The 128,714-nt window shown below is 37.8% G+C and overlaps 4 protein-coding genes and 3 pseudogenes across 4 annotated transcripts; 1 reads left to right on the forward strand and 6 right to left on the reverse strand.

Moving 5' to 3' along the window:
- Positions 1-33,982: 33,982 nt before the first annotated feature.
- Positions 33,983-34,936, reverse strand: LOC148697122 (uncharacterized). The gene has a single exon (XM_088693458.1). It carries the CDS (start codon positions 34,934-34,936, stop codon positions 33,983-33,985), a length of 954 nt encoding a protein of 317 aa, XP_088549584.1.
- Positions 34,937-47,866: 12,930 nt separating this feature from the next.
- Positions 47,867-60,442, reverse strand: LOC137725485 (dynamin-related protein 3A). The gene is made up of 20 exons (XM_068464190.2): positions 59,736-60,442; positions 58,790-59,072; positions 58,685-58,713; positions 58,470-58,571; positions 58,116-58,184; positions 57,968-58,027; positions 56,086-56,199; positions 55,671-55,719; positions 55,426-55,535; positions 54,522-54,614; positions 54,242-54,334; positions 54,015-54,152; positions 53,355-53,468; positions 53,163-53,258; positions 50,700-50,754; positions 50,328-50,476; positions 50,063-50,209; positions 49,510-49,562; positions 49,294-49,393; positions 47,867-48,543 (listed from the first exon to the last, which is right to left on the reverse strand). The coding sequence occupies exons 1-20, from the start codon at positions 60,114-60,116 to the stop codon at positions 48,268-48,270; spliced, it is 2,511 nt and encodes an 836-aa protein (XP_068320291.2). The 5' UTR covers positions 60,117-60,442; the 3' UTR covers positions 47,867-48,267.
- A 9,849-nt stretch (positions 60,443-70,291) lies between these two features.
- LOC148697123 (uncharacterized) lies at positions 70,292-73,428 on the reverse strand (annotated as a pseudogene).
- A 1,560-nt stretch (positions 73,429-74,988) lies between these two features.
- LOC148697124 (uncharacterized) lies at positions 74,989-76,388 on the reverse strand (annotated as a pseudogene).
- A 2,174-nt stretch (positions 76,389-78,562) lies between these two features.
- Positions 78,563-80,942, forward strand: LOC137725258 (uncharacterized). The gene is made up of 5 exons (XM_068463886.2): positions 78,563-78,715; positions 79,381-79,437; positions 79,572-79,655; positions 79,742-79,920; positions 80,596-80,942. Exons 1-5 carry the CDS (start codon positions 78,697-78,699, stop codon positions 80,689-80,691), a joined length of 435 nt encoding a protein of 144 aa, XP_068319987.1. The 5' UTR covers positions 78,563-78,696; the 3' UTR covers positions 80,692-80,942.
- Positions 80,943-83,247: 2,305 nt separating this feature from the next.
- Positions 83,248-87,800, reverse strand: LOC137725256 (gamma-glutamyl peptidase 5). The gene is made up of 4 exons (XM_068463885.2): positions 87,312-87,800; positions 84,131-84,283; positions 83,749-83,916; positions 83,248-83,577 (listed from the first exon to the last, which is right to left on the reverse strand). Exons 1-4 carry the CDS (start codon positions 87,618-87,620, stop codon positions 83,476-83,478), a joined length of 732 nt encoding a protein of 243 aa, XP_068319986.2. The 5' UTR covers positions 87,621-87,800; the 3' UTR covers positions 83,248-83,475.
- A 24,678-nt stretch (positions 87,801-112,478) lies between these two features.
- On the reverse strand, positions 112,479-113,958 carry LOC137725042 (anthocyanidin 3-O-glucosyltransferase 7 pseudogene; annotated as a pseudogene).
- Between the last annotated feature and the right edge of the window lie 14,756 nt (positions 113,959-128,714).

Here is a 128,714-nt window from a genome sequence, read left to right on the forward strand (position 1 = left end):
CCATTATCTTTATTTTATGCATTTAACATCAATTGGCACAAAAGTTCATCCCAATATTGGTCACCCACAACAAAGAATAATTTAGCAACTAAGAGCTACAATATTGATCATAGTTTCCACACAGGCAAAAGTATTGGGTTGGCTTATAGTATATTCTCTTATTGATTGTTGTGCAGTGTTTGGTATTCAAAAATAAAACCAGTGGTTGAGATTGATCGAATTTATTTCATAGAAGATCAAAAAATAGGTTATTAAATAAGACATGCATTTCGTGAAATCATGATAATGTAGGCACATAGCCCCCTCGTTGATTTTAGATAACACTAAATACCGACCATAAAGCATTTTTTCTTCAAATCAGAAGTGTAAGTAGCTTTTTTTTTTTTTTTTTTTTTTTTTATTATGCTTGTTGTTGTTCTTGTTCATTTTATCTGTTAGGTATAACATAGAATGGGAGTAGTGAATCTTAAAAGAGTATTATATTATTAAAGTATTAGCATGATTACCTTCTAGTTTATTAAATATCCACTGATTGTCTTCAAAGTTATTAAATATGCACTGGTTGTGTTTTTTATCATGATACAAGTAAAACAGAAAGTTACTGCATACCACCCACAAATTGGTCTTAGAAAGAGAGGATATAGTTGAAGATTTTGTAGTAAAAAATCTTATTCAATCATTCAGGAGGCCTGTTTTCGACTGCGCAGTGGCTAATAATAGGAATAGTTTTAATGTGGCAAAAATTATTGAGCCAGATGTTGAATCCCACATCGGTTGTAGTAAAAGATAAATAATAGTTTAAATATATTAACCTCACTCTAATTAATATTGAGACATTTTGTGATAAAACTTCACACCTAACGGATTGTACATGTGGTAATTACCAAGTTAGGGACAATATTGGTGTTGTTGGAAGTGGGCCATATGGCCCGTCTATCTGATAATTCTACATTTTTTTTTTATGGCTTAATTCTCATTTTATTACATAACTAAAAATATATACAAGATACAATCTTTATTCCATAAGGAAACAATAAACAATAAAGGACACAAACATATATCATTTCTAATAAAGGACTCTAATATTCACAATATATTTACATCCCCTTTTTAATATTACTTACGGTAATACTCCCCCTCAAGTTGGAGCATAGATATCATACATACCCAACTTGACAAGTGAGCCACCAAAAGACCTATTACACACAGCATGAGTAAGGATATCCACAAGTTGCTCTTCCGAGTTCACAAACGGTATTGACACAATCTTATTCTCAAGCTTTTCCTTAATGAAATGACGATCAACCTCTATATGCTTTGTTCTATCATGTTCTACCAGGTTCTTTGCAATCTCACGTGTGGACTTATTATCACAATACAAATTTGTGGCCTCCTTTGGTTTGAAACCTAGACCCCGGAGTAACTTACGCAACCAAAGAACTTCACATACTCCTTGCGCCATACCTCTGACTTTGGCCTCAACTGAAGATCTAGACACCAAATTTTGTTTCTTGCTCCTCCAAGTAACTAAATTTCCACCAACAAATGTAAAGTACCCAGCAGTAGAGCGTCTATCAGTCATATCACCTGCCTAATCAGTATTAGTAAATCCCTCGATCTTCGGATGACTGGAATTTTTATACAAAATTCCTTTTCCCGGAGCTGACTTCAAATAAGCTAAAATCCGCATAACAGCTGCCATATGATCCACACTTGGTAAGTGCATGAACTAACTCACCACACTTACTGCATAGGTTATAACCGGATGGATATGAGCTAAATATATTAGTCTTCCTACCAGCCTCTGATATCTGGCTTTATCTACTAGTTCTTGATCTGAATAAATCCCCAAGTAATGTTTCTCCACATTGGGAGTATCCATAGGTTTACACCCAAGCATACCTGTTTCCTTCAATAAATCCAGAAAATATTTTCGTTGAGATAAGAAAATACCTTAGGATGAACGAGCAACTTCAACTCCAAGAAAAAACTTTATGTCACCTTTTCATCTCACACTCGGTAGAAATGTTCTTCTCAAGTTTAACAATCTCATCTGAATCATCACCTGTTATTATCATATCATCCACATAAATAATCAAGGCTGTTACTTTACCGTTTCTCCACTTCACAAATAAAGTATAAACAGACTAACCCTGATAATACCCATTCTTTCTCATGACCTGAGTGAATCTCCCAAACCATGCACGAGGTGACTGCTGAAGCCCATAAAGTAACTTATGCAATCGGCACATTCTTGATTTTTCCTCCGTTATTATATCCCTGAGGAAAATCCATTTATACTTCTTCCTCTAGATATCCATGAAGAAACGCATTTTTTACATCAAATTGTTTCAGTGGTCAATTCAAATTTGCAGTTAATGAGATAAGGACTTGTATCGTATTCATCTTAGCCACTGGAGAGAAAGTTTCCTAATAATCAACTTCGTACGTTTGAGTGTATCCTTTCGCCACCAACCTTGCTTTATACCTGTCAAGTGATTTGTCAACCTTGTATTAACTGTAAAAACCCATCGGCACCTACTGGTTTTTTTCCTTTTGGCAGCTCAACTACTCTCATGTATTATTTTTCTGCAATGCCCTCATCTCTTCATCCATTGCTTCGGTTCATTCTCGACTTTTCAAAGCATCTTCAACCTGAGTTGGTACTTGAATTGAATCCACATTATTCACCCAAGCTTGACGTTCAAATAAAAGGTATTTACATGACACATAATTGGCTATTGGATACTTCACTTTTCCTTTCGGAGAAAACTTGTCAGGAGGTAAACCACAACTTTGTCGTGGTGGCAACTTATACGTACTTATAAAATCATTAGTTACATGAGCATCAATGGTACTTACCTCAGGGATATCCAAAGAATATGTATTAGACAATGGCACGATTGAGCTAGAGAGAGAAGGGGAAGCAGGCTCAGCAAGAGTTTCGGTAGTCCTAGACTCGGCAGCAACCTGATGTGGAGCTGTTTTTCCTTTAGTAGAAGCTAGCTGAACGCTAGCACTCTTCCTCGGCAAGGCTTGGTTGACACACTGCACTATCTTCGGCAGACGACAGCTGAAGCCCTATCACATTCTCGGCTGTTTCTTACCTAGACCCATTGTTCTCATTGTCATCAACACACGCTCCCCCTGAACTACATATCACATAATCTAGTATCTTTAACCATCCAAGATCATCGTGATCACCACTAGTACTTTCCCTGGTGATTTAAAGTGATGGGTTCAAAGAATAAAAATACTCAAATTCAGAAAAACCCCACACTTGACGAATTATGCAGGTGGTAATCACCAAGTTGGGGACAATATAGGTGTTGTTGGAAGTGGGTTGTATGGCCCATCTTTCTGATAATTCTACATGGTATCAAAGTAAAGGAGTGGGCCTTTACTGTATTGCCATGTTATGGGTGGGTCCCCTTGGCCCCGCGCGATGATATTGGGTCCCTTGACCCCGCGTGTAGGTGAGCCCCATTAGCTCCACGTGGTTACCGATGTGGATCTGTCACATCTCGACCCGGGCTCCACCACATCCCGGCCTCGACTCTGTTGTAGCACAATATTGTCCGCTTTAGGCCCCAACCACGCCCTCATGGTTTTGTTTCTGAGAACTTACGAGCAACTTCCCAGGGTATCACTCATCTTAGGATTGCTCCAGCCCAAACTCGCTTAACTTCGGAGTTCCGATGGAACCGGAAGCCAGTGAGCTACCAAAAGGCCTCGTGCTATATGGAGGTGGGCAAATACATATAAGGCATAGAGGATCCTCTCCTTTAGACGATGTGGATCTAATAGTATCTCCCACGTGTGACCCACTAATTGGGTCCCACGTAGGAGGCGTGTTGAATCTCACATCGGTCATAGTAAAAGATAAGTAATAGTTTAAATATATTAACCCCACTCTAACTAACACCAAAGCCTTTTGTGATACAACCCCACACCTGACGAATTGTGCAAGTAGTAATTACTAAGTTGGAGATAATATCAGTGTTGTTAGAAGTAGGCCGTATGGCCCGTCTCTCTGATAATTCTACACAATCTACTATTTGGATGTTTCCTTTCTGGATTGAAATCACATTGAGCAGCTTTAACGACTGTGGTGAATTGTCCTATATCTCAGAGTACATCATAGATGCCTGCAAGCACTATTAATGCAATTAACATTACGAAGATTCTGGTGGTTTGTCACATTATGTGCATAGTTTTCAATTAATAAATCAAAGTAAATGTGTTTGCTACATGTGTTGCACATTGTGCTGACTAACACAATAATCCATGCCAACTTGTGTTTTTCTGGACTATCTGTGTGATAGTGATATAGAATGTGAACATGGTGCACACTCTCGTTCTGGTATCTCAAATCTCTTATAATCTGCAGTGGAATTTTATGTAGTTTTGGGTGCTCTACTTCTGAGTAGTGTTGTGATTTACGGCTCAAAATTAGAATTATGCAGAAATTAAGTTTGTGTTACTTATTTCGTTTTGGTGTCCTTTTTGGGTTTGGATTTGACTTCTTGGATGGATTCGTTGCTTGGTGGAGAGATTTTGTTAATTATCTATTTGATTAGGATTTGAATTTACTTCCAATTAGGAGAGACTACTCCGTTTGTTCTAGTTGTCTACTCGTTTGGTTTAGGGTTCGTAATTTGTGGGATTTGGGTTGTGAGAATTACACTCTTTTGTAATCTCCCTTTGTTTAGTGAAATTTCTCGCCATGCTTCGTCCGTGGACGGAAGCTTTACACCAAACTACGTAAATCTTTTGTGTTTTTATTTTGAGATTGTTTGTTTTTAACTTTCGCCTCCGACGTTGATATTTAGTACTTTTGTTAGCATTCGCTTCCACATGCGCATAAAATTACAATAGGTAGTCTAGCGTCTGATATTCTAGCGCTCTATCACTACACTTTCAAATGCACTTCCTCTTAGTGACAGGGGAATTTACGAATGGAACTGAAGAAATCTTTCCTTTTTTCCCCTTCAGAATTATAACAAACTTCATATCAGTCATCGTGTTCTGCTAATCTCATTAACTCAACTACAAATTGATAAAATTGCCAGAAATTATAGTTAGAAAACTTTGTTGGTTTATTAATGTTTCCTAGGTATACAAATATTTTCATCCTGTTTATAGGTACATGCCTTTTTGTCTCATCTGTTCTGTGTGTTACTCTGTTAGTCTGCGTACGTTGTTGACTCATAGTTTCAGCAGGTTGTTTATCTATAGTTATCAGTACTTTTGTTCTTAGAAGTACATGATTTATCTGAAATATTCAAATAAATAATTGGATTGTTAAGTACCAATTGTCTATAGTTTCAGCAGGTTGCTTATCTATAGTTATCAGTACTTTTGTTCTTAGAGGTACATGATTTACCTGAAGTATTCAAATAAATAATTGGATTGTTAAGTAACAATTGTTCATGCAAAATACAAGTGAATCCTCAGATGCCTTGTTATCTTCTTAAATGTATCTTCCAGATATTGTTCCGTGTCACCATGTTTCTTATCTAACTATTTTTCCATCAGATGCCTCATTGAACTGTTCACAAACCAATTAAATGTTGCTACTAGAATTAATAAAAACATAATGGTCAGTAAGTCATCTTGTTCGGGATGCTTTTTTTATTCATTAAAATAAAATATAGGTATAACAATTGACATTTGTTCTGCGGTTGGTCACAACACATTTTTAATACAGATAAAAGTTGGCCCTGACACACTACTGTTTCCCTTATTGCATGAATTACACCTAACTGGTTGTCTAATACTTTTTACAGAGATCCTAAATTTTGTTTTACAGTACATTTACAGAGCATTTCATACCAAAGCCGTTGGTCCTTCGGTGGAATCCGTTTAGTGAAAGTATGACATTTCACTCTTAGAAGATTGGGTTTCACTGTGGTGCAAGTTTCTGCATTATGACATAGCCATCCACAGCCGTGAAGCAACTTTGCTAATGCAGTTGTAATCTGTTGCAGAATTTGAAAGATATGTTAATAGCATAATCAAAACAGTCTTGTTCTTTCTTTTTGGGGGTTAGTCCACTTGTATCAATATGGTATGCTATAATACACGCCCCGGGGGGGTGTGGGGATGAGGTGGAGGTGTTGGGGGAGTGTGTGGGTTGTTGTGGGGGTGGGGGCGGGGTGTGTTTGGTTGTATATAACATGTTAACAGTCTTTAGGAGATACCCTAATTTGATTGCTTTTGCTGGGACTTCATCTTTCTTAAGCCCAGGCCCAGGTTGAGTTTGAATATGTGGCTGGCTTAGCTGCAGATGGATGGGTGCGTGCAAATCATGTGCATTACTGATGCTATATGGAGGCTGGAAAGTTTTGTTTCCTCGATTCACATCCCTTGCTTCGTAAATCTGAGATTAAAATATTCTGCATGTGTTAGTGTTTGCTAGAGAAGACATCTTCACGTTCGCTGATGAGTATACTTAACATAATGGCTTTATGTTTTAGCCTCATTTGGTTCCTCTCATTTTCCATTTACCCATTGCCCCTCTCCACCCTTTTGATGAATTATAATGTGTTAAATAGAAAAGTAGAGCTTAATGTGTAGACAGTACCTTCTTTTGCAGTCCCTCATTCTCTTTACCTATGAGGTCTAGCTTGTTATACAGTTCTATATTCTCTTGATGTATCAAATTTCCCTGAAAATAAAGTAAAAAACAACATTAACAAGTATCAGTTAACCCCCAATAAAATGAGTCAACATTAATCAACTAGGGGAAATTTAGCCAGTTTACCTTCTGGGTCAGTTCTTTTATTTCATCATCAAATATCTGGTTCTGCAGAATAGAAAAAAAAATAAAAAATACAAATGAGTGCCATGCATGTTCTATATAAAGAAGGGAACATGATATTTTAACTGAGACTATAATCAGGGCTAAGGCTTTTGATACCTTTTTTGTCCGGACACCTTTCAAACTCATCTCCAGCTGTCTTTCCAAATTTTGTAGATCTTTGGCTTTCAAACCAGAAAGTTCTTGCCCCATTAACTGCCTGCATAATTTACGAAAGGTGTGGGGGTAATATTCTCTAATCGTTCTCACAAACTAATTTATATTTACGAAATGTTACTTTGTGGTGTACGAGATACCATGTTTTTCCCATTAAATCATTATCTCACATTTCATGGGAAGATCTTTAGTGTTTTAGCAATATTTAAGTAACAGTATCAGATATTGGGAAGCGATTTTTAAAAGTTGCATTTCAGTCGGTTTAAAAGCTTGATCTCTGACAAAGTCGCTTAAGGAGGAAGCATAGGGAAGGGAACACCCAGATCATTTAGGCTTCGGACAACGTGTTGTTAGGCTTCATTGGGGACCTCAGTTTTTGTGACATTTCATGTTTCCTTTAGTGAAGATTTCTTGAGATTGCATCTGTGTTTTCCATGATACGGCTGAGCAGCTGGATGCTAATTATTTATTAATTGATTTTTTTTTTTTTTTTCTGTTAGCTTTAATGGACTTCATGTCCACTGCAACTGTATTTCATTAATTGGTGCTAGTTATTGTTCTGTACCACAATTAGTGATATCGTTTTGGATAAGCAACATGAAATATGAATTTTATGTTTTGGTACTTGAATCAAATTGCTAGCCTATGTTGAAGATTCAACGTAAATTAATGATTGTACCTGTGGCATTCTTCCAAGTGCCGCAATTGTTGCCTCAAGCTTGCTGCCTCCCTTTGCCAAAACTATTAAGTACAAATAAATACAATAACTGTTGTCATGCATGAAATAATAACTCAGTAGATGAGCATTTACAGGAGCACTAGAAAATAAAATGTTAGCCAATGTAAAATTACACGTGAATCTAAAGCGTGCATTTTATCCGTAATATTATTGGGAAATATATGTCCTTGCATGTTTACATACACATGCGCTTGATCACATGCTTTCAAACACACAAACAAAAACAAAACCATGCATATGGACAGATTGGATTAGTTCTCAAAGTTCTCTAGCTTATGGCCATGCAGGTGTATCTCATATAGGCAGATATAAATTGTTTTTGGGGCCCTGCATGTATATCTCATATTTTTCGGTATGGGCTCTTACTTTTATCATTGGTGAATATTATTATTCCTTGTTTGATCCCAAACGTATCTTACGTCTACTCTAAAGGTTGCCTTTTCACTTATTTACTCAGCTACTCGGTGACTACTAATGGTACAAAGTTGTTGAGAAAAGGTATCTTCATAATTCTACTGATGGAACAGCAAGAACATTTACCGATAACTTTCCCTTTATTGAAATTGAAGGATGTTACCTGCCATGCATAGTATCCTCCACACTAGAGAGCAAATGACGACAGCATTCACTCTTTATTAAGATGTTCAGAAGTGCTGCAATGTTGTTTGGTAAACTGTAGTAGCTCCCATGTTTTACTGAAACCCTAGGATACAACTATATCACCTTTTTCTCTTCATCGTTATTCCTGGATTTCACAAGATAAGGAAATTGCTTGCCCACACCATTTAAGTCCAGCTCAAAGATTTTCATCATGCACTTGTTTCTTCAATTTTTCTTCCCATCACTCAAGGAATTCTCGTGGGAGGTCTTGATTTACATTTCCAGAAACCATATGTTACCAATAACTATGGAAATTGAAATATTCCCTTCCCGCCTACTGCAATCTTACGCTAAAGTTTTTTCATTACGTGGGGCAGGTCGAATTTCTCATTGGATCAATATATTAACTTCATTGTTGTTTTTTCAGAAATCTGACGCCCAAAACCCTTAATTGTTGAAGTTTCAGCCTGGATAGTATTACTGGGCTGTCTATCTTTTCGTAAATATAAAGCCCTCTAATTGGATACGAGTTGGAATAGTCTGGAACTGCTGGTTCAAGACAAACGAACTATTATTCAATGGAATTTTTCTGAAGCTTGGATCCTTCAACTCTTGGTGCTATCAAAGCTTCAGCATCAACATACTTTCTCTTGGTCTTTTATTCTTTTCTTCTGCAAATGCAAACAAATATGCAGTAGCTAGAAGGCATTGCCTCATTGCAAATGGAATGTCGTACATTAGATAAGTTTAGCTTGTCCTGTCGTTGCATCTGTGTTTTCCTTTTATCACAATCCCTCTAAGACAGGCTTCATTGTTAACTCTGCTTGTTCATGTTTGTATTCATTCCACCACGATTTGAGGTTGTTGTGGCGTTGCAAGGCTGTTAAATGGTTCCTTTGAGTACCGTGTCTATTTTAGATATAGCTACATTCTTTTCAAGAGTGGTTGAGATATGGGTAGTTCTCTTCTCATAAGAAAAGAAAAATATAATCTAGGCTTCACTCAGGTACTTTCTTAAGTAGCATCCCTAAAAGGAAATTGCTACCCTTGCCTAAGTAATGTTGGATTTTTTGTTCGTATATATAGAAGAAAACACAAGTCTCGACATGAACTATAGGGGCATTAAGCTAATGAGTCATACAATGAAGCTCTGGGAGAGAGTCATTAAGCATAGATTGAGGCAAGAGACACGAGTCTCAGACAACCAATTCGGGTTCATGCCAGGGCGCTCAACCATGAAGACAATCTATCTCTTACAAAGATTGATGGAAACATATAGAGATATGAAAAAGAATTTACACATGGTCTTTATAGATTTGAAAAAAGCGTATGATAGGGTCCCAAAAGACATTCTTTGGAGGATTTTAGTGAACAAAGGAGTACGAGTAGCATATATCCAAGCTATAAAAGATATGTATGATGAAGCAAAGACTGCCGTAAGAACTCATGAAGGACAAACCAAAAACTTCCTCATAACGGTAGGGTTACATCAAGGCTCATCTGTAAGTCCTTGCCTTTTTGCATTGGTAATGGATGAGTTAATGGGACATATTCAAGATGATATTCCTTGATGTATGCTTTTCGCAAACGATATAGTGTGGATAGATGAAACTTAGAAGGGGTAAATGCGAAGCTTAACCTTTGGAGAGAAGTGTTGGAATCTAAAGGTCTTTGCCTAAGTCGGTCAAAGACAAAATATATGGAGTGCAAGTTCAATGCACATGGAGGCCCAAATGAGTTAAAGGTGAGGACTGGAGACCAGGAAGTACCAAAGAGCGACCGCTTTCGCTACCTAGGATCTATCTTGCAAAAGAATGGAGAATTAGATGGAGACCTCGACCATAGAATACAAGCTAGATGGATGAAGTGGAAGAGTGCATCCGGCGTGTTGTGTGACCGTCCTATACCACTGAAGCTCAAGGAAAAAATTTATAGGACGACAATAAGGCCAGCGACGCTGCACGGCATGGAATGTTGGGCCGTGAAGCATCAACAAGTACATAAAATGGGTGTAGTGGAGATAAGGATGCTCCATTGGATGTGTAGGCACATAGGAAAGAATAAGATTAGGAATGAGGATATCCGAGGTAAAGTAGAAGTAGTCGAAATTGAAGGAAATATGAGAGAAAATCGGTTACGGTGGTTTGGACATGTGCAACGAAGGCCTACTGATGCTCTTGTTAGAAGATGAGACTATGGGACAAAGGTCCAAGGCCGAAGGGGTAGAGGAAGACCTAGGAAGACTTTGGAAGAAACTTTAAGAAAAGATTTAGAGTACTTGGATGTAACGAAAAACATGATATAGAACCAAGTGCAATGGCGTTCTAGGATTCATATAGCTAACCCCACTTAGTGGGAAAAGGTTTTGTTGTTGTTGTTGTTGTTGTTGTTGTTGTATATATAGAAGAAAACATCTTGGAGAGAAAACCTTAAATTGTATTTCCATGCATCTGCCTTTCCTGAATGATCTTGTATTTCCATGCCTCGTATTGTTTTTCCTACCATTTTTCCAATCTACCTGAGTTTTTCACTTTTCGATACACACTTTTGTTCAGGCTTTCAATCTCATGTATTTTAGACCTTCAGAAAATGGTGCAGTTGTTTAATGGTTTTTTAATGTATATAGTTTCCTTTCCCTAAAATCCTTTATGCGTCTCTTCATAAGTCAAGTGCCAAGAATGCGTTGAAGAGGATAGAGCTCTATGATTGTCTCAGAAGGTTTCTAATGAAAACTGATAGTAACATCTGAGTCGTAATTTCTTTGTATGGATACATGTTCGTCCATAATGCTATTTCGAACTCTCTAGACTAATCCTATCGTGTACTTTTCCATACAGTCAAATTTGTGACTAAGAAAGACTACTTTCTCGCCATTTCTATGTTTGTTTTCTATAATCTCTCCAAAAGGATGTAATCCAACATTGCTGAGGATGGATTATGTTTGCTAATGTTTATTACTATACATAGGCAAGACCATAAGCTACATAAGTATTCAAGTGGTATGCATGCATAGGAACTTATTTGAAAGCAATTCTGGGTTGCAAGTAGGCGTTGTTGAAGAAGCTTATTACCTAGTGTTTGACAGTATGAGATATATATAATGCCTTTATACAGTATAATTGCAGGTATTCAGCAGAAAGAAAATTGGAGTTGTTAAGTGGTTACCTTGATTTCTGAAGCAGGATTCAGCAGTTGACGATGCTCCTCTCTTAGTTTGCTGAACCGATCGATAACTGATTTCACACTAATAAGAAATTCATAGCATTATGGTCATTAGATGCAACATTCATGCAACTTGTGAATATTCATAGTAAATTCATAGCGTTATGGTCATTAGTTTATCGAGCATATAGGGGAAATACTTGTAATCCTTGTTAACATTTGTTTTGAATAGGTTTGGGGAAATCTGTAAACCTGCTTTTTCTACGCAGACAATACTGTAGGAGGGGTGAATGCCATAAGTCCCTTTGAGTATTAAACAATATGGCAATGCTTTTTCATGTTGTTATATATTTATTTCATTCGGTCATTCTAGTTGCTCAAATGATTATATCAGTTGGCCCTGATTCGCATTGACCTTCATAACTAACTAGTAGCTACTAGTTTAGTGACTTTTCTTCCCAACAATAGAAGAGGCCCCATGTTAGAATCCTCCTAACTTGATTAAAGAGAAAAACAAGAGGAAAATAAGTCATCTTTTATTCAAGGGCGGACCCGTTAGGGGGAAGGGGGGTAAACTGACCCCCGAACAACAGTGAATTTTTATGAATGATTTAGGGTGCAACCCTTTTGAACGTGCCCTCTAACTGTTTGATAAAATGTTTCAAAAAAGGAGTTTCCCTTATTATTAGTTATTTTTTATAAATATTATCTGGCCAAAATGTTGTTTTCGGCTAGGTTACTTTATAAAATATAAAATAAAAATAGACAAATAGCAACTTAAAAAGGAAAAAAAAATTTAAAATAAAATGCAAACCCGCATGCTGCAGCAAATTCAGCTCAATTCAATTTCAAATCCAATTTTCAAATCTCAATCCCTAACACCCAAAACTCCTACCACCCCGCATTGACTTTGATTCTAAAGGTTGCTACGACTTCAGTGTAGAGACTTTTCCACTGAATATTATGAAAATTCTATTGCATAACTGAATAGAAGATCAATGGCTGATTGAGATCATGGTGATTTATATTGAAAGCAATGTTTACTCTTCCATTGAGAATGAAGTTATAATGTAGCATTTTCAAAATATGAAAACGTGTCTAGACAATTATAACTTGTATTGTCATTTGTTCTATAAATTATAAATGATAGAACTATGGTTTAATTTTGAAGGTTAGTATATGTCTAAGAAATGTTTGTGAACTTTTACGTGAACCTCGGGATACTTTTGCGTAAATCTGCCACTGCCTATATCAAATCTGAGTTGATAGCCAAATGTATATATATATCCAGTAACTAAGGCATTGATCTACTAGCATATTACTGAAGTGAGAATCTAGTTCGTAAGTTTGTAGCCTTAAAAATAGTTAAATCAAAACTCGTCTCCTCTAATTTTGTACCCTTAAAACCCTAACCCTAACAGTACCAAGAAATCTCGTACAAACACTTATTTCTACTTAATCATCATCTTTCGGTAACTCTTCAGAGCCTCAGCCTCTAGCTTATGGCCAAGTGAACGGTTATGAGTAATCGAACTATGTGTGAAAGTGCTACAAGGAAGCAAAGAGAGAGAGCAGATGTGTAATGCTTTATGTGCGCAACTACGCTCCATTATCTTGGGTCAGCTAGAATGAATAGTGTCATTGGCTTTTTCATCGGCCCCTTAAAACCCTAAGAAGATAGGAATGTGTTTAAAAACATCAAAAAGTGGCAGTCATAGTGACACTACATTCTCTCCTATAACATTAGACATGTCAAATTGTTGGAAACATCTACACGAGGAGATCTTCTGAAAACTTCAGTAATCATTGCAAGAGTGTACTCAAACCACTTCTCAATACCAGATCCGCCTAACCCCATTCAAATAGACTTGTATACGTACACGAAAGTGTTGGAGGTCTGCACACACACACACACAAACACACACACACACACACACGCACGCACGCACACGCACGCACACACACATATATCAAGAACTTTGGTGGCTAGCTGGCGAAGAGAGAGTACTCTCTTAAGTTGATACCCTTTTGTTCTAACAACCAATACAACTACAACACGAAATGTAACTGAAGCAAACAAGTATAAAGAGTTACATTTTGGCTTTATCGGCGAAATGGTTGGGGATGAGGCAAAATCCCTACAAGCTGATGTGCGGCTGTCATATTGTTAACAAATCAAAGATACAAAAGAACTTATTGCAAACTCTAATTCTTATTCCATTGTTTAAAAGAAAGAATAACGCTATATATTTGCCAAGACTTAATTTTCTCGCTTAGCAAAGAACAATAGTTATCCTAGTAGATAAAAGGTAAAGAAACATAAAAACACAACCACGTATGCATTGTCCACTTTAGTCAATATGGCTACAACCACATCATAGTTCTCATCTAACATAAGGTAGAAAATCCTAAGACGTAAAATACTAAATATAATCCTAGTATAACCAAATTGCAAAGCTTTACCAACACCTCCTGTGAAACTCATGAAGGTACACAAGATCATGAGTTTACTAACAAAACTTTGCTATTGGTGCGAATGTGAGTGCAATTCCAATGTCAATATGATACCAATGCAAATGGCAACCGACGAAAGAGAAGAAAGAAAGGGAAAAAAAAAAAGAAAAAAAAAACCCAAAACTAGAGAAAAGAGAAATAGAAAAAAAAACCAAGAAAACTTGAAGCCCAACCAAATTGTAATTCTTACTAGGTTCACTAAAATTAAGAAAGAAGAAACTTGAGTGCAACTTCCTTTCTAATGCTTCCATAATTCCAACATCAGGAATTGAGTACACTCCGGATCTATGTCTAGAGTTGGCAAACTTAGATATCTGAACCACTTATTTTGACGCAGCATGAAGTATGAGGGAAAGAAATGTAAACCCTCAAAGATCAAGTTTTCTAGAATCCACTAGAGTTTGAGAGCAAAACTGAATGATTACATTGAAACATCCAAAGGTTTTCAATAAACTGATTACAATAAAACAGCTCAAAGGACTCTAGTAATTAACATTTCAAAGTGGTCTCAAACATTCTCCACAAGGTAGTCCAGAAATGGCTCAAGAACTTGGTGTCTCGATCGGAAGTGATGAACTTAAGTACTCCATGCAATCGAACCTCCCTGAAAACAGTTTGGCTATGTTAGATGCATCAGCAGTTTCTTGTAAGCAACAAAATGAGCCATCTTGAAGAACTTGTCAACCATACCAAAAGCCGAACCAACTCATATTTTTGTGTTCAGGGTAGCCAAAATCCATAGCAAGGACCTACTAAATGTTGTTCCGAATAGGCGATGCCATGTAAAGGCCAGTGCTTTAGACTTGCCCTTTAGAAACCTGACAAGTATAACATTTCCGCATAATTACTCCAACATCCCGCTTCAAATGCGACAAAAAATATCTTTCCTCTAGACTTGCTATTGTTTTATCACGGTCGAGATGATCGCTTAATCCACCTTTATGCAATAAGTTTCTCTCGTGAGGAAGAGACGAGAATACACAACTAATTGCCTTTGAACAGAAAACCTTCATTGATAAAGTAATCTGTCATAGGCTCATGACTAATGCACTTCCTCCAAATTTCCTGAGAACCATCATCAGTTTCACACAAATCCATCAAGCATTGAACACAACTTCTTAAGAAGGGGTGATCAGCAAGGACACTCGTCTAGTCAAGACATCAACAACACGGTTTTGAACTCCAAATTTGTGCTTGATAACAAACAGGAATTGCTGCAACAAAGTTACCCATCTAATATGCATTTTATTAACATGTCTCTAATTGTTAATAAACTTTCGTGAATAGGACAAACTCCTTCTTAGGAAAGAACAACACCCACTCCTACTTCACTTGCATCACATTTGACCTCGAATACCTTCTCAAAATTCAAAAAGGCCAACACCAGAGAGGTATAAAAGCTTCTCTTTGATTGGGGCAAAGCTTTGTTCCTATTCCTCTCCTAATTGAACTTGTCTTTTTCTAGAAAGGTGCAGTTATGGTGCTGAAATGTTGAATAAATCTCCGATAAAAAGTAACTAGGTCATGAAAACTTCTTACGTCAAAGACAAACTCCGGAGTTAGCTAATCTCAGATGGCCATGGTGTTATCATCATCCACTTGAATTCCATTCTCACCAACCACAAATCTCAGAAATAGCAATTTATATTGTACAAAATATGCATTTCATAATATTCATGTACAAATTATTTTATTTCGACACGCTCAAAACTTGCCTCAAATCGATTAGATATTCTTCTTTGATCTTGCTATAGATCAAGACATTTTCAAACCACAACAAATAGACCATTAAAAGGACTATGAACTTAATTCATAAGCCTCATGAATGTACTCAACGCTCAGACGGTCCAAACAACATTACTAGCCACTCAAACAACCCATTCTTGATAGGTTGGTTCACTTCGCTTGTACCACAAAGAAATAATACATTGAGCTGGATAGAAGGGGCAAGGAGTTGCAGGCTGAGAATGACACTCTCAGAAATGCAAGGAAATAGCAGGATGAAAAAAGTGCTTTACTTGAAATAAAAAATCACTGATCATGTTTTGCTGAGTGACGAGCTATCTACTCAGGTAGAATCACTTGAGGAAAGTTGCATCTCTATTTGTGAAAGCAAAGAGAAACTGTTGGGAGATTTGCAAGAGGCAGAAAAATAAAATTGTTCAAACTCACTATTGGTGTTGAAAAAGTTGACAAAATGCTGAAGTTGGGTAAACTATGTTGTCATAAAAGTGAACTTGATTTTGCTGGTGAGTGCTCAACTGATGCACTAGCAGGAACAAGGTTTGTGAAGAGTTCCAGTCTATCTCACTTGGAACCACTTTTTCAACTGAAAGAATGTTTGTTCATACTTGCCGTCAATGTGAAGAACTAGGCCATGTCAGACCTATTTGCAGAAAAATACCATTGGCGATATGCCCTGAAACTCAATCTTTAGAAAATAAAATATTCCAGAATAATGCCCTGAAGCTTAATCTTTGGAAAAGATCTTCCAAAATAATGCCAAAATGATTAGTCAAAACTAATACACTAAATGGGAAAGATCACTGGGTTAAAGCAAGTTGATTCTTTGTTTCCGATCCTGATGAAGGGATTGTTAGCAGAAAGCAGAGAAAATAAAAAATTCCTCCAAAAGTGCAACTATTAGAGGAGTTTCAGGAACTCATTCTGAAGAGTTGCCTAGCAAATTTCCTGTCATGAGAAACATTCAACATCAAATTGTTTTGGTACCTAGAGCTAGTCTATCAAATCTTCCTCATTATCAGGTAGCAGATTGAAGACTTACTGAGAAAAGCCTTTACCAGAGAAAACATAAGCTGTTGTGCAGTACCTGTCCTTTTTGTTCCAACGAAAAGAAAAAAGGGCAGCGTATATGTGCAGACAGCTGATCTATCAACCAAATCACCATCAAATACAGATTTTCTATACCATGGTTGGATATGCTAGATGTCCTAGAAGGTTCAAAATTGTTTTCGACAAGAGGTCTACCTAACAGTATATGGTAGGCATGCATAGCAATTACATTACATACTACTTCATCCCGAGTGAAAAGTGGGAGACGACAAGTTTCTGTGACACGAACCGAAGTTCTTTCCTTCCCCATCTAAGGGAATATGGGTGACAACTTTTTTAGCCACAAAATTCTCACAACTACTATTGTCTACAATCACCAGCAAACTTTACCATTGATGGACAAAAGAGAGCAAAAAATGAAGGACCTTTGCCCGACATTTTTTGGTGCCAAGAGAACTCTTTGCAACACCGAAGTGAGGTATCTTATTCCTTCTTCAATTGCAAATCCAGCCTCTACATAGTCATCATCACCACCAACTTTTTCCTCGTACTCTTCTCCATTGCTCCTGTCAGTCTCTAGCAAATTGGGTTGTTTCCATTTGAGACAAATGTTGGACCGATGCATAGTTTTGTTGCACCGATAACAAATGTCTATTTTAGGTTTGACATACGGATTTTCCCTCTAAGTTTGGTTTTTGTTCCGCCCCCTGTTAAAAGTTCTGTTAACTCATTCATTAGGTGTTCTAGAAGGAAAATTTGAAGGTTTCGATCCTCCAGAATGTTGTGGCACAAATTTTCCCTTTTCTGCAGCTGAGGCAATAGGGATTTTAGAGTGCTTTGCCACGTTTTTTCCAAAAGGAGGTTTGACGCCTCTCATTCTTCATCATTTCTGCCTTCAAAGCCATGCGAATGGCCTCTTGCAAACTCCACATTTTGCAGCTCATTATTTTCCTGAATGCAGGGTTTTAACCCATTCGCATACCTCAAACCTTCTGATTTTCTGTCTCCTTCAAATGGTTATGCTCGGAAAGTCGCATGAAATCATCTGTATAATCTATCACAGTTCTGTTCCCTTGTAAGCCACTAGTGTACATGCGGTACAGAAGTTGTTCATGTTCCGTAGGTAAGAATCGATCTATCAAAAGGTAGTTCGTCGTCCTCTATGTTCGAACCTGATTCATCCCTTGCCTCTGTTAAGTGTTCTGTAATTGATCCCACTAAACAGCGGTAGTTGCTTTGAGACGGAAGGCAACCATCTTTGTCTCGAGAACCTCTATGATGTGGAAGAATCTCTCTACTTCTACCAACCAATTTTGGAAATCTTTGATCTGCAAATTTCCCGTAAGTTGGAATGTCGGCCATAATCCGAAAATCATCAAGGTTGTTGCGATTTTGATGATTTAGATTATTAACCAAGGCTGGTCTACAGTTCTTCTTTAGACTCTGATTCACTATCTTAAACGCAAGGCCTCATAACTCCCTAATTATTGCCTTCGGTAGCTTTCTATTATTTGGCTCAAGGGCTTAGAGTAACACCTTGCTAAGTTCTCCAATTTGCGTAGTCAAATCTGCAATCTGTTTTTTTATGGGCATCTAGGCTTGCTCAAGTGATAGGTGCAGGTTCACGTTCGCAAACACCCATCAATGCATAGAACAATCTACGATGCCTAGACAAGAGAAACCCTATTTGGTACCAATTAATGCAACATGAAGCAAGAGGGAAACAATCGTAAACCCTCGAAGAACAAATTTTCTGGAATCTACCAGAGTTTGAGAGGAAAACCAAAAGGTTGTTTGTTTAATTGATAATTGAATGATTACAACTCCTAAAACAACTCAAAGGACTCTAGTAATTAAAATGACATTAATCGGACGACAACTCAAAAGTCAGATTTTTTTTTTAAGGAAACTAAAACTGCATGAAACGACCTTGGATAGCCAAAATCTATCATATGTCACAGAAAAGCGGTGTGTTTAAGATATCATGGGTCAAAATGGAGCTTGGACGCAAAATCTGTAAATTCTCACTGCGTCATTTTGCCTTCCGACAGTCCAATCCTCTTCAATCCATTCGGCCATTGGTTTCTACATCACACTTAAAATCCCCTAGCCCCCTTTGCCCATCCCATTGACCCACCTCATACAAAACAAGGTGCAGATCTCTCTCTCCCTCCTTTGAACAACCAGATTTCTAGTTCAGCCAGCTCCGGACTTAGAGATCCGGATAAGATCTATATCCACCATCTGCTTCATCTTTTCCAATTCTATATCCTCAACATTATTAGTTTTTTCTTTTTCCAATTGATACTTGCAAATTAACGAAGATACCACTTTGTTGCACCCCTCAAATCAAAATGTTCCATCATTTCAAAAAGTTTTGACATGACCAATGATACGTTTGGTACGTGGATTTGTTATTCGTGGATTATTTGGCTTTGGCCACGGCTGAATGTTTCAAGCACATACGTGAGTATCCAAGGCAAAGGAAGGGACTGGGTTGTGATTGAGGACTTGTAGTTTCTGTATTGTTCATTCTTTTGATGATCCTTTAACCACTTCAGATGGAAAAAGATTTAAATGGTTTTAAGGCTTGCAATAATTTCCAGAAGCTGCAATACTAGCTCGTGCTAATGAATTATTTATTATTTTTCATATCTTGAAAAAATAATTAAAAAAATCCAGTATTTATAAATGGCAATGTTAGAATGTTCATACTAACTAAAAAAATTTATAGCTTGTAGTGCTGGGAATTTTCTAAGCATATTATTGATATAGACTACTGGCCGACTCTCAAAATTTTGTTTAGCACTTATATAGAAAAGAACTTATTGCACACTCTAATTCTTATTCCATTGTTTAAGAGAAAGAATAACACTATATACAGAACAAAATGGCTACATTCCAAGACTTAATTTTCTCACTTAGCAAAGAACAATACTTGTCCTAGTAGATAAAAGGTAAACTAACATAAAACTGCAACCAGGTATGCATCATCCATTCTAGTAAATGTGGCTACACCAATGTATGCATCATAGCCCTTATGTTAACATAAGGTAGAAAATCCTACAACGTAAAATAATAAAAAATAGCCCTAGTATAAAAGAAACCAAATTGCGATGCCTTTCCAACGCCTCCCGTCAAACTCATAAAGGGACACTAGATCATGAGTTTACTGTTTACTAAGAAGAAAACTATTGTTATTGCTAGTTTTAATGTTGATGTTAATGCGAATGCCAATGCAAATTGCAATATCTATACCAATGCAAATGCTAGCCAATGAAAGAAAAAAAAAATGAAAACAACCCATAACTAGAGAAAAGAGAAACAGCAAAAAACCAAGAAAAGTTGAAGACCAACCAAATTGCAATTCGCATTTCATTCACTAAATTAAGAAGGAAGAAAGCTGAGTGACTTCCTCTGATCTTCTGATGTTTCCCTTGATTCCAGCATCTGCTTCATCTCTTTCAATTCTGGATCCTCCGTTTCTTTCTAACATTATCATTTTTTTCTGTCTCAATTGAGGCTCTACTTGCAAATTAACCAATACCATTTTGTTGCACCCTCAAATCAAAATGTTCTATCATTTCAAAATGTTCTTACTGATGAATATTAATACTTTTGGCACATTGATTTGGTGTCCGTGGCTTATTTGGCTTTGACCATGGCTGGATGTTTCAACCACTTATTAGGTGAGTGTCCAAGAAAAAGGAAGGGAGCTGGGTTGTGATCAAGGACTTGGTAGTTCCTGTGTTTTTCATTTCTTTTGATGATCCTTTAACCACTTAAGGTGGAAAATAATTTAAATGGTGGAGATGAAAATCTACATTAATATTCATGAGACTTTATTCCTCTTAAATGAATCAACAGTTTTCACAAAATATCAACTAGCTCGGGCAAATTAAATATTATTATTTTTTATATCTTGAAAAATAATAATAATAAATCCAGTATTTATAACTAGTAATGTTGGAGATGTTCATCCTAAACTGACTAGCTATAATAGATTATGACTCATTTTTAGGCTAACTTAGAAATTTATAGCTTGTAGTGTTGGAGATTCTCTAAGCATATTATTGATATAGCCTACTGGCCAACTCTCAAAATTTTGTTTAGCGCTTATATAATTGCTTGATCCGATATAGATAAAACTTAAAAATAACCCAATGCAACTACAATATCATGTTTCAACTACATCTTAATTTGTTCTGGAACTACAATAATATCATGTTTCAACTACAACTTAATTGCTAAAGGTTCTCCTGACAACTGATTAACACGGCTACAACAACCAAATGTCGTTGAACACGGTTATGCTATTGCACTGTGTTTTTCGACGATATAAACGTAGTTATGATTTAATAGCACTAATTACCATATATGCTCCATGACCATTGTCATCCCTATCAAACTATCTCTTCTTTTTTATTTTCTTGAACTCAAAAAATGATAATTAAACTTCTCTAATTTATAACTTAATATGTATGTGTATAGATATGGGAGCGGATTTGTGACCCCACAAAAAATAAAAAATAAAAGACCATTAGACGATCTAAACATTTTTAATGGTTGTGATGTAATCTAATTAGTCCATGCCTTTTAGTGATTTGATTAAACTTCTCTTCTGTTTTTATTTTGGGATCTTTTGATATAGGCACCTCAATTTTGAATTTTCTAGATCAAACATCCATGCCTTTTAGTGATTTGATTAAACTTTTTTTTGTCATAATTTTGGTGCTATATGCACATTATATTGTAACAAATTTCCTATAATCTAGCCTTTTGATTACACTGTCCTCCGTTAGAGATAATTGTAATAAAAAAAAGTTGGTTAAATTCAATTTATTTTCACAATAATGCTACAATTTAACAATAATTATCTACGATTGAAGATATTTTCTTTCCAAAATAGTTGAAAATATTTTTAAATCCCCCAAAATCAAACTTACTGAAATGAGTTTTTCTTTTAGTACATTAAGAGAAAATAGGATTGAGAATAGTATAAACGTACCAATACACAATATGTACCAAATAAAACGTACCAAAATAAAACTAATGTACCAATATTAACAATATGCATCAAATCAAACATACCAAAATTGCAAATAAACGTACCAATTAATGATTTTTGTAAATTCAAACATATCCGCAGATAATATATACGTAATATATTGTACCTAATAATAATTCGTCAACAACCATACTTAAAAAAATAGCAAAAACAAAATATAATTTTCACAAAAAAAAAAATTGAAAAAATTACACAGAGTTTTTATGTTGATCACCAACTATTTGAAAAAGAAAAAACCATTTGGAAAAAAAATAATATTAAATGTTTGCATAAAAAAACATATTTGGAAGAAGAGAAAATATAGTTTAACTACTAAAATCTCCACCAAATAAGGAAAAGTGCAAGGATAAATTCAAAATTTATTTTAATTTTAAAAAATAGAGGTGACTATTGGTCAAAGCACTTTAATCAAATTTTAAAAAGACGCAGATGTTTAATCTAAATGATATAGAAAAAATGTAGGGGATTCTAATTTTTTTTTTTATTATTTGTTCAAATAACTATGAATTGGAAATGCTTGCAATTCTAAAATCCTTTTAATTAAGATTTTTATATAATGTTTCCTATCACATTAATTGTTTTTCGTTAATTTTCTCCTTTTTCCTCTGACTCATTCTTCCTTCTCCTTCTTATCGTTCATCCTATGTACAAATATTTCCCCCTCTCTTTCTTAACCATTCATCCTAGCTTCCATGGTCATGCTATCTTGTTTTCAAAGCTTTTCGTTTTGTTTTTAAATTTCTTCTCCATCTTGATGATCATATCTTTAATTCTGCACCAGCCAAACTTGTGCTGAACACAAACAGATTAGTGCGTCCAGGAATCATTCATTTATTGAATAATTAGATTTCCTAACATACGTCCTGAACTAAAATGTGAATTCAAATATTATGATATCCAGTTTTTGGTTCATTACTTAACGTGCAGAAAATAGACATTGTGAACGAAGTATTCATTTTTTTTTTATAATTTAAATTATTCAATTATATACTCGTCTTGATGTTTGCTACTGAAGTTGGGTTGATGCCCTAGCGCAATGGGATATATGTGATTATAAGGATAGAGAAAAAAGTTGTAAAGGAAAAAGTAGAGAAGAGAAAATATGCTGGGAGAAGGACAAATGGAGAAAAAGATAGAGCAAAAAATATGCAGAGAATGGAAAGATAGGAAACAGAAGAAAGAGATTAGGGGAGAATAATTTCTTCTTTTCTTTGAAGTTAAAGAAAACCCAATCCATAATTATTTAAATAAAAGAAATTTATGGAATAATGAAATTACAACTCAACCATTAAAAGTGTACAAATCTAACTGTCTCAAAATTTGTGTCTTTTTTTATGGTGCCGCAGAACTGCCCAGCCCTATAAATATAATTATGCACATGAGTAAGAACTTGTAGCTTCATTGGTAGAGAATTCTAACATCTACAACTCTGCCTTCCCCAACATGCATCCCCCTTCGTACCAAGAAAACTGTGTTTCCTAAAGCTCAAGTATACACACTGTTCCTCAGTTTAGGCCCTAAAGAAATGTGATATTCATAGATGACTAATTTTTCACGAGAATTGACAAACTAGCTACAAACTTCTCATTTAAAACTTAGATGAAGGGCAACACGGAGGTAATTCCAGTTGAAGGAGGTACGATCAAGTAACTTCGTCTAAAAACTTTGTATTTTTAAGAACTGTGTCTTCATGTGGATAAACAAAGCCAATAAGGAGACAACATATCTCGTGCAACACAATGTTAAGACGTCTAAGTAAGGAGAAGCATGCATCTACTTCTTTACAAATTCTCATCGTCCATGCCTCAAAAACCCCTCTTCCTTGAAGATTACTAAATAACTAAATCCAATGTACTTTTGTATCATGCATTAGCTCCCTCCTGTCTCAATTTATCATTATACGTAAATAATTAGCTCTTGCCTATATAGATGATAATTGAATCCTATATATATATGTACACTGTGAGAAGCCTTCAAACGTTTTATTTGTAACTTTTTTTTTCATTTGGAAGTTTTTTAAAGCAATTTCTTATCAGGGATAATACAACTTTCTGAATGTTCTACACAATCCATGACCACAAGACAGGAGGCAACCAAATAGCCAAATAACATCTTCGGTTAAGTAATTCCACATGCTATATATAGATTCTTAACAAAATCAGTATTTTATGCAATAATAACATCTTCGGATATGCAAAAATCTTCACAGGACAACAATATTTCTCTCCAAAGAAAACTCAAAGGACGCAATAGAGAGAGAGAGAGAGAGAGAGAGAGAGAGAGAGAGAGTGATCTAACCTAGTGCTAGCATAATCGTAAAGCCTGCCGGTGCTAGAGAAGACAATCAATCCAACCTCAGCATCACAAAGGATTGATAGCTCCTTAGCCTTCTTAAGCAACCCACTTTTTCTCTTCGAGAAGGTCACTTGCCTGCTTGTTGAATTGTCAATCCTTCTAATCACAATCTTTCCTCTCCCCATACCTTCTTCTCTTTAAGATTGGTAGATACAAAGAGAAATTAGTTACTCATGTTCAAGAAAATTGTCCAATTTGCCTAAATTGGTAATCAAAACCTAAAGCAAATAAGACCAAAAGCATGCCAGAAATAACCATAATATAAAGTAAAAGGAGATCGTCAATAAGAACCAAGAAAATCCAAAAAAAAAAAAAAAAAAAAAAAAACGAGGTCATATTTATCTCAAAAGAGAAGTCTTTTTCCCTTTGGATTTTTTCCTCAAAAAAGCAAGGTGTATAATAAACAGTAGAGAGCTTACATGGAAGAAACAAGTAATGGAGAAAACAGTATCAGCTCCCCTCTTTCCTTAATTTCCTCAGATGTATGTGCCTATATATATAATTATAAATGTTTTACATGGAAAGCTGGAGACTCTTTTTTGTACAAGTAGAAACCCTGTTTATTTGAGGAAATATGGACTGTGGAGGGAAACCGCCTTGTGGTTTAATGGCTGTACTGCGACATCCACTCGCTAGAGTATACAAGGACCACTGTACTCGCTTTTTGAGGTCAACATTTTGTCTGGTGAATCAAACAAAGTTCTGTTGACTAGCGCAAGAGAATCGGAATGGGCACGTGTAAGAAGAAGATAGTGAGTGTTGGCGCGTATACATGAAGAGCGTGGGGAACTGGGAATCCTCGGACACTCACATAGGCCCCGGGAGACGTATGGATGATGAGAGAGGGAGACGTATAGATGATTGACACGTTTTGTTTGGGAATCCAAAGGGCGCTCTCTTCCATTCTGGGAACTGAGGTTTGGCTTTCTCAATCCTCATTGGTCTGCTTTCTGACCAGAAAATTTCTCATTGGTCTGCTAATTCTTACAGTCTATGCCCAAGCTGTTTTTGAACCCCGTCTCGTAAAAAAATTAAGGGACTTATGTTTATTTATAGTATTTTAATTAAGTAAATTAAAAGAAAATTAAGAAAATAAGTATGTGTGAAAATTATTTTGCTAAAATTAATATGTAATTCTACTATTGTGATTGGATTTCTTATATTTTCATTGTTAACGACATGTACACTTAGATTCTGTATGTTTCGGTTGGTCAATTGTTGATGTAATTATATATGTGAATTCTATATAGATGAATGATTGACAACCCTATAGCATGTGAAAGAATATTTAAAATAGAGATGCAAGAAAGAGTTTATTTTTTGTTCTTTATGTTTACTATGTATGTACTTAATTAAAGAACATTTGCATACTTAATTAGGTTATATGTATATGTAAGGGTTTCTTATGTTTAACTTTTTTTTCTTCTTTTGAATAATAATTCAAGCAAAGGCTGGCGTTGGTATCAACTAATTTTAAACATGAAAATTGGTATCAACTAATTTTAAACATGAAATCATTTTTAATTATATGCATATATAAGTAATTTAGTTTATTTGATTATAACTAGATGATTATTGTTGCCGATATTGATGTGTTAGATGATTGCTTGAATTGATTTGTCTAGCTTACCATTGATTCATACTAAATTATGTTTTGAATCAAGTTTATTATGTTATTTATTTAGAATTTTGTAAATATGAAGATATAGGCTGTTTCTAGATTATTATAATTATTATTAAAGAAAAAAATATAAAGCTGGGATCTGAAGAGATAAGTTTAGAATATAACAACACTATATGTATACGCGCATGTGTGAGTTTGGATGTTTGTCACCGTTGATTAGTTCGTTTCTCATTAAATAATTTCACATATATTAGTGGTTGGCAGTTACCCGCATTAATAGAGCGTGAACAACCACTAACTTATGTAAGATTCAAGGTTGAATCCACTTCTTATTTAATGCCATACTCACTAACATTTGAACATAAAGGTTGAATCGCACATAAGTAAATAATAATACAAGAATATTAGGAGGGGGAAGATAGAACCTAACTAAGAATCTTATCGTCAGTGTTCACAACTTTGTTTATACTATTCAAATACTCTGGCAAAACTATTTGTTCAATGTGAAATTGATATATGTGCAGTGAAGACTTTTTGTAATACTTTCCCGTTCAGACAACCTTTTATTTAATTAAGTAAGTTCGAAGAATGATTTGTTTTATAAACCTAGGATTTGACTTCTAAAATAACGCGCCCATCTTTTAATGGATTGTTACAATCTTAGGATTTGATTTATTATTTCTTCTGCCTTCTGTGAACACTTTCATCAAACTACTTTTCGAGATGTGTATTGTTCTTACAGAAAAATTTATAAAAATATATATGTTAAAAAAACCCTCTTGAATGGATAACAAACCTTTTCATTGATCATATATGTACAACTCTGATATATATTCCTCTTACTCCATCTTAATTTTCTATAGCACTTGAACTCGACTCTTATTACTACATTTGCTTTTGCGGCTTTTAATGCCAGGATTTGCGTGTGATTCCGTACAATATGTCAAATTCCATGGAGCCACTCGCCTCAGGTGAAGCATGCGCAAACAAAATTGATGAAATGAAGCTTCTCTCAGAGGGCAGGTAATTGTGATATTGCTAGGTATCTTTCGATTTAGGTAGAAATTCATCTAGAGATGTCTCCTTGTATATGAACACACACACACACGCACATACAATCTGGTTAATGTTATGGATAAATATTCACAAACAAATAGATGTCGACATAATCATTAAATACAAAACTTCATTGTAATCCTTGGTAAAGATAACATTTAGACTAAAACCATAAGTAAGATCAAAATATAATTTTAGTCCCTTGATACATTAATAACCTCATTTATTAATTACATTAGCCTTTTTTAATTATTTCTCTTTTTCTTCCTAATTTTAATGTATTAATTTTATTTCATTATAATTTTCATTTTCATTTCATTTATCGTAATATATTTTGTTGTAAACATTTAGATAAACTAATTTTTGTTATACAATATATTTCAATGTACTTTGTCTTCTTCATTGAGGTACATTAAATTCATTATAATACATTTCGGTGCATACATTTAGGTACACACATTGCGGTATATACAACATTTAGGGACACTAATGTAATATAATATATTTTGGTACTAACATTTCGGTAAACACATTTAGGTACATTAATTTAATATAATATATTTCGGTGCATAGATTTCAGTACATACATTTCGGTACTAACATTTAAATACATTAGTTCGATACTGTGGATGCAAATTTCTTCCTTCTTGTTCTTGGATGAGAATGCACCTGCAAAAACAATTAACACCTTAGGTCAAGGCCAAGAGCCTCACACGCCCACGATGAATGGGGGGGCTTTGGCCGAAAAATCACCGATGCCAAAGTTAGAATTTTGAGGGAAAAGTGTTTAGAGAATTTTGCAAGAAGCTTGGAATTCAACTTAGGTTTTTGGAGAAAATGAAGTGGTATTTATAGGGGTATGACCAACCCTATTAGGAGAATGGGGACTGGCCATATGAGGTATTTTTTGGTGTTAATTACCATCAATTAGCTAATTAATAAATTAATTGAGTTGAAAGAAATAATTTGGAAGTTACCTTGTGGGGAGGATTTGATGAGGATAGATGAAATAGGTTTTGAATAAATACCTATTTTGATCACTTTTGACCTTGATTGAGTGGTGATTGCCCGCTGCTAGCGCGTAGGAGTTTCGATGTGCCTCAAAAGTAATCTTGTCTTTTTTACCCAAAAATCCACGTGTCGCCTCCATATTTTTCTTGATTATTTTTTACTCCACAAATGCTCCCACACCTGTTGGGCTACTCGTAGAAAATGGCAACAAGTGTGGAGATCTTCTTGCTTTAGGAAACATAGGATTGTTTCTTATTTTGATGTAGATTATATCTTTAATTGGAAATTAGATCCTTCTAGGAAAGGGAAATAAATCTCTCCCAAAGTCTATTTAAGTCGACCTTAAGTGGATTATTAAATCAACTTTGAAGAGCGATTCATTCTACGTACAAGAGAGAGAGAGAGAGAGCTTAGAGGATATTTATTCCCCATCCCCTAGCAATCTTATACTCTTGCCCGTGCAAAGGATTGTATTTTGTTGCTTGCTTCGTCTTCACACCACTTCAAGGTAAGAAAATTTTAATTTTCCTTGTCTTCTTAATTTTTTGGGAGCCTCAAGGCTTGATTTTTAGCTCGACGAGGGTCGAGCATGCATGAAAAGTTGGCTGGGAAGCCACGGCTAGGTGGTTGTTGTGTGTGGCTTGTCACGGCTTCGGCACGGGCTGGGGTGCAAGCCTCTGGTGATGGGCCAGGAAGGCGCGGGCCTCCCTTTTTCTTTTTTTTTTATTGAAGGGTGGGCTCGGGCCCGTGCCTAGGAGAGAAAAACAAGGATACCGAGAGGCCTTTTGGGCCAAGGAATTGGACCAAGTCGCAGGGCCTAGCATGGTCGCTGGGTTATTGCGGTTTGGGCTGCGATTTTGGGCCAAGGGGCTTGATGCGTTAGCTGTTGTTGTTGTTTAATTTTTTTTTTTTTTTGCTAGGCTTGGGCCCATATCGGAGAAAAGAGAGAAATGCCGAGAGCTGCTTTGGTCGTGAAGCTTGTTGTGTTGAACCTTTTTTTTTTTTTTTTTTTTTTTTTTTGTTGAAATAGCCACCTAACGAATTTTCTTTGCGTCTTTGTAGAATTTCCTCAAGCATGTCTTCCTCGAGCCACAAGAATGATGATGGTATGCCACCATTGTATTGTCACAGCGGGTCTTTGAGCAAGGTTAGCTACTTCAAGGCTGCGTACTTCAAAATTAGCTCCAATGACTTGTTTAGAGACTTCCTTGAGGCATATAAGCACGCTATTCCGTCGGGAGTGTGTGTGAAACGTGTCAAGGATGTTAGCAGCCGTGAGCTATGTGGTGGGGCTTGAAAAGCCATCAAGTTCCACCCTTACTACTTTGTGTTGGGATTTACTTTTCCCATGCATCATTTCTTACAAGAAGTACTTTGCTCTATGAAGTGTGCCCCCGCTCAGTGTTTTCCGAATACGGTCCGTGTGATGGTGGGATTCCTCAACTTAAGCTAATTCTTTGACTTAGATATAACCGTCAACGAATTTTGGTACTTCTTTGACATAGGCCACATCGAGGAAGTTAGGAAGCTGCGATCCCGCCATAGCCTCTTTGATCATCTGAGCAAGGGAGATCATGACTGGGCCAAGGAGACTTTAGAGATAATTGGAAAGTAGGAGTCTGGTTCTTCCCCCGAGTTGTGTGTTAAAACGGTCTTCATATCTGGTAAATAGGTTGCTTAATCTTTCAGCTGCTTTGTATTTGTGCTAAGCAGCTCTATCATTTTTTTATTGTCTCCCGTTGTTTTTGCAAATTCGGAATTTGGCTCAACTCCTAAGACTTTTCCGGACATGAAGAAAATGAATGTCACTCTGGGTATCCTTTCCGAGTACCGTGAGTGGCGTTGGCTGCTTAGTCTTCTTCTTTGGGAGAAATGTGGGCTACCCCCCAAGATAGGAGGTAAAGCAGATCAAGGAGGAGGCATTACCTCATTCAATTGCCATTGTGGAGCCCGTTGTAAATGAAGGTAGGAAAAAGAGACCTTCCCCGCTTGCTCAAAACACGTCGACTGAGAAAAAGCCAAAGACTTTTTTCGCTGCTTGCGAAGGTTCGCTAGTTGCAACTAAGCTTGTGATTGACTTAACTTCTCCCAAGGGTGAGAAGGATGAGGCAGCTAAATCCGTGCTGGTGACGTTTGCCGTTCGAGAGGTGGCTAGTTCAATTATTGATAGGATTGCTCAACGTAAAAGTTCCTATGTGCCTCTAGTGCCTAAATTTGTGCCAAGACATCCATCTGGGGCTAAGTCTGGTTCACCTTTGGAGAGGCTTACTACTATAAAGAGTGACAAAGTGCCTTTGCCTACTAAAATGACGCCAAAACCTGTTCTCTCTGCTACTAAGACCGATTCGTCTGCTGAGAAGAAGAATATTGCTCGTACGGACAGTTGCGAGAAATCCACCAAGTCTATTTCTAAGGAAGCTGCTGAGATTTATGCACTCTTGAGACCAAATCTGCTCGAGGACATGAATGTGTGTGCCAAGTTTGTTGATGGTGTCAAGGGGACTGTTAGCCCAAGTTCCTTTACAAAGCATACAACCGAGTATATGAGAACTACTCTGCTGGCTATGATGCAGAAAATGGCGATTCTAGTAGCCGAGTTTATGTTCCTTGATCAAGAGGATACCAAGGCTGCCAAAGAGGTGGCAAGAGTGGCAACCAAAGCTTATTCCTCAATCAAGAAAGTCAAGAAGTTGGAATCTGAGCTTGTTGCTTTGAAGGGTCTAATATCTCTACCCTCACTTCTCTGCAGCTTGAGACCGCTTGCCAAGAGATCGTGGATTTGAAGACTAGGCTTGATGTGATCCAAGTAAAGTATGAAAGTGCAGAGAAAGAGATCGGATGTTACATACCTCAGATTCAAGATCTTGAGCATGCTATCTCTGAGCTCCATTCCGCTCTGCTACGCTGTTTACACAAAGGATGAAAAACTAATTGCTGCTTACAACCAAGTGATCCACTTCAAGAAGGTTGTTGAAAGGCTTGAGCCTCAAATGTTGGAACTCTAAGGTGCTTTGAAGATCAACGACAGTCTGAAGAAAGAATTGGAAAAGTTACATCATGTCCGTGTTATTTGCTCGAGGAAAATGAGTAGTTAAAGGGTGAGAAGGCTGGGTTCGAGGATTCGCTTACTCAGAGTCAAGCTGATTTCTACAAGCTGGGTTATGTAGACCATCTCTTTAGGCAGCCGAGTAGTCATGGGATATCTAAACTGCTAAATAGTAGTCTTCTAGGTAGCCCTAGGATTTTCTTTATTTTCCTTATTGTTTTTGCTTTGCTTGAACTCATTCAGTCTTTGCTAGTTGTTTATCAATTTTGCTAGAAAATTTAATAAACTTGTTTCCTTCGCTTTTCTACATCTTCGCTTCTTTTGTTCATGCCCTAACCTTTAGACTTTATAGACCAGTGGCAGGCACGCTACTTTTCTATAAGCAGATAGGCCCATGTAGCCTATGCAGCCGTAGGTGTTGGTGTAGAACTTTGCAAAGTTGTTAGTCATAGGGTTGGCAGCCATACGCCTTACTTACAGAAGCAGACAAGTCCGTATAGCCATTAGGCTGTTAACCTTGGCTTTCGTAGGTTGCGTAGCAAGTATCACAACACTTTAGGACATGGTGTAGGTCGTTCTGTGCTTGGCAGAGGTGAAGCTTATCAACTATATAGCATGTTGGCAGTGGATAAAGCTTTGTATATGCATGCTAGTTTGTTTAACCTTTCAAGAGAACATGCGGTTGTATAAGTCTAGCGCAGCTTTACTGCTCGAAAGGCAAGCCGTATGCTACCATAGTGCACTCGATAGCAGCTTTAGGGTTCCAGGGTAGTCATCTATAAAGCATACTGTGTTATGTGCCCCCTCCGTCTCTAGGGCCCGGTTCCCCACAAATTAGGCCAAGAGACCCAAAATCCTTCAGTTAGCTAAGCCTTGAAAAAAACCATTGTGGCTATTTCTAGGAACCCGGCACAAGCCATTGTGCATCTAGTTATACTAGGGCAGCCTGGCTCATCCACGTCTAGATATTCGGAGTGTTGAGTTTATCCTTCCACTTTGGAGAGCAGAACTATATGGGTGTCGGGGAATTAGTTTACCCTTTCGTACTGGATAGCATAATTGGTCCCTCGGGGGGTACAAGTCCTGTGATAAGTCCCTAAGAAGGTGCGGTCTTTTGAAGTGCAGAAGTGATCAGTTATTATAGACATGTAATTGAGCCAAGTTGTAAATTACTTTTGAATTCCTCATTGAAAAATGAGTGAAATGAACGGAAACTTAGCTGTAAAGTAGTGACTGCATAACAACTGGATAATCCTCGGCTCACGAGGTGGGGCCCGTTGAGCTGCTCGAGTTCTTATGGCTTTGATGTAGTGGGAGGTCATACATGGTACTTCCTCAAATTGTAGGTGTTCCACAGCTTTTCGATATCTTTGTCGTTCATGGTGGCGAGAGTGTAATTACCCTTGCCGCCTACTCTGCTGATCTTGTACGAACCTTCCCAAACGGGATCCATTTTTTGGAGTCTTCGGCGAGCAATGATGAAAGCTTTTCTTAGGACTAAATCTCCAGGTTGGAACTGCCAAATCTTGCATTTTTGTTGTAACTGAAGAGGAGTTGTTGCTAGTAAGTCGAGATAAGGGTGATGGCTTGCTCGTGTTTCTCCTCTGCAAGATATAAACTTGTGGCCATCTTCTTACTGTTCTGCTCAATTTTTGGCAGTAGAGTGCTAATACTTGGCACGATGACATTAGGAAGAATGATCGTTGTCGGTGACGATGGACTGAGGGATACCAAGTCAGCAAATGATGTTTCTCCATATGAAACGCTCTATGTTCGTCTGAGTCATGGTTGTCAAGGGCTCTGCTTCTACCCATTTGGTGAAGTAATCGATTGCCATGATATGAACGACCAAGGAATCGTCTGCGGGTATAGTTCGCTAGCAGGCAGTGCTGGTACTGGCTTATAACGTTGGCAGCGGTCGCACTTTTGCACTAATTCCTTAGCGTCTTGATGCATGGTAGGCCAGTAGTAGCCTACGTTAAGGATCGGCCTCCGGCGTGATTTTCACAAACGTCTTCGTGGATTGAGCTTAGAACCTTTAGCTTGTCGGGTGGTGTTAGGGCAGCCCGGCTCATCCACGTCTAGATATTCGAAGTGTTAAATTTATCCTTCCACTTTGGAGAGCAGACCTATATGGGTGTCGGGGAATTAGTTTACCCTTTCGTACTGGAGGTCCCTCGGGGGGTACAATTCCTGCGATGAGTCCCTAAGAAGGTGCGGTCTTTTGAAGTGCAGAATTGATCAGTTATTATAGACATGTAGTTGAGCCAAGTTGTAAATTACTTTTGAATTCCTCATTGAAAAATGAGTGAAACGAACAGAAACTTAGCTGTAAAGTAGTGACTGCATAACAACTGGATAATCCTCGGCTCACGAGGTGGGGCTCGTTGAGCTATTCGAGTTCTTTGGGCTTTGATGTAGTGGGAGGTCATACATGGTACTTCCTTAAATTGTAGGTGTTCCACCGCTTTTCGATATCTTTGTCGTTCATGGTGGTGAGAGTGTAATTACCCTTGCCGCCTACTTTACTGATCTTGTACGGACCTTCCCAAATAAGATCCATTTTTCGGAGTTTTCGGCGAGCAATGATGAAAGTTTATCTTAGGACTAGATCTCCAGGTTGGAACTGCCAGATCTTAGCATTTTTGTTGTAACTGGAGAGAAATTGCTGCTGGTAAGTCGAGATGAGGGTGATGGCCTGCTCGCGTTTCTCATCTGCAAGATATAAACTTGTGGCCATCTTCTTACTATTCTGCTCAATGTTTGGCAGTAAAGTGCTGATACTTGGACAATGACATTGGGAAGAATGATCGTTGACAATGGACTGAGGGATGCGAAGTCAGCAAATGATGTTTCTCCATATGAAACACTTTATGTCTGTCTAAGTTATGGTTATCATGGGCTCTGCTTCTACCCATTTGGTGAAGTAATCGATTGCCATGATATGAACGACCAAGGACTCGTCTGCGGGTGTAGTTCGCTGGCAGGCAGTGCTAGTACTGGCTTATAACGTTGGCAGCGGTCGTACTTTTGCACTAATTCCTTAGCGTCTTGATGCATAGTAGGCCAATAGTAGCCTGCGTTAAGGATCGACCTCCGGAGTGATTTTCACAAACGTCTTCGTGGATTGAGCTTAGAACCTTTAGCTCGTTGGGAGGTGTTAGGCAACGAAAATGTGTTCCAGTGTAGGATCTTCGAACGAGAATGATGTTCCATATATAGTAGCATGCTACCTTTATTTGGAACCTTCTAGACTCCAACCTTTCCGTGGGGAGTGTATCATTGACCAGGTAGTCTATAATAGAACTTTGCCAGTTGGGAGTTCTACTAACATGTGACACTTTGGCTGCTAGCTCCGCCTCTATGCTTGGCTTGTCTAGATACTCCATGGGGATAGAGCGTTTAAGTTTATGGTTGAGAGCGGAGCCTAAGCCAGCTAGCGGATCTGTGTGGGTGTTGTCTGCCCACGAAACTTGAGTAAGAATGTAAGTCCGAAATGCCTCAAGTTGCTTGTGTACTTTCTCTAGGTATTGCATCATCCTTGGATGTTTTGCCATGTACTCCCCAATAGTTTGGCTGGTGATTAGCTGAGAATCGAAATGAATTGCGAGCTTTCTCACCGCCAAGTCTTTTGCCATTCGGAGGCCTGTTATTAAGGCCTCGTACTCTGCTTCATTGTTGGATGCTTTGAAGCCTAGAGTGATCACCTGCTCGAGCATTAAACCGTCTGAGGTGACAAGGACCACACTTGTTCCCCAGCCTTTATAGTTGGATGCGTCGTCGACATGCAAATGCCAAAAGTCTCCATTAGCGGGAGCAAGCATGGCTAAGGTGTGTTCAGCTATTTCTAGGGCATCGTTAGTCCGCTCTATTACGTTGACCAAGCTAGGCGTGAATTTTTCTATGAAGTCCACCAAGGCTTTGGCCTTTATCACTGTGCAGGGTTGGAAAACTAAGTCGTATTGGCCAAGTTCCAACGCCCATTTCATCACTCGTTGAGAAGCTTCCGAACCATGTAAGATTGATTATAGAGGATATTGAGTTATGAAAATAACTGTATGAGCTTGAATGTATGGTTTGAGCTTCCGAGCAGCAACAACTAGTGCCAAAATTAACTTTTCAATCTTCGACTATCTAGTTTCCACATCGAGAAAAGCTTTAAAAGTGTAGAATACCGGCAATTGGGCCCCCAGCTCTTCTCATATGAGGGCAGAGCTCACTGCTACTTCTGAGACTGCCAAGTAGATATATAAAACCTCCGCTGCTTCCGGCTTGGATAGTAAGGGAGGTGATGTGAGATACTTCTTCAAGTCTTGGAAAGCTCTTTCACACTCTTCATTTCATTTGTCTCGTTGTGCCCTCTTGATAGCCTTGAAAAAGGGATTGCATCGAAAGAAATCGGTTGAAGGCGGCTACTCATCCGGTCAAGCTTTGGATCTCTTTCAAGATGGTTGGAGATTTCATTTCTAGGATCGCTCGGATTTGCTTGGGATGTGCTTCGATTCCTCGTTGGGTGACTAGGTACCCTAAGAATCTGCCTGAAGATACTCCAAATGTGCATTTAGTGAGATTAAGCTTCATCTTGTATTTCCTAAGGATGCAGAAAATTTCTGCCAGGTTGCCGATGTGGTCTGACCGCTGTTTGCCCTTCACCATGATGTCATCGACATAGACCTCAATGGTTACTCCAATTTGCTTCTTGAACATCATGTTTACTAACCTTTGGTAAGTGGCTCCTGCGTTCTCGAGGCCAAAAGGCATGACCTTGTAGCAACATGTACCTCGCTCGAGCACGAACACGGTTTTCTCCTTGTCGGGCTCGTACATGGCTATTTGGTTGTAGCTGGAGTATGCGTCCAAGAAGCTAAACAGCTGGTTCCCAGACGTTGAATCTAGCAAATAGATCAATTCGGGGAAGCAGATAAAGATATTTTGGGCATGCTTTGTTGAGGTTGGTGTAGTCTACGCAAACCCTCCATTTTTCCTTCTTTTTCTTCATGACTAACACGATGTTGGCAAGCTATACTGAATGTGCTACTTCTTCTATGAATCCAGCCTCCAATAGCTTGTCAATTTCTGCTTTAATGATCGCCACTCGCTCCGGTGTGAAATGTCTTCTTTTTTGGATCACCAGTTTGGCAACTGGTCAATGTGCAGCTTATGGCAAGCTACCTCAGAATCGATGCTGAGCATGTCGGAATGTGACCATGCAAAGATATCATGATTTTCTCTAAGGAAAACCGTGAGTTCTTCTTTCTTAGCTGGGCTTAGACGTGAGCCGGTTCTAGCCATATTTTCCAGCTGTTGACGATCAAGATGTCTTCACCGTCCTCTTCGGGTTTTCATCTTATCTCGTCTGCTTGGGCATCATTTTCTTGATCTGTTTGTTGTAATTGCTATTTGGTAGCTTTTTCATCCTTTCGGACCTTAGTAACCTCTACGGGGGTAAAAATCTTCTTCTTTGATTCTTTCAACACTTGCATAGTGCATCGTCGAGATGCGGCCTGGTCAGCGTTGATTTCTCCGACTCCTCATCCTGAGATGCGAAATCGAATTTTTTGATACTTGACAGAAGTGACGACATCCAACTTGATCAACCAAGGTCTCCCAAGAATCCCATTGTAGGGAGATGGGTCACTTACGATCGTGAACGTCTGCTTTAAGACAGTTGGTGTTTTCACGTCAAGTGTGATGTGGCCGATAGCAGTCGAGGTGTGCCTGTTGAATCCGGTGAGTACCTTCGCTCGGTGTATGATTGTGTTTTCCAAGCCTATCTTCTGAATTACTGAGAGCTGAAGCAGGTTAACCGCACTTCCATTGTGAATCGTCATTCTGTCGACTATAGCATGGGCTAGTTGGACAGATACTACTAGTGCGTCGTCATGTGGGAAGTCGACGCCTTCTGCATCCTGCTCGATGAAGCCAACAATGGGTCTAGGTTGGGTGTCGACTGCTTAGACCTGTGAGACTAGTAAAGCCTGTTGGATCTTCCTCTTTTTGGAATTATTGGTAGCCCCTAAGTGCTCGAATTCGACGAAGATGTCATTGATCCTAATCGTCTTGGTTGGTAGCTCTTCATCATCGTTTGCATTCCTTCTAGGCTGCACAGCTGGCTTGTCCAAGTATCTATCAACCTTGCCTTCTTTCATGAGCTTCTCTAGGTAATTCTTCCAAATGTAGCATTCGTTGGTTGTATGACTGGGTCCTCAATGGAATGCGCAATACTTGGTGTGATCTAGCTTGGAAGTATCTCATTTTGATTGTTTCGGCAGCTTGAACCATGGCTCGTTCTTGATGTCGATAAGGATTTGGTGGATCAGGATTGAGAACTTAGAGTACTTCCTGGTTGTCGGGCCTTCCTTGGTCGTGGGTCAGTCCCTACGCTTGGTCTCATACCCACTTTTGTCAAACCGTTTTCCATCTTCCTTTTTTTGAGCCACTGCCAACTCTTTTCGAGGTTGTTTGGGCGCCTTGTCTTCTCGTCAAACCTCATCCCAAAGTACATACTTCTCTGCCAGAGCAAAATAGTCTGCCAGAGTTAGATCTTATTTCATGATCAACTTTCTGAACAGTAGGTGGTCTGTTAGGAGTCTTTTTTGGAATGCTGCACATGTTATCGAGTCGTCACATCTAACTATCTTTGCCTTTTCTGCTTTAAACCTTTTCATGTAGTCGCGGAATGACTCATTTGGGTTCTTCTTCACATTGAACAAGTGGTCTGACTTTTTTTTATTTAACGGTAAGATGAGTATTCTTTGGTAAAAACCAAAGAAATATCGTCAAAACTCCAGATGAATCATGGTTGTAAGGTGTGAAACCAATCTTACGCCTCGCCTTGCAATGTGGTGGCTAATATCTTACACATAAGAACATCGTTGTTACGGTAAATGACCATTGTACTTTGGTAATGCTTCAAGTGTCTCTCTGGATCTCCATCTCCATTGAAATATGTGAAATCTGGCATGCTAAACTTGTGTAGAAGCTTTGCTTGCTCAATCTTGTCCGTGAAGGGTGACCTACTCATGTCGGTCATGTCCTGTCATAGTGCTTCATTGGCCACTTTGTTGTATTGGAAATCAAGCAGTCACTCTTTTAAGAGCCTCTCTACCTCTTCCTAAATTTGCCTTTGTTGGGGTAGCGAAGCTATTGGCTGCCCCCGGTCTTAACTTGCTAGTCTAGGCTGCTCTTCTACATGTTGGGCTCGTCTATGCCGCTGCAATGGTGCATGTGATCCGTTCCTGGCAGGCGAAGGAGTTCTTCGTAGGATGCCGGTTGAACTTAAGTCGGATTGAGTGTTTGCTTCTTTTCGTCCGTCATGCTGCCTACTCCGATGTGATGTGGATGATATTCCTTGCGGGCCTAGCCATGAATGAACGCTTTGCCTAGAAGATTGCTCATGTTGATTATCGGAGTGTGGCCCCAGCCATGAGTGTATGTTCTTCTGCGGGCCTAGTAAAAAGCGCACACTCATCAATGTGTTAAGATGGGAGTATACGTTATCGTGGGGGCCCAATTAGGAATGTACACTGCATGAACCCTCGATTTGTGGCTAGTCGAGTGGCTGCTTATCGGGATGCTGCTGAAGAGGTTCCTCATCTGCCATTTTCCTACTTCGGCACACCTCGTCTAAGGCATGTTGGATCTCGGTGCGCTGCAAAAGCTGATTCACCAAGGTCGTATGTTATGCAAAGGCGCTTACCAGCTGTATAACTTGTCGACACAAGTGTTGTTTGCCATTCGGATTGGAAGAGCTTGGAAGGAATGTGTCTCCTTGAGTAGTGGAAGTGTGGTAGACTCTGGGCGCGAGATTTGAGTTGGGAAATGTCAAATTCGTAGAGAAATGTGGTGAAATGACCCCAGCTCGATCGTAGGCCCAGAAATTTGAAGCCGGGATGGTTGAACCAATCTTGGACCGATTTGGGCTGCTTGGAAGGCCACGGAAGCAGGCTAGGCCATGGGAGCAAGCTAAACCACAGGAGTTAGATGCTCGGAGTGTGGTGCACATGGGTGTGAAGCTAGGGCTCGTGTCAGGCTTGAGTGGCTCAGGCCGTCTCGCCTTGGGCTTAGGCCCATGTAGGCTTGAATGACACTGCTTAGGCCGTGGTTATGGTGCCTTGAGCTGTGGTTGTGGTGTTGTGGGCCTTGCCGAGGGTGGTGTCGTGGTGGCCACGGTGGTGCCCTATGGGGGTGGTGCCGCTTCACTCATTGTTGTGTTGAGCCTTATAGATCGCCGTGACCATAATCCTTGAACATTGGAATTTCCATTCATCGAGGTTTCCGAATCTCTTGCCATTGTACTTTTCTTTTACATTTTATCGAAGAATTTTTAGAAATAAAAATTCCAAGAATTATAACATACGAAAAATCTACAAATAGACAAGAAAACGAAAAACCTTGAATGCGAGAGTCTTCTACAAGCGTTTGATCAAGACTTTCAATGAACACACCAATTTGTGGATACAAATTTCTTCCTTCTTGTTCTTGGACGAAAATGCACCTGCACAAACAATTAACACCTTAGGTCAAGGCCAAGAGCCTTATGCGCCCACGATGAATGGAGGGCTTTGGCCGAATAACCTCTGATGCCAAAGTTAGAATTTTGAGAGAAAAAGTGTTTATAGAATTTAGAGAATTTTGCAAGAAGCTTGGAATTCAACTTAGGTTTTTGGAGAAAATGAAGTGGTATTTATAAAGGTATGGTCGGTCCTATTAGGAGAATGGGGACCGGCCATATGAGGTATTTTTTTGTGTTAATTACCATCAATTAGCTAATTAATAAATTAATTGAGTAATAAATGAATTAATTAGCTAATTAAGATAATGTGAAAGAAATACTTTGGGAGTTACCTTGTGGAGAGGATTTGATGATGATGGATGAAATAGGTTTTGAATAAATACCTATTTTGATCACTTTTGATCTTGATTGAGTGGTGATTGCCTGCTACTCGCGCGTACGAGTTCTGATGTGCCTCAAGGGTAATCTTGTCTTTTTAACCAAAAAATCCACGTGTTGCCTCCATATTTTTGTTGATTATTTTTTACTCCACAAATACATTTCGATCCATATTTTTGTTGATTATTTTTTAATCCACAAATACATTTCGATATATACATTTAGATACATTAATTGAGTCTTTCAAGTTTGAAGAATGTTAAATAAAATTAATAAATTAAATAAAAAAACTTTTTTTTTGGTCAAAAAATAAATTAAAATTTGTATGTTAATAAATTTAAATATTTAATGGAAGACATTAATTAAAATGCACATTAATTATTTTGAATTAAGGACACATCAAGGGACTATAATCCATATGTAATCTAACAACAGATTTATTTTAAATTTTATTCTTCTTGAAGGTTAAAGTTAAAAAAAACCCCATTATTAAATTTTGAAATGGTTGGCGAATAATAATTCAATGCCATTGACTTATAGGAATAATAAACCATATATATATATATATATATATATATATATATTTTTTACGGTTGAAAAGGAAACTTGAGTTTAGACAAGGTTGATTAGGTACTCCAAGTGGGAGTCTTAATAAATGATTAAAAGTTTGTCTTCTCTCAAAGCTTACCTTCTAAATTTGTGGAATTATATTTGAGGGAAAGCATGAAGAGATTCGATTGGTACTTACATAAGAATTACAATATGGAAAAAAAAATAATTCAGAATGATGTTTGAAGGTTCTTCAAACAAGTAAAATAACATCATACTCAAAAAAATAAATGAAGTGGGAATCGAATTATTCCAGTGCTTCTCAATAAAAACAAACTATTGTGTGTGACAGCTAAATATACCACCTGGCATCTTGACTGCCTAGATAATGTTACAAAAAAATCACTTTAATTAAATTATAATACATGTATTTATTTAGTATTAAGTACGATATTTGTCATTTAGGTTTAGGGATTTGTATGCTAATATAAATACTATTTTTAATACATTTAATATTTATCTACACAAAGGAGTTAGAGAGTGTGATAAAATTCATAATGAACTAATCATAATTATATTCGAATTTCCTGACAAGAATTAAACCTAATAAAATATGTGGAGGGAAATGTCTGAATGCTATTTAACTACTCAAATCACAAACCCAGATTCAGGTTCAGTACTTTGAGTGGAACACTTGAGTTTTATTTTGCCCATGCATCTTTTGCTACCTCCAAATATATGAAGCTCGCCAACCAAGTTGGATTCGGATCGATTGTAGCTACCAGCTAGCTAGCTGACCAATGAGGGTTTTGAAAAGTGGGTGAGCAAGTGGCTATATTATTATACAATATGCCCAGATCGATAGTACTATGTAATGACCAAGTTCCAATTAGTTGATGCGGAGGGGAGTGGATGACAAAGAATACTAGGAAAGAAATTAGTAAGGTTTCCCAAATAGGCAGTAATACGAGGATTGGGCACGCAGACACCCTCGACCGTAAAAAGGACATCTCCTCTGTCTCCTCTACTTTGCTTCAAATAGTCAGCTAATTAGATGGAAGTTGTAACTGTCACCTCACCTATATATTATATATGTCCACCTCAGTTCTCCACCAAAACAAAGAAAATGGGTAACCAAAACAGAAACAATATATATAGTTTCAATACCTTATCTTTTAATTAGTTTACTAATTATTAATCTCGTACCACTACGGTATGTCGGTATGCACTTCCTTTTCTGAATCATTTAAATAATAAAAAGTATATTAAGTACAAAGGCTGCAGAGAGAAACTATTGAATATGTATGTGTATCAGATGGCAAGAAAGAGATTCTTTTTTCAGAAGGTTTCAATACTTACTTGAAGTGTTTCATATCAAGTGGAGTAAGGGTAAATTAATAGTTATATATAAAAGAAAATATTCTACCACTATCAGAAAATAAGGCTTGCTCTACAAAATATTGCCCGACAGAGAAGATTTCGTCAGGTAAATGCTCTTTGCTCGACGGATTTTTTAGTTGGTAGAGCAAAGTTGGTCAACATTTAGGGTTTAATTAAACCTTTTACGAGACAAACAAGTTCGTAGGGTAAGACTACATTTGTTAAGCAAGTTCTCAATGCCAAGAGAAATAAAATGGCGTGTAATTACCTGAAGATTTGTGCAACGACAAAATGGATTGTCAGCTAGGTCAACTTTAACTGACGGACAATTTTGTCATCTCACTGTTTCCCTGCATTGCACATAGGCTTAATTAGGTTTTAAGCTTAATTATGGTTTAGGGTTTAGGGCGACCAACCTTTTCCAACAGCATCAAACTGCCCATACTATTTGCTTCAATTATGGCGAACTAGAGAGTAGTATTTGTGGTAAAAATCCAAGGAGTAGGTGCCAGAAGAGGAAGCAGCGCGGTAGCCAATTGTGGGGGTGTGCGGCGCACATCTATAAGATTTCTAATGGTAGTATTAGAACTAGTAGTTGGAAGGGATATAAACATGTTTGCATATACTACTAGATCTCCTACGCCAAGAATTTCCCAAAAAAAAAAAAAATGTTCGGAGATTAGGTAACGAGAAGAAATGGTTTGACGGTTAGAAACGAAAAATCACAATTTAATGGTCGTTTTAACTCCGATTTCGTTGATTTTTTGCAAATACAATCCTCAACTCTAGTAGAATACGATGAACGAATCTGACCATTAATTCAAAATATTTAAACTAGTGGATAAAACTAAAGCTTACATTCTACTTAATGGAAGTATAGAATAAACTCTAAGTGCTTTGGAATCCATTCTTTTGACGGGACACACATTCTACAAAACTAGTTTCCACGATCCAACCATCAAATATGTTTGCATATACTTCAAAATCATCTACACCAATAATCATCCCAAAAAAATGTTCGGAGATTAGGTAACGGGACAAAATCACTCAACAGTTAGAAACAAAACATCATGATTTAAGGGTCGTCTTAAGTCCCATTTGTTGATTTTTTCAAGGACAATATTCAACCCTTGAAGAATATGATGAATAAACTCATTCACCATTTTAAAATATTTAAACTAGTTGATACAACAAAAATTACATTCTACTTAATGGAAGTATAGAATAAACTCTAAGTGTTTTGGAGTCTATTCTTTTGACGAGACATGCATTCTACAAAACTAGCTTTTACGATCCAACCGATAAACATGTTTGCATATACTTCGAGATATCCTACACTAAGAATCATCCAAAAAAATATGTTTAAAGATTAGGTAACCGCGATGATATCATTTGACAGTCAAAAATGAAAAATCATGATTTAACTGTCGTTTTGACACCGATTTTGTTGATTTTTTACAAATATAATCATCCACCCAATAATACGATGAACGGATCCAATCATCCATTTAAAATGTTTAAACTAGTGGATACAACAAAAGCCTACATTCTACTTAATCGAAGTATAGAATAACCCCTAATTGTTTTGAAATCCATTCTTTTGACGAGACACACATTATACGAAACTAGTTGTATGATCCAACCGTCAAAGATGTTTGCATATACTTTGAGACATCTTACGCCAACAAACATTCGGTGATTATGTAACGGGCCGATCATTTGTAGGTTATAAACGAAAAAATCACGATCTAGTGGTCGTTTTTAACTCTAATTTTCTTGATTTTTTACAAGGCCCCAAATTGAGAGTAAAAGCACACACTAAATTGACTTGATAATCAGGTTCAATGAAATTTTTTTTTTAATTGTTTGAACTTAATTAATGTTCAAAACTAGAGAATTGATTTTTTTTTTTTTTTTTTTTTTTAATTTTGGTGTGCTTTTAGACAAAAATGTTTTTGGGTTCCAAAAGCACTTAAAGTGCTTTCTGCAAGAAACACCAGTTATGTGCTTCTTCCAGGAAGCACTTTAAGTGATTTTTTAGGATTTACTTGCATATTTCCTAAAGATTGGTTCTAAAAACATTTTCAGTAAAAGCGCTTTCAATCATTTTAAAAGCACATCCAAACGAGTTTTATGTCTTTGTCGAGTCAGCTTTCTAAATTACGTATTGAGTTAGACATTGTAATGATGGGGTGGGTATAGTGGTGGTGGGGTGGGGGACGATGTAGTGAGGTGGCACGGTGGTGGTGGGGTGGGGGGACAACGTACTGGGAAATTGATTAAATTTGTGAAGTTTGTAGGACATTTATGAAAATTTATGAAATTTGTAGGAAATGTTTAAATTTGGTAAAATTTTAGAAATATTTGAAATTGTAGGGAATTTATGAAAATTTGTGAAATGTGTATAAAAATATGAAAACTATGCGTGAAATTGTAGGCGATTTATGAAAATTTGTGAAATTTGTAGGAAATATTTAAATTTGGTAAAATTTTAGATCCCTGATACCGTGCTTAGGATCCCCGACACCATGCTTCATCTACGTCTTAGCTGCACAGTGGATTGGCCCACTATGTTGGGACTGTAGTATGGACCCATTGCCCTTTGAAGTGGGAAGCCTTGAGAGCAATGCCGGAGGATAAGAAGAAGGGATGTTGCATGAGTTGTCAATTAGTATTGTCAACTTTTAATAGTAATTTTTTTTTTAATAAACTGTAGTATTATTAATAATTTAATAATATTTTAATATTTTTTATATTTGCATTTGACCTATAATGTTGAAAACCTCGATGTAGAGCATACCACCTACCTACAAGAGCTCTTCATTAAGCGATACGCTAAGTGGAAGAGCGACCTCTACAAACATTTTGAGTCTTTTTAAGATGTGAATACCACTCTCGAAGAACGCTATCCTAAGAAATTGGTGGAGCGTCTAGAGGAATGGGAGTGGCTGTACAGGCATTTTCAGCTCTCGAAGTTTTTGGTAAGTATAATAATATTTTATGTTTTTTTTAATATATGCGCTAATATGTACATTTTGTGTTTAACATAAGAGATCTAAGGCAAACATGAAAAGTAGGTCGAAAAAGAAACTTCTCTACCACTCCGGTTCAAGGCCTTCTCCTATATGTTGGAGAAGCGATGAGAAGTAAAAGTATGTTATATCTAATGAACTTTTTTAACATTTTTTAACCTTTTTTTTTTCCAAGATGGTTCTATGTTTGTAGAGATCGACATGTTGAAGGAAGTTTATGCTTTACCCGAGGATGAAATGGCTAAGAAACTCCATGTAAGTTTATATAAATGTTACTTTTCTTTCATTTATAAATATTATAAATATTAGTATGTATTTTCTTATTACAAGCTACCAGTCTTCTCCAAAAGGTGGCATCGCAGCTTTCCCTGGACATTCCTATCGAGGACATGACTCCGATTGAGGATGCGGGTTTTTAGATCATGACTAAGAAGCTGGATCAGACCCTCAATCGTAAGCCTAGCGGAGTTTAATAAGGGATGGGGAATGTGCGATACCAGGTCCATTGGGCTTCATTTAACGAGATGTGATGATTAAGATGGCAAAAGGACCAAAGGCCCATTCCTCTATGTATGATCCGACCTATAGGATGTGGGAGAGAGTGTCATTCACTTGAATCATCTCTCTATATAAAAGGCAACAATTAGCTCATTTCTCATTATGGTTTTTGGTGGTTCATTTCTAGAACAAGAGAGGAGGGCAACTCTTCCTCTCTAACATCAAGGGCCGGCCCTTAGAGAAGAGATTACTAGTCTCCATCTCTCTTCTAAGCACATCCACCTCAAATCACTAGAGGTATGGTGAATTTGGAGGTTGCCTCATTTGGCAACTTACGGAAAAGCTATGGAGGGGATCCAAGAAGATTCAATGGAGAAAGCTACATGGATGTTCCATGAAGATTCAACGAGGACAAGACAAGGTTCTAAGGAGCGTAGGAACATCTTGGAGAGGCCATTACATTGGCTCAAAATGGAAGACATCTCTCTCTCTCTCTCTCCCCCTTCCACTTGTTTAACAATGATTTAATTTGATACATCAACCATTAGGCCTGTGCATCTTGAAGGGGATTTAGTTCTGATGAGTAATTTTTTTAATGCTTCTGTTGCCTTGCTTTAACCTAGTGATCTTTCCCGTTTATTTTATTAGTTTTGACTTAATCATTTTGGCATTATTCTGGAAGATCTTTTCCAAAGATTGAGTTTCAGGGCATTATTCTAGAATATTTTATTTTCTTAAGATTGAGTTTCAGGGCATATCACCAACTGTATTTTTCTGCAAATAGGTCTGACGTGGCCTAGTTCCTCACATTGACGGTAAGTAGGAACAAACTTTCTTTCAGTTGAAAAAGTGGTTCCAAGTGAGATAGACTGAGAATTCTTCACAAACCTTGTTCCTGCTAGTGCATCAGTTGAGCACTCACCAGCAAAATCAAGTTCACTTTTATGACAACATGGTTTACCCAACTTCAGCATTTTGTCAACTTTTTCAGTACCAATAGTGAGTTTGAACAATTTTATTTTTCTTCCTCTTGCAAATCTCCCAATAGTTTCTCTTTGCTTTCACAAATAGAGATGCAACTTTCCTCAAGTGATTCTACCTGAGCAGATAACTCGTCACTCAGCAAAACATGATCAATGATTTTTTATTTCATGTAGAGCACTTTTTTCATCCTGCTCTTTCCTTGCATTTCTGAGAGTGTCATTCTCAGCCTGCAACTCCTTGTCCCTTCTATCCAGCTCAATGTATTATTTCTTTGTGGTACAAGCCAAGTGAACCAACCTGTCATATTTGATGCACAGCTTGGAGTAGGGAGCCACTGTGTGATTTTTAGGGAACACTTCATCATCACCCGAGAAATCCTCTAAAGTAGCATCGAGAAACTCTGTGTTTGATTCTATATCACTGAATAATACTTCTACAGCGGCAACTAGATCAACAGTCCCTTCTTCATCATATGTTGAGCAATGAGAGTAGTGCGACTCTTCACTGTCACTTTCTTCCCAAGTTTTTTTCATGACCTTGTCCTTTCTAGCTGACCATCTTCTATTATTTGCACAAGCAACCGTTAGATGTCCAATGCGACCACAGGTAAAGCATTTTCTATCTTCATTTGTACAAGAATTTTCTCGGTTTGTTGAAAATTTGAATTGCTTCTTCTCATTGAATCTTCTTCCTTCAGTCCGGCCTCATGGATCTTTTGAAGTGCTGTCATTTCTTCTGCAATCTCTCCCCTTGTCCTTGATAATCCTCCCGAAATTTTTAATAAACAGTGTCAAGTCTTCCTGAAGATCTTCAGTCAACTTTGGTTGTTGCAGACTGATCTTTTGTGCCTTTCGGAGCACTGTTTCTTGCTCCTTTTAGAGTATCCTTCTTCAATCTCAAGTTCCATCTCAAAGGCTTTCAGTTTTCCCACCACCATGCCAAAACTGACTTCTTCTAACCTTTCGAGGGACTCTGAAAAATACTCAGTTTCATTCATCCCTTAGTTCTTCAAACTTTGAGAGGATAACCTGCAACTTCAAAGTTCTCACTTGTTTGTCTCCTTCATGCACCACTTTCAGTTTTTTTCACGCTTCATTAATTTCACTTAGAGAAAAAAAAAAAAAAAAAAAATCAATGAATCATCAAAATGACCTCTCAGCTTCGGCTGAGAGGATGACGGTGACAGAGCCGGGGGAGGTGCGAATGGCAGTTCTCGGCTTCCGATGGGGGTGTCACAGGTCAATTTGGAGAGAATTACAAGAAGGAGATGGTGAGGGCTGTAGAACTGCAAGGTCCGCGTGAGAGACTAGACTGAGATAAGGGGGAGATGGAGAGGTCATAATATTTATCGTATTTGTTTTGTAACCAACTTGAACTATACAAAATACTCTTGTAGCTGACAAAACGACTTCTATAAGCGGGTTTTAATTCCAGACGTTCAATCCCATCCCACTGCTGCAGCTTTGCGAGCCACTCAATGTCCGATTTGATTCGAGTTAATATACAATTACGCAACAATTTGGCATCCACCATCACTAACTTACCCTTGTTAAAACAAGACAAAAAAAAAACAACACAAATAGTTGTCGCGGTCCACATTAATTCAAACAAAAACGAAAAAATATGTACATACGTATCTGAGAGTGAGGAGTTGAGAGAACCATCTCTGTCAAAAATAGGTAAGCGAGACAGGACCCTGTTACTCTTGGGTCCTAGTTAAGAAAAAAAATAATACAATCATCAACAATCGTCTGCCTTCTATACTATTATATATAAATAAATAAAAAGGGTAGAGAAATATGCAGAGGAAACAGCAATGCCTGATACCCCCGATTTGCACAACTCATCAGTTGGAACAAAATACCAACTCCCCGACAGTCTGCCTACTGAAGGTGAACTTCCAATCACCAACAGAATCGGAAGAGCAATCAAATGAATATAATGCTTCGACAATACGAAAGACTTGCATTGCCACGCGAACCGCTTATGGATCAACAGTTGGATATAGATTAGGCATGTACATGCGTCCACTTCCATTTGAATCCGCATTAGAATAAAATGGCGAGTGAAGCTCCCCTGAGTGAGACGACTTTCTAGACTTTGTATTCTTAGGTGAAGAGGAGTAGGAATCATGTGAACTACTTGTATTATACAGTGATGATGTTGGCAAGCCATGGATCTTTGGCAACCCTGTTGGATCAGCACCCAAAGAATAACCTTTTTCAACTGTGTCAGCTTCCAAAGGCAGTTCATCCAACGTCTACAAACAAAAGAAAAACAGTGAGTACCAAGTACTAAACTGAGCACTTCCCGCTGTATGATCTAAAAGCAGTAAATTCTTTTTCCATGCTGAAAAGAATCATCATTTAATTAATGACACAAAAGAGTTCACTGTCAACAAGTAGTTCACCAAAAAGATATAATCTAAAAAATAACTATCAGAAATGAAACATATTAACCTCCAAGTAGAACAAGAGCCAAAATGCTCAGCCATCTACCAAACATACCCTTCCGATTCAGTAAAGTAGCACAGATTGCGGATATGCTGTGCCACATTTCATAAATATTTACTTTTGAATTTAAAATATACTCTGCGACTGATACTTGTTACAAAGCAGACGTAGTAATTAAAGGGATACCTTGTTTGAGGTCACAAATTATCTTAATCAACATTTGTGTTTTTAAGGAGAGGTTGACGAGGAGAAATTTAACAAGTTGTATTGATCTTAGAGAGGAAAATTGTTTTTATTGGCCTCATAGTTGAAGAGGAAATTTGTTTTCGTTAAACCTATATTAGAAAATGAACTGTCCTATGCCAAAATATGAAATTATTTGCTGACATGAATCAAATTTCCTAAAATCCCATACTGCTTTGATTGATTCAATTTGTCGTCCACATTTAATTGGGATTATCTGCACATACCAATGTATGGAATGTGCACAGATAAAGCCGAGCCTCTACTTCCATGGAGTTCCAGGTGGAGTTGTTTATAAGCAAAGAAAAAAATACCCGGAAAGCCTGTTGCAGAACTCGGAGGGTTTCCCGGGTTCGCTTTCTTTTCATTGCTACTTCATCTGGCTCCTGCAGCATCCCTTCGAACAGGTCCTCACTGTTTATGACCGTAAAAACCAAACCATCGATCAATCAACAGTCAATACAGGAAACTAGTAAATGGCATAAGATATATACGGCAAATGTAAAATTGGCAGATGCTTTTTCTGTTACCGGTAAAGCTTCTTAATGAAGACGTTGTGCAGCTCACGCTTTGTATGATTCACCTAAGGACATATTGATGACAAAAATAGTTACTATGAAATGCTCAGAACTCAATTTAGATCACACAACTGATAATGAGTTTAATCATGCAAATCAATCTTGGGAAGATAATACATATATTTTTATGGCTTAAAAAAGCACTAACTTCATATACTTTCATAGAATAAAATAGTACAAGAATACATGCAAGGCAGACAGGAAAACAAATACATACATATATACATAAGGCTCCAAATGTGAGTATAATAAAGGAAGCATTTAGATTTGAAGGGTTGCAAGAAAATAGTTTTAAGTTTCACCATTGTATAAATTTAACATCCCACGTGAAATGTAAATCAATTCTACCACTTGTACCTCATAGGTACTTGTCTAACACAAAACTACACTATCATACCATTCTAAGAATATGAATAAGAAAACATTGGGGGAAAAAAAAGGAAAAGAAAAAAAGACGCAAAATGAAAAGTAAATAGCTGCACGCATCCATGAAAGTTGATATTACCAGGAAGTGCATTATTGCTTTTGGTACAGAATCCTCTATATTCTTCCTAACAATGTCATAGTAAGATCTTAATAGGAGTTTTGTGACTGCAATTTCAATTGTCTCCTGCTCTGAGTGGCTCTCTGTGGGCCTCAATATAGTTGGGGGCTGAAAGAAGGGTAAACAAGTTAGGAAAACACAGAAATATAAAATACTGTCTGATATTTAAAATAGAATTACAAGATAAAGCCCACAGGCAAAGTCAATATTGAAAATGACAAAATACCTCGCTTAAATGGATCATTGAGACTGCTTGTTCAATGTTGTTAATAGGTTCATTATATGGCTTGTTTATTAAGCTCTCTTTAGCTGGTGTGCGGTTATCATTCCCACCAAAAATTGACGAAATCCCCCAACTTGAACCAGTTGAACCTCCTAATTAATTGCAAAAGATGACAAAGGAAAACACGTTGAATTCCATCATTTCATGTGAATTCCAACATGAAATCACGCATTGATACACACAAAAGCACATGCACAAGGCCTTATCAACCCACCAAGAAGACAACATACATATTATACATATTGTTGAATTCATCCTTTAGGGTCAACATGTCACCATACATCACCAAAAATATTAAAAATGAAATTGTGTTACCTAATATATTCCCTGATGAAGCAACTTTTTCATTGTCTGCCACAGGTCGTGCACCCTGTCAGTCATCCATACAAAATCATAAATACAATTAGACAAGCCGAGATTGACCAGTTTTTCAAAGGTGAAGGCAAAAGGCAAGGCATTTGGTTCTTGCTATGTCATGGAAGCCTCGATGTATCAATACAATATCCTTTTAGAACTTGCTTTATAATAATGAAAAAAATATAAAATATAGATTTGTAAATATAAGTTATTGTAAAAAGAACCCCCTACATTTTATGACGCTCCCACTATGTTGTTGATTACAACTTGGGACAATTTCATGAGATACTTCTATAATAAGTCTTTTTAAAATAATTCTATTAGTGTTAGTATCATAATAAATAGTATATCGACTCTCTCTATTTACTGGACTTTGTATTTGTTATATTTTGTTGATTTGTGGGAAAATAAAAAATAAAAAATAAAAAAAATAGTAGCCACATACTAAATGATGTATAGAGTTGGGCAGCTGAAATTTGATGGCTTAGCGGAAGCAAAAACACATAACTGAAAAGAAACGAAAATAAAAGGATAACTGGAATCACTCCGGGGGCCTCTCACCCGTTCTTGGCCTCATACCAAGAATTGGAATTTGGAATTGCTCCAAATAAACTCCTAAAAAAGGGGCAACCCCAAGCCAACAAGGCTCCCTGCTTTGCAAGGGTGTGGGAAAGTATTCTACACAACCTTACCCTTGCTTTGCAAAGAGCTGTTTCCACGACTCGAACTTGTAGCCTTTCAATCACAAAGGAGCAACCTTTCTGTTGCGCCAAATAAACTCCTAGTCTCCTATTGCAGGAAATTTAATTCAAATTTTTATTCATAAACTCATCTGTGCTCTATGAGTAACAAAGGGGGGTTTTATAGAGCCCTAAAACCTAAAGAACGCAGAAAGGTAAAATTATTCTATGAAAGAAATCCTAATCCAAAATAGAATAGGAGATTAACCAAATCCTTCTAGAAACGGTGGTAGAGCTCCACTCTTGCAATTGGGTCGTTACGATTACGGGTTGGATGTCTAATTGTCCAAGCGGTAATGATAGTATCTTGTACCTAAACTGGTGGCTCACTTTTTCTAAGTAATGGGGAAGAGGACCGAAACATGCCACTAAAAGACTACTGAGACAAAGATGGGCTGTCAAGAACGTCGAGGAGGTAAGATGGGCAGTTGGTCAAATCTAGTATGGATCGTACATGGATGGTAGGTGGAGTCAACAGCTCTCCTAGGGTTCCCTCATCTGGGATCCCTGGGGAAGAGGATCACGTTGGCCATAGAACTAGGGAACTAATAATAAAATCCTGCTCCAAAAGTTTTAATCCAGTCCTAAAAGGAATTGGATTGTCTTCTTTCGCTTTTTAACCCTTACAATTATAAAGCCTAAAAACTTCTTGGTGTCTGTAAAGGAAACATGGAAGTTGCAAGTATTCAAAAGCCTAAAAACCTAAAAACTCCCATTATCAACAACCATGCATGTGTTGGAAGATAGATGTTCTCCAATCATCATTATTCTTAGGGTGTGAGTTAATGTGTATCTCACCACCGACATCCTTGGTTGAGCAATCTCTTCAAATTCATCGTCAGTATTGGATGGAATTTCAGGTTCATAAACTTCTTCCTCCATCAAATGCCTTTTGAATACTTGCTGCCAACACATTTTTAGGTTGCTCCTTTGTGGGACAATGGATAGCAAAATGTCCATAACCTTTACATAATTAAACCTTTGAACTCCACCTTCTTGTGTATCAGATTGTGCTCCCTTTCCCTTCTGAATCTTCATTGAATCTGAATCTTTAGAACCTGATGTATTGGGATCCTTATAAACTAGATCAGGTGTTGTTCCATGATCATTGTAACTAAGAAAGTCAGTCTTAAAACCATTACTTCAAATTACGCACTCTAAACAACTTGATATGCCCTCTTTAAAAAATTCACTTCATGAGGAATCAATTCTGAGAAAGCGGCACTAGTTGATCCTCTCTTACACACATCGCAACATCAATTCTTCAAATTTAGCATTCAGCAACTGGCACACTTTTTTGTCGAAGAACTTGCCACTGATCCAATAAGTGTTGTTGATAAGATAAAGAAACATGTTTTTGATTTAATCAATCTTTCTTCTTGCCCTACTCTTTCTACTTATCGTTCAGCATTAGTCCCGAATAAGTTAGCTTGACCCACCAACTTATACTTGGCAAACTTAACTTTCCGATTCAGACATCTCATAATATTCGAAATAGTGGTCCATGGCAGCTAACCAATCAAGGAAAGCTTTAGGATTCAGCTCACCATTGAAAACATTGATAGTGGTTAATGATAGTAAATTTAGCATTTTTTTCTAGTTTCTACACACGGAACTGTGATAACTATAGAAATAGTGCTTTGCAATAATGAACCTCAAATGAGGAGCGACTTTCCCATACCTGTTCAGGCACGAATCCATTTACTGGTCTGGCAAGAATTGCTCTAGATTTCAAACTTCTTTCAGATGTTGGTGCCTTATCAGAATCTACACCATCCTAATTCACAAAACAGAAATAAAAGACATAATTAAAAAACACAAAAATTAGACCGACTGACTCCAATGAAAAAAATTATACATCTAAAGCATGTACCTTTTGCCTTGAAAGAGGCAGTGGTATCCGAGATGATTTCACCTGTTGCAATGCAACCTCCACAGCCTTACTCCCACCAACAAAATTTGCATGTGAAGTATTGATGTAGTCCATCTGCAAATTGAATTACAATAAGACCCAAATATACTCGCAAAATACACGAGATGGAAGAAACAATTACAGATGCTCTGACAGGTTCTAAAGTTGCTATAGTTCAAATATGTATTAAAGCAAAGGATCCTTATTCGGACCCAACATGCTCGTTATAATTCTTTTATGAGAAACTAAATTTTACGAAAGAGTTAAACTCCATAAAAAACATAGCAGCAGAACTTGAAAAGCTACTCTCAAAGAAGACCAAAACACCCTCTTACAATGTAGTACAACTCCAACAGCTATCCTACAGCAGCTCCCCAATTTAATAAAGTGAAGCCCATAATGATTCCCTAAACTTCACTTTTCCCAATAGTTCTATATGCCCAAGAAACTATTTCAGAAGGCTGGTTTACCCAACAAAACCGTGACCAGCAGTTTTCAATTCATGGAGAGGTTACTAAAAAAATTTCGAACAATGTCGATCAATACCTCATTTGAAGGCTTTCAAACAACAATTCAAATAATGCACCACCACTATAATGCAAAGTATCTTAACCACTATACCTCCATCTCAATAATATGCCCAATCATTGTCTCAGAGGGTTCAAGGCCTTCCCGCAGGAAGTTCCCTATGACTTCATCCATCCGCTTTCTTAGAATAGGGAATCGCTGCAATTCACTTACTAGGCAGCGATGGCTAATCTGAACAGAAAACAATATTATTTGGAAACTGAATTAGGAATGTGTATAACCAAGAAAACAAATAAAAATCCAAGTTACACTTTTTCTACCTTCATCAACTCGTCATATATGAACCTAGCGCACTGAAGGCCTGGATCTAACAAGCGAGCTATTTGCCTCCGGACAAGATTTTCAAAGGGAACCTATATGCATGAAGTCAAAATAACTCACTTGATCAACAGAGAAAGGACACATAAATCAAAGAAAAGACTTAAAGAAAGAAAGAACATGTTAATATAAAAAAAAATTTTAAAAAAACAGTCTGCCTCTAAATCATAAGTACGCAATTTAACAAAAGAAAGCAGAAAGTGAGAAAGTAATAAGACCTACTTCTGGTACAAATAATGCAGATCTAGGACCGGTGGCATTTTGAATGGCAGTTCGAATGTCATCATCTGTAAGATCCTCACATGGATCCACCTCCTACAAATGAAATCAATTCATATCATTTAATGATGGCAAAGCTTATAAAGGTGACCGCTATTCCAACCACAAAACAACTTAGGAGGAGGGAAAGACTGAATAACAGTCATTTAGCTTTTAAACCTCATCATACCATACTTCTCTATAACCCGATCTGACATTTTAAACTCTATAAAAATGCACACACAAATATACTTCAAAATTTGTGAAAAGGGGCAAGGGTCATATTTTTTCATCATAAAGAAACTTAAATTGCAACAATTTAACAGTTAAGTTACCCTTTATCCACGTAGAAAGACTTAAACAGCTAAAAATGAAAATAAAAAAATAAAACGAGCACACTTGCATTAATTTGAATTATATATCCATGTAACATTGAACAGTCACACCAGTGTCCACATTGAGAAAATCTTCTTACGCTTTTAAAGATTTTAAAGTTATCATTCTCACAATAACAAACAAGAAAATTACTCCATTTAATTGGTGAAGAGAAAGAAAGTATAATTTTTATATTGCAACCGATTGTGCTCTCAACTGTCCAAATGGACCAATAACCTATATTGGCATACAAATTGAAACATAGAACAGATTTCTTAAAAGTGATATGATTATAACTACAATACAGTATGCTGTCATCTTACGGGAGATGAAGGAAATAAATCATGCTTAGGATAGAGCAATACAATTGTATTATAAGTAACATGCAACTTTAAAGCGTAATTGTTATTTGTATGCTGCTCCACTAATTAAAGAATATCACAGAGATTCAAGCATAAAGATCTCAGCCAGATATGTATCACAAAGTTCAAACCTCCAAACTCTTCACAAAGATATTTTGAAAAATATAGTGAATTCGCGCTCCACCAGAAAGTTCAGTTGTTGACATTTCTTCATTTTTCCCCTCGACCATTGTAGAAAATGCTGTTTTCAATAAGAAATTTCAGATACTGTACATCAGTTTCACATACAAAGGTAAAAGATACGAATTAAACAACATGACCTATTGCATTTATCAGGAAAGCCAAAAGGACACATAGCAGGTAAAACCATATTTACCTTCAGAGTACTTTGAAAGAATGTTAAGAAGTAGAGCTCCCTGACCAGCCTATTGGCAACAAAAATTAAGACATATAGTTATATATGCATAAAAAATCAGTCAGACAAAGACCACCAGAAATTAAAGTGGGTAATCTATGCATAGAATTCAAGTGTCAAAATAGTCAAGTTTACAACTCTTGTGGCATGGCAACAGTCGTGGAAGTTACATCACATTTATAACTGCCTATTATGATATTATCACATGTATATATAGCACAGAAGATTGCATGACAGAGATTATAAGTCACTAACAAGTCATGTATTGGGGTTAGGACAGAAATCCCATAACCTCAAGATATTACAACATAAAATTTAATCGTACAATACTATAATCCATATTGATCGCTCTAGTTTTAACTAACAATAAACGCACCTTTGATTCTGTGATTTCCCCATAACTGGCGTGCTCCTTGGCAACAGTAACTAGTGTAGAGCTTATGCGTGATTTGAGCCCCGGAAGTACAGCCTTAATATGTTGCACCAGAATCTGTAAATAAATTACTAAGGTTAAGTCCATAAGCCATCTGCATTAATATAGCAACCTTCACACAGAACAGCCCAAATTACAAAGAAAATGCCAGATAATCACAATAGTCTAAGCGGATTGAATGGATATGTGTGTCTGTTAGGTTTTTCCAGCCATGATAAGTTGTCCTAAGTCTATAAGGAATTATAGTCTTAGAGGTTAAATTGTTTTCCCAATTGGAGTTGTTTGCCCAATTGGAGTTAGTTTCTCAATTGGAGTAGGATTTATAACTAGATTCCAATTAGGATTAATAATCTATTGAAGACGACATTTATTATGTGGCTATTGTACTAGTTTTGAATTGAAGGAAGCAAAACAATAAATTGTTTACCACTCAAGGGATTAGAGTGAGAGAATATTGTAAAGTGTGTGCGAGAGAAAAGAAAAGAGATAGTGTATTTCTTGTTCTTGTTCTTGTTCTTTCAGGTTTTTCATCAATTCCTAGTTCTAGAGATTTGGCAAGATTATTGGTTGTACTCATTATTGATATAGTGAAAGATTGTTGTTGCTGTCTCGTGGACGTAGGCACATATTGCCGAACCATGTAAATTCTTGGTGTTATTTATCTTGGTTATTTGTTTTCGATTTCCGGAGTTTGTTCTATTTTTCCCATTCTTAAACGCGTTATTCTCAACAAGTGGTATCAGAGCCAGGTTTGGCTGATATCCGTTTAGAATGGAGGGTGCAACCCGTTTTAATTGGGTTACATGGAAATCAAGAGGAGGACATTCTTTACTAAAGGTGTTAAGAGCAAGCCAGCAAGTATGTCCGATGTTGATTGGACCAAGATGAAGATAAGAGATGTTTTTTGGCAAAGAAGTCTATAATTGCCTTTGCCAATGAAGATGAGATGTTTGATCACATGGAGTCTGGTCATGGGTATTGCGATCAGAGGGAGCCTGGTCAAGAGAAGTCTAATCAAGAGGGTCTTGGTTCATAAGTAGTTCGATCAAGGGGAGTTTGGCCATGAGTAATTCGATCAGGGGGAGTCTGGTCATGAAAAGTTCGAGCAATGGAAGTTTGGTCAAGAGGAGCAATCCTATTTCTTTCTTTTTTTGGTATACCTTCCTCATGGTTTGGAGGGGGAGATTGTTAGGTTTTTCCAGCCCATGATAAGTTGTCCTAAGTCTATAAGGAATTATAGTCTTAGAGGTTAAATTGTTTTCCCAATTGGAGTTAGATTCTCAATTGGAGTAGGATTTATAACTAGATCCCAATTAGGATTAATAATCCTTATTGAAGAAGACCTTTATTATGTGGCTATTGTACTAGTTTTTGAATTGAAGGGAGCTAAACAATAAATTGTAAACCACTCAAGGGATTAGAGTGAGAGAATATTGTAAAGTGTGTGCGAGAGAAAAGAAAAGAGACAGTGTATTTCTTGTTCTTGTTCTTTCAGGTTTTTCGTCAATTCCTAGTTCTAGAGATTTGGCAAGATTATTGGTTGTACTCATTATTGATATAGTAAAAGATTGTTGTTGCTGTCCCTTGGACGTAGGCACATATTGCCGAACCACATAAATTCTTGGTGTTATTTATCTTGGTTATTTGTTTTCGATTTCCGGAGTTTGTTCTATTTTTCCCATTCTTAAATGCGATATTCTCAACAGTCTGTCTGTCAAATGAACAGTATCAGGGCCAGTGAGATGAGAGAAACCTGTGTATACATGCAGTAGTATAACAGTTGCAAACATGGGACAAGTTTGTAAGAGTTCAAAAAATGTTAGACCTGGTTCAACTTCTTTGCCAACTGAGGGACGCCACAGCGATCAGCTAGACCATTATATACCTACATCATCATATGAAAATTTCTATTTAGAAGAGTTTCTAAATCCATGCCAACAGATAAAAATAAATCCAAGGAAGAGTAAGCATACTGGGCGGCTGCGGAAAAATTTCTCCTCAGCCACAAGAGCATCCTTAATACTTCGGTTCATCATAATATCCTGTTCCAAGGACACCCTTATCAGAAACCTTTCAAATTAGTTTCCTAATTTGATAATCCATATTTGCATATACACAAGAAAGGCAACACCAAATTAAAATAACTGTTAGGTATGACTTTGACAGGATCAAAGGAACAAAAAGGGAGGAGTAGCAAAAAAAAGTGTGAATCTTTAACAAAGATTTCTATATTTTTGTTCCACAGCACTAAACTATCATTTAAGCTTACCACCATCTCACATACAGCAGAAAATAAACAAACTTCTATGAAGTTTAAGATAAAGTACCTCCTGACTACGATTCACAACACCTACATAACCAAGTCTCAGGGGAATCACTTTTCCAAGCAACAGATTACGGGCATCAGTACCTCTATCCATTATATCCAACTGAAGTCATTAAAACATGAGCCAAAACCATATCAGCACAAAATAAACATCTTGCAATTGTGTCGATGAATTAAACCTGTAAAAGAAATCTAGGTTAAAAATAAAAATCACACCTTTGTGATTACTCCTATGGTTCGTAGACCTATCAATAGGAAATTGCACGCACTAGTTAGATACAATTTAACCAGGAATACCAAATGCACAAGAGCAGAAATTACCATCAGGATCAGCATTTCCTGCAATCTGAAGAGCATCTGAGTTTGCTAAGTCAGAATTTGCTGCTGTAACAGCAAGAATTAAACAAGTTGGAATTTTGATGTATGACATGATCATCGTCCTAATTCTTGCTTCGATATCAGAGGGTTGGTCACCAACAGGAACCTTCGTTATACCAGGTAGATCTACTAGAGTGATATCAAGAACATTTGGTGAAAATATTTTCAAGCGTATCTGCTTGTCTGTGACACCTTTATTCCCCCCTGCCTCTCTCTCTGTCTCGGCCTATGTCAATAGAAATTTATTTAGCACCAGAAGACCAAGTGTAAATATATATGTGTGTGTGGGTGTGTACATAACTTAATACTTCAATTCACAAATGCACATCAACGGTTACATATTTCACTTGAATTTCTATAAGAATACATATTGAAAACTAAATAATATAAATGAAAGAATAACTCAATTATATTATGGCCACACTTGGGTCTGTAGAAGTAAATGAAAGAGAGTTCAAAAGCTAAGCAGAATCTTATAAAGCAATTTTAGTTTCTCAGCACCTTAATGTCAAAACTCAAAAAAGTAGGAATTATTGGAATAAAATTTTGGTGGCAGAATGAAAGTAAGGGTTAGAGTCAGAAAAAGAAGCAAACTTTCTGGTAAAACTTTCAATTTTAGTTTCTCAGCACCTTAATGTAAAACTGAACTGCTGAAAAGTAATCGCTTAAACTAGTGACAGGGAAGATATGCTAAACCGATTATGTTCAGAGAATTGCACTAACTTTGCAGCCCAATAAATTTTATGGGGATCACATTTACAAACTAACATTGTTGTACGGAAAAAGTGTATTTCTTACAATATTCAAATTCAAATCATACTGCATAACATGCTCTACTTTCCTAGGAGCTAAACAGCAATACCCAGACAAGTGATCTAAAAGAAAGCACCTGAATTTCCCTCCGAATCTCGGAGAAGTCGTAGAAGCGCTTCCCAGGAACGTGCAGGAACTCCCCATATTCCTCGTCAGTGCCGTCAGCATTGCGCTTGGTCTGCAAGAGCTGGAGTACAAGCGGGCGGCGCGTGCAAATTTCAGAACCACGCGGCAAGAAGTCACGGCCGACGAGGGCCTCGAGAACGCTGGACTTGCCGCTACTTTGGCTGCCAACGACGGCCACCTGAGGAAGCTCAATGGTGGATTGGGAACCGAGCTGCGCGAAGATGTCTTGGAGCTTGTTCACTATTGGGATCACAGAGTTGCCGAGGGGGGAAGCTGAGGGTGAAGGAGACGAACCGGATTGGGGGGGTGCCACTGAGGGTTCGTCGGCCATGGTTGGATTGGATCGTGCAGGGAGGAACTGGAGGGTGACGCCCTAGGGTTTTGGAAATTTCTTGGAGAGAGGGACTAGAGAGAGAGTTTGATTTGATTATCGTGTCCCTGGAGCCCTTTGAGTTTTTGAGCTGTTTAGTCCTTTCTTTACGGGAAAGTTGAAAGTCAGAAGTCTGAGGCACGAGGGGAGGCGGATTAGTTTCACTTTGGGATCGAACAACATTTTACTTAGGATTTTAAGAGATTTTAAATTTTTTTACAATTTCAGGAGTATTCAAACACAATTTTAAATGAGGGGCATAGTTTGGTTCGGCCCATTTCACCCATAAAATCGCCAATCGGACAGAAGCTCTATATACTCTATCCGATTTGGTTTTGAATTAGAATAGAAATCGTGAACCGAACCTACTTGAACCGGTTTCTTTTCCGTCAAATTCTCGAGATTTCAGGTTATCTCAAATCTTGAATTTTTCTGTTTTCTATTGTGAATTTTTGTTTGTTTGGAGAATTTTTGGTTATTTTTTTCTCCAAGTTTTTTTTTTATTTTTTAACAAATGATGTTATCTACACTACGAGATAAGGGAGTGGGCTAAACTTCACAATGGAATATAAATTGTTTGATCACTCTGATGGAGCTTCTATCAATCCAGTCCACCAAAGTGTGTTGTTACTTCTGAGAGTGGTGTTATAAATGAAGTCATTTTTGCATTCACTAAATGGGAATCCACCGATATGGCTTTATGGTCTAACGATGCTATTAAGCATGTAACAGGGTGTAAGACAGCCTGTGAAGTTTAGTCAAATTTACAAGACAAATATGTCTCCATTTCTAAAGCTCGGGTGAATCACTTACAAATAGAATCCAAACGTCAAATTCATAGGCGAAAGATAAAGTAAACAATCTCAAACATAACACGAGATTTACGTGGTTCGGCATAAAAACCTATGTCTAGTGGCAAAGTACGATAAGAAAATTTCATTAAACAAAAGGATATTACAAAAGAGTGTTTAAAAATACACAAACCCAAATTCTATAAAGTTACACTAACAAAAAAAACCAAACTAGCAGCGAACCGGAACAAATGGAGAAGTCTCTCAAATTACTCTCAAACTCACGAACTCACAATTTGACTCCTAAGACTCCCAAATTACATGGTGACCTCCACTACAAAACCAAATTAGAGAATACTCTTTAAACTAATGGTGATGGCACACACTACTGAACTAACCCTAAGGTCCTATTTATAGAGCATAGGACATAGGTTTACATAGGAATCCTAATGAGAAGTAAAATTCAAATCCTAGTAGGTAAGGAAATCAAATCCTTGTCCTAATCAAATTGTAAATAACGAAAATTCTCAACCAAGTAAAGAATCGAACCAAGAAGTAAAAAACTCAAAATAGGACACACAACTAACCTAAATAGAACTGCAAAATGAAACAGGAAATGCATGTTGCAACATTTTGCTTGTACTCGACTGGTCGGCTACCACTGCTGACTGGTTGCAAGCTGCCAAAAACTTCAGGTGATGCTTCTTTGCTTTTCCTGATCCTTCGTCACTTCCAGATTCATATCCAAACTCTAATTTTGAGCCATAAATCACAACATATTGTCATTGCTCTATCTCGGCTTCCAAATAATGTCATTATTAGAACTGTGATATTGGCCATATGAACTCCTATTACACTAAAAGAAATTATTGCACAACTTCTTGCTGCTAAGAAAAAGGCTGAAACGATGGCACATAGCTTGAGTTTTAATTTGGAAGCTATTTATGTAAAATGAGGTCATCTCTAACTGGGCCAGCCAAAGGACCATAGGTCATAAACTAGCTCAATGGCCAGCGGGCGAGCCAAAGAAAGCCAGCCAGCCAGCCTAAAAGGGAAGCCCAACTGTGGTCTAACGGTAATATGACGCCAATGCAACTTCGATTACTGGGGGTTTGGGCCATTAGTACTAGGGGTGCAAAAAATTCCCAAAAATCCCGAACCGAACCGAAAAAATCCCAATCCCAAACCAAAAATTTCCCAAACCGAAATTCCCGAAATTTTTGGGATGCTATCCCGAACCGATCCCAAAATTTCGGTATGGGATTCGGGATTGGCTTCTCAATATTTCGGGAATCCCATACCGAACCGAAAATATATAATGTTAATTATTATATATATATTTATACATATATATATTATTCTTTTATAATTGATGCTAGTAGTTTCTAATTCATGCTCTGCAACCTGGAATGCCCTACACCTTGCATATTTTTCATGTTCTGTTTGATATTCATGTGGATTTTATTATTGCTGCTGCCATGGCTGATGATTTCAGAAGACTTGATTCTTTTGTCTCTCAACAGATTGCAAAAAGGGTTTAATTAATTTGAATTTTGACTATGATAAAAACAGTCAGACATGCCAGTGTTCAATTAAATGGTAGTGTGAATGAAATGAAATTCCTAGTTCATGATTGTGTTCTTGAATTATATATTTGAAGAACAATTCATAATTTCATATTTCAATTTGGGATTCCCGATTTGTCCCAAAATCCCGAAAATATTTCGGGATTCCCGAAATTTGGGATTCCCGAAAATTTGGTTTGGGATTGGTCTTCAAATTCCCGTCCCAAAAAATTTTGGTTTGGGATTCGGGATACTAGTTTCGGTATGGTATCCCATACCGAACCACCCCTAATTAGTACTGGAAGGTCTGTTGAGCAAATAGAACCTGGAGTTAGATTTTTTTTTTATTTTTTTAACAAAATTTAAAAAAGAAAATTAAAAATTCTAATTGGGCCTTTGGTACTGGAAGGTCTGTTGAGCAAATAGGACTTGATCAAGACAATGCAACTTCGATTACTAGTGGTTTGGGTAGTTTGGGTTTTAAGAAGTTGTATTTCAATTAAATTGTGATCTTTGAATTAATGTCTAAGTTGGTTAACATGCAAATAAATTTAAAATATTTAATAACATGAAATTTAACTAAATATGTTAGTTTAATTCAATTAACTAATAAAATTAAAAAACAAACTTAAAATAATAAATTATTGAGCGGGTTAAAAATAGCCCCCTTCAGTTGGAAATGGTATATAAATATGATCTAACACTGTTCATTAAAAAAATAAATTCTTACAGAACTATAATTTGGACGAAGGCTAAACATTACCGTTTCGGTTGGAGATGGCCTGAGCTCCTCCATATCCTTTGTTTGTCAGACTAATTCTTCGAAGGTGGGTTTTGTCAACCTGTTTATTTATTTATTTATTTTGTACTAAACCCCTGTTTTAATCCCCATTTTGCACAAATTGATAGGCACATGTATGGAGGCATATCATTTTCAAACTTGATATGTTGAGAGCATACCATCATCTGGAATGGGATTTCCTGTTTCAAGTCATAGGTTAGTTTCGTTTCTTTTCTTTTTTTTCTTTTTTTCTTTTTAAATTTTTTTTTATTCTAGCGATAGCTTTAGTAAGTTATATGTTAGATTAGCCACCGACGGAATTTGAACCCACACCGTCATTTAAGGGCACAACATATTTCCACCACTTACATTATACTCATAAAAAGTTATTTGAAATAAAAAATTTTCTGTATTGGTCAATAGATCATGATTTGTTTACTTTATAAGGCTCAAGAGGACTTTGTCAAGGTTTGGAACCCTAAGACTCATCGTTGTTTAGAATCATTATTTACTTTACCCAATCAAGGTAGTTAAGAACGGAAATTTCCCAATCCCCTTTTTACAGTCCAAACCCTCTTTTTAATTCCTCATCTAAATGGGCCCTAAATTCTTCTTAAGTTTTTATTAGCAGCTCATCACAGATGCTTATGTGCGCAAACATACTTCAGAAAAGTAGTTCAATCTCCAGCAATTATGGTTTGGGGCACATTTTAATGGCTTAAACGGAACCACGTTGAGAGATTTTAGTGCATACTTGCCTCTTACCATACTCTTACACATGTGGCAATTGGCCTTTAGTTTATTACTTACGAGCACTCGCGAGTTAATAGCTAAATGGACGTACATATAAACAAAAAAAAAAATATAATCCTTATATCCATACTCGTTATTGTGTGATAAGGTTTTGAGTTATGGGTCATGACAGATGATTAAACCTTTAATAGGTTATAATTGATAATCTAAATTCTTTTGATCTTAATATCAAGAAAACCTAAAGTAACACATGCCATAAAGAATTTGATAATGAAGAAAAGGCTTTCTTGTATATTTCTGTGTATCTGTACAACTTGTTTACAATACTTATATAGGAATGCATTTAGTCTAAAAGAAGTAAACTAGCAGACAAATAGCTAAACTTTAGGACCTAATTACAGTGATTACTGTTTGATTTATTCTCTAATATTTGATCCACTAATCAAGCTTTGATTGAAGTTGACTTTGATTTCTAACACGCCCCTTCAAGTTGGAACGTGGATGTCCAAGGTTCCTAACTTGCGAAGGAGAGTATGAAATAATGGACTGCTAAGTGGCTTAGTGAATATGTATGCGATCTGTTGAGCTGAAGAAACATGAGTTGTCTTGATTAAATCTGATTGTATTTTTTTCTCCCACAGTGTGGCAATCAATTTTGATGTGTTTCGTGCGTTCATGGAACACGAGGTTGGCTGCAATGTGCAAAGCAGCCTGACTGTCGCAATATAAGAGACATGGTTGTAAATGTGTTACACGCAGGTTTTGCCAAAGATATTTTAGCCACACTAATTCACAAGTAAAAGATGCCATGGATCTATATTCTGATTCTGCTGAGGAACGTGACACAATGGATTGTTTCTTGGTTTTCCAAGATATTGGTGCACCTCCAAGAAAGATGCAAAAGCTGGTAACTGATTGCCTGGTTGTTGGGCAACTTGCCCAATCTGCGTCACAGTATCCTTTCAATTGCAGCTTACCGGGTGCTAGGAATAAACACCTTGGCCTGGTGCTTTCTTCAAATAACGTAAGACACGGTCCGCTGCCTCAAGGTGGGGTTTCTTTGGTTGTTACATAAATTGGCTTAGAACATGAACCAAGATGGTGATGTTCGGCCTTGTGATTGTAAGGTATATGAGGCGACCAACAAGGCATCTGTATTGTGATAGGTCTTTGAGTAGTTCACCATCTGAAGGTGTAAGCCTCAAATGTTGCTCCATTGGAAAATTAGTTGGTTTTCCCCTAATCATACATGTATCTTCAAGTATATCCAAATTATATTTATGCTAGGAAATAACAATACCTTATTTCAAACAGGCAACCTCAACCCCAAGAAAATACTTGAGATGCCCTAAGTCCTTGATCCAAAAATTGTTATGTAAAAAGTTTTTAAACTCATCAATGGCAGTGTTGTCGTTTCATGTGATAATCATATCATCGACATAAAGTAACACTGGTGTAAATGAATTGCCTCGTTGTGAAATCTCGTCCCCAAATTTCACTATTTAAAATTATGTATTTCATATTATTATTATTGACGCGTTTATATTTGAGGAGCATAAATTTATTTCAGTAAAAGGACAAAAACGCCCTTAATGGACTAAACAAAATTTTTGAGGACGTATTTGATTTGCACATATTTTCCTACTTTTCTTTATGCATTTGGATAGTAATCGTTGAAACAAGCGCATGAGCGTAAACGGAACGTAATTTGGAGCTATAACGAATGAGTTATTAACGTTTAAAGTCGATGGCATTTTAGTAAATTTAACCTTCATATCTAAAAGGCTCCAGCAAAATCTGGAGCAGTGAGGAAGAAACATGTAGACGGCTGAGATGAAAAGAAAAGAAGAGAAAAGAGAAAAGGAAGGGACGGATCAGAAAAGGGAACATGAGGGAAATGAGAGAAAGAGAAAATAGGGGAACTGGTGTTTTACCCAACCCGACCCGATAGCAGCGCAATTTTTTCCGACGCCATTCACGGCGAATCACCGCCATCCATCACTTGGAAACAACACCCTAGCCTTCCTCTACCAATTCGACCCCAAAATTCATACAATTTGGCCTTGGATTCATAGGAAATGCACCAATGGGTGCGATGGTGTCTCAGCGGTGATCCGCCATTTTCAAAGTCCACTCCATCGATTACCACCACCAATCTACTCCTCACAACCTTAGAAACAAAGCCCAAGCAGTGGTGGAGGCGTCGGAGCACGTGTGGAGGTAAAATCGAAGCACACCATTTTAGGGTTCCGACGGTTCGTGGGCAATTTCAGGCGTTTCTCGGCCGAATTAGACTTCAGCCCAGGTATAAAACTTACTCCTCTCATTGGGATCTTCCTTCTGGTGTAATTCGGTAATTTTTAGAATTAGTTGAATTTTTTGGCAAGTCGGGCCGAGACCCATGGGACCATCCCAGGCTAATTTTGATGCCCTGATTCCGTATTTGAAATCCGTTTAGTGAAATTCTGATGTTTTAGTATAGTTTCATAGTTGATTGCCTATTTGGCCGCCATTTGGTTATTATATGAATTGAAGATCCGACCGTTAGATCGACAACAAATTTTAATACATAATAGTACGTAATATTTAAAGACATTAGGGACTCACGGATCAGGAATTTGACCTATGGATCTTCTCAAATTGGATTTCTAAGTTTGTAAAATCAAACGTTAACTGCCACTTGAATTTGCGATTGGCGGAGATCCGACTGTTGGATCGTTCTGAAATTTTAGGATATTGTTCTAGAAGAATATTGAGACTCTTGAGAAGTTACGAATCAGAAATCTAATAGGCGGATCTTCCGATTTAGATTTCTAGGGTTATGGACCTTACTCTCGACCTTGATCGACGGTTGGCTTTTCAGTCAACTAGCCCGAGTTCTTCTAGCGTGTCGTTAAGCTTAGAGTGTTGTTGAGATTCCATGGAGCTTATGGGGCTTAACATGATGACGTGTCTCCCTCGATTGACATGCACCTTGATTTACGCACTGATGGCATCGCATTATGATATGCTTGTTTATTTTATATGATTTGACTTGTGTATTGAACTTGTTGTGGAGTGTGGTTGATTTGTTTGTTTAACCTGATGTGATGAAATGTGAGGGCTAGGAGTGGACCATGAACCCATTGTCATGAGGTTTATTGCTTCAAGACTTGTTTCACATAGTCGTTCTAATTGTGTACCATGTGCTTTGTTTCATTTCTTGGTTCGTTGAGCTTTGTATTTTGAGTACTTGTTTCATGTCTTGTTTTTCTAACGTTGTTATATTTCTTGGACTTCCACTCGATTCCGTCGAGTGATCCGAAACTTAGTTTTCGCTAGGGTTTCGTTGAGTAGTCTGGTTCCTTGCCTTGTCTAGATTTCGTTGAGTGGTTCGAAATCCCTCGTGATCAGCAATTCCGTAGAGTGATCCGGAATCATATCCAGCTTGGATTTCATTGAGTGGTTCGATATGTATTGTACTCCGTGATTCCGTTGAGTGGTCTAGAGTCGTATCTACTCGGATTCCGTTGAGAGGTCGGGAATCCCTTCTAGCGATTCCGTTGAGTGGTCCAGAATTGTATCCTGGTTTAGATTTCGTTGAGTGGTCCGGAATCCCCTTTAGTGTCTTGGTTCCGTTGAGTGGTTCGGAACCCGATGTTGATGGATTTCGTTTAGTGGTCTGAAATCACATCATTTGACTTGTTAGTTCCTTGGATTTGATTTCAGCTTCAGAGATGTAGGCTTCGACCGAACTGTGTCACTATAACATTGCATTTCGGTGTAATGTATGCATTATTGATTGATGTGATTGTGGAATGATGTTGGTTATGATTGTTGTAATTATGATTAGACTTGTTGACCATTGTGACTAGAGAATATTATTGTGCTTCATCGAATATTTCTTGAGGTGCTGGATGCCCTGAATTGTGGTATTATGTTGAGACATAGTGGTTTATGTGATGAATATTTGAGTGTAGTGAATGACGAACTACGAATAACTTAATCCCTATTTAGGGTACGTAGGCAGTCTAACAAAGAGGTTAGATGCAGCCACAATGTAAATGAAAAATTACCAATGTCGAACAAAGAGGTTAGATGCTCGCCTTGGACTCTCTTGATGGTTGTGGAGAATTTGGAGAACCAATTACGTGATACTTATTTTAAACTGTATAGCGACTTCCGAAGTCGACAAACCATATTCGCCCCCTGTCGACGAAGGCCATAAGGAGGCAACATGTAGAGCTCTTCATCCAAATCACCGTGGAAAAAGGCATTTTGGACGTTAAGTTGATGCAATGACCAATGTCGAACAATAACAATGGCAAGTAAACATTTGAGAGTGACCAATTTAGCGACAGGTGAAAAGGTTTCAATATAGTCGAGACATTCCATTTGTGTATAACCCTTGACGACAAGGCAGGCTTTGTATCTTTCAATTGCGCCATCGGAGCGATATTTAATTTTGTAGATCCATTTACTCCTAAGAGCTCATTTTCCTAGTGGTAAGGGGCATAAAACCCATGTTTTGTTTTGTTCAAGAGCTGTCAATCCTGCTTGCATAGCCTTCCTTAATTTTGGGTATGAATCAGCCTATGCAAAGGATTTTGGTCATAAAGACTAGCGATAAAACAACGGTGAGAAGTAGACAAATGAGCATATGAAACAAAATTGGATAAAGTATGATGCGTACCTCGACGAGAAGATGACGGACCCAGAGGGAAGCATAACGGCATTGGAGCATTGGTAATCTTGGAGGTATAGTGTTGGGTGGTGTTCACGTTGACCCCGTCGTTGAACGATAGGTAGTTTGGCCACTGGTGATGGCATATGTGTGTTAATTGTAGTGTGTATAGGTTCAGTGGATGATAATTGTGGAAAAGGTAACGAAGGCAAGGTAGATGTGGTGTTATTTACTGAAGATGAAATAGGTGGGCTAGATGGTATGTCATTGGATTGGTTGGGCTAAGTGTCGGCTGATGTTGTAACAGTTAGTGAGAAAGGTATTGGTGCCAAGTCTGTGTTTGAGATATTAGTGTTTATGGGTTAATGTGTGACATTTGGCAAAGGCAATGGTATGACAAAGGAGTCGGGGTAGTCAATTTGTGTGTCTCGTGGCTGGGTAGAAACTGGAAATATTGTTTCATGGAATGTGCCATCATGACTGGAAAATAATGTTTTGGTAGAGAGGTCATATAGGCGATATACTTTTTGACCAAGAAGGTTGTCACGCCCCAAGCCAAGGATTAACGTAAACCTTGGTTCAGAACGTGAATCACATCTTAATTATAATCTTAACTAATATAATTAAGAATGTGACTTGAAATAAAAACATGTATAACTCGCTTGGAATAAAATTCAAATTTAACTGAACAACATATTATTGAAAGTTTCAGCCAAAATTTCAGCTTATGAACTACTTAGAGTTCACACAAAAGTGGTTATTTATTCAAACAAGATAGCAAAAGCCAACAAGCTCATCTTTTTATTTCTTTATACATAGTTACACAACAGACAGCAAGCAGACCTTTAGGTTTCTAGTTCTGTACCTGCAAAATTTCGTTAGGGTGAGCTTAATAAGCTCAGTAGGGACATATACCTTCATTACTAAAATAATAAAGTATAATTAACATAGCAGAATTAAAACCATGATCAGAATGATGTATAAGAATGCAATGCAAATGCCTAAACTATACCCGTTAATCCACAAAACTAAACACCCATACCTTGTACGTCCCATTCCCTACTTATACCACTTCATCCGTGTCTCTTCTCAATTCATCCTCTGCCGAACACACTCCTTAGTGCAATAAGAAATGAGCAACTCTCTATAACACACTCCTTTGATCAATCAAATCTCGACCTATCACAAGATTTCCTAACCTCTATCCAATTTAAGTATGAAGAAAGAAGATTTTTTTTTTTCTTCCTAAAGCTGTGGAAGAGCCACTTCCTCCCAGCTTCTTTGTTTCCATCACACAAAAAGGAAGAACGTGAAAGAACGTTCTTTTCTTTTCTTTTGTAAAAAATATATATATTTTTTAAATACTACTTCGTTGCTATAGCCAAAAATAATCCTTATTTGTACCCTAAAACAATTATAATAATAACAATAATAAGAAATCTAATAAATAAAAAGTATAGTATTAAAAGCTATTAAACAAATAAAAACTAAGTAGACTAAAATTTTGTATAAAAACAATTATAATCACACTTCACTCTTACTTAAACGAGGGATATTACAATCTACCCTCCTTAAAAGAAATTTCATCCTCGAAATTTAAACTTACCCGAAACAATGAAAAGTTCTGGATATTTCGTACGCATTTCCTTCTCTAACTCCCATGTAGCTTCTTCTACATTGCCATGTTGCCATAAAACTTTAACTAATGGATGTGCGTAGCACTTGCGTTTTGTGATCTTGTATTTGAAGCAGCCTATCCTCAAATGATAGTTGTTCGTCCTTTGTGAGTTCTCCCCAATCGATTACATGAGATGGATCCAGTTCATACTTTCTAAGCATAGAGACATGGAACACATTATGTATGATTGAAAGTTGAGGAGGTAGTGCTAATTTGTAAGCGACTTCACCTATTCTTTCCAATATTTCAAATGGTCCAATAAACCGTGGTGATAGTTTTCCAGACTTTCCAAACCTTTTGATTCTTTTTCTTGGTGATACTTTAAGAAATACATTATCACCAACGTCAAAATTTAAGGGTTTTATCCTTCTATTTGCATAACTTTTTTGTCGACTTTGAGCCGTTAAGAGACGTTGTCTGATGACTTTGATCTTTTCAGTAGTCTCTTGTACATAATCGGGTCCTATTAACGCAGTTTCCCCTACATCTGTCCAACATAAAGGTGATCAGCAAGGTCTTCTATACAATGCTTCATACGGTGCCATCTGAATGCTTGATTAATAACTATTATTCTAAGCGAACTCTGTTAATGATAAATGATCTTCCCAACTTCTGCCTAAATCTAAAATGCATGCTCTCAACATGTCCTCCAAAATTTGAATAGTTCTTTCTGACTGCCCATCTGTTTGTGGATGAAAAACACTACTAAAATTGAGCTTTGTTCCGAAAACTTTTTGTAAACTTCCCCATAATTGAGAAGTAAATTTAGAATCTCTATCTGACACAATCGAAATAGGAATTCCATGTAATTTTACTATCTCTTGAACATAAAGTTTCCCAAGAACTTCTATAAAATAGGTGGCTTTAACTGGAAAGAAATGTGCTGACTTAGTCAGACGATCCACAATAACCATATTGCATCTCGTTGTTTTGGAGATTTTGGTAAACCTGTAATAAAATCCTTAGTTACATGATCCCATTTCCACTCTGCTATAGGTAACGATTGTAGTGGGCTTGATGGTTTCTGATGTTTGGCTTTTTCTTGCTGACAAGTGAGACATTTTGCAACAAAACCCACCAGATCACTTTTCATACTGTTCCACCAAAACTGACATCGAAGATCTTGATACATCTTGGTTCCACCAGGATGAATTGTATAGGATGACTAGTGACCTTCCCGGAGAACATCATTTCTAAGATTAGAAAAATTTGGGACGTACAAGCTATTCAAAAACTTTAATCCGTCGTTTGCATGCAGTTTCCATCCTTCAATTGTCTCTCCAGTTGAAATTGTTGTTCGAATGGATTGAGATAGAGAATCAATTTGTTGTGCATCAATAATCCTTCCAACTAAAGATAGGTGAGTAACTAAATTACATAAATATGCACAACCTTCTTACATTCCCACATGCAACTCAAAATCATAAAGGCATTCTATCATCTTTGACTTTTGATAATACAAATTAGCCATAAATCCTTGGGTTTTCTACTTAAGGCATTTGCTACAACATTAGCCTTTCCTGGATGGTAACGTAAACCAAAGTCATAATCTTCTAAATATTCCATCCACCATTGTTGCCTTAGATTTAACTCTTTTTGTGTGAATAAGTATTTCAAACTTTTATGATCAGAATAGAGTTCAAATCGTTCCCCGTACAAGTAATGTCTCCACGTCTTCAATGTATAAACAATGGCTGCCAATTCAAGGTCATGTGTCGGATAATTTTTTTCATGTGTTTTAGTTGACGAGAAACATAAGCAACAACTCTGTTAGATAGCATCAAAACACATCATAGTCCACGTAATGACACATCCGTGTAAACTATATAGCCAACTCATGTTTTAGGAATGATTAACATAGGAGCGGTTGTCAATCAAACTTTTAATTCTCGAAATGATTCTTCACACTCATCAGTCCAAACAAATTTAACTCTTTTTCGTGTCAACTTGGTCATTGGAGCAGCTAATCGAGAAAAATCTTTAATAAATCTTCTATAATAATCAGCCAAACCTAGAAAACTTCGTATCTCATGAACATTTTTTGGTTAATTTCAATTCAACACTACTTCCACCTTTGAGTTGTCCACTGCGACGCCTTTATTTGAAATAACATGTCCTAAAAATATTACTTCAGTCAGCCATAACTCACACTTACTTAACTTGGCAAACAATTTATGTTCTCTTAATGTCTATAAAACGATTGACAAGTGTTCTTCATGCTTTTCCTTAGACTTGGAATAGATAAGAATGTCATCAATGAAGACAATAACGAATTGGTCCAAATATGGCTGGAAAACTCGATTCATTAAGTCGATGAATGCTGCTAGAGCATTTGTTAATCCAAACGGCATGACGAAAAACTCATAATGTCCATATCGAGTTCTAAAAGCAGTTTTTGGTATATCTTCCACCTTTACTCTAAGTTGGTGATAACCAGAATGAAGATCAATCTTTGAAAAATATCTAGCACCTCTCAATTGATCAAATAAATCATCAATCCTAGGTAAAGGGTACTTATTCTTTATCGTGATTCTATTTAGTAAACGATAATCGATTATTTAGTAAACGATAATCGATATACAACCTAAGGGTTAAATCACTTTTCTTTACAAATAAGGCAGGAGCACCCCAAGGTGATGTACTAGGCCGAATAAAACCTTTCTCTTGAAGTTGCTTTTTGAGTTCCTTCAATTCCGTTGGTGGCATACGATGTTGAGGTATAGAAATAAGTGATGTTCCTGGACACATCTCAATGGAAAATTCTATTTCTCTAATAGGTGGTAATCCTAGTAAGTCTTCTCAAAATACATCAATGAAATCCCTCACCACATGAATAGATTCAATTTTGGATTCACTTATACCTTCTGCAATCATATGGCCAATTTGTCTCAAATAATTCACTTTTCTTTTATCCAAAATCGAATTAGGTTTTGAGACCTTTGTATCACCATAGAAAGTAAACTTTTCTCCATCTGGGGTTGTCAAGGTTATCAATTTCTTTCCACAATCAATAATAGCTTCAAATCGCTTAAGCAAATCCATTCCAAATATTACATCATAATCCAACAAGTCCAACAACAACAAATTGCAATCAAATCTCTGAATCACCCTTCAAATCTCTGAATCCTTCCTTCAAAATCACGTTCTCTATCTCTCAATTTCTCTACCTCCTTTTCTATTTCTGATGTTTTGCCACTTCTCTGCAACCCCTTTTATAGTTTCTCTAGTCCTACCCAATCGTATCAGAGCCATGATGAAAACCTAGCTTCCTAGGCCATCCACCTCCTGCTTATAGACCTCTGTGTCTCTTCACAGTTCATCCTCTACCGAAAACACTCCTTAGTGCAATAGGAGATGAGCAACTCTCTATAACACACTCCTTTGATCAATCAAATCTCAACCTATCACAAGATTTCCTAACCTCTATCCGATTTGAGTATGAAGAAAGAAGATTTTTTTCTTCCTAAAGCTGTGGAAGAGCCACCTCCTCCCAGCTTCTTTGTTTCCATCGCACAGAAAGGAAGAACGTGAAAGAACGTTCTTTTCTTTTCTTTTGTAAAATATATATATATATATATATATTTAAAATACTACTTCATTGCTATACCAATAAATCCTTATTTGTACCCTAAAACAATTATAATAATAACAATAATAAGAAATCTAATAAATGAAAAGTATAGTATTAAAAGCTATTAAACAAATAAAAACGAAGTAAACTAAAATTTTGTATAAAAACAATTATAATCACACTTCACTCTTACTTAAACGAGGGAAGGTAGCCCACAAAAATACATCTGCATGCCCTTGGATCAAGTTTGTGTGAAGGTTTAGTGTTGGTGGCGTAACACAAGCAGCCAAAGACTTTCATGTGGTTGTAATGGGGTATGGTGTTATAGAGCTTTTCATATGGTGTGCTTTTGGAGAGGATAAGTGAGTAATCTATTATTATATAAGCAGTAGTAAGAAAGCTTTCCCCCCAAAATGTAAGTGGTAAGTGAGCTTGGAATCTTAGAGCACGAGAAACTTTTAAGAGATGATGATGTTTGCGCTCGACGACTCCCTTTTGTTGTGGTGTTGTTGGGCAAGAATGTTGGAAAAGAATTCCCAAATCATTAAAAAAAATGACGGATTGAAAGAAACTCACTCCCATTGTCTGCCCTGACTTGTTTAATGTTGCATTGGAATTGTGTTTTAACAAAGGCTATAAAGGATTTTAGTAAGTTTTGTGTCTCAGATTTAAAGGCCATAAGATGCACCCAAGTGCAGCAGGAAAAATCATCCACAATAGTTAAAAAATAATGGGCATCAGAATGTGAATGAGTTCCCCAAATGTTACAATGTATGAGATCAAAAGGTGCACGTGTTGAAATTGAACTTAAATTGAAAGGTAGACGAGTTTGTTTTGCCATTGGGCAAATTTCACAATGCTTATTAGGATGAAAGGAAACATTGAGAATTGTTCTAGATAAAAATTGTAATGGTGCAGCAAATGGATGTCCTAGGTGGTAGTGCCATAAATCTTGAGTGGTGGAGACAGTGTTGGTTCAGATTTCTGATGATAGTTTAATGGTTGTGTGTTTGGACATATAATAAAAACCATTATGCTCCTTCCCCAGGCCAATCACCTTCATCGTTTTCAGGTCTTGTAAGATACATAAATTAGGATGAAAAATGACAATACAACATAAGTCAAGAGTAATTTTAATGACTGAGAGTAAGTTGACTCGAAAGGAAGATACATGAAAGACATTTTTGATGAATAAATTTGGATAAAGTTGTACTGATTTAACAGATATGATATCTATATATGAGCCATTAGGTAAACCAACAGTATCATGGTAAGTTGTTTGATTTAAAAGATAAGATGAGGATGATATATGATCACTAACACCACTATCAATAATCCAGGTTGAATAGTCTTTGGTATTAGGTTTACTTGTCACATTTCCACAAAACTGATTTTTACCAAGTAAGGCCCTTATCTAATTGTACTCCTCCTCTGTGAAGTGGGGAAAGTTCTGGTGTGTATTTTCTACAGTGCCGGGTTTGGCATTGTGAACATTGTTGGTTATGGTACACTTGTTCTTGTTTGGTGGCTTGACTGCCTTGCCATGGAACTTGTGCCTTGGTGGAAAACCGATAATGTAGAAGTAGCGATTAGCTGTGTGTGTATCACCTTCATAGTATGTGCAAAGAAAGGATTTCCCTTTGTTGTCTTGTGATTTTGCCGGCTGCTTATTTCCTGTGTTCTTTGTGCCTTTCGTCACATTCATGGCATGAATAATTGTGTCATGAACATCATCAAGTTGTTGCTATTTTTCTTCTTGGAATAGAAGTGAGTAGATTTTTCTGATATTCGGAAGTGACTGCATCAAAAGGATTTGTCCACGAACAACAAAATATATGTCATTCAATCCCATGAGGAACTGGAGGATTTGCTCCTGCTCTTCCCTTTTAGAAATCTTCTTCAACCCTTCACAATTACATGAATGTGGAGGGTTGGACATTCCCAGTTCGTCCCAAAATGACTTAAGTGTTGTGTAGTAAGTTGTTATGGACTGTTGTTGTTGACGATGTTCAACGATCCCTCGTTTAAGTTCGAAAATACACGAAAGATTAACTTGTGAGAACTGATCTTTAAGGTTTGACCAAACCTCAACGGCTGTATTGGAAAAGATCACAGCATTGGTCATGTCTGGGCTAACTAAGTTTAGGATCCATGATTTCACGATCTGATTGCATTTTCTCTAAGCTTTATATTTGGGATCATCCTCCGACGACGCTTTGATTGAGTCGTCAACAAAGCTAAGTTTGTTCTTGGCCTTAAGAGAAATCACCATGGCATGACTCCACATCGCGTAGTTGTCACCCTCCAAGAGTTGAGTGACAAGATAGTGCACAGTATGGTCTGAGTGGTGAATATAATAGGGATCATTGAAATCCATAACCTTTGTAGGTGAGGTGATGGTGGTTGACTTCTTTGTTGGAGTTTCAGACATGGTGGTCGATGATATAGATGAAAGCAAAAGTGAGCAATATTAGGCACTAGGATGGCACTCTAGTACCATAAAGAATTTGATAATGAAGAAAAAGCTTTCTTGTATATTTATGTGTACCTGTACAACTTGTTTACAATACTTATATAGGAATACATTTAGTCTAAAAGAAGTAAACTAGTAGACAAATAGCTAAATTTTAGGACCTAATTACAGTGATTACAGTTTGATTTATTCTCTAATATTTGATCCACAAATCAAGCTTTGATTGACGTTGACTTTGATTTCTAATAGGCCAAGGCATCACAAGATCATAAATGTCCATATTTCTCCTTGTAATTAAGCATTGTGAAATGGAAACAACAATCATCATCGTAAAAGAAGGTTCAATGTTGTCAATAATCATATATACAAGCAAACACTGGATGAAACAATTTTACAGGTCACAAATCTAATTCTTAAACCAACTGAATTAAGAATAGAGTAGGAAAGGGAATAAAGAATCATGGAAGCAAAAACATCAAATCTTCATACCATTGTTTCGCGTCAAACCTGTAATCTTACATCAGTTGCATCATTCATGCATCACCTGTGAATGCAAATTTTGTCCGTGGCTGATTTGACAAAATTCCACCTATAAGAGAACAAACACAGTGGCCTAATTGACGAACACCCCAGAAAAAGGGGAGATGTCTACCAAAGGAGCCTAAGAAAAGGTAGAGAGAAAAATATAATGTGAGAGAATTCTGAGGCGATTTCCATTTCCTATAAAAACTTAGCTATTTATAGGGAATAAACCCTAGCAAGCACTGGAATGGGAGACAAAGCATATTAGCCAGTCCTTAATAATGCAACATAGTCTCAGCAATACGCCCATCTAGTAGTCTTAAAGGTTTATATTGGTAAGAGTACATGTATGGTACGGGTATGACCTGAAGAGCCTGGAGAGCCAGGAGATCCCATAATCTATGTCATGGGTGGCCCAAAAAACCCATAATGTATGGCATGGGCAGCCCTGAGAGCTCATGGCCCGTTAGTGGCATAAAATTCAATTACTTACAAGCAAACTACGTCTTATTCCCTTTAGGTAATTTTGTGGTCAACTTCTGACGTTAAGGATAAACTCGTCACGTTGAGCGTATTGTCCATGTGTCATTCTCCTATTAGATGTGGTTAATTTATGTATCCACATCACCTCACCAAATTGTCTACCTTAGTGACCTCCTCATAAAATAAATATTATACAATTGAAGAAATCATGAGAACAACATTGCCTACGTTGCCAAAGATGAAAAGAAAAAATTGAAAGTGTGGGAGAAAGAGTGACAAATACTAAAAAGAAGAAATTGAAAGTGTGAGATGAAGAGTGACAAATACTAAAAAGAAGAAATTAAAAGTGTGAGATGAAGAGTGACAAATACTACCATGGCAAATGCAGGTGAACTCATGCCATCAATTTGTTTTAACTCTCAATAATTATGTTTTCTGTAAAAATAAAATAACAAAAACAAAGAACATGATTTGAGTAAATTTGAAATGGAAGGATGAAGCAATTAATCCAACCTCCAAATGGCATATGTGCGTCAATTAAAAGATATAGAAAATTAAATGAAGAAAATCACAGATAAAATAGGAAAAATTTATCTATTAGAACTTGTTTGGGCCCAGATTAATGGATTTGGGCCGAGTAAGGTTATAAGTTCGGCCATGGTTAGACACGTTCAAGCAGCCCAACTTAAAGTACTTTAGCCGAGTTTGAATTGATGAAGGACACTTGAAGGTCAAAAGTGGATTTGGCTAAGTCTTGATTCGATCATGAGTTCTCAAAGATAATGATAACGTGAGAATATTCATAATATTCTAAAGGTCTGGTTAGAACAAAGAACAGAGGAAATTTAGGAGCTAGTGCAATTGATTTACAACTATTCGACATTGAGTGAAGGGCCATGATTAATTGATCTTTAGGATTCTCACAAAAAGGATCATAGGTGATCTGGTCCCTACATGCTTATTTGTTTCTAGATAATTCCAATTTTTCACTCATGACCTTATCTAACAACCACGGCTAGGATCGGGTAGTCAGTCAAAACGAGTTAACGGTGATCCTCATCCCAAAGTCAAAGTACAAAAGAAGACCATAAAATAGTAGAACAGGGTAGGGCCACGTATCCGAGCTCATGATTCGTTGGCGTAGCGGATACACACTCTTTTGCATATAAAATAAAGCGTTTGAGGGCCTTTGGGAGGCTAGATAGTTTTTCCCAGACGCTTTCTTCTTCAATTTGTTAAGCTCTCCCCGATATTCGCTGCCATGGCTCGCCGCTCAGGAGGTACGCGCCGCAGACTCTTCTCTTCCTTGTATCTGTTTTCTGCTTTTTTATTATGTAGATCAGAATCCTCCGTTGGGTTTGGTTTCCATTTGTTTTCGTTGATTCTAGGGTTTCGGATTTGCTGAGAAAACCATGAATCGATATGAAATTTATTTTTCTTGTACAATAGCATATGTGGATGTCGCTGTTTAATTAGGGTTAGGGTTCTAGGGTTTCTAATTTCCAAGGACATGGAGGTTCTAGGGTTTATTTCCAAGGAAATGGAGGTTCTAGGGTTTAACTTAATTTATAAAGATTTTTATCTAATCGTTTTCATTTGGTTTTCTGAATTAGGTTTATTGTTTGGCTAGGCGAATTAATGCATCCACAGAGACATAAGGGATACTTTATGAATTGTGTTTTTCCTTTTGTAGTGCGCTTTACATGTTGTTACGATGTTCAAAACCGAATGAAAGTTATTAGATGTAAATTCTGTTATGAAATTTTAGGGCTTGTATGTTCCCATGGCTGGGATAAACACTGTGCATTTTTGTTGTAGTAACTTTTGGAGAGAGCTTGAGTTTGGGTTTGATTTCTTCATGTCACGGTGATTTAAATGTGTATTCATTTTCCCCATTTACGGGTTGTGTATGGTTAGTTTATTGCTCGTTGAACCCCTTTTGCAGGTCGATCTGCCCGCCCAGCTCCCCGTCATGCACCTGCACGCAACCCTCCTCAGCCTGGTACTTATTTAGGACTTTACTGATAAATTAGCACTATTGCTAAATTAACATTTATTGCAGCAAGATTTATTTTGTTTGTCAATATATAATATTGCCCTTTCACCTCTAATTGCATTATCTGTGTTACAATGCAGTTCGCCAAGCTCCTCCTCCAGCTCCAGCTCAGTCTGGAAGTGGTGGATCTATGCTTTCCGGAATTGGATCAACCATAGCACAGGGTAATTTGTTTGTCTGGTTGCTTATTTCTGTGTTTGCACGATAAAAAAAATTGGTCTTGTATGTCTGACTTCCCCTCGTGTTGCAGGTATGGCTTTTGGTACTGGAAGTGCCGTGGCACACAGAGCTGTGGATGCTGTGATGGGTCCTCGCACTATTCAACATGAAACTGTAGTCTCTGAGGCCACTGCTGGTGCTCCAGTCCCCATGGCTAGCAGCATGGGTGGCTCAGATGCATGCAGTAATCACTCCAAGGCATTCCAAGACGTATGCAGAACTCTACACCATTTTCCTTTTATTTTCCTGAGAATTTAGTGTCTCAAGTAAATGTTACTATGTTTCTTTGTTATACTTGTGGATGAGTAAGGGGAGGAATAGGAATGTACCCTTCTAGTGTTTATTTTTTATTTTATCTCTCTTGCCCTGATGCATTGCATTTCTTTGGTGTGAAATTTGGTAGTATCTTGCTAGAATTTTTTTTATACCCGTTTCCAAGAACTTGTGGTGCCTAGCGTGGATTTTTTTTATTTGTAATTTCATAATATCTAGTTTCCTTTTGTTGTTTTAGTATCGAATGAGTAATCTACAGAATCCCCTGTGGAATTTTCATTCCAAATATCCTGGATTTTCAAGTGCTTTTCAGAAGGCTGTTGTAATGTTTGGCATGGATATCCTTGTGTTTTTATTTTTGGTGAAATAACCAAACGATGATATGAATCATGAGATATTTGTGTACTGACGTTTCATGCATCTGGAAGAGTTTTCTAGGTAGTTGAGATATGAATTATCTTTTTAATGGTTTTCACGTCGGTTTATTTGACCATCAAAATGTTCTTGTTTCAACATTTATCTTGTAATTTATTTGACTGATCCTTATTAACTGAAATGAAATAGTGTGAAGTGGCTTCAGAACTAACTTCAGTCTATTTGTTGACATTGCAGTGTGTCAACCACTTTGGAAGTGATATAAGCAAGTGCCAGTTCTACATGGATATGCTGTCCGAGTGCAAGAAGAACTCCGGCATGTTGAATGCCTAAGCACACTACTTCCTTTGCCATGAGATGAATTATTACCCGATTTAAACTCTGAACGTTTTATTCATTCCTGTGCCTGTCATGATGGTGAATTAGTGGTCTATTGTGGGGGAAGGATTTATAGAAATCTTTGTATGCATGGTTTTACATGCTGCGTTAATTAGTACCTCTTATTTAAACTCGGTTTCTTGTTACCGACTATTCGTGTTGGTAAAATAATGATTTTTGGAGCTATACTGGTTTCCGTGTTTTAAGTGCTCATGTCTTCTGCTCTGGTCTTTTCTTTACTGGAGCTGCTGTGGGAAGACTCTTTCTGAACAAATGATATTATTTACACTAAGAGGGAGGGGGTGGAGAGGGTGAGATTAGCCAGTCTTATAATGGGTTAGAAATAATGTGGTTCAAATTTATCTTTGGCGAAAATTGATCCTAAGGTCTCTTACAAGTGAAGGAATAGTAGGAATATTATTAGATCGTAGTAGTAAATGGTAGGGTATAAAGATTTATATGTAAAGAAAATGCAATGTTCCTCTCCCAGCAATTCCAGCCCATGGAGATAGGCTGGTCCAAAGCCTAAAAATAGGCTGGCACCATCAAAATCCACTCCAGCCGAGCCAAATAGGCTGGCCCAAAATGTGTTGAGCAATGTCTTGGCCTATGCGACGTCACGCTGGCGTCCAACGAGGCCCACACCCCTTTTGGTTTTTTTTTTTTTTTTTTTGTTTTGCGTTAGGCACGTAGGTGCATGTTCCAGACAGAAAAAGGCGGCAGGGCCCGTTGTTGTAGTAATAATTGGGAGTTGGAAGAAGCCACGTGGTGCGTCTCTGTCCGTTGGATTTCCAATGGTAAAAAGAATTTGAAATTCAAACTCAACGACTAGTGACGTGGTGCGTTTTGGGCCGTCCGATTCCTAAATCAACGGTTCACGAATTTTGGCCAAAAAATGTAAAAAGAAAAAGAAAAAAGAAAACAGTTAGAATTATGACTGTTGACCATGTGTCCAAATCTGGGTGGTTGGATTTCAATCTTTTTCAAATCCAACGATCTAGATTAATTAACTCTATAAAAAATTAAAAAAATTGTTTAAAAATACATAAAAAATTTTAAAAAAAATTATTATTATTTTTTTCTATAAATACCTAGCCATCATCTTCCACTTTACACCACATTTCAATCTTGACTAAATTATTGTAAATAGATAGTGACACGTGGCGCCTTGGGATTGGTTGAAAATCTTATCGGAAATCTATCTACAAAATAGTAATTTTGCTTTTTATTATTTTATAAAAAAAATTAATAATATTTTAATATGAATTGACTAGACTTTGTGCCAGCGCACTTTTTAAAGGTGAAGATGCATTTGGCCAATTACTGCTCATTGGGGTCAATCACTATTCATTTGAGTGGATTAAATGGGCTGAGTGTCAATGCATTTTTAGGGGTGGGCTTGCTTGTTTCCAAAGTACTACTCGGGTCATTGAGCTTGAACAAAATGTAGGGTTCCTCTCCCAACTGCAAGAAATCCTTCTCTTTGTTATATTAAGAAATTCATTCTTAATTTCCCAACAAACTATAACCTCAAGCCCATTGTTTTCTATTCCTCAAGCTTTAAGCTTTTTCCTTCCACTTCTCATCCTCTACCTTTGAAACCTCAACCACCATTGTCAAATGCTCACCAAGACACCAAGAAAATCCTTAAGCCCTGATTCCACACTCAAGCTAACACCAAAGGAAGCTCATGCACTCTCATCTGCTAAACTTGTGAATCCCTTAACTCCCATACCTCAAGCTCTCATGCCAAGCCATTTTTCAGTGTTAGCATATCATCACCAAGCATTTCGACAGTTGCCAAAAACACTTTATCATTGTCGGGAGAATCTCAACATAACATCACACCAAACACTTAGCAGCTTCTGGCAAAAAACAACAAAGCATTCTCTAGGGACTCGCTTCACCTTCAAAATGCTTTGGGCCTAGTTCATGCACTCATATCTTTAAGAACCGTTAACGTGTGATCAGACAAAGACCCAATTAGTTAACGTGTTAGATCTAAAACTCGTTATTTTTGTATCATTTCGAGTCGAGTTAATAGATTGTGTGATTAATTGCCAAGTCTAGTTGAAAATGTTGAGCTGTGAACAACTTGTTGGCCCACTGCTAACAAATCCAACCCTCCACTGCTGGACCCTTTGTTACGCATTTTTCTAATTAAAGTTGTCTTCTCGAGAATATCAACATTATAGTGAGAAAAGAAGAATTCCTTCATGTGGAATTCTTCACTTAAAAATTTTATTATTTTTTATATGGAGTTATACAAATGTTGCGTTGTCCCGGGCATCAAAAATCTCAAAACCGGCCCTGCAACTTCTTTCATGTCTTCCCTTATCTCTACTTTAATCTGTACTGTTATAAAGTTGTTTGGACTATAATTTTTCTAGGCATTGGATGTCAACCGTTCGAACCATAATTAATTATATAAGAATTGATTTGCAGTAATTTTTGTTTCCTTTTCGCTGCATGCTAGGCCACGGATGTCAATCATATTGTACTACTTGAGTGAGATGATCAGAAAATGCAACGATTTTACTAGCAAAATTAAGCAACCTTGCAAATTCTTCTTCAAATTATACTTGATAACATATTAATCCTTAAGCTGCCAACCTAGACACAGTTACCAACCTAAGAACACCGAAACAACTAACGACCCTTTCTTAGCCTCTCCTCAACACACAACATATTCACACTTAATTTTTTTTTATTTCCTTCTCATAAATTAGTCATTTATCATCATAATTCACCCTTGAGAAAGCTTCTACAAACCCTCTTCCATGCCTCTCTGTCTGGCTCACATGCCTCCACCTTCGCCTTCAATTCTTCAGTTTCCGAGTCCTAAAACCAAATCAACAATAACAAATTAAACTGTTGCATGATTTGTTAACTAGACGAACATTTGAAAAGATAATGATAACGATTTTGACACTCCCAATTTAGCTTCTGGACCGCTAAGCGGAATATTTATAGAGTGTTTACGATCACAAAAATGTTATATAAGTATATTACCAAGATGTATTCGAGTTTGGCAAGGTGATCGATAAGATTGAGAAGAATGTCTTTGGTGTACTCAGGATGTCCTTGGATTCCCATCATGTGATCTCCATACTTAAACATCTCCACACCAGTCTTATCTGACCAGGCAATTAACTCAGCCTTAGGCGGCAGTTCCCACACCTTTTTTTTTTTTCAATGAGATCAATAAACATGAATTTATCTATTAAAACTGATGTATAACAAGTTAAGCAACATATAATTAATTAAACTTGACTTTCGCAGTTGGTAAGGTAAACCCTAAACCCTAAATGCTAAGGCATTTTGCATGAAAGTCAAACTGATATTGTAGGACGATCAACGGAGGAGAAGTAGATTTGTGGACACACATACACACCTCATCTCGATGGATTTCATATATGGAGAGAAGAGCTGGAATTTTGAGAGTGGATAAGGCCTTGGAAGATGATGACACGTGGACGGTTCGGATTCCGATATCCCAGCCTGTGATGGCTCTGCCAGATTTTCCTCCCAATGCACGGCTCAATATCTAATCAAAGCCACAACTCTCAATCATTCATCACAAACATAAACAAGCATCAATGGCATTAATTTGAAGGGTGGAGAAGGAGTTGGCTGCTCAACCATTTTCAAGCAACCCAAAACGAAATATAACTAACTAAAAACTAATAGAATTGACATATAAGTTATAACACACTAAAAAGTCGAGGCCATCTATTGTGTCCTAAAAGAGCAATAGAACGAACTAAATCTTTTACTTTCGTTTTTTTTTTTCGTGACTTTTTTCACATTAAGTGCCTCCATATTTCAAAATATCACATCCTCAACCAGTGACTCGTTTATTAATCAGTAATCAGAATAACAAGAATTGTATTGAGGAGGAGTTGGAATGAAGTGGAGTTAGAATCAGATTCCTATTGACATTGTTTACTAAAAATTTATGAAATCAGAGTAAAAATAATACGATTCCGTATAAATTGTTTACTAATATAATTCACATGAATACGAATATGAAAGCCAATGTGTGTGATTATAAAAGCTCTTATTCTAAATAATATATTTTAGATGCTTCTTGCTTGTATCATTATTCCTATGCACACTATAATACTTATTTTTAATAAAACTTTTTATTAATTAACCTAAATAAATTTTAACGTTTTTTATTTGTTAATTGTTTTTTGAATTCAGTAGAACTTTTCCAGCAACTAGCCAGCTATGCAAACATAATAAAGCATGTCTCGTATTTCAAAAGAAAATTCAAGGAAATAAGGGCTGCGATCATGGACAGAAGAGGAGAACATCGACTACGGACAATAGAGGGAGGAGAGGCAGCAGCCATATCCCATGTATCAAGTAGTGGGAGGTGAGGTAATTCATCCACGAGAAGAATCAGAATCCCTCCCAATAAAGGCAAAGTTGCATGGAAGTATTAGTATACATGTATATTTTTAACGTATGCATGTGGTGTTGGACACGTTTATCTTACGTTCATAACAAGCAATTGGCGACAGTGCGAAACCATGCACACGTTTCTCTCTCCTTCCTCCAAACCAAAGCACCCAAAAGTCACAATCCCCACTTTTCTCTTTCCTCCCCCACGATCCAAAAGAAGAGTGTATTTTTCTCACCATCCTAAATGTTGGTGCTGCTCACCACCTTATCAATTACTATTTTTCACCTCTTCACCCGCTATTTTGGAGCAACTCTCTACAGTTTAATAGATCTCCATCCCAAACCCTCCTATACGCTCTATTTTGAGTATAGATCCGTGGGATTTGGGGTGTTATTGTGGTTGTGGTAGGTTGAAGCCACCTTCTTCCGCTGGTTTCCAAGGTGGCCGTGCGCTTTTTGTCCGTTTCAGTGGCCAGTGCTTGATCACTGGATAAATACACCCAGTTTGACACTTTTACGTAATCATGTTTTAACTTTAATTTTATATTGCTATTGCTATTGCTATAAAATACTAAAAAAAAAACACCGAAAAGCCAGAAGCACACAACATTTCCTATCAAGTTTAGTTTAGCCACCGACAAATTACAAAATGTCATGGAAACTTTCATAGATATTATATTTAATTCTGCCAACGTCAATTGAATTTTAACTTTTATAATATCTATTGGCCAAAAAGAAAAATGTGTGACCATAAACCAATATACCACGCCTCTTTCGTCCTAACCCAATCAAATCACACTCAGGAACAAAATAGTCACCTAATTCAACACACATTACACAAATTACACGCATGTTTAATTTTATACCCACCTCTCTTTAGTGTCAGTCACCGACTCTTGTTTGAGACCCAAATGCTGGTTTGTTAGTTCAGACTCGGACAGATTTTTATTGGAATTTATGCTCTATTTGAATGAGCATCAATGTGATTTTGTCTCTGAGTGAAAGACAATCTAAGCAAAACAAAAACAAATATAGCCAGATATTATATTATCTTTTTATGACATATTTGATCTTCAAATAAGGAATGTATCAAGTAAATGGATGTATCGTTGCTAAGACACAAAGTGTCAGTCAAAAGATAATGATAATAAAATGAGAACCAACGCTGGTTCTCCAATAACGTAAGGGTAAACCGACAAGGCTATGTTTGCGACATAGCCAAAAAAGTTGAACATTATGTCTATAATTTTTTGAAAAATAAAATATGTGTTAAAAAATTATTGGACCAAATAAAAAAAATGAGTATATAAATCGCTCACTAGTGAATATTTAAGTATTATTTTCTAACGGTTACTTAACTTATTAATCACAATTAATTCTGTGCTCCCATAAAGACTATCATACCCTTAGTCTGAAATGACTGCAAATGTCAGTGTCCAGCACGAAACAGTCTTTTTCCCACCATTTTGTTCTTCCCAATAAGTGTTTAAAATTTCTTTAATATTATTGATATTTCCGTGGAAATATCCGAAAAATCAGAAAAAGACATAGAGGGGGCTAAAGTCTAAATTTCATTACATATAAGAAAAACTCTTAAATTTCAGCTAAAATCAACATATTTTGTTGAAATTTCTGACATATCAGTTAAATATCCAAGAAATCCTTATATTTCGTCTAAACTAATGTTTGACAATCCTTAAAATTTCATTTTTTATAATTTTCATCGAAAACAACCGATATTGATATATTTATCGATATTTCAACATATTACATATCGATATTTCTACCAACATCAACATTTTAAAAACTGTTCCCAATATGGCATCCAAAATCAAAATCCAAAAAACAAGAAAAAAAAAAAAATTCAAATAGGAAACCACATCAAAGCAAAATATACTAAAAACGACCAAAATGCCCTTTCTTAAAAAATCCAATTTCCAAATGGAAAAAACCAACCGATTACCGATTCGACGAAGAAAACAAAAGACAGACAAAGAATGAATGAACAATATATACAAGGATGAATTGTGAATATGATTTTTCTCATCAATTCATTTGATTTGGGTTCAAACCCACACTCATTTCTTAGTGTAAATTAGAGTAATAATATCGCTGGTTCTTGTGAAGATGATGACAAAAATAAAAATGATGGAATGATTATGTACCTGATGACCAAAGCAAATGCCGAGAACTTTTTTTCTGATGGAATCCAATTTCTGGAGGAGGGAGAGGAGCCTGCAGATCCAGGCATCAGTGCCGTGGGCATCCCTGCTGCTTCCGGATATCACAAACCCATCGTAGCTTTCAATCTCATCATCCTCCGGAAACTCACCGCACGCCACCCGGTACAAGTCCCATGCCTCCCCTTCCTCCGCCAGCATTCTCAGATACACCCCAAAATATCCCCCGTACGTCTTTTTCACAAACTCCGTGTCCTCTGCGCACAGAAGCACTGCGAATTTCTTCCCACCCATCTCAGGGAGAGGGAGGATTAATTGGATTTCTTAATGGGGTTTTGGAGAGAGATATTGCAATGCTTCTCTGCCTCTCCAAAAGAGGAAATTTGAGAGAGAGAGAGAGAGAGAGAGAGATGGTCCGGTCTGGTCTGTGTAAATGTTGAGTTTTGGGTGTTGAAACTCCTTGGACTTGCAAGAGAGTTGGCCACATGCTTTTAAACTGCTGGGTTCTAGAAACGCTCACGTTTCGAAGCCAAATTTACGATTTTGACACCTCGGTTTCCCAAAAATATCCCTTGCTATTTGAACAAACGATGGTATTTACACGAAAGGGAGGGATGAAGCTTAGTCTTATAATGAATGAGCAATAATATAGTTCAAATTCGACTTTGGCAAGAATCGAACTTAAAACTTCTCATTTATAAATAAACATAAATGTTACTAGACCAGTAGTGAGTACTAAGTGGCTACCCCTTGCTATTTGGATCGTTTTGTTTTTTAATTTTTGGTGTTTGATTTTTTATGCATGCTGGCTACAGTGAACGTAAATGAATCTACCCGGCTTAATGGCCTCCATTAGAAGGTTAGATGAACCTTCTCATATATAATTCCCACGTACGCACACTTGCCTTTTTTGCTGGGAAGAGATGCTCTCCGGATCTCTCCCACCAAATTCATCAAGTCCACTCATTTGGATTCTTAAAATTTGATCAAACGGCTACAAACAAGGAGTCCCTTAAAAAGATAATAATTTTAACCGTTGAATCAAATTTCAAGAGCCCGAATAAGTGAATTTGGTGACTTTAGTGAGAGAAATCTGAAGAGGATCTCTTCCCTTTTTTGCCCACTACTCACCATCACCATGCCTAAGTTAAGGGCTCAAAAGTAAAAACTCCACAAAAAAAGAAAGAAATCTTTTATTTGGATATGTTTATCATATTTAGCGTATGTGATTGGGGTACTAAAAGGTATTGCGTCTAATTAAAAAATTGTTTAAACGGAAACAATATCTTTTGAGCTTATACCGGCGTGCTGCGGGTTACATGCAGATTATTGAGGAACGATAAGGATCCTGTTCCATGGATTATTATATAAAGAAAACTAATGGAAAATGTTTGAAAATTTTGAGTTTTAACGATAAGGATAAAATAAAGGGTAAAGTGAATAGTACCAGAATTGACTTTTTAGTGTAAAAATATGATTTTTCGTTAAATTGAACAGTATCAGAAGCTTTTCGTTAAAGTTTTTTTATTATATATAAGAAGTAGCTAGGGATAATGTTTTCTTTGTTTACATGATGGATTAAGATTGCCCTTATCAAAAATCAAAAGAAAGTTTTTTTTGTTTCTCCATCTATCATCTTACATTTACTAAGTTTACGGATATTGAAAAACAACAACGTTGGGTTGTAAGAAAGAGAGTATTTTCATGTAATGAAATTAGATCAAGGGCAAAATCTAGATTATAAGTGTTATCATGGTTTCATGTAATGGAATTAGATGAAGGGAAAAATGTAGGTTGTAATTGTTATCATGGTCTTAAAAGACGCCAAACAATAGTCCGACAGCGAGCAAGAGCCTAGCACCTATAGGCTAGTTTGGGGCCTAAGCAGCTTTTTTTTTTTATTTTTTATATTTATTTATTATTTATTTTTAATTTAATTAAATTTGTTGTATAAAATGTTGAAATTTTCAGGTCGGAGGGCTGAGGGCCTCACTCTAACATCACCGATACTATCCCCAACTTGGTAATTACCACATGCCCAACTCGTCAGGTATGAGGTTTTATCACAAAAGACCTCGGTGTTAATTAGAGTGGGGTAATCCTATTTAAACTCTTATTCTTCTTTCCCTTTGGTCGATGTGGGATTCAATAAAACATATAAATAAATGTCTACTTTTGCTTAAAAATTACATAATTGTATTGGGATAAATAAATTACAAAATAGAATTAGATATAAATTATAAAGTACTAGACCATGTTGAAAACATGAAGAACAAACATAATGAGTGTTCTTCTAAGCATCTAACAAGTCTCTTACAATTAATTGAATAACTAAAGTGCAAGATGAAAGTTATCTATTTTCTGTCTAAATGAAAGTCACTAAGCCACTTCCTTAGATTTTTTTTTCTTAAAAAAAAAGAGCAAAAAAAAAAGTTTCAAACCCGCCCAGCTCGCCCAGACCACCTAGGCGGGCAAGGTGGATGCCTAGGCGAGTTTAGGCTGACACTTGGGTAGGTCTAGGTGCCCTTTCTTAATTTTCTTAAATGCCTAGGGATTAATTGGGGCAATGGTCAATCCCCTATATTGCATTATCAAAGAATGAGGTTATAAATGTGACGTTACTTCTGATTCAACATAAGGAAATAAACCAAAACTCTAATTGTTACCCGTCGTGGAACCAAAAATAATCCCAAAAATTCTAGAGGCGACATGTGGACTTTTACTTAAGAAAGACAAGATTGCCCTCAATAAATGGGCAGGCTCCTCAGATACTCCCATGCGCAGCTCACACCCCTGAAGATCTTAGCAGTTGAATACGATTGCCCACAGCTCACCTGCCCTTGGCAAGGAAAAGTCAAAGCATTAACGATAAGGATTGATTACCCAAATCTTATCTTTAATACATTCCCAATTGAAGAATGACTCTAATCAAGTAAGTAATCCCTATTTAAATCAATAAGGGATAATTACTCCATTATCTCAAGATATTATTTCCTATTTAATATTTTGAGAATATTTTTCCATAAACATTGGCCAATAGGATGCTGCTATGTGTAGGGTAAAACCCTAACACTATGGCCGACCCTCTTCCCTATACATACTCCATATTCTACCAAATTTCAGAAGCTTTTGCTACCCTTAAAAAGCCCTAAACACTTTACTCTCTCAGATAAATTGACTTAGGCATTGGAGATCCATTGGCCTAACCCCTACCTCTTGGGCGCATGAAGCTTAGGTTTTTGATCAAAGGTGTTGATTGTTTTGCAGGTGCATTTTCGTCAAGATTGAAGACGACGAAAATTTGCTTTGACAAATTGGTGCTTTCATTGAGAGCTAATTCAAATACTCAAAGAAGCCTTTTGCATTTGTTTCTTGAATTTTCTGTTACGTTGAATTTCTCACACGTCATATCAATTAATTTTTCCAAGAAAAGTTTCTTGATCAATCCTTGGAGAAAGGATATAATGGTAGGAAATTTAGAAACCATGACGAATGGAACCCCTTACGTACAAGGATTTGGAAGGAGAGTGCAGACGAGGACATAGCCCCACGACGACAATCTTCAAGGTTTAACGCAACGACAAGAGAAGCCCCATCACCGCCATGGTAGGGCCACCAAGCCATGACCCAGATGCAAGCACCGCTGCCCTTGCAACACCATAGCCCTCAAAATCTTGGGCAAGAGGCCCAGGTCCATTCCTTAACCTATGAGCAGGAGGCCTAGGTCTACTGAGAAGTAGGCCGAGCCCAAGGGACCCAGACCGCTGCAACTAAAGCCGCCAGCCAAGCAGCCTAAGTCGTAGCAGCTGGAGCCCAACCAGCAACCTAAGTTGTAACAGCCCAGGCCCAACTCGTTGCTAAGGTAGCTCAAGCCCATTTAGCTGCCAATCGAGTCTAAGCCCGCGAGGAGCCAGTGCTGGCCTAGCGCGCAGCACAGGCCCAAGGCCAGCTCCCACACATGCGAGCCCAACGCATCCATATGCATGGCCTAGCCACCCAATTGGGTTGGCCTGCCTCGCGACCCGTTCCGATGACCTTTTCCCCCAACCCAATCCAATTCGAGGCCACTTTCGGCAATCCAGATTCTGATCACCAATCCCGCGATAGACTCAGGGTTATTTTCACCCCACATTTATGCAGGAATGCCCGTTCTGGGCTCAAGCTTTGTACCTATAGTCCACTATATTTCTACCACGCATGCAGACGTCTATTATCCAGACTTTTCCAATCTAAATGGTGAACACTACCTGCCCCAGCAGGTAGCCAATTTGATGAGTGCCCTTGCGCAACAGACCACCTTGGTGAACCAACTCCTCGAGCATAACAAGATGCAGCGCGCCCCAGACTAGGTGTCCCGCAGCAGGATAAAGGCGGAAGAACGTGACTCATTTCAGCGACATCTTGGCAAAGAGCCGCTCAGCCCACCACGAACTGTGCATTCGAGTAGTGTGCACTCTAGTTTGGGCCCTTGGGAAAACGTTTTCTCCCACCTAGATGTGTAGAGAAGCGTTCATTCCCGACTTGGCTCACGAGTCAGTGTGCATTCGAGGTTGGGTCCATACTTCGATGAGCACTCAGGATATTCCAGGCAAAGCATCCACACGAGGCTAGGCCTACAAGGAGATCCTCCTACGAGGTATCGAAGTAAGCAGCTGCATGGCGGACAAAAGAGAGCACAAGAGCAGTCCAACTCAAGTTCCACTGGCAGCCCCCGCTAAGTGAGACGACAAGTAACACAGAATGAACCCTGTGCATCGTGATCACGGCACATATGAGAATGACATATAGAAGAGCAACATGGACCAGCAGATTAGCACCGGGGACAGCTGGAGGCTCCGCTGCCCAACCAGGCACAAGTTCAAGAGGAAGTACAAAGGCTCATAGTAGAGCAGCTACGCGGATTCTAGCGCACTAATACTACTGATGATGCCTTTCATAGAGACGTGGCCAACCTGAGCAGGTCACTGTTTACAGATGAGATCGAGTAGATGGAGCCACCATGGAAGTTCAGTTCTCCATATTTCACTTTGTTCAAAGGAGATAAAGATCCGGACATACATTTGATGCACTACCGAAGCGCCATGACCCTTTACTGCAGCAATGATGCTCTCATGTGTAAAATCTTTGCCACGATGCTCCAAGACGAGGCGTAAGACTGGTTCTACACCTTACCTCCACGATCAATCTTGAACTTCAGCGAATTTTCCTTGGTTTTCACTAAGGAATATTTGTCCTACTGCTCAATCAAGAAAAAGTCTGACCGCCTCTTCAACGTGAAGAAGGACCCGAATGAGTAACTCCGCATATCTGTCAAGTGGTTTAAGGCAGAGAAGACGAAGATCGTCGGATATGATGACAAAATTGCATGCTCAGCCTGTCGGAATGGGCTTCCAGCCGATCACCCACTTTTCAGATAACTGATTATGGGCGAGAACTTGACCTTGGTAGACTCTTATGCTTTAGCAGAAAAGCACTCCTTCTGGGATGAAGCTAAGCGCTCTCAGAAGTCGCTTGAGCAGCTTCGCAAAGACGCAGAGCCAACTCAAAAGAAGGAGAGCGATAAACTACTCAATAAAAAAAACAAGCCAGGAAGCAGATGCAGGGATTGATCTTGGATGAAAGGAGGCACAACACCCAAGATGTACACCAAGTTCTTAAGGAGTCGAATAAGACGTCTTTCGCCCCAGCAATAACAGCTGAAGTGCAGAAAGACGATTCTTCCTCCACTAAATAGCAGACACAGTAGATGGATCAAAAAGATGACGTCAAGGTAAACATTGCCCTGGCAAATGAATTAGGATGAAAACCTGAAGACAACGCTGAACACATCTCCCTTGACCTTAAGCAGCGGTCAGACCACTCAAAACACACATCTTAAGAAGATCTGAGCGATCCTAGAAATGAAGTCCCCCACCATTCTGAAGGAGATCTAATGTCTGACCTGACAAGTAGCTGTATTCAACCAATTTCTTTTGCAACCTACCGATCGATAGAAGCTTTTTTCAAGGTAGTTAGGACGCATATCAAGACAAATGGAACGACGAAGTGTGAGAAAACATTACAAGACTTGAAGAAGTACCTGACATCACCTTCCCTACTATCTAAGCCGAAAGCAGTGAATGATCTATGCATCTATATGGCGGTATCTGAAGCGGCAATAAGCTCTACCCTCATACGAGAAGAGATGGGGGCCCGACCACCTGTATTTCACAGTTCAAAAGCTTTCATCGATGCGGAAACCAGATACTTGAAATCAACATTTTGGTTTTGGCGCAATTTGTTGCAACCTGGAAACTCAAGCCGTACCTTTAGACGTACCCAATCATCGTCATGACACGATATTTTGCACAATCCAGACGCACGATGTTAAAGGCGTGAAAACAGGTGGACATTTTGATGAGCGCAGCAACTCAGCCCAGAAACGCCTCAGAGGCAGCCGAGCACATTGTAGCCGCATCAGCCCCACTTGCAGGAGATTTCTGGCGTTTGCATATCAATGAATCATCCAATTACCGGGGATTGGGAGCAGGTCTAGTTCTCACTACCTCAGACAGTGCGATGCTTAAGCAGGCAATCACTCCAAGGTTCAAGGCATCAAACAACGAAGTAAAGTATGAAGCCCTACTAGCAGGTCTTTGATTGGCAAAAGACTTAGCGGTGAAGAAACTCAAGATTTATTCTGATTCCCAGCTGATCACCAACCAAACCTCAAGGGAGTACGTGGCAAAGCATCCAAGGATGACTTGATACCTCGAGAAGGTACGAGAACATCTAGTGATGTTCCAGGCGTACATACTCACTTAAGTTCCATGAGCAGAAAATGCCCACATAGGCGCAATAACAGGCCTAGGCTCTGCCTTAGACCATCAACTCAAGTGCTTCATCCCAGTCGAGTACTTGGAGAAGCTGAGCATAGATGAGGAACCAGAAGTAGAGGTAATGCAGATCAGCACAACTTCAAGTTAGTAGGATCCTATCATCGACTACATAGTCAATGGAACGCTCTCCACAGACAGACTAGAGTCCAGAAAGCTCTAGGTGAAGGTAGCACGCTATTACATGTGGAACGACATGCTTGCTTGCAGATCCTTCTTCGGACCACATCTCTGCTGCCCATTGCCTCTTGACGATTTGAAGATTCTTAGCTCAATCCACGAAAGTGTCTATGGAAACCACTCTGGAGGCCGTTCCCTGGCGCAAAAAACTCTTAACACATACTATTACTGGCCAACTATGCATTTAGACGCTAAGGAGTATGTACAAAGGTGTGACAGCCGCCAACGCTTCAAGCCTATACCCGCACTACTTGTCATCAAACTCCACTCGCAGACGAGCCCTTGGCCATTCATGCAGTGGGCAATTAACCTAGTAGGACTAATGCTGCTTATCACTAGGGGTAGATGGATGATGATCGTAGCGACCGGCTACTTCACAAAATGGGTCGAAGCTGAACCCATGACTACAACTACCCAGATGGACATAGAGCACTTTATATGGAAGAACATAATTTGCTGCTTCGGTATCCCTCACTCCATCATCATAGGCAATGGTCTGCAGTTCATGGGCAAAGACTTGGCGAAGTTCTTCAAAAAATATGGCATCAAGCAATATATGTCCACGCCCTGGTATTCGTAGGGCAACGGGCAGGCCGAGGCGTCCAACAAGACCATTCTCGATTGCCTCAAGAAGTCCCTCTCAAACAAGAAGAACAACTGGCCAGATGAGCTCCCCAGTGTTCTATGGGCATATCGTACCAAGAGACGAGCAATCGGCGAAACTCCATTCTCCTTGGCGTATGACTCTAAGGCAATCATTCATCCCAACGTCATGGTGCCAAGCATTAGCACTGTATTGCTGAATTTTAAGCAGAACAAGAAGGAGATGACCATAAACTTAGACTTGGCAGGGGAAGAACGCGAGAAGGTTATCACCCGTATTGTGGCCTATCAGCAGCAGCTTCTCTCCAGCTATAACAAAAGGGCAAAGATTCGGCAGTTCCAGCCAGGAGACTTAGTCCTCAGAAAAGCCTTTATCATCGCCCGCAGGGAAAGCTCCAAAAAGATGGCTCCCATCTGGGAAGGTCCATACAAAATCAGCCGAGTAGGCAGAAAGGGCAGCTACTCCCTCACCACCATGAGCGACAAAGAGAACGAAAAGTAGTGGAATGCCTTCAACCTGAGAAAGTACTACATGTGACCTCCCACTATTCCTTGGACCTTATTCAAGACAAATAAAGATCGAAACCTCAAGCAGCTCGACAAACAAGACCTTGCATGCCAAGGATTATCAGTTGTTATGCCATTACCACCTACAAGCAAAGTTAATACATTTATCTATTTTAAATAAAAATTGAAGGAATTATTCATAAGCCTGTCCTGAATCCATAAACAAACAGAACCCTCCTATGATAGCAGAAGACACCCCTGCCCTTGCAAATTTGGTGTGTGCTCTCCAATAAGGAGAGGGTAAACAAATTCGGTATATCCAGACATGGATAGGTTGTATGATTGCTCAATTTCCCATGAATGCAGCAATTACCTGAGCCGAACGATTCCCATAATTTGCCACAATAGTCATTCTCCTATAATAGACTTAGCCGATTGAAGGATTCAATTTCGCGGGATCCGGGTCTCTAACTGGAAGAGACGCTAAGTGTAGGATTCCTGCCCATGAAAGAATTCACGTGACTAGATGGTACATCCTTGACATGCAAGTCTTCATGAACGTAGCTTAGTTTTAATATGTTGCAATACTAGTTAAGCGACTTGTGGAATCAAGTTACAACTTGAAAGGATATGGCTTATGAGGCACTATTCTGCTTACACCTTATGCATATAACGCCTCCAAGAGCCAAGGACAACACCTGAAGTGGTCACGCGAGTCGTCTGCTTCTGTAAGTAAGATGCCCGGTCAACGCCCCAACGGCTGGTAGCCTAAGGCAATCTATAAGTCGAGACTTACACCATCTATGACTACGCGGACCTGTCTACTTATTTAAAAGCAGCGCTTTCGACCGATGGTCTACAATTTAAGTTTTGTAGGAGCTAAAGCTGAAGTAAGATTAAAGCAGCTACATGTATTTCCTCTGCTTTCTACGAGAAGCATGTGTCCGATCGACAACTCTATAAGTTAAAAACTTTGCAACACGCCCTGAGAGGGCCAAGGATCGTGCAACCACTAAAGTCGAGATATGACTATAGCAGCTACGTGAATTTTCTCTTCTTTCTACAAGAAACATGTGTCTGGCTGCTGGCTCTATAAGTTAAAAACTTCACAACACGCCCCAGGATGGCCAAGGCTCGTGTAGTCGGTAAAGCCGAGATTCACGACTATAGTAGCTACACAAACTTGCCAGCTTCTTTCGGAGGTTGCGAGTTCGGTCACTGGCTCTATAAGTTTGAAATCTCGTATTTTTTCCTTTTGCAAGTAAAGTTCAATATGTCCCAAATCCAAAGCTAAAACTTAAATGACGACGTAGGATCGACTGCTTCATTGAAGCAGCTCACCCAGCCGCCCGTCTTACGGTAAAGTTTTGCAATAGACATGGCGAAAAGAAGGATGAATTAAAGCAAGGAAAGCTGTTTATTAAATTTCTAACAAATTGATTAGCCGGCTCGAAGGCTAACAAAGCTCCAATAAAGTAGAACAACAAGGAAAATAAGAAAATTTCTAAGTCTAAGCAAGAAGACTACTCATCAGCAGCCTGCGCAACCACTGGTCCTTCAACTGCCGTGCCTTCAGCAGCCACACCGCTCTTATCAGCCAAAGCTTCTATCAGTTCATCCTCAGCCACCCTTGCCTGGACTGCCTGACCTTCAGCTACTCGACCAAAGGCAACCTCGAACGAGAAATCAAGCAAATTAATTGGATAAATAGAGAAAGTCTCGAAGTCCTTCTTGGATAATCCGACGGCTTACCCTGAAGATGGTCTACATAGCTAAACTTGTAGAAATCAACCTGATAATAAGCAAGTGCCACTTCATGACCGACCTTCTCATTATTCAACTGCACATTCTCTTTAACAAGCCAAGTGTGAACATCCTGCAGCTTACCCAGTTCCTTTTTTCAAGTTCTTGCTAGCAGACAGCACACCTTGCAGATCCACCTCTTTGGACTCAAGCTTACTGGCAACATCCTTAAGACGAGACACTTCAGCAAGCATGAAGACAAGTTCCTTGTCCTTGGTAAATTAAGTAGATCGTAGTTCCAAATTGACACGGTCAAGGTCATTGACCATCGGTGAAACAGCCTGAGTCGCACTAAGCTTAGCCTTCAAGTGGGCGACCTCCTGATGAACGATCTCCAGATGTATAGAAGTGGGGGTTGAGACATTAGACCCCTTCAAAAAGGCAAGTTCAGATTCGAGCTTTTCGATCTTTTCAGTAGTTGGATGAAGCTGAACCATTAATGCCACTTCGGCCTCCTTAGCACACTTGACAGCATCTTGATAAACGCGCATTGACTTAGCTGCTAAGATCAAAGTTTTATGCATTGTAGCAACCAGGGAGGATCTTCTTGAGTAGACAGAACGCTTCGCAAAAGAGTTTGAGCGGATGACAACTTTCCTAATACTGTCAACGAACTTGGCGCATGCATCAACATCCTTAAGCAGGTTAACCTTTAGCAGTGTACAAACCTTGGGAAACTTTTTAGCCTCAGACTCGGTGGATTTCTCACAACTGCTCGTGCGAGCAGATTTCCTTTTCTCAGCAGATGAGTCAATCGCAGCAAGAGGAGGAACAGGCCCAGGTGCCACATGAGCTGCAGAATCCACCTTTTTGCTTTTCATAACGATGAGCCTCTTAGAAGCCGAACCAGACTTAGCTTCCGAAGCGCGCTTCGACACATACCCAGACACCGGGGGCACTACTGAACCTTTTTGCTGGGTAGTTCTCTCAGTAATGGACGTGGCTACCTTCAGAGCAGCAGGTTTCATAAGCTTAGACTCGATGGACTTTTTCATCCCCTTTGGAGAAGTCAAATCGATGAGAAGCTTCTTAGCAGCTGACGAGCCCCTGCGAGCAGCATACAGGCTTTAGGGTATTGATCGGACGAGCAAGCGCCTCATCCTTCATCTGATTTATCTCTTCATTCGGAGGCAGCTCGCTTTTCTCCCGACGAAGAGGACTGAGCAGCCAGCGCCACTCACGGTACTCAACAGGAATGCCCAAGGTGATGTGCATTTTCTTTATATCTGCCAAAGTTCTTAGAGTTAATCCAAATTCCGAATTTATACAAAGTAAGAAGGACAATCAGTAAACTGAAGTCGTGGAGCAGCTCAACAAAAATTCAAGCAGGCCAAGAATGAAGCAGTTCACTTACCACTGATAAAGACAGTCGAAACACGCAACTCAAGAGAGGAGTCAGACTCCCACTCTCCACTAACCTCCATGGTGTCTCTCGCTCACTCATGATCACCTTTGCAAGAAGCATCAAGCAATTTACAGTGAGATCTCAATTGCCCCACACCTTCCTTGTGGTCGATTTCGAAGAAGTACCAGAACTCATTTATGGTTAAGCCAAGATCAAAGAACCTGCTCAAGTTTGAGAACCCCACCATCGCACGAAGTGCATTCAAATAGCACTGAGCAGGTGTGCATTTCATGGAGCAGATCACCTCCTAGAAAAGAAGTGGAATGGGAAAAGTAAATCCCAACACAAAGTAATATAGATGGAATTTGATAGCCCTCTTCCTAGCAATGACACCCTCACCGCACAATTCATACCCGCTATCATCCTTGACTCACTTGACGTGAACCCCTAACGGAATCGCATGCTTGTACGTCTTAAGAAAATCCAGAAACAGCTCATGGGAATCAATCTTGACATGTACGGCCTTGAAGTAGCCCACCTTATCGGAAGAACCACCTTGACGGTGCAAAGGTGGATGATATTCATCACTTTTGTGATCAGAGAAAAACATCACAAAATCTCTGCAAAAAGTACGAATGAAAATATTTAGAAGGCAGCTTGCGAAAAAAAAAAAAAATATATATATATATATATATTATGAAGGACCTTTAGCTTAATGCCCCAACGCCAGGCCTCACAGCCCAACCCTCTCATTCGCAGCATGGCCCAATACGGGCTCCACCCGCATTTCCTCTCTTTTGCTCATCCACCACCCTAAGCAAACAGGCCCAGTCCTCTCGGCCTAGCCACCAAGACCCGAAAGCCAGCCCATGCCGATATCTCCCACTCTCTCACCTCACGCTTGTATGGGCTCGTGCCTAGCAGCCTCAAAGGCCCGACCCAAGCCAGCTTTCTCGTGTCCCAGCGCCTAGCCACTTCGGCCCAAGCCAGGATGATCACCTGGCCCACGCTAGTCGGTTCCGATAGCGCACAACCATGCGCAGTAGCATCGTGGTTCCCTTGTCACAAGTCTCACATACTCTCGGCCCTTGTTGAGCCAATTTTTCAAGTCCCAAGACTCCCGAAAAATTTGAATTTTCTTCTTCTTAAATTTTTCTTACCTTGGTGTGGCATGGAAAACAAGAACAACAACGAGAGACGACTCTTTGCAAGGGCAAAAGAAGAAGAAAGCTAGGGCAGGGGAAGAAAAATTTCCTCTGGTTTCTCTCTTCCTTGTTGGAATGATGACTGTTCTCCAAATTTATTTTATCCCCTGCTTAAGGCAGAATTAAATAGGTATTGGGGGCAATTGGTTTCCTTTTCCTAGAAGAAGTTTATCTCCAAATCAAGAAAGGAGACCAAGTTCAAATTGGGAAACAATTCTACAAGCCCATGCAGCTTAGGATTTCTACACTTATTGCCATTTGCCTACGTGTAGCGCAGCATGTGTGGGGGCATTTGTGGAACCAAAAATTCTAGAGGCAACACGTGGACTTTTGCTCAAGAAAGACAAGATTGACCTCAATAAATGGGCAGGCTCCTCAGATACTCCCACGCGTAGCTCACACCCCTGAAGGTCCCAGTTGCTGAATAAGACTGCCCACAACTCACCTGCCCTTGACAAGGAAAAGTCAAAGCATTAAAGATAAGGATTAATTACCCAAATCCCATCTTTAATACATTCCCAATTGAAGAATGACTCCAATCAAGTAAGTAATCCCTATTTAAATAATATCTTAAGAATATTTCTCCATAAACATTGGCCAATAGGATGTTGCCATGTGTATGTGTTGACCCTAAAAATTACAAAGCTTACGTGGCGCGCAGGCCGAGTAACTAATAAGCTAACTACGTCATTCGGTTGAATACGAGGCGTGCCAACTCGTCGGCCGAGGAGTAAAATTTATTGATGTTACGTTGAGTGCGCTGCTGACTTCTTTATCTTGCGACTGTGGCCAAGGAAGGAACAAATCTCGGCCTTTGGATTCTCGAGCCTGAAAACAAGGCTGCTAGTTCTACGAAGTTCATAAATCATCGGCGCCGGATTCGGTCACATTGATTATATTCGTGAGAGTATAAGCACGTCGAATCGACACCAGACTGTATAGACACAAGTATTCAAAGGTGATGTATGTCTTGATGGTGAATGTGGTTCGGCCGTCAGAATGCCGAACTCTGAAACTCACTTGTGAGTATCCAATCATAAAATCACTCGACGTTCAATGCGCTGAATGTCGTAACTCGTAACACTTTACTTCGCCGAGACGGCTAATAAGATGACATCTACCAATAAAGATTCGGAAACCCTTCTCGACCGAGACTTGGATAGGTAACCAGTCGGCCTCGACGTAGTGTTGTTTATCCAAACTGAAAGTGCTTCGGGAACGGCTGATTCTATGGCAACAGTGCTGTTTATCCAAATTGAAGATGTTCGCCGGTTGCCTTCACAATGCTATTTATCCAAACTGAAGATGTGACGGCGGAAAAAAGAAAATAAAAAAAAAATCTCAAGATGTTTGAGTGGTTTTGCGCAAGGCAATTGTATGTTGAATTGGAGGTGCCTTTCTCATTGTATATTGTCTTGTATTTATAGGACTATATGCATGTGCTTTCCGTGAAGTATTCTTTGCTGACCACAAATAGAACTCTCTTAGAGATAATCCCCTCATTCGAAAATTCATGATAATCATCCTTAAATTGGCCACTGGATTTGATGCTAACCCTGATCCTTGTCTGCTACTCATGATAGCCATGTGTCAGATCAATTTGTACGCGACTGAAACTCTTCCCGTAGCATCCTGAAACAACCATGCAATGTTTACACCCTTCTTCACGTCCAAGTACATGCAATGTTTAAGTCATGTTGTGCTTGTCCCATTAACAAAAAGATAACCTTCATGCATGGTTATCCGACTCCAAGCATACGTCTAAATGTCGAGAATCCCAAATCAAATTTAACTGCATGCTCGCTTCCAAGTTAAAGGTATAATTTGCATGTATAAGAAAATTTGAAGATAATTCATATTAAAAGATAATTATTATGATAAAAACCATAACATTATCCCTTGATAATAACAAAATTATCTTCACTTTTCCATCTAACGGTTGGGAGCTATGTTCTCTCAATGGCCTCGATCACTTGGACCGATGATGTAAAATCAGGTCCAAACAGTATGGTAAAAACCTAACACTATGGCTGGCCCTCTTCCCTATAAATACCCCATATTCTACCAAATTTGAGAAGCTTTTGCTACCCCTAAAAAGCCCTAAACACTTTACTCTCTCGAAGAAACTGACTTAGGCATCGGAGATCCATTAGCCTAACCCCCTACCTCATGGGCGTGTGAGGCTTATGTCTTTATTCAATGGTGTTGATTGTTTTACAGGTACATTTTCGTCAAGACTGAAGATGGCGGAAATTTTCATCAACACCCGTCTTCTTTCTTTCTCGCCCCTTGCGTCATTTTCTTTTTACTTCGCTTTCATTCCTCAGCCTAACAACCAATATACTTTGGACAATATCCTCACTATATAAACTTAAGCAAAGTAAATATAAATAGTTGAAGAAAATCATGGTTCTCTGGAACTATCGGCACGGGCGAACCATGGAATACCAAAAGGACTTTCGTTGTTTGGATTTGACATGGTAAGGAAAGATACTTGTTAGCGAAAGTAACTTGTAGTCTACTCTCGATTAAAACACTAATTACTTAAGCACAAACTCTATCACATGTCATGTATGACTGAGATTGGACCTTTATAACATTTAAAGACCTCAAAAAGCATATAGGAGGCACCCATGTGGTGTCGGCGAAGGATTCCTCAACAGTCGAGTCAGTATATAGATAAAACTTCTCGGTGCAATAGGCTTAGAGCAGGGATTCTTCATACATTGCATAGTGAATGCGAACTTAGATACACTTCGAGGCTTGCAGCCCAAGTAACCCGCCTTATATAGGACTTTATCATACTCAAACCACACTCAAACCGTATCTAGACTCTCTAAACTTGGGAAGTCTGATCAATTCAGCATAGACCTTCCAATGTCTTCATTTGGGGCAGATTTAGGTTTTTTGAATCTTAGCTACTTCTAGATTGCCGAACCACTTATGTCACACGACATCTTAAAAATTGTGGTTATGAAATAGTTGTTGGAGAACAATTTAGAAACAATAAAATAACAGAAATACAGAACCGAAATACTTATACTTTATTATTAAAAAATACTTGCAATACAGAATGCAATTACATAATAATTACAAAAAATTAAAATGATACTAACTTGAATGAATTGAAGGTAGAGGCTAGCGCAAACGCTATGTCCTTCGAACAGTATTTCCGTCCCACTCGTGTGCTTGTGGTTCTACAATGTCTGCTCGACCAGGATAAAACTACCTAATTCTACAAAACCCGCACTGGATTATAGAATTCTAGCGAATTGCTTTGTGTGTTTACTCTCTGGAAATTTTGTACGGAAGACAAGGAGGAAGAAAAGATAATTTTTGATGGAACTGAGGACTCCAGTTATATAGGCTCTTTCATACCTCTTCAAACACCTTTTGGATGTATCTGAAGCTATATAACTCTTTCCAAAGAGTTGTGTCTATTAATCAAAACGTTTTTAATTAATTTAATTAAAAACTTAATTTGAAATTAAAACTAATTGATCAGATTAATTTTAATTCCTTGGCCCTAAGTGCCCCAAGGCCCAAGGCCCAAGGCCCTTGTCTTGATTAATTAATATTAATTAATATTAATATTATAGTATAATCATCAAGCCTAATCCACACAATTAGTGGCCCAAACCTTAAACCTCATTCTAAATGGTCTAAGTTCTAATTACTAAGAAGAAGGAATAAGCCTATATAAAGGCTAGTGAAAAACCACTGTTGCCCGATGTGGGACAAGAGGGGTCTCAAAACTCCTACAATATCCCACATTTGAGACAACTCTTTGGTCCTAGAAATACTAAGATACAAGAGTAAACAATAGATGTGACATACATCAGGAGAGGTGTCTTTTGGACTTGAACCTACCTTAGTATATACTTATCGGATTTACTAGATGACGCAGTGAATATAAAATCTTGAACTGTTCATCTCCGCAGTAAACCAAGACAATAAGCAAAACATATGTCACACCAACACTTTGCAAATTCATACGTTTGTGTTCATCTTGGTCCTGAACAAATCCTGGATTCATGAGAGCTTTAGAGAATGTAGCCATGTAATTCTCATAAATGTGACCCCACATTTACTCTCATATAGGTGATATTGATTAAGAATAGGCTGTTACTATTCCACCTGATTTACAAGTATCAATATCATTAAACTAATGTATCCTACACCATCAGCAGTCACGACACTTCTTCCATCATAGGAATGGGTATGTAAGTGTGTTTCTTCTTGAATCTAGCCAAACCAGTTTGCCTATTGAACCTAGACCATGGGATATCCAATCAACTAGGTTAGGTTTCCGTTTGGCAGTTTTATTTTACTCTATTGGCTTTAAACCCATTCCCCTTGATGTATGCTTAACTTGCACTCTAGACAAACCTTTAGTAAGCGGATTCGCAATATTATCTTTTGACTTAACATAGTTAATAGAAATTACACCACTAGAGAGCCATTGCTTTATAGTATTATGCCTTCATCTAATTTGTCTAGACTTCCCATTGTATACACTATTTTTAGCTCGATATTGTGCAGCTAAACTATCACAGTGTATACATATTGCCGTTACAGGTTTAGGCCATATGGGAACATCTTCCAAAAAATGTCTTAGCCACTCAACTTCTCCTCCAACCATATCAAGAGCTATAAATTCTGATTCCATAGTTGATCGGGTTATGCATGTTTGTTTAGAAGATTTCCAAGATATTGCTGCTCCTCCCAAAGTAAATACATATCCACTTGTGGATTTTGTATCATTACTATCCGATATCTAATTCACATTAGTAAATCCTTCAAGCACAGGAGGATACCTTGTATAATGCAATCTATAATTCATTGTATACTTTAAGTATCTCAATACTCGAATTAAAGCTTCCCAATGATCATGCCCAGGATTGCATGTATGTCTACTCAGTCTACTCACTAAGTATGCTATATCAGGCCTTGTACAGTTCATTATGTACATAAGGCTTCCAATAACTTGTGAGTATTCTCATTGAGATATAGCATCTCCTATATTCTTCTTAAGTTTGCTATAAGCATCAAAAGGAGTAATTGCATCTTTACTTTCCAAATGACCATATTTTCTAAGTGTAGCTTCTATATAATAGGGTTGTGTAAGAATATATCCTTCTTGGTTTCTTTTTATTTTTACACCAAGAATCACATCAGCTAATCCAAGATCTTTCATATCGAAACTTGATTTCAATATCTTCTTGGTCCAATTTATTATCTCTTTGTTAGTTCCCATTATAAGCATATCATCTACATATAAACACAACATAACGTAAGCATTAGTTTGAGTTTTTGTGTGGACACACTTATCACACTCAATTATCTTAAAACCGTGTGTGATCATGATATGGTCAAATTTTTCATGCCATTGCTTTGGAGCTTGTTTGAGCCCGTATAGCGATTTCACAAGTTTAGAAACTTTGTGTTCTTGACCTTTAACCACAAACCCCTTGGGTTGTTCCATATATATTTCCTCATCTAAGTCTCCATTTAAGAATGCAGTCTTTACATCCATTTGATGTATTTCCATGTTATGGAGTGCAGCTATAGCAATCAACAATCTTATTGACGTAATTCTCATTACAGGCGAGTATGTATCAAAGAAATCCAAACCATGTTTTTGATGGTATCATTTAGCTACCAAACGAGCCTTATATTTGTCAATTGTACCATCATGTTTTAATTTCTTCTTAAAGATCCATTTGTACCCAATTGGCTTATTGCCAGGGGGCAAATCGACTAATTCCCATGTATGATTTTGCATAATGGAATCTATCTCACTGTTAACTGCATCCTTCCAAAATGGAGCTTCAGGAGTGGACATGGCCTCCTTGAATGATTGAGGTTCTGTCTCGGTTAATAAGGTCACAAAATCAGGCCCAAAGTTCTTCCGAATTTTTGTCCTTTTACTCCTTCTAGGTTCAAGTTCTTCTTCTTCTTGAACTCTAGATGAGGATAAGCCATCATCATGTTCTCTAGGTTCGTCATTAACCTCATATACATCATCATGTAATCTACTTTTTAATAAATTAGACTTGCCTATTTTGTATGGAAATATATCCTCAAAAAATGTTGCATTTATAGATTCTATAATAGTATTGACATGTATATCACTTACTTCGGAATGAAAAACTAAGAATCTATAAGCTGAACTATTAGATGCAAAACCAATAAAAACACAATCTATAGTTTTAGGCCCTAATTTTGTTCTCTTTGGCAATGGGACTTGTACTTTTGCTAGGCAACCCCACACTTTAAGCAATTTAAACATTGGGGTTCTTCCTTTCCATAATTCATATGGTGACTCCTTTCTCGTTTTAGGTGGAATTTGATTCAAAATTTTATTTGTAGTAAGTAAAGCTTCACCCCACAAATTGTGTGGAAGCCCAGAGCTATTCAACATAGAATTGATCATGTCTTTAAAAGTCCTATTTTTCCGTTCGGCAACACCGTTTTGTTGTGGTGTATAAGGGGCTGTTCTTTGATGAATTATGCCATGTGTGGCACAAAATTCAGCAAAGGCATGAGACTCATATTCTCCTCCCCTATCGGACCTTAAGACTTTAATCTTCTTGTTAAGTTAATTCTCAACTTCTGCCTTATATGTCTTAAACATATTCAAGGTCTCATCTTTACTATGAAGTAAATAAACATAACAATAATTACTGAAATCATCTATAAATGTTACATAATAGTTCTTTCCACCACGAGTTGGTTATGATCTAAAATCACACAAGTCACTATGAATTAAATCGAATAAATCAGTTGACTTTTCATGCACTGATTTAAAGCTTTGACTTGCAAATTTCGATTATGTACAAGTCTCACATTTAACATTATCTAGATAATCAATTTTGGGTAGCAAACCTAAATTATGCATTCTAAAAAGAGAATGAAAATTTACATGTCCTAATCTAGAGTGCCATAAATTAGACGAATCAACAATATAAGTAGAAGCATTATTTATTTCATTCATATCATTAGCAAGTACATTTAGTTTGAATAATCCATCAGCAAGGTAACCCTTCCCTACAAACATTCCCCCTTTAGTTAGTACAAACTTATTGGACTCAAAAACTAGTTTGAATCCTTTATTATTAAGGATAGGACCAGAAACAAGATTCTGCCTTATATCGGGGACATGCAGCACGTCAAGGAGGGTTAATTCCTTTCTAGAAGTGAATTTCAGAACACATTTCCTTATTCCAGCCACAATAGATGCAGATGCATTTCCCATAAACAGCTGCTCGTTTCCCTCGATTTTCTGGTACGAAGAGAACATATTTCTATCACCACACACATGGCGAGTTGCATTGGTATCTATCCACCAATTAGCGTGGTCAGATACAAGGTTGATTTCAGAAATCATTGCAGCCAGGGCATCCACATTGTATTCAATCAGGTTTGCGCGGTTGTTGTTGCCTTGACCTCCAGCATCTTGATCCCTTCGATGACGACATTCTTGAGCCCTATGGCCTTGCTTTCCACAAACCCAGCAACTTCCCTTGATTTTCTTGAAGTCCTTGCCTTTCACTCCAGGGGCATAGTTCTTTTCCTTCTTCTTGGTTTTCTGAAATTTCGGCCTTTGCTTTGATGAACTTCCTTCAACAACATTTGCCTTGGCTTCCATACTCGAAACCAGGCCCTTCTCATTCTTTTTGTTATCTTCCTCTATTCTCAGCCTTACAATGAGATCCTCAAGGGTCATCTCCTTACGTTTGTGCTTGAGATAATTCTTGAACTCTTTCCAAGAAGGTGACAGTTTTTCTGTAAAGGACGCCACTTGGAAAGACTCATTGATCACCATCCCTTCAACATGAATGTCATGGATGATTTTCTGGAGATCTTCAGTTTGAGAGACAACGAACTTGGAATCCACCATTTTGTAGTTCAAAAATTTTCCCACGACAAATTTCTTCGAACCAGCATCCTCGGTTTTATATTTTTTCTCAAGTGATTCCCAAAGTTCTTTGGTTGTTTTGCATACTACATAGACATCATACAATGAATCATCTAATGCATTGAGAATATAGTTTCTGCAAAGGAAATCATTATGATTCCAGGCATCTATAGCCGTTAAAGTTTCTGCAGAAAAAATATTTTCTCCATCTGCAGTAGGTACAGTCTCGCGCAGAACATTAGCCAAATTCAAGGTTGTCAAATAAAACAGCATCTTCTGCTGCCATCTTTTGAAGTCTCTGCCCTTAAATTTCTCAGGCTTCTCATAATGAGGTTTAGTTCCCGATTGTTCCATACTGTTCGAAGATTGTTAGAGAACAATTTAGAAACAATAAAATAACAGAAATACAGAACCGAAATACTTATATTTTATTATTAAAAAAATACTTGCAATACAGAATGCAATTACAGAATAATTACAAAAAATTAAAATGATACTAACTTGAATGAATTGAAGGTAGAGGCTAGCGCAAACGCTATGTCCTTCGAACAGTATTTCCGTCCCACTCGTGTGCTTGTGGTTCTACAACGTCTGCTCGACTAGGATACAACTACCTAATTCTACAACCTGCACTGGATTATAGAACTCTAGCAAATTGCTTTGTGTGTTTATTCTCTGGAAATTTTGTACGGAAGACAAGGAGGAAGAAAGATAATTTTTGATGGAACTGAGGACTCCAGTTATATAGGCTCTTTCATACCTCTTCAAACACCTTTTGGATGTATCTGAAGCTATACAACTCTTTCCAAAGACATACAACTCTCTTTCCAAAGAGTTGTGTCTATTAATCAAAACGTTTTTAATTAATTTAATTAAAAACTTAATTCGAAATTAAAACTAATTGATCAGATTAATTTTAATTTATATTAATATTATAGTATAATCATCAAGCCTAATCCACACAATTAGTGGCCCAAACCTCAATCCTCATTCCAAATGGTCCAAGTTCTAATTACTAAGAAGAAGGAATAAGCCTATATAAAGGCTAGTGAAAAACCACTGTTGCCCGATGTGGGACGAGTGGTCTCAAAACTCCTACAATAGTTGTTTCACATTTTTATCACATAATGTCACAATTTTTACGTAATGACATGCCACATTATGAGATTACAATGTGGTATGCCCATGATCTTGCAAAATGTCCAAAAAAAAAGAAAGAAAGAAAACAATGTTTCCTTACTTTTTCTTAGATTGTTAACTTGCACGCTTTGTTTGCCAAATTATTGGAACCATAAATAGATGAAGGTGATATAAAGCACTCACTCATTCAAAAAGCACCTAGTCATCTTTCCTTGGTCTATATAATTAGCTACCCATGCTTTTATAACTTTGCTTTGATCGGGGGAATCCCATTGTCGATATGCGCTTTGCCTGTTGGGTTAATCGAATATTACCAACAAAACTTTTGATCACAACGATTACCACTTTCCAATTTTCGTGCACGATCTCATTCAAATTATGTCAGTGGTAGCTGATGAATCCACCAATTCGTAATGTCATATTGATGACGGAACAATAGCAGCAATTCTTCTTTCTCTACTGTTAATTTGATCCTTTCGAAGGACGGATTCAATCAAATTCGAATTCATATTTTAGTTATTTTAAAATTATTTTCTTTGTTCAAAAAAATAAAAAAATATTCCAAATGAGTCCTTAATCAAAATCGAATGAATACTCTGGTAACAAAAATCTGTCTGCAAATTTGTACCTACAAAATGATTAAACTCCTTTGATCAAAGACCAAAGCCACGCACCCATGGAGGGAGGGGGGATGGGTTGGTCAATGGATCTTGATGCCTAAGTCAATTTTTCTATAAAAAAGAAAAGAAAAGAAGATACTTTAGGACTTAATTGCATAGCAAAAGCTTACCAGAATTTAGTGGAGATTGTGGTATTTATAGAAAGATATCGGGCCATGTGTGAGGATTGCCATGGTATGTGTAATATGTTAGAATTATCTTGTAGAATCTTTGATTGAATTTGATTGTGATTCTTTGTTTGATTGGGTTGATTTTCAATAAAAAGAGCTTTAAAGATATTCCCAATCACGAAATTATAACCTTCATTATTTGTAGACTAAATGGTAAAATTAGGGCAAGAGAACTTGAATAGATAGAAGTAAAAGGATTAGAAAAGATACTTAATTACCAAACGAAAAATGTAGATCGATCGAATGCGTCAATCTGTCTGCTGCACCATCTGCTTCTCTTCTAGCATGCATGCATTAGTTCATGTTTCATCTAATTTTCTTGGAAACCCAGTATGCGCTTTTGGTGAAAGATGAATTTTGATATACATAGCTAGACAGAGAAAAGAAAGAATTTGTAGTTGAACGATTGTGGCTGAGGGGGCAGTGGTGGGGAAGTTGTAATAATTATCCATAATTTTGTTTCTTTTTGTCAATGGATAGATTTTATTAAATTCTAATCGATAAGTTTACATCATCCATCAGAATATTGAAAAGAAATTTAGGTCCTATACAATCCCAGCAATGGTCACCACCAACCTTGGAGGCATAAGTTGCTACTTAATTTAACTTCGTATCAAAATTAAGTTATGAACATATGGGCAAATTTGTCTTTTCACACATTTTCAGTTGATAAAGGCTCTTCTCCTAATAAATTGTGCAGATGAGATTATTTGAGTTGATTATGAATGATCATAAAGAGAAAAAAACTAAACGTTTAGATCGTTTAGTTTTATACTCTCTTCGTTTGGGGTTTAACTTTGTGTTTGCAACTTACAGAACGATAGCAAAATCTTGTGCTTTTCTATTTTCGTTTCTACAAAATTAAAAGATGGACTAGATTTTTACATCGTTTAAGGTTTACTTTTAGTTTTGAGTGATGTTGACGTTCAATTTTAATTCAATGATGGACTAAAATTTTCATCGATTAGGGTTTTTGCAAAACTCAATCTCTACATCGTTTAGACCTATTCTAATCTTTGGAATAAAATTTAAATTTTAAGTTTTAAACTTAGCCCAGCTTGCTCTAGTTCAATGACCTAAAAATGAATTGACCGAAAGTGCAAAAGCGAGTATAAACATAAATACAAAATATATTAGGAGTCTTATTATATATATATTTTTTTTCGAACAATAACGTTAATAAGTTAAATTATTAATTGTTAGGAGAATGGAGGATCAAGCACTAAAGTGTACAAACAAAACTATTTTTCATCAGCGCGACCTACAGTGGCGGAGAAAAGAAGGGACCAGGATGGGGCTAGGCCTACTTGTTCTTTACTTCAGCCTTTCAAATTCCACCTCCCAAGTCCCAACAAATCCGTTTCATATCCTAATATTTACGGTAATATTTGTATTTTACCCTCTCATCTCTCTTTCAAATTTTTTTTTTTAAATTATGATTTTGTTTGGCTTTTTATATTAATACCCTATAAAATGTTGAATGCACCCTACATTAAATTTAGTATTAAATGACTTATTTACTTTACTATGAAATGACAATTTTGACCTTATTAGGTTAAAAAAAAAAAAAAATTCTATATACACTTCAAATCACTTTTAACGTATTATTTACTTTCTTCAAGTATCAAAACCCCTCCAACCCTTCATTGTTAAATAAAACCCTAACCAGTGAAACTATAAACATGTTGATTGAGAAAAATTATTTTTGATGAATGAAACACGAAATCGATGTTTCGGAAGCTTCATATGAGGTAAGACTTCATATTTTTTTTATTGTTTTAGTGATTTTGACGACATCGATAATTATTTAATCTTGCTTTTGATGCGTTATTCAAGCTTCTAAGTTCGTATTCATCTTTTAGGGATCACATGGATTACATGAAGAATTAAACACTTAAAATTACCACCAATATCAAAAACTGTCACATCCTGTCCCGGGCTCGACTCCGCCGTAGCACGATATTGTCCACTTTGGACCTCAATCACATCCTCAATGTTTTGTTTCTGAGAACTATACATGTTTTATAGTGAGGGGTTATTATGTTTAAAAAGAGAAATGTGTTTTCAAAAACTTTGATTTTGCCCACTCACATTTTCTATTTTGCGCCCCTCCAGATTTTAACTGTTGAAAGTTCGTATCGACAAAGATTCTTGACAAGTCTCATTTGTGTGGATAGCATCACCTTAACATTTGTGAGAGGCCGACAAATTTTCTTCCACTTTCCCGTCGTGGCAATTAATGGTATTTACGTGTGCGTGTGCACGTGTACCGCACACTTGCAAAATTTGTCAAAGTGCATACATTACATTTAGGGCTTACATTTAAAAGCACATTCGAATCAGCTTTAAGAATTACATGATAAGAATTACTCATCTTTAGCAATTTAAGGTGCTCAACCCTTTGAGACTCAGATATTTTGTAAAGTGATACCAACTTGTAATCACTTCTATTTTTATGGTATTCATTACTTCAAATGATACTAGAAATATTTTAATCATTTTTCTAATAATCCAATTATTTTAGAAAAGCCTTAAAATTAAGAGATTGACTACAATATTTGCATATATTTGATACAAGTTATCTGACGGTCAAAAATATCATGTGATTATACATGTTTAATACAATTACTATCTAACCGTTAAAATGATGTTTGTATTAAATACATGTATATTGCCAATTCCCCAAAGTAAACCACCTTCAACTCCCAAAAAAATTAAACTCTTCACTTGTCCCAAAAATAGGGTTTATACAGTGGAGTTTGAATATCTCTAAGACATGTATTCTGCGCTAATGCAAAAATTACATCCACCAAAGTTGTAAAATCTTGTACAGCACTCCCCAAAGACCCAGCAGCTTCTGCTACAATCTCTTTGAGGGCTCTTGCCTTCTCTCTCATCTTCTTCCCTTGTTCACTTCCCGAAATCAGCTCCAAGCTCTCGAGCACTCCACTCTTTGTGAGTATTCCGCCCTCAATTTTCACTCCAATCCCCCACACATCCTCCACCATCCGCCCGTTCATTCTTTGGTCTCCGAATAATGGCCTGCAGATCATTGGCACCCCATTTACAACACTTTCATACACAGAATTTGTCCCGCTGTGCGTAACAAACACACTGATGGCAGTATGAGCCAACACTTGAGCTTGGGGTGCCCACGGCACAATTTTTCCATTCTTGTTTGTGATCCTTTCGACAAACGCGCTTGGTGATAGGTCCTTGAAATTGTCTTTTAGGGACCAAAGAAATGATACGCCGCTTGCTTCCAATGCCTCTGCCAAAGCTATCATCTCATTCGGAGTTGGAGAGCCGATAGTTCCAAAACAAATATATGCCACAGATGAAGCTGGTTGCTCATCTAACCATGAAAGGCAACCTGTGGAATCCGAACTTGATGGTGCAAGCATTCGGACTGCTGGTAACGAGGCGGTGAGAAAACCTACATTGAGTAACTTGGGAACCTTCGACTTGAGATCGTTATTCAGGAGCGTGGGATTTATCTCTTGATAGGAATTCAAGAAAAGAGCTGTCATTTGGTGCAGCATTTTGCCCCATTTGACTTAGCATCTGTGACAAAAGTGAATCACATGCAACTACTTCTTCAGGTAAGTCTGCAATGTGCATTGGGGACTGCCCTGGAACAATTTCCAGGGTCTTATCTTTGTGCAAATCACCATAATCAATCTGATTATCACTATCGAGGCCAACATAATTTTGAAAGAGCTCGCGCCGGATAAGATCAGTGTAAATGTGAGCTGAGAGGGTGCATGGCATGGGTATCCAAAGAGGAATCCATGGAACACCCCAATTTTGAGCCATCTCTCCAGCAAAGACCAAGAATCCATCTGTAATCAAACAACTAATCTTCTTGCCTGTCTCTGTCACCGCCTTCTCTATTCCAATTTTGTAATTTTCAGGCGTGGCCTTGATGAATAGCTCCACTGCATCCATTGAATGGCCCTTCAAGACATGAGTTTTCGGCACACCATCTGAGACATTGTAGTGTTTAATATCGCTGGGAATGTTGGATTTTGATTTTTCTGAAAACAGCAGGTTATTTGATTTTTCTGAGCTGAGGAAGGAAAAACACATGTTTGGTGATGTACTGTTAGCTAGCCTGCACACCAAGTTAAGCAGGGGCTCAATGTGGCCGCCAAATGGAAACGAAAGAACATGTCCTTGCTTCGAGCTTTCGATCACAGGCATAATTGATGATTCGATGGGTTGGATTGAAATCCTACTAACAGATTGGACGGATTTTGTAGAATTCCTTTTGAAATGTTCAACAAATTATATATCAGAATGTTTTGGAGATTTGTTTCAAACTGGTTTTGTTTAATGGTATTATGGCTTCAAAAAATTAAGAGAGACAACAACGTTACAAATGCTGTATTAAAACTCCTGCCATGAATTCACTGCTAGAGGGAATATATAGTATCAGTTTGCTATTTGTCTATATCAGTTTGAAGAAATTCTTGGTCGAAATTAACACACCTTCTATGTTTCAATGACATATCACATGTTCAAATATTTAATTCATGGTATAAGTACAATATAATTAAATACTGATTGTCTGTAACGATAATATGATGAAAACATAATAAACACTGAATATTTCTGCAATCAAATGTTAAATAACGAATCAGTCATGCTAATTAAATAAAAATGTTACCAATTGTCTCTTGGTAAAAGGTTTTGACTCATATAAATATAAAGATGATATTTATTTGTGATTAATTCGATACATGATAATAATAACATTCATTAGCTTATATAGGAGAGAATCAGAGTCGTGAAGGAACACGGCAGCCTAACTAGAAAAACACATAAAAAAAAGTTAAAACGCTGAAAGAAAGAAACTGGCAAATTGGAAACGTTTACTACTACTTTAATCAGACGTTCCTAACTCAGCCTGATAAATAACATAATTAATTATCCTAACAGCCTCATAGGAGGACAGTTACAGAATACTACTTTCTGTTTGCAACCAAATTGGTCAGGAAAATCCTACCACTAATTAATTTAGACTTTTAAAAGCAACATTAAGTTTATACTAAAAGAATAAAAATTAGGTTCAGTTGCGGTCCCTAGTTACTAATTGTTAATTATTTTTTTTGTCGAAACTAATTGTTAATTGTTATAGACTCAAACCTCATGCATGAGGTTTGAGTCTATTTTATTATTATGTTATAGACTCAAACCTCATGCATTTTAAATTTTTAATCGAAGTTCCTCTCTTGCCATATAAATAACATAATAATAAAAATGATGCAATAATACCAATAAAGGCTCAACCGTTTTTTTGCTTTCATTTACACTACCAATTCAATTATTCAAAATTGGCATTCTAGATATATAATGTGACGACCGGTCCCTAATTTTCACTGTAGTTTCTTTTCCGTTGGTGTAATTTGACAATTACCCCTTTTTGGGACAAAAGTGGAACCTGACGTAGACGTGGTTTTCGGCTTTCAGTTTCTTTTATCTAGTTCTGTACTTAATTAGTACTCGTCGTTACGAACACGTAAGCGCGAGATAGACCCGAATTGGATCTATAACGAAAAAGTTACGCTCCATTAAAGTACGTTGACCATGGGTATTTTTGTACACGTGCGTAGAAATTTACAGTGTCGAAAACACTGTCAAAGAGGCATATTTTGTACATTTTAAATTGTACAAAATCCTTTCCTTTCCCTAATTGGTGGATCCGGTCTTCTCTTCACCTCACATATCCACCAATCACTTTCCATGAAACCCTCCGCACCACCAATCAAAAGTCGTCACCATCACTCTCACTCAACCAATCATATTTTTCCCAAAAATCTATCCCCCAATCAAAGCACTCAAACTCTCTCTCTCTCTCCCCCCGAAGGCCCTCTCTCTCACTCCCTCACTCTGTAACTCTCTCAAATAGCACCAAAACCTCACAAATGTGACCTGAAAACCACATGATCGCGCTCCCCTTGAACCCATGAGCATAACCATACCATCAGATCACGTTTTGATCGAGTTTTGGACATCGAACTCGGAAGGTCTGACTTGGCTTAGTTTTTTCCCAACGAGTTACGAGCGAGTTACAAGTTTTTAGGAAGTCTAAAGGCCTCCACTCAACTCCCCGAGGTCTTTAGTGAAGGTTTGAAGAAGAAACAACCTCGAAACACAAGGTTTCGAGAAGTTAAAGTTTAACTCGAACCTTTCGAGCCATTTTCAGGCCATCTCCGTCCACTTTTTGGACTTCCAAAAGGTACAATCATGTTCTACTCTTCATAAGCTTCATTTCCATTTAAAATTTGTGAAAAATGGTTGAGAAATGAAGAAGATATGAAGGTTTGAATTTTTAACCAGTTTCCAGCAAAACCAGACAGCGGTTAGCGACTAAGGACGGTGGAAGGCGGTGACCGGCAAGGACCACCGGAAAAGATGACGGAATATGCTGTCAACTTTGACAGAATATCCTAACGGCGTCAGGTAACGCCGTTACCATTTAATAGAATATTCCGTCACTTTAACGGAATATTCTTAACGGTCGTTAGGGCCTCCGTCAGTCTATGCTAGCGTGTGGTGGAGCGTAGGGCCGTGCCTTAGGTGGCACGTGGCGGCGCGTCCGGCCTTCGATTGGCTTTCTATCAATTTGTGTAGGTCTGTGACGTCGAGTAAATCGATTTCGTATATTTAAACCCTATATTTGAGTAAACTATGAGGGTTTTATTTAAGTTTTCATTATGTGTTATTAAACTAATTGAATTAGTAATTTCATATATAGGTGAAATGTATCCTGAGGAAGTACGGGGTCAAGCAAAGCTCATAGGCTTCGTTCCTACTGCGTATCAATGAGTGGGCTTTTTGTTTTCGTATATATATAAACTTTATAGTTTCCACAAATGCATTTAAATGGATTTATGCATGTTATGCCACAATTTATTTAGTTTTAAAAAAGTTGTTTTGTGATGGAGATTTATATATTGATATGGCATATTCATATGCATTTTTACCTGCTTATGAATATTGTATTGTTATGAAATGCTACGGGACACGCAGGTAAGTTCAGGTAAGTTTGTTGTCTTGATAGGAATAATTGCATCATTATGGCATGCTTATACTCATATAGTTCGCTCATCATTGTTGCACCCTGGTGTTAGTACTCCTGCCCCAGGTCAGGGCCAACCTTCACGTGATTGTTCACCTCCTGCACCACACGCTCGCCTTGGATCCAAGTTAGGTGCTAGCTTGTTGTACAGGTCACATTAGGTGACTTCACTCGTAGGTGACCCACGCATAACCTATCGTACAAGTCACATTAGGTGACTCCGACTCGTGTGTTAGCATAGATTGATGAGCCAAATGTGCAATCGTACAGGTCACATTAGGTGACTCCGACTTGCGTGCTAGTATAGATTATTTAGCACATGATTATATTCTTATTGTCGTTGAGATATTTTGTTGTGGCATATTTTCTGGATTTATTGTTGGAATGCATTTGATTTCATACTTATACGTAATATGATTTTCAGAAAACTATACTTGTTTTATAGCAAGGGGTTAGTATGTTTAGAAAGAAAAAAAAATTGGTTTTTATAAATATTTATTTTTATGCCCACTTACCCTTCTGTTTTTCGCCCTTCTAGGTTTTAGTAGCTGAACTTTCGTATCGATGAGGATTCATGGTAAATCTTAGTAAATGTGGATATCTCCATGGGTATAATTCTCAGTCCACTCTACTGTACTTTATTTATGCTCTGACGTCACATGTGAAATGAGTTCATTCCCGCTCACCAGCGCACTCTTGTATTTAGGCACTTTTAGGTTTAAATTTATTCACATTTTCCACATCACTACACTTTATGGCTTCGTCACCTTCCAAGCGTCGGCCAGCACAGCTTGATTCGGAGTCCTAGTGGACATTCCTGGTCGGGATGTGTCATATAAAAAAATTGGGATTTTATTTTATTTTTATAAAATATGAGTACATTTATATAGTAAAATTTGGCTACAGTTGCCATACAAAAAATTGGTACATTTATATAAAAATGTGGGTACATTTTAACTACAGAAAAGTGATACATTTTATACAAAAAAGGGGCAAGTTTTATATAACAAAAAATGGGTACATTTTATATATATAAAAAACAATGGTACATTTTAGATTAAAATAAATAAATAGATTTTACATTAAAAAATGGGTACATTTTACCTAAAAGATGGTACCTACAACAAAAAAGAGGATACATTTTTCATATAAGAAAATGGTACATTTGTAAAGAGAAATGGGTACATTATAAATAAATTATGGGTACAAATAAAAAGTTAAAAAAAATTATGAGTACAATAAAAGTTTAAAAAATAAGGGACAAAAAGGAATTAATATATGGGTACAAATTAAACTTTAAAAGAAAATTCGTACAAATTTAAAAAGGGTTGCAAATTAAAAATGGGTTCAAACCTCATCGGTGACTAATCTAACATTTAATCTAACAAAATTTATCGTCTGACAAAAAAAAAAAACTAAATGAATATATTTAGAAATAAAATTCAATTATCTTGACATGTAAGAAAATTTTATTTTTGAAATAATTAATGACGCTTATTAAAACCCAATGACCTTGAGAACCTAATTTCTCCAAAAATTAGTGTAGAATATGACTTATGTTATAAACTTTCCTACTGTAAGTGTGATTGTGTAAATCTTAGATAAGATTTGATTCTAGTTATTCTTTCCTATATGTACTTGTATTCCTTAGGGATGAAGGATTTCTTTTCCCTCTTATTTCTACAAATAAAGGCACTACGTAGGAGGGAATAACACACACATTCCTCTACACAATTCTACAAACACATCTCTCTTTTCTCTTTGTCGCCGCCCCTGTTCCCTTTGTTAGATAAAATAGGCCACAACATGTTATCAGCACACTCCTACTGATGTGCTTAGGAATCTGACGTGGAACTTTTCTGTATCAAACCAATTCATCCATATCATCACGCAATCAGGTTCTTCCAAAACAACGATTTTTATCTCGATATTTTTGCAACCCTAATAGCATGAACATTCACCATAATGCATGACCCAACTTTACGTTTTTCGAATTTTAGATTCTACATAGATTATGTTTGCATTATATTCATAATTGTTGAATTATGTGAATTTGATATTGCCATGAATTGCATCAAATATATGTCCATGCATTAAAATATTTGAATTGAATATGCCTGCAAATTGAATTAAATTCCATAATCTGGAATTAAGAAAAAAAAAATTAAATTAAGGCTTTGTTAGAAAACCATTCCCGTCTCATCAAGAGCCGTCGGCTTCCATAAGCCGCGCCGCCTCCAGCATCAGGCCAACAGCCTGCGTCGACTTGGCGAGCCTATCCCAGCCACGAAACTCAAGGTTGCAAGCCTAGAATCGAAACGGTGCGTTTGAGGCATCATCGTCCCCAGCCCGACCCTCAGCCTGAAGCCTGGGTTTTCCTCGTCGATTTTTCCGATGAAACACAACTGGCAGTCGTGTGATTTGGATAAAACTCATCGTTTTCATCAACGATCTTCAAAATTCCAGAAGAATTTTGTGAGTTTTTAATCAGATTCAACTAAATCCCTTCGATTCTCACCCCCCACCCCCTCCCCCCGACGTCGAGTTTTCACCTCTGTCGTCCAATTTTGGTTCTCCAATGAACGAATGGCTTGCACCGACTGTGGAACACTACCTGAAGCAGCGCCATTGACCAGCTCCAGCGAATCCCCACACCTAGCGCTATTAGGGTGGCCTAAAGATCCAACCCAAGCCCCAACGCGCCTCAAATTCCCTTTGGTCCATTTGCACAACACCCTTGTTTTTGGGCCTGCTTGTGCCAAGAGTCTTAACCTATATCACCAGCCTATTAGGCTTTGGTGATGACACGGGCCGAGAACCAGTTGAGCCCTTCTAGGCTCCTACCATTTCTCTCAAGCTCTCGTGTCTGCGTCACAGTTGATCCGTGCCCTTCACAGGACCTTATTTTGGTTTGCGCATGCAACCCATTTATTTTGTGATGTTGAGCCAACCTGGATGCTCGACCCGAGAACAAATTTGCTCAATATTTGGGCCTGGGACGCAGGCACCTATTTGATTAGCCCACCCGTGGACTTTGGCCTACTATTTTGGGCCCTGAGGTTAATTGCCTAATTATTTTTAGGCCCAATGAGTTTTATATTTTTTCACCCACCCTTTAAATTTGGCCCGAAGTCCAAATAATTAATTCAATTATAATTCTAGACCTGAAGTTCTATTTGCATATTTTCTTGTTGTATATTTTTGTATATATATTTGCGTTTGTCTACAGGAACTTATGAACCTGAAGTTTATAATTATTTCGAAACCTGAAGTTTCTATAAATAAGCCTTATTTGAAAACCTAAAGTTTTCCTTAAAAACATCACCCATGAAAGCCCGAAGCTTTTTCATGTGAATTTTAACCAATACATGTCTATTAGAACTTGAATGTTCTACTCCTATGTGAATGGATTGATTTTCTTTCTCCATTACAGTAATCATATCTTGTCCTTTATTTTGTGATAGGAACATGTCGAATTTGAACAAACTCGACTTCACCACTTTAGAGGTCTCTGGAAAGGACTACATCAGGTGGGTCTAAGATGTGAAGCTCCACCTTATTGCAAAGAATTTGTGTCGCACCATCGAAGATGGGATGGACAACCCAATTGGTGAAGCTGAGAAAGCCACTGCCATGATCTTCATCTGAAGATATATTCATGACGCACTGCAAACCGAGTACCTTGCTGAGGAGGATCCACTAGCACTATGGATCGCTTTGGTTGATTGCTTTGATCACCAAAAGGACATCTTATTGCCTGAAGCAAGACATGTCTAGTAGCATTTGCACTTCCAAGACTTTAAGTCTGTGAATGAATATAATTGTGAAGTTTGTCGAATCTAATCACTTCTCAAGTTTTGTAACGAGACTTTAACCGAAGAGGATCTCCTAGAGAAGACCTATTCGACGTTCTCTGCTACTAACATTATCCTGCAACAATAATTCACTAAGTTTTCAGATTTGATCTCTGTTTTACTTCTCGCTGAAAAGCAGAATCAATTGTTGATGAAAAATCATCAAGCTCGACCTAATGGGACGACTGATGTGCCTGAACACACTATAGCACGAACCAACGCCCAAAACGCCAAAAGAGGCGTGGTAGGTACGGCCAGAATCCACCCCGTCGAGGTCAACAAAGCTAAGGCCCATCTAAGGGAGGAAATAAAGCCCAGAAGCGCCCTAACCTATCTCCCAAGGCCCCAAACTTCAAGAATAAAGGCAAAGCACTCGAAACCATGGATGCGAACATGTGGTATCGATGTGGTTCAAATGACCATTGCTCCTGTGTTTGCCGTGCTCCTTAAAAGGTTGTAGCTGAATATCATTCTTGTCGTAAGAAGTTTAAATCAAACTTTGTGCAAGTGGACTAACTGGAGAGTACCAAGATGGAGGTTTCTGACTTTCAAGAGGATACCACCCCTATGGGAGATTAGAATCTTAAACATAAACTATTTTTTAGTTGAAATAACACATAGGGGCCGAATTCCACAGTAGTGGCTGAACCCCCTTTTGTTTTTTTGGTTAATTTTGAACAATTTTCCTTTATGTTTGGATTATTTGTTAGTGATTTGTTTTTTCGATATTAAGTTTTTAAATAATTTATGTCCTTGACTACTTAAAATTATTTTGAATGGATATTTGTTTTTTAGAATTGTTATGCATGTGACCAATTCAAATTAATTTTTCATTCTAGGTATGACTAGTGAGGAAGTTAGTTGTCTAGCAGATAATGTAACCACGCACACCGTTTTACGTGAACGTATCTATTTCACTAACTTCATACCTAAGAATCCACCTCCAACAAACCTCTCAGGCCTATCCAACCTGATCAAAGGTTACGATAAGACACTTATAATGTTGACCAATGGTACAATTTTGACCATTAGAGATAACAATTACCAAGCTGAAACCAACGTAGAAAACGGAGTTGAATTTTGTGCATAACTTCCTATGAATATGGCCAGAAGCGTATTCTATAGAAGATGGAGCGTATCCTGAGTGGTCTGTATACTATGACTATACTTCCCATAGAGAGCCACTATAAGGCATGCCCTACCTTTAGGACCGCGCACGAGATTACACTTTTGCATGATCGTTTAGGACATCCTGGACGAACAGCGATGTGCCGTATCCTCAAATCATCACACGGGCATCCACTAACCCAAAGTTTAGGTTCGATTCAAGGAATCACATGTCAAACATGTTCAATGGGAAAGCTTATTACTAAGCCTTCTTATAACAAGATTTGTTCGAATCCTCCCATTTTTCTACAGAGGATTCAGGGGGACATTTGTGGATCGATTCACCGTCCCTGCGGACCATTTATATATTTTACGGTTTTGGTTGACGCCTCCACACGTTGGTCACACGTGTGCTTGTTATCCACAAGGAACGCTGCATTCTTCAAACTGTTGGTTCAGGTTATCAAGCTCAAAGCTCACCACCCTGATTATACGATCAAATCTATTCGATTGGATAATGCTGGAGAATTCACATCTAAAACTTTTGATGACTATTGCATGTCGGTTAAGATTAAAGTTAAACATCCAGTACCCCGTGTTCACACCCAGATTGGCCTGGCAAAGGCATTCATTAAGCGCTTACAAATGATTGCTCGATCGTTGATCATACGTACCAAGCTCCTGATCACTGCTTAAGGCCATGCAATATTGCACGCAACCACGTTGGTCCACTTGAGGCATGTTGTGAACCAACCATATAGCGCCCTTCAGTTGGTTACTAGATATAAACCCGACATATCACATATATGCATTTTTGGTTGTGCAGTCTATGTGCTGATTTTGCCGCTCTTACGTAAAAAAATAAGGCCTCAGCAAATTATAGGAATCTATGTCAGATATGATTTTCCTTTGATCATTTGTTACTTAAAACGTTTGATAGGTAATCTATTTACCGCTCATTTTGTGGAATGTCACTTCTATGAGACAGTCTTTTCGTTGTAATGGGGAGATAAGAACGTCAACGTTCTTGAAGAATGACGCGAATTATCGTGGACGACTCCCACTTTGTCTTATTTAGATCCTCGCACCGTTCAATCTAAAACTGAAGTGCAACGCATATTAGATCTCTAGAGCATAGCTCATAGCATACCAGATGCTTTCACCGATCTAGCATGAATGACAAGATCAAATATTCCAGCTGTGAATGTGCCTGTAAAGATGGATGTAGCAAATGTTTGACAGACTTCTCTCTTGGAAGCCCAGGATGCCAACTTTGGTGATCCACGTACATTTGCAGCTAGCCAATCATCAACCCCTACACAAAAATGTGGCATACCTCTTGGTTCAAAGGATTCACACCCCTAAAAGAGAAAACCCACAACACTGGCACTTGAAAAGCCTATCGTGAATCTGATTATCGCTTACTCACTTTATTCAACTTATGGGGAAATTCTAGATTACGGAAACGTCCTTGAAGAGAAGAATCCACATCCCAAGAATCATGTGATTTCAGTCTATTATGCTAGCTTAGATGATGTGTGGTGCAAAAATAAGATGATCGTTAATGATGCATTAGCATATGCAGTAGCTACTGAGATCATGTTGAGCGATGACATTGAACCTCGTTTCATTGGTGAATGTCGATGTAGAATCGATTGGTCAAACTAGAAAAAAGTAATCCAAGTCAGACTCGATTCGCTTGTGAAACGTAAGGTGTTTGGACCCATAGCTCATACTCCTCTACGTATGAAGTCCATTGGCTACAAGTGGGTTTTTGTTCGGAAGCATAATGAGAACAACGAAATTGTGCGTTACCAAGCTCATCTTGTTGCGCAAGGTTTCTCACAATGCCTCGGGATTGACTATGATGAAACTTATTCACCCATTATAGATGTGATTACTTTTCGCTGCCTTATCAGTTTGCTAGTTTCTGAAAAACTGAGTATGCAGCTGATGGACGTAGTAACTGTGTATCTCTATAGGGATCTTGATATGGAAATTTATATGATAGTTCCTAAAGGACTTACATTGATAGGATCAAATATTTCCAAACCCCAGAACATGTTCTCAATTCGGCTGAAGCGTTCACTTTACGGTTTGAAGCAATCTGGAAGAATATGGTATAACCATCTGAGCGAGGATTTGACTAGTTAGGGATATGTGAACAACGAACTATGCCCTTGTGTGTTCATTAAGAAGTCACATTCCAGTTTTGCGATAGTTGCGGTTTATGTTGACAACATGAACCTTATTGGAACTCCTAAAGAGCTCACAAGAACTGCTGCATACACGAAGTTGGAATTTGAGATTAAAGATCTAGGAAAGACTTGATATTGTCTCGGTCTCAAGATAAGGCATCGTTCGGATGAAATCTTAGTACATCAAACAAACTACACCCAGAAGGTGTTGCACCGCTTTAACGAGGATAAAGCGAAGCCTTCGAGTACTCCTATGGTTGTTCGATCGCTAAATGCAAAACAAGATCCCTTCCGTCCGAAGGAGGATGATGAAGAGATTTTGGAGCCTGAAGTTCCTTATGTAAGTGTGACAGGCACTTTATTGTACGTAGCTCAATGCACTAGACCCGACAACTCCTTCGCTGTTAACCTTTTGGCAAGATGCATTAATGCACCAACACGTAGACACTGGACTGGTGTTAATGACATCTTCCACTACCTTAAGGGTACTATGGATTTAGGCTTGTTCTATCCTTATAGATCCTCGAGTGATGCCGCATCCCTCGTTCTTCGAGTTGATTCTCGCCTTGTTGGTTATGCCAATGCATGATACTTATCTGATCCACACAAGGCGCGTTCTCAAATGGGTTATGTATTTACCGTTGGAGGCACCGTAATCTCTTGGAGGTCAACTAAACCGACCTTAGTTGCCACTTCGTCTAACCATGCTGAAATTCTCACCTTACATGAAGTAACTCGAGAATGTTTTTGGTTGAGAGAAGTTATGGGCCATATTCGAAGCTCCTACGATCTTTACCCCGTCATTGATGTCCCGACGATGATCTATGAAGATAACACAACATGTATTGAATAACTCAAGAAAGGTTACATCAAAGGAGACAACACCAAGCACATTGCGCAGAAGATCTTCTTCTCACATCAACAACAAGAGCATTAAAAGATTGAAGTCATGCAAATCCATTCACAAGACAATCTGGCTAACCTCTTCACCAAATCACTACCAAAGGTGACATTTCAGAAGCTTGTTCAAGGAATTGGTATGCTTAAACTTTTTGAGTTGTAACATTGCTAGTTCTCTTTGGAATTGTCAAGGGGAGTATCCTGAAGTATACATGCTTGATCTTAATGTACTCTTTTTCCCTATGATTAGAAGCATTTTTCCCACTGGGTTTTTGCTACCTAACTAGGTTTGAACAAGGCACCCACCTTGGGTTGATCATATCCCTGATGACGTCCCATAGAAGTTTCATTTGACTTTGCATTTCTCACGCATTTTTCCTTAGACTATGGATTTTGTCCCTACTCGGGTGTTTGCCATAGCCTTAGGGTTTTTTAGTGAGACTTACTTCTTTATGAAAGTTCCTACCTTATTGAGAATAGCATTGTTGCCAAGATCAATGTCGGCGAGTCGACTTCCTCAACTTCTACATGATGCCGAATCTACCTTAAGTATTTACACACTAGATTAGAGTTTCCAAAATCAGTGTCGGCGAGTCAACTTCCTACCTTTTTTAGTGTGATTGTGTAAATCCTAGATTAGATTTGATTCTAGTTATTCTCTCTCTTCTCTCTTTGCCATCGGCCCCCTTCCCTTTGTCAGATAAAATAAGCCACAATAACTTATAATAAAAAAGAAGGTAAAAGTACATTTCAAAGAGAAGAACTAAGATGGGAAATACACCACATGTGTTGGCAGCGAACAAAATCCCAGAGGTGGTACTAGGATCGTCGATCGGCTCGAGGAGCATGCCCATGCTTGGCTTCGACACAGCAGTGGACAAGTTAGAGCCTCATGTTCTGAAAACAACGGTTCTTGAGGCGATCAAGCTCGGTTACAGGCACTTTGATACGATCGGCTTTTATGTACGGGTCGTAGCAGACTCTGAAAGAAGCCATCCAAGAAACACTTAAACTTGGTCTGGTTGCTTCTCGAGGCCAAGCCTTCATCACTTCAAAGTTATGATTTACTGATGCTCACCCTCACCTTGTTATGCCTGCCTTGCACAAATGACTTCAGTGAGTACTACTACTTTCACAATCTCTTCAACATTTTTATAATTTAGGTTCGTTTTTTATGATTTCAAGCATGGGAATTTTTTTGAGTTGCTGCAATGAAAAATTATAATGCAAAAGCAGTGTAACATAAACAAATGGGGCATACTTATCTCACTTGCAAGAGACATCAATATAAAGAGCAAGCAGGACATTGAATCCAGGTCAAGCATTCTCCTTTGACTATTCCCAACATCACATTCATACGAATTTGCACGAAAAGCTAAAAGGACATGGATAGAATAACACGTGAACCAACACAAAGAAAATTCCAAATTTAGCCACTAAAACCACACCTACTCGAGCCAATTGTCTGAACATCAGCAAAAAGCAAGATATTCATACATAAAGCAAAGTAAAAAATTATTCTAGAAGATGAGTTTATGCAATTTTGTTACTTTAAAAACAAATCAAAACTAAAAATCATAGGTACATTATAGTCATAGGAACATTGATATACCTCATATGACAACTATGTATACATGTGAATGTGCCTAATTACATTATTATCCGCGGTTGAAAATGTAAATACTCTAAATTCTGTATAGAAGTCTTGGAGTGCCTCTCTTTCTCTATGATTTATCCTTTTGTGAATCAGGTTGAGATGAACCCATTATGGCAACAAAAGAAGCTTAGAGATTTTTGCAAAGCCAATGTGACTCAGCACCAAGCAATGAAAAGGTTACCAGTGTAATCCCTTGTAGAACAAAATTTGGAGTCCACCAGAAAGTTGAGAGAAATCTCAAAGGGTGGTTGTTTAATTGATAATTTGATAATCAATACAAGGCTTAAGAACAACTTATAAAGATTTACTCAAGAAAACTAAAAAACAAGCAATAAAACCCTTGGAAAACTAAGACAAATAATAAAGCTGTTGAAATCCCAAAAGACAAATAATAAAGAGCTCCATTTATTAGTAGGTTGTTGCTATTGTCAAATTCATGCAAAAGATGGCTCAAGCTACTTTTGTGGGAGAATTGCTTTAACAGATTTATGCGAAAGATGGCTCAAACCCTTTTTGTGGGAAAAGAACACCTTTTCTATGACCGCGCCTTTTGTCTTCCGACGATCCATCTCCTTTTCAATCCATTTTGCTATTTGTTCTACATAGTCCCCTCTACTTCAGAAGAACTTGACCTTCAGATATGGTCATGATAAAGAACTTCATCATCCTTGAACTTATATAAATCAGCAACATTGAAAGTATATGAAATTCCCATAGCATTTGTCAAATGAATAACAAACCATTGTCATTAATTCGCTTAAGAACTTTGAATGGACCCTACTTTCATGGTTTTAACTTGCTATAAGTTCTAGCAGGGAAACTTTCTCTTCTCAAGAACACCATGACAAAATCTCCTTCTTTAAACACTTTAACTCACTGGTGTTTTTCCGTTGGTTCCTTATGTTTGGCATTGGTTTGTTCAAACCGCTGCCTGACATCTTCACGAACTGCCACCACATCTTCAGCCATATTTTCTGCAGCAATGCTAACTCTATGTCCCCTAGGTAGTTTCACCAAGTCCACCACATGGTGAGGGACGACAGTGTAAACAATGGAAAATGGTGACTTCCCCGTAGCACGATGCATGGCACTGTTATAAGCAAACTTCATCTAAGGTAGTGAAAGGGCATAATCCCATTGTTTTGGATTTTTTCCACAAATCTGGAGCTCAAAACCGTGTTGTTGAAGCCTTAAGTAGACGAGCATCTTTGCTGATCACTATTTCCTAGAAAGTTGTAGGATTCGAGTGCTTGAAGGAGTTGCATGCAACCTATGACGATTTTCAGGAAATTTGAAGGAAGTAAATTAACCTGTGGCAAATTACTTTGTTAATGAAGGTTTTCTATTCAAAGGCAACCAGTTATGTGTTCCCGTCTTTCCTTGCAGGAAAAGCTTATCGAGATTTGCATGGGGGAGGACTAAGCGGCCATCTTGGTCGTGAAAAGACGATAACAAGTTTGGAGAAAAGGTATTTTGGCCACAATGGAAATGGGAAGTTGGAGCCATTGTGAGTAAGGATGGCAACGGTCGGTTGGGGGACGAAAATGTTATATTCATTTCCATAACCATGAAAATTAACCGTTGGTGATTATCCATCACCATACCCACCAAGTAACGGATTTTCCATTGGTTAATGGTTATATTTGTCTTCGTCCAAAAGAAGAAAAAAAAATTATATTCATCCAGTTAACACACTATAATTTAATATATATACTAATTTCGTCATTAAAATAGTCATGTCGAATAATAAAAAACATAACAATATTTTTGAAGTTGTTCATGATAAGCTAATATGATAAATTGGTCCAATGAAAAAACAAAGATGACAAACTTGGAACATTTGATTTATAAAATGATTCAATGAATGAATTTTGTAGAGTATAAAAAAAAAAAAGTATTGAATAAAGCATTGGTGATGTTGGCTGATGATAACTCTCATAAGCATGATGTTTGGTGCATAATGAATATATTATAGGGTTTGATGGATATTATTATATTATATAATACTATTATACTAAATATAAATTATATTATACATTATATATGTTATTCGGGTCGAATTCAGGAAAGGATACGGATTGAGGACCGCTATAGCCATATCCAAAACCATAACCAAATAAAGTTCACGGTTTTTCCCCATATCCATAATATATCCGAAT

The sequence above is a fragment of the Pyrus communis genome, chromosome 5, assembly GCF_041283825.1.
Source record: "Pyrus communis isolate YQ-2024b chromosome 5, ASM4128382v1, whole genome shotgun sequence".
NCBI lineage: Eukaryota > Viridiplantae > Streptophyta > Magnoliopsida > Rosales > Rosaceae > Pyrus > Pyrus communis.

Coding starts and splice junctions, on each gene's coding strand:
- LOC148697122 (XM_088693458.1), bottom strand. CDS start 34,936: ATGAAATGGGCGTTGGAACTTGGCCAATACGACTTAGTTTTCCAACCC.
- LOC137725485 (XM_068464190.2), bottom strand. CDS start 60,116: ATGGCCGACGAACCCTCAGTGGCACCCCCCCAATCCGGTTCGTCTCCT. Junction 58,185..58,469: donor TTGTGAATCGTAGTCAGGAG/GTACTTTATCTT, acceptor TCCTTGGAACAG/GATATTATGATGAACCGAAG. Junction 50,477..50,699: donor TTCATCAGGGAATATATTAG/GTAACACAATTT, acceptor GCAATTAATTAG/GAGGTTCAACTGGTTCAAGT.
- LOC137725258 (XM_068463886.2), top strand. Junction 79,438..79,571: donor ACGCAACCCTCCTCAGCCTG/GTACTTATTTAG, acceptor GTTACAATGCAG/TTCGCCAAGCTCCTCCTCCA. Junction 79,921..80,595: donor ACTCCAAGGCATTCCAAGAC/GTATGCAGAACT, acceptor TTGACATTGCAG/TGTGTCAACCACTTTGGAAG.
- LOC137725256 (XM_068463885.2), bottom strand. CDS start 87,620: ATGGGTGGGAAGAAATTCGCAGTGCTTCTGTGCGCAGAGGACACGGAG. Junction 84,284..87,311: donor GCATTTGCTTTGGTCATCAG/GTACATAATCAT, acceptor GGCTTTGATTAG/ATATTGAGCCGTGCATTGGG. Junction 83,578..83,748: donor CCAAACTCGAATACATCTTG/GTAATATACTTA, acceptor ATTTGGTTTTAG/GACTCGGAAACTGAAGAATT.